The sequence below is a fragment of the Tamandua tetradactyla genome, chromosome 1 (genome assembly GCF_023851605.1).
Source record: "Tamandua tetradactyla isolate mTamTet1 chromosome 1, mTamTet1.pri, whole genome shotgun sequence".
NCBI lineage: Eukaryota > Metazoa > Chordata > Mammalia > Pilosa > Myrmecophagidae > Tamandua > Tamandua tetradactyla.
In genome coordinates, this window is record NC_135327.1 from 84,244,632 (window position 1) to 84,367,503 (window position 122,872).

At 37.8% G+C, this 122,872-nt stretch overlaps 2 protein-coding genes across 8 annotated transcripts; one reads left to right on the plus strand and one right to left on the minus strand.

The window, feature by feature from the left end:
• The first annotated feature begins 3,240 nt into the window (after positions 1-3,240).
• On the plus strand, positions 3,241-13,912 carry SFRP4 (secreted frizzled related protein 4). The gene is made up of 6 exons (XM_077162583.1): positions 3,241-3,952; positions 5,246-5,326; positions 5,424-5,489; positions 8,051-8,249; positions 11,048-11,111; positions 13,080-13,912. The coding sequence occupies exons 1-6, from the start codon at positions 3,508-3,510 to the stop codon at positions 13,263-13,265; spliced, it is 1,041 nt and encodes a 346-aa protein (XP_077018698.1). The 5' UTR covers positions 3,241-3,507; the 3' UTR covers positions 13,266-13,912.
• A 7,009-nt stretch (positions 13,913-20,921) lies between these two features.
• Positions 20,922-101,608, minus strand: NME8 (NME/NM23 family member 8). Of its 7 annotated transcripts, none has more exons than XM_077119574.1 (17): positions 101,500-101,608; positions 100,682-100,714; positions 100,549-100,606; positions 100,276-100,382; positions 96,234-96,305; positions 92,118-92,234; positions 88,783-88,849; positions 87,826-87,899; positions 85,071-85,163; positions 83,779-83,969; positions 75,538-75,713; positions 43,211-43,355; positions 42,438-42,545; positions 38,476-38,627; positions 25,363-25,507; positions 23,357-23,595; positions 20,922-21,111 (listed from the first exon to the last, which is right to left on the minus strand). In XM_077119574.1, exons 2-17 carry the CDS (start codon positions 100,712-100,714, stop codon positions 21,104-21,106), a joined length of 1,785 nt encoding a protein of 594 aa, XP_076975689.1. In that variant the 5' UTR covers positions 101,500-101,608; the 3' UTR covers positions 20,922-21,103. The 7 variants fall into 7 exon arrangements, with proteins under 7 accessions (XP_076975689.1, XP_076975694.1, XP_076975700.1 ...); XM_077119579.1 differs by having other exon boundaries at positions 100,682-100,718; positions 101,500-101,603; XM_077119585.1 differs by having other exon boundaries at positions 100,549-100,602; positions 101,500-101,588.
• Positions 101,609-122,872: the final 21,264 nt, after the last annotated feature.

The following is a 122,872-nucleotide window of genomic DNA, read 5'->3' on the forward strand; positions in this document are numbered from 1 at the left end:
GTCTAGGGGACCAGGAATTGGCCCTTGCCCTTGAATCTAGGGCTCTTAAACTTTGCCTGAAGGCCTGCACTGCCAGGTAAGGCTGTTCCTCTCCCTTGGATTTTTCTCGGGGTGGTGAGGCTAGAACTTCAAAAACAAAGTTACCTGGGTTTGTGCATGTGTGATGTTATCGACTGAATAAAGAAAAATAAGGCCACTGTTTTTAAAAAAGTGACTCTTGCATTCCAAGTTTATAGCTTCTTTTATTTGAGCTGAATTTCAAGGATGAGGAAGCGTAGACCAAGTGAAAGGGAGACAACACTCCTAAATACTCTGTGACAAGAGAAAATGGGGTGCAGTATTCAGGTTCAAGTGTGAGGCAGAAGAGTAATCCAAGCCAGATCATTTGAGACTTGGAAGCAACTGTAAGGATTATTAATACTGGGGGAAGTGAGAGCCATTGATTAATTTAAAGCTAGGGGAGGGCATCATCAGATACATGCTTTACAAACTTCACTCTGGAGTCAGTGTGGAGAGTGGTAGGGCAAGACAGAAGGTGGGGAAATTAAGTAGGTTATAATCCAGACAAGAGCTACTAATCGCGCTGAGACAATGGTGATGAGAAGGGAGAGGGTGGAGCAGAGTTGAGAACTAGTGGCAAGGATTTAGACTCAGAGGGAGAGGGCGAGGTCTCTGGTTGGGGACACTGGGAGTTCAGTCCTTAGAAAAGAAGACAAACTCCAATTTAGGATTGGTTGTGTTTGTTATGACTGTGGGGTACTCAAGTGGAAATACCCAGGAAGTAGTTGGATAAACACATCCAAAAACCAGGAAAGAAATGTAGGCTGGAGATCTGGATTAGGAAGATGTGGGTGGTAAGTGGAGCCAGATTGCCAGAATAGAGCAATGGTTTTCCACCATGGCCGATTTTGCACCCCAAGGGACTTTTGGCAATACCTGGAGATATTTGGGGTCCAGGACTGCTGACATCTAGTGAGCAGAGGCCAGGGATGCTGCTAAACTTCCCACAATGTCCAGGACAGCTTCCTACAACAAAGAATTATCCAGCCCCAAATATCAATAGTGCTGAGGTTGAAAAATCCTGGAGTAGAGGGAAGTGCGGTGAGTGAGAAGACGGCTGAGAATGGAGCCCCAGAGAGCTGCAGACATTTAAAGCACAAAGAAGCAGGTCCTAAATGAGAATGAAAGAGAGGGAAGAGAGGAACGCCCGCCAGTGCCCTGGGGAATATCCTCAGTTACAGAAGCTCCGGCAAATAAATGTCTGATACAGGGGTAAAGGACTGAGTGCATGAAGAAGGGAGACCAGCCGACAATCTCCTAATTAACTCCTCCCTGGTGCTCCCCAGGTCCCCACTGTAGGAACACTGGGGACAAATTACCAGTGGGCCTCATAGGGCAAGAAAAGAGTTTTATGACTGTTAACTTCTTCCCACCCTTTCCTAAAAGACATGCAGTCAGAGATCAGGAAGCACATGAAATATGATTTGGTACCTGCGCAGTTAAACTAAAGCAGCAGGTCTAAACAGGCTGCCGAAGTTCCAGCCTTCTCCAAGTTTGCCCTCCTCTACAAGTTAACAGAAAGAGAGTGGTTATTTCCACTTCCCCCAAACACTATTTTCTCTACTAATAGGAACTCAGGCTGAACATCTATTTCTCAAAGCTAAGGATTTAGAAGTATTGCATTTTACTGCTGGTGGCTTGAGATGCCATCTGGGCTACCCCCTTGTTGATATTTTACTTGCCTGGTTTGGCATCTTTGCAGCTTGAAATCTGTTCTATAGAAAACTGGAGTCTCTCCAGTTGGGCTGGCTGCATTTGGATGCCCTGGGCTTTCCCTAAATGGGAACTGACTCCATGAGTGACTCTTGGAATGTATTTGTTTCATTTTTCCTTTTCGTTTACAGTTAGTTATACCATGCTTAACTCATGTTCCCTAAAACATAAGACAATGCATTTAAAGTACTTACCACCATGCCTAGTTTATTGTAAATAATAAATGTCAGTTGCTTTTGTACTTCCTTGGGCTATTTCAACCTTCAGTCTTGGTCAGGGTCAAAACTAAACTAATTTTTGTGGGTCTAAGCTTTGGAGAGATAAATCTGTCTGCCAGATTTCCAATTAAACCATGATTTTAAAAGATTAACATTGTTAATGCCCTAGGAAAATATCACTTATCTGAAATTTTATTGCATGAAGATTGATGTACACTTGCAACAATAAAACCTCCCTTTTCTGTGGACAGCTGAGCCAGCAGTTGATTTTATTACTGCTTCCTAATAAAAATAAGATAAAAGAGAAAAAACATACCTACTTGCTTTCCATGGTATACAGCTTCTTACTCAATTCGAATAACAGTCTCCAGGCACATCAAAACTCAAGATTTTAGTCTGCTGGACTGCAAATCTCTTGACATGGAGAAAAAATATTTCAGATTATGCTGCTCAATTTTTTTTTCTCCTGGGTTCCATTTATGTTGGAGAAAGGAATAGGGAGTTTGAAGAAGGGGAAATGCTGGTAGATGGAAAACATTTCTCAAACTAGAAGATGCTATTACACCTTCATTTAGTTCTGTTAAATTCCTGGAGCAGGGACAAACCAAGTATCATTCTGGAGGAACTCGAGTTTCAACTAACGACAAACTAGCCACAACAACAAAAACAAACTCCACACAACTTGGGGCGGGTGTAAGAGTGGTATGTATAATGTGTCCATTCTGTAAGCAAGTTTACTGCACTTTCCCGGGGCCCCACACAATATTCTCACTACTCAATGTTACTTATGCCCCCTGCTGGAGAAAGCAAATATGCACCAGAATTAAAGGGCACCAGGCGTTTCCATTTTTCCTCCAACTTTACGCTTGGGGAACCTGCAAAGCAGAAAGGCAGAAAGTCCAACTTTAACTTAAAAAAAAAAAAAAAAAGCGTCTTTCTCTTTTTTGAAATCCACTCTTGCGCTCTCTTGGATCCTGCGTCCAAAACAATTGCCAGGGGCTCTTTTTCTTGATCCGAAGGAAAGGGAAAAAAAAAAACAAACAAAAAAAACTGGCCAGACTAAAAAGGAGGGACTTTTGGGGAATGCAGAATTCCAGCCCTGGGCTGCGGCCCGGAGGAGATGATGTAACCACCTCTGCAAAGAGGACTGGGGGGTGGGGCAGCCGAGGGGGAGCCCGCGCCGCGCCTGCAGCTGCCAAGGAAGCATTCCGAGCCCACGTCAGGGGAGGTGTCGGGATAAATAGGGTCTCGCAATGGCCGTGGCTGGCTGCGCTTTGAGCTCCAGGGTTCGAGACGGGAGGCTGAGGGTTGGCGCTGCTTCTGCTCCGTACACCCGACGGCAGATATCCACGGCCGGACCCTGGGAGCATTTCGTTGCTGCATACAGAAGTTTGGAAAGAGAACCTCTCCTGTGTCCCAAAGGACTTCCTCCTCTGAGAAGCGAGAGACAAGGACTAGGGAGGTGGCAGAAAGGCCTTTTTTGCCTGCCGGGATCGCAGCGCGGGAAGGCAGTGCCATGTTCCTCTCCATCCTGGCCGCGTTTTACCTGTTGCTGCGCCTGGCGCTGGGCGTGCGCGGCGCGCCGTGCGAGGCGGTGCGCATTCCCATGTGCCGGCACATGCCCTGGAACATCACACGGATGCCCAATCACCTGCACCACAGCACGCAGGAGAACGCTATCCTGGCCATTGAGCAGTACGAGGAACTGGTGGACGCGAATTGCAGCACCGTGCTGAGCTTCTTCCTGTGCGCCATGTACGCGCCCATCTGCACCCTGGAGTTCCTGCACGACCCCATCAAGCCGTGCAAGTCGGTGTGCCAGCGCGCTCGCGACGACTGCGAGCCCCTCATGAAGATGTACAACCATAGCTGGCCCGAGAGCCTGGCCTGCGAGGAGCTGCCGGTCTACGACCGCGGCGTGTGCATCTCGCCCGAAGCCATCGTCACTGACCTCCCCGAGGGTGAGGCCTGGGAAGGGAGGGAAGGGACCGAAGGAGGCACCCGGGTCTGTGGAGGCCACGTGAGAAGCCGACGGCCACACCTACAGCTACCAGCGTGTGGTCAGCCCCTCGTACTGCTTGCAGGGGTTGGAGGAGGTGGGACGGGGTGGGATGGGGTGGTGGGTAGTGTCGTCTCATTTCCACAAAGGAATTTCGGGAGCTGAGAAAGAGGATCTTGTCCCACAAAGAATAAAAAGGAAAGGAAAAGAAAAATTTTGCTTATAAAAGGAGACACCAGGGATATTTTCATTTATAGCAATAACAGAAATATAGCAATGACAGTAGCAAACACGAATACGGTGCTGAATATGTCAGTGTTAAGCATTTTCCATGTATTGGCTCATTGAATCCTTTAAACACTCCCACTAACCAGGTGCTAATAATCTCTCCATTTAGTGCTATTTCTTGTAAACTCTTTTTGGAAAAGCAGTGACAGTCATCACTTCCCACCAGAGTGAATGCACCAATTTAGTTGCCCTGGAAAATTGTGTCTATTTGGTGATCATTGACAGGGAGGAAATGTCTGTGGCAGCATAGTTGCGTTGATCTCAGCGTCCACGTCTTTCTTTTATCTTTGGTCATTTTGCTGCTTGTTTAGAAAGAAGGAATAGATTTAAACCCATTCCTTGAAATGAAACCTAAGAATATTTTTGCATTCTTTTATCCAGGCTTTCCTTGACCCAGGTTACCCCACATTTAAAGAGATTGTGGTACTGCCTTAGCATAGCTTATACCTCAGAGTGTTGCCAAGAATATGAATGAGAGTGGGGGTTAAGGAAGGGAAAAATTGAAACTTACTTCTAATTCAGTTTTAGAAAAATTATGTTTATTGCTCAAATTATATAGATGATAGAAGTTTATGCTTGTTTTCACTTATGTAGCTGTGGACTGTTTCTGCAATGCAAAATGTGAGATGGGGATTTGGAAATGTATTGGTTATTTTGATTAATGTAAGCTGTCCTCTTGGAGAGGGAGTGACTACAATCATCCAATCTGGCCATCTGTATCACTATAAATGGATGTGCATTCACACCAATTTATGCTGGGTAGACAGAGTCTCACACAAAGTCTTCTTTTCTAAGCCTGGGGATGCATATATGAAAGAAGAAGTTGACAATCACATGATATATTTGCTATCTATTATTATTCTTTTGTGATGCTGTTTTAGTTTTTGTCTTCAGATGGTTCCTTATTCCAGTCGATTGAATAGACCAAATCACTGACTGTGCCTGTGTGCCCCTGTGTGTATTTCAGATGTTAAGTGGATTGACATCACGCCAGATATGATGGTCCAGGAGAGACCTCTTGAAGTTGACTGTAAACGCCTAAGCCCTGGTAAGTTCTTAGTTCCTCAAGGCTTTCTCTCCTTCTTCCTGACCAAGTGATTTCTGCATCCTCTTCCAACTTTCTGCCTCTCTTTCATCTTCTTTAGACCGGTGCAAGTGCAAAAAAGTGAAGCCAACTCTGGCAACGTATCTGAGCAAAAACTACAGCTATGGTAAGTCATTTGATGGAGCCATTTCCTTTAACACATTAAGCTGGGCTGTACAAATGATTGACATCAGTATTGTTTTTATACTTTAAAAGGCTTAAAAAGGCCTTGCAAATTAATTGACACATGGGTGCAGTGAATAAAGACTAATAAAAAAGAATTCTATTTCATTAATATTACAATGGATACATTTTATACTTTGTTGAAAGCTTGTAGAGCTTGTAGAGCTATTCCCTATGTCAAAATAAAACTTCCTTTTTTTTGTAAACAACAACAACAACAAAAGCTTGCATCGTGATAGGGTTGTCCCTGCTAAAGGTGGGTGCTAGTCATGAAGTAAAGAAGTTTGGTGACTTTTCTAGTGGATTGTATGGGCTCTGGATGACACAGTGGCAATAGTGTAAGAGACTTCTCTTTATTCTGAATAAACCAAGTACAAAGTAAAATACCCAGGTGAGAAAAGTGATGTGGATTGGATTAAAAGTTTGACATCATGACCGTTCTTAGTCCTGGTGAGAAGGCACTGCTCAGCCAGCATGGACCATTCCATGTGCTCACTTCTTTAGGTTTTGTTGCTGCAGGTAGGATGGCCAAGGCCATTTGGGTGACTGACGCATAGATTTGGTTTTCCGAGGCCCAGAGCATTAACATCTACCTATGTGTCTTTTTTTTCCCCCCTCTTTGCATACTGTGTATCGGGGGTCACATTTCATTCTTTTTCCATGTGAGTATCCTTTATTGCAACACCATTTATTGAAGTTTTCTTTTGTTTTCTGTTTATTTGTTTTGCTTTTTTTTGTTTGTTTTTACTTTTGTTTTTTGGAGGGGGGGCAGAGTTCAAGGGCCAGGAATCGAACCCTGGTCTCCCACATGGCAAGTGAGAATTCTGCACCCCCACCCCCCGCCTATGTGTCTTTTTGCTAACACACAGCTATAAATATTTAACATCTGAAAGAAATTGTGGGGAAACGTGTTAATCATAGAACCCTATGGCTACAGTATTGATATAGTTTAAATGCCCTCTTCTCTCTTATTTGAAGAAAACATTCAGCACTTTCTTCAAAGAGTGAGTCACCCGTATTTTCAATGTTTTAAATAAATATAATTCTATCATCATTTGAATGTAAGTTCAATTAAAAAATATTTTTAAAATATTTGTTTGAGCTATTTTATATTTCAATAAATTATAATTATATACTTTTCATATATAATTTTATTTTAGTTAAATTTAAGATTTTCCTTCTGAAATTTTTTCTGCTTAAATTATTAAATTATACGTGCTGAAGTAACAGAAAACCATTTTGGGAAAAATGTTCTTTTCATGTGCTGAATTTTCCACATTCCAAATTAAAAGCTAATTTCAATAAGAAACTTTAGAATCTATATCACATATGAAAGTAGGAAGGTCCCTCCAATATAAGAATCTGAAACAATAACTTCTTATTGGGACTGTCAGATATGAAAATCCTTTTCAGCTAATGTAAGTAATTCAACCAAAATTTAAAATACACTGTTTTCTCCCAAAAGCTTTTTAAAAAACCTTTTCCATTATTGTCTTTGATCAATTTAGTCCAGCACCTGCCAAGATTCACATCAGTTACTAATCACACTTTCGCTTTCATACTACTTTCTGGGACGTCCTTCCTGGCCTTGGAACTCCTTTAACAATGAAACCATTTTCTGTTCAGGGCCTTTGATTCGTTCATAAAGCATTTCCCTAGGAAGAAATTTAAGGCAGACTGATATTAAGCTGACAACACCTCCATGGGAGAAAGTAATAGTAAGTAGCCAAAGAAAAGTGACCAGACATAGCGACATTACCACCATCTGTAATAAGAGTCCACCTTCCCTCCTTTCACATGGGCTGCCTTTTACTGATTGGTGAAATCAAAGTACTGAATGCCATAATCCCCAGAGACTTCTCCCAGTTTGAAAATGTTATAACTGGGATCTTTTCCTTGGTAAAACACAGGAAGTTCATGCATCCGATGAGTGGTTGAACCTATAAACTTTAGGGTGACTTCTGAAACTTGTAAGTATCTCCTTTCAAATAATCACAAGGTACAGTAAAAACAAATAAATATGTTTCTGTGAAATTTTTCTTAGCATTCTGTGAAACTGAATTTCTTGATAGGTTTTTGGTAAAAAAAAAAAGGTTAATTTGGCAATTATAGAATGTTAGGGCTGAGAAGGCTCTATGGGATCCTCCATTTAAATCCAATCTGCAAAACAAATAAAAAGAGCAACCAAAAATAAACAAAACCAAACATAAATACAATCGGCAGCCCAGGGAGGAGCAGTCACCCACCCAGAGGCAGAGCCCAGATGAAAACATGCTTCTCGATTTGCCTTGACATCTTGCAGCGTGTGCAGAAGTTTTAAGACAATGCTGGCCTGACATTTAGCATGTGATTGTGTGGGCTTTTTGCCTTCGCTGGGGCTGTTTGGACATGACCATAATTACAGGAGTGATTCTTCCAGAGAGGCTCAGGAGTTGATGTAAATACACCATTCCTGGTTTTTCGCCAAAGGCTTCGACGACACATCTACTGATTTTTAAATTGCAGTGATCCATGCCAAAATAAAAGCCGTGCAGAGGAGCGGCTGCAATGAAGTAACAACAGTGGTGGATGTGAAAGAGATATTCAAGTCCTCATCACCCATCCCTCGAACTCAAGTACCGCTCATTACGAATTCTTCCTGCCAGTGCCCACACATTCTGCCCCATCAGGACGTTCTCATCATGTGTTACGAGTGGCGCTCAAGGTAGGCACGGAGGGGCAGAAGAAACGGCACACTTCTTAGGAAAACGCAAGTCTGTTTAGCATTTGGGGTTAAAAAAATAATAATAAAGTACCAGTAATGGGTTTAAAAAATTACCTTAATAGATGCCTCTCATGGGCTGTTTAATATCCCAAACAGGAATTAATTAATCATAGACCTGAGAAAAAACAGAACTATGAGTATTTGAATGGGAACTTCAAAAATCAATTTTAGAACTTGTTAAGTGATTTCAAAAACATACAGGCTGGGCGGGCCCTGGTGGCTCAGCAGGCAGAGTTCTGGCCTCCCATGCGGGGGGCCCGAGATTCCCAGTTCCTGCCCATGCAAACAAAACAAAATAAAACAAAACAAAACAGTAAAGCATACAGGCAAAGGGTTGATAATAAGGAAAACTGTGTGTGAGTGGGGGTATATGAGAAATAAATTTTCTGTAAACCTACAACTTCTCCAATAAAAAATTTATAGGTTATACTTATAGACATGTAAATCACCTTGAGTAAATACGTAAAAATAATTTTTTTCAAGTCAGTCTTAGCATGGCAAATACTGAATTCTGCTGGTTTTTTTTTAAAGGCCTCCTTACTCTAATAGCTTATACATCAAGTAAAGATGGCTTTTGCAACTGCAGTTCCACATATTCTTTATTTATACATAATTTGCAATATTTATTTGATACCACATTATGCAAACGTACACACCCTCACACACATATACGCATCTTTCCAGCTAGAAGTGTTTGTCTCTCCACGTCTCTTTCCTTGACATCTTTTCATATATCTGCACGTCCCTTATAAGATAAAAGTCAAGCTCTTCAGCCCGATTAGGGTCCGATTTGCTTGCTGCAGTAAACTTCAGCAGTATTGCTCATTTTATGTAACATTTTCCCCATTTATTGTCTGCCATTAACGTTCATCTGTTTCTTCTGGATTGGCTCAAGCTTTTTTTTTTTTTTTTTTTTTTACCGCATGGGCAGGCACCGGGAATCAAACCCGGGTCTCCGGCATGATGGCAGGCAAGAACTCTGCCACTGTACCACCATTGCCCGCCCTCAAGATTCTTAAAAAAAAAAAAAAGCATTTTGAAGCTGACTCCACTTGCACTACTACTTATTTTGTCAAAATTTGGGTGTCCTCCTCATATTGAGTATACCACCTCATGCTCTTGGTTTGAGTTGCATTCTTCTATTTATTTCTTGTCTCACTAAAGAAGCTATCACAGCCTCTGGACTGGTCTATTAATGTTGTTTGTATCTGCTGCAGCACTAAATGCAGTCCTGGAGTTGTACTGGGCTGCTAGTCCTTGAATTCTATTTGGATAGTTGAGTGGATTATAAATAAATTAAACAGCAGCCTTTATGTCATTCTTTGCAAGTTAATTTGTTGGTTTAATGTAATTCTAATCAAATCCCAGTAAATTTTTTTGGATGATTGGGAGTAACATCTTACCAAATTATACCAATGATCCCTTTGAAGAATAAACTGACAGTGTTTGCAAGGAAATTTCGAAAATACGAGGGATAGCAGGAAATCTGTTCTATGAAACATGCAAAACTAGTGTAAAGCTATAATTTTTAAAACTATGTGGTGCAAAAATAGACATACAGATGAAACAGAGGAAAGACTTTTGAAATAGATTCTAATGCGTATAAAAATATGTTATATTGTGAACATACTACAAATCAATAAGAAATAATGGAAGTTTTTTTATTTGGAAAAATAGTGTGTAGTTTTATTTTTCTGTAAAATAATTTCCAGTGGATTAATAGATAAATATTTTTTTTAAAAATAGAAGAGGACAAAATTAGGTGAATAAATATGTGATATCTGAGTGGCAGGGTACATGACATAAAAATAATGTAAGAAACTATAAGGGAAAGATGAATGCATATATTTGACCACAAAATATTGTGTACCTAAAGAACGTAAATAAAATAAAAAGACAAATCGTAGTTGTGAAAAATACTTGCAACAGATATGACAAGGAATAATAAATAACCTTACTCTATGTGGAGATCATACAAATTAATGTTTAAAACATTAAGACCACAGTGTAGAAAGGTGTGTACATAAATCTATTCAGACAAGTTCAAGGAGAAGAAGTAGTAAATAAGCACTAAAAAATATTTAGCTCTTAATAAATTCAAATAAAAACAAGGTTCCATTTTTACCTAATTCTTACCATTAGTGAATTAGGTGAAAGTGTAACCATTTTGCAACCATTTTGGCACTATGCATTGAAACTCTAAAACAAAACAGAGTACGTGGGTGGTTCAGCGCTTCCCTTCCATGTGGAAGACCCAGGTTTGATTCCTGAACTATGCATCCAAAGAAAATAAAAACAAGAGCCCATACTTTTAAAACCAGTTATTCTAATTTTAGAAATCTGTACTTTTTAACCCAGTAATTCTAATTTTAGAAATCTGTCCGAAGGAAATCACATGACAGTGCACACTAGTATCTGTACAAGAATATTACAGCACTGATAATAATAATATATGGCTATTAAATTTATATTTTTGATTAATTTTAATTATATCCAAAAATGCATGTAATATAATGATAAAAGCAAATGTACAATATTATCTAAAGGTACATTATGGTGTAAAAATATATATAGGTACAAAGAAGAAAGAGAAAATACAGTGGAAATATAGATGGTGGTTATCTGGATTGTGAAATTCAGGGTTATTAAACAAATTAAAAAATAATTTTCTGCATTTTTAAACTTTTTACTGTTATAACCAGAAGGTATTTGCTGAAACTAATAACTTTTCTTTTCAGGATGATGCTTCATGAAAATTGCATAGTTGAAAAATGGAGAGAGCCACTTAGTAAAAGATCTGTAGTAAGTATAATTAGCAACACTATGACTGTGGATAAGTGCTAGCAGAGAAATTCTATAAAATTTGGAAATTCTCACATTCCCTCACTTCCAGGATATCTGAGGCGCCACCAGTCACAACAGTATTGGACTTCTGGATAAGTAGCTGAAAAGGGTATAGCTTTTCTCACTTTGAATTTTTATCAAAACTCTTATCATTCAATTTCAGTTGAATACTGATCTACTGTATATTTCCATATTAAATTCATTTTTTGGCCTCATTATTGCATAACATTTTGTTGTTTTATTATAGAGTTAGATACTTGAACAGAATTAATACCCATTGGGATGTGTAGGGATGTGAATATTCAGTTTCTAAAACTTATGCTATCACAGACATAGCAGAGTCTCTTCCTTTATTTATAGTTGTTTTAAAACTTTTGTCAGAATAATTCATGTTCAAAATAATTCTTTTGTGTCCAAGTCCATGATTCTCGTGGTAACATCCTAGAAATATTGAGGATTCCATTATAGGAATTATAATTTGAACGATTTTTGCCAGGAGATATGAAATCACACCAGAATTAAAAGAATCAGTTCATGGGTTTAAAATTTTTAAAGTATCTTCTCTCCAGAAAATATACTTAGAGATATTCAGGAGAATTTATATTTTCAAGTTCACAAAAGGCATCTTTGTATATTTTCATGCTATTTATTCTTTATATAAATACGTTTATATATTTATACATTACTACTACTGCCAGTTCCCTCTTAGCTTTTATCAGTAAAAGTTCTTGGACAGAGGAGAAAAGATACATTAATAACTGACTTATGGAGAATGCAGTTTCAGAACAGCCTACCCTACTCAGTGCACTGCCGAATAACAAAACCCAACACTACTGTTTTAAATCTGAGCTAAAAACTCACACTCGAAACTCATGTCTCACTCAACAGAAAATTCTAGCAAGATTGATTATCTAAATTCCAAGACCGCAGTACACTGGAAGTATCAATAGAGAAGGCAAATCACCCACAAGGACCTGAGATTGCTGAGAGGAAGGAAAGCTTTAAAAATTCATAGCCATTTGAGCCATTCACTTTGCAGCAAATATTGCAGTATATTTCAGTATGAATTTGAAGCATCACGATATCATAGCAATGTACAGTAAAACATTTATTATTTTAGAAGAGACTAGGATAGTGCCCCTATGAGGGCAGGAGCAGTAATTTTCATTTGATTATATTCTCAGTATCTACAATAATAGTAGTGCTCAAAATTTGTTGCTGAATGAAATCTACTCTAACAAAGCAGGGACATGCACGTTATAATAAAGAAATAGTATTCAAGGGGGCTAACATTCTTTTTTTTACATGCAGCTATTTAAAGAGAAAATCCTTTGATAGCAAGGAAATTTTATCCAGAACGATTCATTTGCAGTGGTTCTGGGTAGCTAACACTTTGGTGGGTTATTACTTGTAGGTAGCGCTTCTGTCTTTCTTTGGAGGTAGGAGAATTGGGTGAGCCATAAGTGTGGTAAGGGGCTCTTGATTTTCCAGCGAGGCTGGATAAATGGCTGCTTTTAATCTTACTTTAAACGGTTAAAAGAGTAGTTAAAGGTTTTGCCATGTAGACCTACCGCATTATAAGACCAGTGGCTATAAGTGCATGTGTGAGGATCTTAGACTCTAGAACAGACAGGGCAAATGTGAATCTCAGCACTCACATGTACCAGCTGTGTGACTTTCTGCAAATAACCTTCCTGTGCTGGTTTTCCGTTTGTGGCAACAGTGCTGATTCAGAAGGGCTGTTGTGAGTGTCAGTGAAAAGAACATGCATATGAAGGATTCATCATATATTGAGCGCCTGGCACATGATACTGTCGTCTTGATTAGTACATTACACTGAGATAACTGCATTGATTCTGGTATTAGTTCGTCAGCATTAAAGGGCTAAGATGCATTTGACAGACGTGTCTGCACATTGTCTCCCAGCAGTGGGAAGAGAGGCTGCAGGAACAGCAGAGGACGAGTCAGGATAAGAAGCCAACGGCCAGGCGCGCGAGCCGCAGTAATCCGCCCAAGCCAAAGGGGAAGCCACCTGCTCCCAAGTCAGCCAGCCCCAAGAAGAACATCAGAGCCAGGAGCGCCCAAAAGAGAGCAAACCCGAAAAGAGTGTGAGCTGACAGCTTCCCCAAAAGGAAGTCTTGCTTAAAGGATGGGGCCAGGCATTGCCTAGGACAGCCTGTGTAAGGCCACACACCCTTGCCTTAAAAACTCACTGTAATACTCTTTGTAGACATATCTTGCAGCATTTTTCTTTAAATAAGCTTCTTTTTTTTTTTTTTTTGTAGCCACCACAAACCATAGTGGTAGGTTTGCACTCTGGTATGGGAGATGTAGTAAAGCTGGTTGAAAAAGTTTATGGCATTGTGTGCACACTCTGTGGGATCTCAAAGTGGGGAAACTATACTTTTTTGTTACAAGTTGACCTAATATGTGCATTGTGGAATAAATAACCGTATTTCAATCAGAACACTTACTTTTTTTTTTACAGCATGTTTTTATTTCAGGCTGACTTCTGTCGCTAAAAATGTGATGTTTTAAAATGCGAGTTAAAACGTATGAAAGCAAGAACGATGAATGTTTAAAAGATCTTTATGTGTTTACAGTCTACAGAAAGGCGTTTGTCATGGAAGATCTTTGAAAAATCTAGAAAAGAAGTGGGAAACTGAAATGTTTATAGCCTTTCTGCTCTGTTTTTAGCTGGGAGCTCTAAAAATAAAGTCATAATAATGGCAAATAAATAAAAAGGAAAGGCAGACAGCATCTGGATTCTTGTGTTCTGGTTACTGTGTCCTGGTGGAGATACTCTGACGTAGGGGGGTATTCGCGATGCTTCGTGCCAATGCCCTTTTTTTGTTTGTTTGTTGGGAGTCACATTTCATTCTTTCTTCATGTGACTATCCTTTTATTGCAGCACCATTTGCTGAAAAATATTTGGGGGGAGGGGAGTGCATGGGCCAGGTATTGAACCCGGGTCTCCCGCATGGCAGATGAGAATTCCACCACTGAGCTACCCTTGCACCCGTGGACCAATGCCCTGTAAGCAGTTCCAGAAATGGTGTGAGAGTACCTCCCATTGTGGTTTAGGGACCAATTAGGCAACCTTCAATGATGTTACTGCTACGAGAGGAGAGGTAGCGTGCTCATCTCCCTCCCCTGCATAGTCCAGGCGTCTCCAACTGCAGAACCATAGAGAATCTTCTCTCTGCCACCGGCTGGTGGGTAGACCTGGATCTGTGTGACTGTGGAGGGAGCTGGGGCCAAAAGCTCCGAGTTCTCAGGCTGCTGTCACACAGCTGCCACACACCCGCTCTGAGCCTGGGAAAGGGGACTCAAATCACACATCCACCCCACTATTCATAGAGGTAGAGGAACAACCGGAAAGTTTAAAAGTAATTCCTCTTTTAGGTTTGTCCCAGTGGCCCCTTCTAGGAGAGGGAGTAGTTACCTATTGCATTTACAGGAGAGAACTAAACGGATACTTTAATTTCATCTTTGTAGCCCTTGGGAAATGCAAGTGAGGTGTGTGCTTAAGCCAGGGTAGAGTGAAGAAACAGGGCTAGTGGGAACACTGCTTTGTGCCCTCACCTCCTCTGAAAGCTTCATTTTGCCTGCGTTGCTTTCTGGGGCCAGCAGAATTAAAGGGCTCTGGTAGATTGACCTGCACAAGTGTTGATATAAAATATTCAGTGTGTGTTCCTGTTATGTAAAAGCCAAACCTCTTTTGCCGATAAGAAAGGCCCGGTAAGTATTCAGCACAAATATTCAATCTATCACACAAAAACATAAGCTAAATTATGCATACTTATCAGTTTGAATAACTGAGGAAAGATTAACCAGGACCACTGTTTGGTTGTTTATGATGAAAGTTTGAAAGTGAACATCATTCCAAACAGGGAGTAACGTAACAAGTGGCCTTGGTGTGAGACAGCTGGGAGATTTCTTTTCCTCACTTCACTAGTATGTTCTTCACCTAAGTATGTTGTGGAGAAGATCTTCATAAAATATTTTTTTCACATACGTATATTAAGAGGATCTATTTCTGAAATGGGAATTGTTTGAGAGTTGGATTATTTTTAACTGGAAAAAAGAGGTTTTTTGCCATATTTTATTAATACATTTCATAAGTTCATAATTGAAGGCAGCTGGATGTGAAATCAAGAAGAAAGGAATTAAAATCCTACCTAATTCCACCCGCCGCTACATAGAGGTGATTGCTGTTAGAATTTTCCTTATAAGTTTCCAGGTGTTTTCTATACACTTATATAATGATCTGACAAAATGAAAATAGGAGTCTATAATACATACCATTTTGTAATCTCCTTTCTCTACTTAGCTCTTTATTGGGAATGCTTTTCATGCTGATAAAGCCAATGCAACGTCACTTATGATGCCTTCAGTTCATCCCATGATGTGTGCTACGCAACAAGCCCTTATGTTACTGGATATTTAGGTTATTTCCTAACTGAACTCTGAATGGACATCTCGGTAGCTAAATAACTGCACATCTTCTTAATTAATTTCCTAAGAGAAGTTTAAGTAGCACTGGTGGACTAAGGAGGTCATTTCTGCTTTGAAAAACAGAGTAAAGGAGTAAAAGAGAAGGGCAAAAAGTTACCACAATTCTCTACCTGCTGTTAACACCAATTCAAAAGGCAAAAGTGGTACGGAAAAAAGGAATGAAAAAGGTGAATGGGATCTTAGAGATTGGAATTTTTTCACTTGGAAGAGGGGCTTCCATTCCAGCTTGTCTGAAGTCTCCCACATGGTTAGAGAAACATCCTGGCCCAACGGTTCCTGAATTTTAGTTTATGGGCCAAAGTGCACTGATTATTTTGAAACACAAAACTGGGCTGTGAGAGGGACTACTCAATCATGACCAGAGAAAGAAATGAGGAAACAAATTCCTGCTTTTGATTATCATCTGATATATGCCAATATGATTGTATGTCCTAATGATGCATCCTGAGAGACGCATTTTGGAGAAGTGACAGGCATGCCAACTAAAAATTTGAGTTAACTGTCAGCTTTGTGATGTAACTGGTAAGCAGCCATGCCGTGGTCTCCAGATGGAGAAAAGAGATCTTTTTATCAATACACCAAAGGAGAAAGGCTTGGTCCTCGGATGGCAGTGAGATATCTGCCTGCCTCTCCACTTTTACCACTTAAACAACAGAGACAATCAAAAAGAATATAGAAAATAAAGACGCCGACAGTGTCAAAATAACTACTCTTAGTAATTTGGTGTGGTCTTTCCAGACTCCCCCCCCCCCCCCTCCGCCCCCGAGCTTGTATGAATTTAGTAATGCAGCAGGGACATCTTTCCATGTAAAACAGTATGCTTGCATTTTCACCTTTTGCAGTAGCACAGCATAGATGCATCAGGGTTTATTTCACCAAATAACTTTTGAGAATGGACTTCTAAATGTGGTTCACAAGGCATGCCAGTGTGGGACAGATTTTTTGTCAAATAACTTCCCAGTATTACTAATTCTCAGGACCAGAAAAAGAAATTGGGCACAAAAGAGTGCAAAACATATATGCTTTTCTGCATTTTGCATAGTGAGCAGGCATTGCATGTACAATTATTCAGAAAATGTCACAAAAATATTATGAGAGAAAGAAGAAAGGGGGGAGGGAGGGGAAGGGGTGGGGATAAGGAGAGGATGGGGGACAAAGAGAAAGAATGATCCGTAGCATGGTTTTAAGCCTTGTAGACATGTAAATGTGGGAATTATTTCACGGATCATATGTGCTTCAGTGTGGGTCCTCTGAGAAGCAGGCACTAAAACAGGATTAAATGTGCAAGGATTCTATTAGAGGAAAGGAAATGCCTGTGAGAGAAAATGAAGAGGTTGCTGCGGAAGGCTGGAAGGCGAGGAGAAGGGCAGACCACTAGGCAAGTCTGCCCCGAGGGAAGGAGACAAGGAAGGAAGGTCGGGTGCACTGTGCAGTCTAAGGAAGGTTTGGCAAGACCATTGAGGAGTCCTCAAGCAAACGTCAGCCCTCAAGGAGACCCTCACCTCCCAGGAATAGGTCCGCCTTAGTATCCTGCAGTGCTCAGTTGTCTGCAGGGAAACTGGAAGCGGGGGTTCAGTGCAGAGGACATCAATCACAACAGCTGGGGCCGTTGGCCAACCAGAGGTCTCAGACTTATTCTTGTGACTGTCATAACACAACGATATTACCATGTTACACAACCACCAAATTACTAAGAGCAGTTATTTTGACACTGTCGGCATCTTTATTTTCTATATTCTTTTTGATTGTCTCTGTTGTTTAAGTGGTAAAAGTGGCGAGGCAGGCAGATATTTCACTGCCATCCGAGGACCAAGCCTTTCTCGTTTGGTGTATTGATAAAAAGATCTCTTTTCTCCATCTGGAGACCACGGCATGGCTGCTTACCAGTTACATCACAAAGCTGACAGTTAACTCAAATTTTTAGTTGGCATGCCTGTCACTTCTCCAAAATGCGTCTCTCAGGATGCATCATTAGGACATACAATCATATTGGCATATATCAGATGATAATCAAAACCAGGAATTTGTTTCCTCATTTCTTTCTCTGGTCATGATTGAGTAGTCCCTCTCACAGCCCAGTTTTGTGTTTCAAAATAATCAGTGCACTTTGGCCCATAAGATGGTAAGTGGTAAGTGTAGATTACCACTACAGTTTTCAGGACAATCTCAAATGCGGTGATGTCAAACTGCCCAACTTCTCTGTCACTTTCTGTAATTGGTGTCAATACACTATGAATCTTGAAACCCCGAAGACTTTAATGTCTTTCTAAAGCATTTCTGTCCTGTTTTGAATTTAGAGAGAACGTGCTGATCACAACCACATATATTATAGCGAGGGAGATCTCTAACTACTAGGTACAAGTTCAAGGAAATGGTTTTTACAAAGCCCAAATATATGTCTAATATATTTAGATGTGATACCTGCTCGCAAACAGCTTAATAATTGGATGCTTGAAAAATACTTGGCTGAAATATCTACATGAAGACCACTTTTTAATGGCAAGTTTGGAACATTTTAGCGACACTTTCAAAAGGGAAAAGAGCATACTGTATTAGCAATTAAATTTAGCCAACAGAGATGATTCATAACTAGAGAGTATTTCCCGAATTTCACAAAACTGGAAGAAATTGAAGAATATAATGAGGTGTAAGGAGCTGAGGTTGAACAAATGATGGTTTTGTGAATAAAATTCCATCCCAGTATTGAGGGAAATCTGATACTTGAATCTAAGATTCTTGAGTCAAACTGATGGATTTTGAAAATCTGTTAACATTTGTATTCTAGTAGGTTCATGCATATATCATGTCACTGAGATATTTCAGCAGTTGAAAATCACATGAATATTTGCTGAATCAATTCTCTTTATTGAAAGCACTGAAAAACGGGGTTGGAGGTCATCCAATGCAGCGTCCAAGGGGTGAGCAAGTTCAGACAGCTCATGCAACTGTCAGTACTGGGGACCATTCCAGTGAGCAGTAAGTGCCACAAGAGAATCCAGGCAGAGGGTCACAAAATACAGTATATCATATTTTAGGACATCTGTTCATTTTCTGCAGTGGATCACAGGGAACAGGAACTAGGAAGAAGGGATGCTGGAGAGCATTAGGCTCCTGCCAGGAATTCTCCATCTCTGCTCGGAAGGGAGCTGAGCTAGCAACAGGAATGGGTCTGTTTTGTCCAGGCAGCTTCATGAAGGCACAGAATACACCCCCGGCTCTATCTGTTGTTGGGGTGATACCCTCCCTCACAGGCCTACTCTTGCCTACTTTCTGAGCCAACCCCTGTGTTTGGACTCTCATCCCACCATTATGTGGCATCTCATCTTACTGATAATTCTCAGGCCAGAGCAGAGCTGTGTGCCCAGTGACTTTGCAGTCTTCACCTGCCATAGCCACAGTGGGCTGTAGCATGTGTTTTCTGCCTAAACCCTGGGTGAGATTCAAGCTCTTGGAGCCCGATCCATTGAGCTAGGCCCTGACAACCTGCTAGTCTTCTCTAAACTTTTCCCCATAGAGCCTACAAGATACTTCCCGGCACTGCTGCTGGTAACCGGATCCTCACACGCCTGCCTCTTGCTGCCGCCTTCAACTCACTAAATTCAGTCTCAAGACCAACACCAATACGAATTAAGGTTTAATCAATATGTCTATCTGGACATTGATTATCAGGTTTTAGATACTTACCTAAAAGCCAATCCTGCAACCCGAAAGAAATGGTCTTTCTCGTGTCTTGTGTATGAAATTTTTATACAGATCTCTCTCTCTCTGTCTCTCTCTCTCTCTCTCTCTCTCACACACACACACACACACACACACACACGCACACAACTGAGTGATGTCTGCCATCTACTGGTGAAATGCAGTTTCACTTTTAGAGGCTTTTGTTTCGTTTTGATTTTTCGTTCTTTTTTTTTTTTTAAAGCACTTAAAGTTCTGGACAATTCTCAAGGCAATAATCGTGAGCTATTTTACACAGTCACATTAGGAATATCCAAATGTGATCAAGCCGAGTGAAGGAGCAGATAACAGTTTTCATTTAAGGAGCTGGGGAGGCAGAGAGGGTGAAGCATGTGAAGATTTTTATGATATTTACTTCTCCGCACAATCCAAAGAAAGCCAATAATCAACTTACACTAAATTTTTATTAAAATGCATTCTGAAAGAAATTGAGAAGTACCCTTAGTGATAACTCACACCTAACTAGATTTGGTACAGTTTTGCAATACAGAGGACCGTCCATAGGCGTGTTTCTCAAATAGTGTTGCAACTCAAGAATTTTGAAGTGATAAATGTATTACTAATAATACTAAATGATGCAACTGTGTATCTTAATTTTACTAATATTAGAGTATAAAAATGAGAAATGAAAGATCATCATTCTTAAAAAAAAGAAAGTTAAACATTTAACAGCATCATTCCAGCTCACTTGCATTTCAAAATGTTAAAGTGGAAGAAAAAAAGAAAGATTGCATAGCTAACATGCTGGGAATTGCATATAGTCCTGGCTATAAGCACAAGAGTTTATTGCTGCAGTAAATATGATTCAGATGACATCTTGACAGTGGTAGAAAAGCAATGGAAAGTCTGGCTTATTATCATCCCTACTCCCAGAAAAATTTACATTATCTTATCATCAGAGAACTACACGACATGCATTGTCCTGAGGTTAGATGGCACAAAATTTAAATTGAGATGTCATCTCTTCAGAGTATTCTGCTGGAAGGTTCAGAGTCAAATTTTTGGTAAACTTCTGAATATACATTCAGACCCTCAGTATGCTTTTTTTTGAAGCACTTTTATTGAGATAGATTCACACACCACACAACTTATCCAAAGATACCATCAATGGTTGCCAGTATCATCACCTAGTTGTGCAATCATCACCACAATCAATTTTAGAACATTTTCATTACTTCAAAAAGTATTAATAATAAAATAAAAATATAAAAGAAAATTCAGAACATCCCATACTCCTTCTCCCCACTACTATTGACTCCTAGTATTGATGTTAAACTTATGTTTTTTGATGAGAGAAGATTAAGATATTACTATCATTTATAGGCCTTAGTTTGCAAGAGGTACAGAATGCTTTTTCTATGAAATTCTGCTTGTGGTTGCATTTGATCTATCCTACTCCCTTCTCCATATTCCATGTTATTGCCCACTTATTTTATTTCATCTTGTTTTGTGTATTTATGTAAAGCATCTTAAATCTCTTCTGGAAGATATATAAAAACAGACACATAGGAATTGTTTGGGAATTCTGTTTTTATTGTTGCTTTGCAGAACCGTTTGTTTTTCACCCGGAGGTGAGGTGAGTTTCTAGCTTTCGATGCCATTGAGTTTTCTTCCAAAGAATGTCTCTCTCATCATTCCTTTCAGGAGCTGTGCCACATAATTATATGTGGATGTGAATTTTATGCATTATCTTCTCAGAGATCTAAGAAAAAAAAGGATACACTTGAGAGAAGAAAATAGAATGCTATAGGTTAATTTTAAAGCAATGATGAGCTTTCATATTATAATCTTGTACACAAATTCCTGACATGTGGTGTAGTCACAGAGTTTGGAAAATGGTCCCTTCTCTTCAAATAAAAGTAGTCCTTTATTTGCTATCTCTTCAAGAATCTTTAAAAAAAGGTTTGCTTTTATTTAGGGTTTTTGGTGTCAGAATTTGATGTATGTTTCATAGGACTGGACTAACGAGTTATGTGGGGAGGGGTTTTGGAGAACACGGTCAGAGCGATTTTTGTTCTTTCTTGATGGAACCTCCCTGATCTTGTTCTCAACCCAGACGTCCTCTACGTAACATGACCAAAACAGACTTATGCCAGTTCCTTCTAATCTGCTTCTCTGGAGATGGTCTGACCATTTTCTCAGTTCCTCACCAGGAAGCTAGAAGTTGTCTTTATCTCTTCCCTCAATAAGGTCTATGGATGCAGCCTTCTCACAGTTCTCTGGCCATTCCACTTATCACTAAGCTCACTGTTTCTACAATAGTTCATGCTGCTTTCATCTTTGGATTATTGAACAGTTCCTACCTGGACAGTTTGCATCTCATCTAGGATTTATGTTAATTTTCAATCTCTTGCTCTTAGAACCATGATCTCTTTTAGGACAGAGACTATATATACGCAGTCCCAGAACAGTGTATAGGAAGGATCAGCATATAGAAAGAACTGATCAAACAGTTCTTGAATATCTGGAACATATTCACTCCCAGCTCTAAGAATGACAAGACATGGCATAGTAGACACAGTAAAACAGCAGTCAGCAAAATCTCTTGAAACTCTAGAGTTTCAAAGTAGGGCAAATACCACCTTAAGAGTTTTATGCGAAAACTGTTTAGAAACTGTTCCAACTCTAAATTCTTTTTCCAGCTTCCTTACATGTGATTTTGAAAAGCTTACCATCTCATTCCTAACCTTCTCCCGCTCCTACCCTTGAGACATGTACCTGTCAATTCAGTTCCAAATTATTCATGGATTCAACGTCCTTTTTATAATCAGAAAGCTTCCTCAAAGGATTCCACACCACATGGGTAACAAAAGCTATAACTTCAAAGCAGCTCCACTGGCCCCCTGGCCCCCATCTCGACCAGTCATCACTGACATGCTTAAATAGTATGCTGTTTTATGGTAGCTTCTGATCATCCTGTGTTTGTGAGTCTTGTTGCCCCATTAAATTTGCATTTCCCTGAAGGTAATAACCATCATTCAACATTTTTGGATTAACCAAGTAAGAACCCACAGTTTAAACAGACAGACAATAAATATTTGAATGCCCATGGATTGTGCCACCATGTCTTGGTCTAAAATTGGGTCAAATATTTGGAATGAACCATACTATGCCAGAGTTTATTCTTATTCAATACATCTAATATTCTGATGTAGTGTTCCTGTACCCAGAGAAAGTGTATCTACTATAACAATACTACAATAACAATACACTCTCTTCTCCCCCTTAGGAATCATTCTGGGTGTAGAGGGATGCCTCCACTTCACACTGCTTTCTCAATATATCTGGACACTGATTCTCAACTGGGCTTCTTCTTTGGGTAAGGACAATGCTGTACGCGTGAAAAGGCTGCACAGTCATATTCAGATCAGCAGCCAGAGTCACATGGGTCTACAGTTGTGGGCCTGTTCTATCTATACTTCTGGTTATGAAAATAAAAAAGGATTGATGTGAAAATCATCCACCTTATACTTCATCGACCCCACTGCTCAGGACAGAAAAATTTGGGGTGACACAGCAGACTCAATGATCACATATTTGAGAATTGCTACTACTATTCAATAAGTACCTATTTGCCAAAGACAAAGCAATGATTTGTCTTTCACTCTATGATTTCTTATATTATTATGGAAGATGACACAGACAGCTTCAGACCAAGGCTTGCAAACCCAGGAGTGCCTCCTTGTCCCACTGTCTCTATTTCTGGGACCTAGATGTAGCTATTTCAGCTTGGCTACATGTCACTGGAGTCTCCAGGTGCCTGGCCCCTAGAGGACCAGCTTTGAGGCTACAAGGCTGCTATGGGACAGCACAGTGTATCTGGCAGGAAATAAATTTTGATCCAGGAATATAGGAAAAGTTCTATTCTTTCCAAACCAGCTTTGTCCTCGGGCCAGTTACTAGAACCAGCAAAGGGAAGAAAAATAATAATTAAGGATGTGCCATACTTGAGTTTTCCTCAGGATTCTCAGGATCAGGCTCTCCAAATAATTTCTCAATGATATCCTCTGCTTGATAGATATTTGATGCTCCGTGGACAGCATTGTTCAAAATATTTTTTCCAAAACGGGCTCGGAGGGAGTTTGGGGACAGTAGTCTTGCTTCCTCTGGATCTGTTGGGCCCATTAATCTCCTCCATTCTATAACAGCATTCCACTTGGTCAGGACCATGACCACAGATGGGCCCCTGCAAGCAAAGGGAGCTTCTATAAGGTTTGGGCTATTTACAACAGCAAAGACCACATACATGGCTATATATAGCATTGTCTAGAAGTTTCTTTATTCTTTGCTTTTGGCTGTGCTATTTTGTACTTTTTGTTTTGTTTTTCATTTCTCCCTTTTCTAGCAGGTTGTTGTGCTAGCAAGGTGTTATAGTTTAATTCTAGGGAACATTTTCCAATGGAATCTTAATATTTCTGCTACTTTGGAGGTGCAAAAATATAGACATTGTTATGGACTATGTGATGCCCCACCCAGATCTCCCTTCAATGAAGGACTTATTGCCCAATCTGCCCTTCAGCTATGAGCCCCTTCCAGCATTGCCTCTGTTTGTTGAGAGCCAACCTTGCTAAAGGTCATGCCCATTTCCAGATACCCTACAAATGATCTGTGTGAGGGTGGTGGTGGGGTCTGTTCATCTCTTCCCAACACAGGGCAGCTCTGAAGGGCCAACCTAGCTCTGGTCAGCAGAGACAGCTGTTGGGCCTGCATTGCATCTTGACTCCTCCCTCTTTTCATCTTGCTTCTTTGCCCCAGCCCCCATAGGCATCTTAAATAAATATCTTGCACACTAAACTCTGTTCCTGGGGAATGCAACCTGCAACAGGTAAGAAAGTTAAGTTTTCTAAGCAGTCATGGAGCAATTTCTGAAAGTTTCTAGCTTTCTGTTTATTATTTGTGTATAATTACTATGTATATTCAAAGAGTTTAAGGAATTATTTCTTTTTCAGTTCCATGCAATCTTGTGTTTGAATGTCATAAATTTTGCCTTTCTAGACTCACTGAGAAATAGCTGGGGACTGAGAAGGGAACATGAAGATGTCTTATAGTGAGGATACTACTACATATATAAAATAGCAAAAAAAATTAAAAGCAAACTCAAAGTAAATTAGGAAGAATATTTAAATAACTGTAAACTATATAAAAAGGCAGTTCTGGAAGAAGCAGTTAAGAGCACAGACTCCCTGGAGCCAGCTAAATACAGCTTCATGACCCTGGAACAAATTCAGCCTTTCTGCCTATGTTCCCTCATAACCAACGCAGCAATTACAATAAAAACTGCTTTATGGAATGCTCGTGAGTATTAAATGAGATAAAATGTATGGAGTCCAGCATTAAGCCTGCAATTAGTAAGCACTTAATAAACATTAGCCTTTAATTCACATGCAGTGGTTATAAAGGTACATGTGACCAGGAACACACATTCACAACGTGGAAGAGGAAATTTCCAGAAAGCCATGTTTACTAATATTTACATAACTGTACATATATATTACATATACATAAAGAATTTGGCAAGGTGTCTGTACATTTTAAAGGAAAAGAGATGTGAATAACAACATCTAACATTTACTTAGTGCTTATTATGTACTAGGCACTCAGTGTAAAAATTATGTATTTATCCATCACAAAAAAACTATGAAGTAGGTAGTACTATTGTCCCTATCTTATCGATAAGGAAAATGAGGCACAGAGTATGTTAGCAAAGCAGAAATTTAAATCCACACAGCCTCCATATGTCATATGAAGACCTAAAGAAACAGAGAGAGAGACAGAAAGAGCGAGAGAGAGAACATAAGACAGAAAAGAAATGAACTCTAAATGTCCTAAATGTTTACAGTGTGTCTTTTCATGGGTATTATAAAGGACTGTTTTAATTATTTTAAACATTTTTCACTTTCTACAGTGAACATTTATTACTTATAATACAAAGCACTATGTATCAGAAACTTACCCAGATATCATTTTCAATACATCTTTATAAAAGTCTTTTCCTTTCAGATTTTTATAAATTTTTTCTGCTATTTCTTGACTTAGGAGTATTTCCTTCATCTGTGTTACTTGAAAACCAGCTTCATCAATACTCTTCAAGATCTCCTCTGGCGGAAAATAGATAATTAATCATCTTCTAGATTAACTCACTTTTGTTCTATATTCAAGTAGACTGGAATAACTACAGAAAACAATAGCTTTAACTGCACAATGTGGTTGAAAAAAAAAAGCAAATTTAAAGTAAAAAGTAGTTGATGAACATTCAAAAACCTTTACTAATGAAGATGTCCTCTCTTGAGACCAGCCCTTCCAGAAGCTTCTGAAGCATCTATTAGACTATAAAAGATGCGGAAGCCCTCATGCCTAGCCTTGGAATGTAAGAAATTTTTGCTAGATATGGATTAAAAGAGAGAGGAAACATTAACTCTTCTTCTTGGATAAGGGGGGCACCATTAGGGAATTAAATAAAGAAAATCTTGTTAGAACCTCACTGACACCTGAATTTTGAAGGCCACCTTCTGGAAACAAGATGAACCAAGGTAGAGACTGGGAGATTTCTGGTTAAACAGGCCATTCTGGGCTCTAGATCAAAGGCAATGTAAAGTGTTTGGGCTGGAAGCTACAGGCATAATGCAAAGAAAGTGTGAAGGAAGCTGGACTTCTTCCTTTATAAGGGAAGTGGTAACTGACTGACCTCGCCTGGATAGCTCAAGGTTCTCCAGAAAGAAGGCCAAAGTAAAAAGTGAATCTAGAATAAAGGCTGGTTCCAATACAATAGAAAATACAGAAAGCTGGCCATGAAAAGTGGTCCAGAACAGTCAATAAAATATTGCTAGTTATTAATATATATTATGACACTATGATATTTAAAATAGAAGGTATTGATGCAATGAAGCATTTAGATATATTAACTAGAAGAGAAATCAAGAAGATGGCCTTGATATATACTCTTGTTCATTATTTGAATAGAAGGCATATCAGATAATGGGGAAAGGATGAATTAATCAATCAATGGGAAGGGTAAATTATTCAATGAGAGAACAGAAATATTTTTAATTGCAAAATGAGTTATATGATCTCATTTAATTATGTCCAAATAAATTTCATATTGATCAAGAGTTACATGAAAAAATATGATAAATTTAAAAATTAGGAAAGTATGCTGACAGAAACACATGCATGGAACACTAGAATGGGAAAGGCACTCATAATCTATAAAAAGGTACCTTATTTGACACTTTGCCCATAGAAGTTCTGAAACCATGCTGAAGATAGGTAGTCACCAATGGGACTAGAGGTCTACTAAATATCTTTAATATTGTGGACCTCAGAGTTCATTTTAACACTTGCCACTACTGTATTGCAATTACTTGATTAATTTCTATCTCTCTTCTGAAATGTGACTTCCCATGTAACTTGTGATTATCACTGTATCCAATCCTGCCCATCAGAAAGATCATGAACATGCTTAAACAGTGGTTGGAGAACTAGGAACTGGAGAAACCAAGGAGATTAGAGTATAAATCCTTCCTCCAGATATATATTGTGTGGTGAGTGGCCAACTTGGATCACTATTTTAGAGAGTAATGAACATGTTTCTTTGAAACACAGAAGAGGAAACTACAAACTCTCTCCAAGGAGATCAGGGTTGACTTCTCAAAGAAGCTGATCTTTGTAATCAGTGTGGAAAAATAAAGTGTTGTAGCCCAGCCCACAAGAAAGGAAAGGAACTCCAAACAGAATGAGCAACACACGCCAAGTCCAGAGGTGAGAAACAAAGTGACAAGGGTAGAAACCTATTGGAGGTGAAGTTGGCAAAGGGGATAGAGAAAGGAAAAAGGATTAAAAAATGCTGGGTGGTAGTTCAGTGGTAGAATTCTTGCCTGCCATGTGGGAGTCCCGGGTTCGATTTCTGGCCCATGCATGTCCTAAAAACAAACAAGTAATCAAAGAAAGAAAGAAAAAACAAACAAACAAAAATTCAACAAATGGTGCTACAATAACAGAATACTCACATGGAAAAAAGAATGAAATGTGACCCTGAGTAGACAACATACAAAAAAAACAAAATGCTGTGTTGGTTTGGTGCTATATAACCCAGAAAAACATGTCCTAAATGTAATCCATTGCTTGGGGGCAAGGGGAACCCATTGTAAGTAGGACTTTTTGATGAGGTTACTTCTGTTAAGGCATGGCCCACCACAATCAGGATGGTTCTTAATCCTATTACTCGCGTCTTTTATTTAAGCAGAATGAAATTCAGACAGGTAGAGAAAAAGCTGCAAGAAGTTGAATGTCAGTGGAACCTGGGAGAGAAGGGAGAGGCCAGAAGATAACACCATGTGCATTTTCATGTGACAGAGGTGCCCAGGACCAAGGATCACCGATAGCCAGCCCCAGAATGCCAGTCTTAGGGAAGAAAGCATCATCTTGATGATGCTTTGATTTTAGACTTCTCCTAGCCTCAAAATCATGAGCCAGTGAATTACCATTGTTTAGGCTAACCCACTGCATGGTATGTGCTTTAACAAAGAAGAAATTTAAACAAGGGTGTTCTAGTTTGTTAGTTGCCAGAATGCAATATACCAGAAATGGAATGGCTTTCAAAAGGGGGAATTTATTAAGTTCTAAGTTCACAGTTTTAAGGCCATGAAAATGTCCCAATTAAAATAAGGCTATACAAATGTTCAAATAAAGGCACCAACAAGAGGTTACCTTTACTCAGGAAAGGCTGATAAAGTCCAGGGTTTCTCTCTCAACTGGAAAGGCATGTGGCAAACCTGGCGATGTCTGCTAGTTTTCTCACCAGGTTTCCTGTTTCATGAAGCTCCCCCAGGGGTACTTTACTTCATCTCCAAAGGTCTCTGGCTGCATGGGCTCTGTGGTTCTCGTGGCTCTCCTGTCGTTCTGTAGCTTTCTCCAAAATGCTTCCTCTTTTAAAGGATTCCAGTAAACTAATCAAGACCCACCTGGAATGGGTGGACTTACATGCCCCTCTAATCAAAGGTTAATATCCACAATTGGGTGAGTCATATCTCCATGAAGATAATCTAATCAAGTTTCCAACCTACAGTACTGAATGAAAAGAAATGGCTGCCACTACAAGATATATGAGGATTAAAACATGGCTTTTCTCGGGCACATCATCCTTCAAACTGGCACTTAGGGCTATACCTTGTTGTAAGAAATTTGAACTTTACCATGAGGGTAAAAAGGAACATTTACAGAATGCTTAACATACTTGAACTTATACTCTAGAAAGGCAATTTTCTTTGCAGTATGAAATATGAATTAGTATGGGGTGGATGTGACAGTAGAAGTAAACTGGAGGCAGGATGACCATTCGAAGACTAATATAGAAAGCCTTAGGATTAAGGTCCACTCTGGGCCATGCCTTAACTGAAGTAACCTAGTGAAAATGTATTATGACAGATTTAACTCACAGGACTGGATTAGCTTTAAGAAAATGTTTTTCTTAGTACATACAGCTCAAACCACCGCATTCCAACCTCTGGTCCCCAAAAAGACATGTTTTTTCCATATGCAGACTGTATTCATTCCATCACAATATTCCAAAATCCTTGTCATTTCAGTAATAAAGCTAATTACAAAACTGCATCAAAATCAGTTATAGGTGTGATCTTTTCAAGGGCACCATTGCCCTTGGCGGTGGACCTGTGAAATTCAGAGAACAAATTGATTGCTTCCAATATACAATGAGGGGATAGCCATACGATAAACATTCCCATTTCCAGAGGGAGAAACTAGCAGGAAAAGATAGATCTTGCATACCAATCAGCTACAAAACCCAGCAAAGCATTCACCATTAGATTTCAAGGTCGGAGAGTCATTTAGGGAACTGCTACATCTCCTCCGAGCCTGATGGAGCAGCAGCCCCACATTTTGCAAATGTTTATGCAGCACCCATGCTCTCCCCAAACTCTGGGGTGAAGGCTCCAACGTCTTCAAGCATTTCGGTGACAGCTGGACTCTAGGCTCCTCTCTCGTCAAACATTTTGGTGGCAGCCAAATTCTCTGCATCCCTATGCATTTGAGAACACTGGGCTGTTAACATTGCTTCTGGACAACTGGGTGGAAGGCCTGCCCTCTTCAACTGCCAGGGCAATGCACCCTTTTCACACACATGGGTGGACTCACTCCCTAGGCTTTTGAGAAGATGAAGCTTTGCTTCAGCTTCCATGTTTCTGCCTTTGAAGTCACTTTTCCTTCAATATGTCCCTTTTCTGTCTCTTGTAGTCCAGGCTGGCAGTGGTTCCATTCATACAGATCTTAGGAAAAAATTGTCAGTTTCACATGTAATACACAGTGGCCACTACAATCAGACAATAGGACTTTCCATGAGGCCTTTCTGGATAATTGCATTTCCAATACTAAGTTGCACTGAAATGGTTGACTAGATCCACACCAGTTAAACCCTCGTGTGGAGCCCTAGTCTCTCATGACTCACTTTCTGGAAGCTCAGAGTTTTCCAGACCATCAATTTCCAGATTCTTTGTGGCCCAGGAGTTCAATTATCAGCTTATCACTTTCCTCTCGCATTTCACTATAAGCTGCAAGGAGAAGCCGGGATGCACTTTCCACTTTAATTTGGAAATCTCCTCAGCTAAATATCCAAGCTGGCCACTTTCAAATTCTGCTGTCCATCTGGCATCAGGACTCAATTTTGCCAAATTCTCTGCCACTTTAAAACAGGGGTCACCTTTCTTCCAGTTTGCAGTCACATATTTATCGTTTCTGTCCAAGGTCTCACTGGAAGTACCTTTAGTGACTATATTTCTACCCACAGCCTCTTCAAAGCAATCTAGGCCTTTTCTATCAAGCACCTCACAATTCTTGCTGCCTTTGCTCACTACCCATTTACAAAACCTTTTTAACATTTTGGTATTTGCAATAGCAGCACCCTATTCTCCTGGTACCAAAATCTGTTCGAGCCTGCTAAGTTGCTCAAAGCATATACATAAAAAGGATCGGCTTTTAGCAATGGGAATTTATTAGTTTACAAGCTTAGTTTTGAGGCCATGACAATGTCCCAAACAAGACATCATCAAGGTGATGTCTTTTTCCTGAAGACGAGCTGCCCAGCCATCTTGGACTCCTCTGTCATATGTTAAGGTTTATGGAGTCTGCTGCTTGTCTTTCCTCTCTCTTCCAGGTTTCATTGCTTTCAGTCTCTAGCTTCTGTGGCTCTCTCTCTCCCTCTTTGCATTCATTCCATTTATAGAGACTCCAGTAAAAGGGTTAAAACCCACTCTGGGCCACATCTTAACTGAAGTAACCTCAAGGAAACAATTTACAATAGGTTCTCATTCATAGGAATGGATTAGCTTTAAAAATATGTTTCAAATCACCACACCGGGAAGGCAGTAGAGTGACTTAAAGGAAAATAATAACACTGGGGAAGGACGATTTTGTGATAGTCTCAGAAATTTTTACAAAGTTCGATAGATAGAACTTGATATTGGAGAAAGCCTAATTCAAATCCATTTTCATTTATTCATTATTTTAAGGGAAAAGATATTTTGCCATAAGCATCAAGCATACAAAGTTGGTTGAGTTAAGATGACTAATATTAGTAAATTATTTTAAATGATAAAGGATTTACATATAGCAGAAGCTTAATTCACTTTTTAAAATGTGTACATTTGAAGAAGGGTTGGTAGCTACTTACATCTGCATCTGTCTCATATCTTCCAACTACTATTCATATCAATATGGAAATTAAATAAAACCACCCATAATCCACATCTATAGCATAAGCAGGAAACAGTAATAAAAGCTTTGATTTACATATGAGCTGAGATAAATAAATACTTGAAACTAGCAGAGGACAGTTCTAGAGTCCATGCAAAAGCAGAGCATCAAAAAAGGATTAAGCAAAAGAAAGGAGAGCAGAACGGGGTCCTATCAGTGACAGCGCAGACAACATCAGATAGAGTACAACTCTATAAACAGAGGCCCACTCTGAGTAGGGAAACATTGAGAACAAGTCTGAGATTCAATGGATCAGAGCACAAGTGGTAGGGAATCAAGAGGATGGGGCTTTGGAAGCATGCAGAAGAAATGACAGTCTGGGGATGTACTATTCCTCTGGAAAAGGAAGCAGCTGGAAAATAAAAGTCCCATGGGGTGCCTGGGGATGAACTAAAAGGATGCAAGGATGTTAATGTCCTAGATAAACAGAGGACATCGCAAAATAGGATACAGATCCACCCACCCCCACTGCCAAGGTCCTATTTATTAAAGAAATTGTACTTCATTACAAGAAACAAAGAGAACATTCTAAACTAAGAAACTAATCAAGTCAACCCAAAATCTCATACATTTTCATTGAATCATCTATTAAGTAAAGTGACAAGAAAATCCAGTGCAATTTAAAATAAAATAAACATAGCAAGTCATCCTAAATCCATATTAAACTGCTAGAAAAACAAAACATAACAAATTAAAACTAAAATTAGTCCATGTGCTGGTTTGAAACTGTGTAAACCCCAGAAAATCCATGTCCTTTAATTCTGATTCAATATTGCTGAAATGGGATCTTTTTTTTTTTCTGTATACTGTATGGCAGGGTCACATTTCATTATTTTTCCATGTGAGTATCCCATTACTTCAGCACCATTTGTTGAATTTTGTTTGTTTGGTTGGTTTTTGTCTGTTTGGTTTTTGGGAAGTGCATGGACTGGGAATTGAACCTGGGTCTCCCACAGGGCAGGCGAGAATTCTATCACTGAAATACTCTTGCAGCCCCCACCCCCCATGGGGTCTTTCTGATTAAGTTGACCCACCCAATTGTGGGTGGGACCTTCTGATTAGGTCGTTTCCATGGAGATGCATCTCTACCTATTCAGGGTGGGGTTGCTTACTGGAGCCCTTTAAGAGGGAACCGTTTGGGAAAGAGCTTCAGACCTGGCACAGAGACGTTTGGAGATGCAGACAGAAAATGCCCCTGTGGAAACCATTTGAAACAAGAAACCAGAAGAGAAAGCTAGCACACACTGCCATGTGCCTTCCCAGGTGACAGAGAAAGCCTGAACATCATCGATCCTTCTTGAGTCAAGGTATCTTTCTCTGGATACCTTAGTTTGTATCATTTTTATGGCCTGAGAACTGTAAATTTGCAACTTAATAAATTCCTTTTATAAAAGTCATTCCATATCTGGTATATTCCATTCCTGGCAGCTTTAACAAACCAGTACAGTCCACCCTCAAATAAAAAAAAAAAAGAAAGAAAGAAAAGAAAAGAAATGGCAAAGCAGAAGAAAACTGTAACACAATGCTCCAATACAAATTAAATATCATTAATTAAAGCTGTTGGAACTAGAAAACATCCTGTATTAGAACTCCGAACACAAAGGTGGAAATGGTCAAACAAGAACTAGATGTGAAATAAGAACTGAATGCACTCAAAAACAAATTAAAGAAAAAAGTAAAATTATCACATATAATAAAAACTAAATTATAAGATGCCCAATAGAAGATAGATATGACTTAAAATATGCTGAAAGAACTTGAGAACAGAAATAAAAATAGTCAAGAGGTGGAAAACCAAATAAAAGGAACTTGGTGATAGTGGAAAGTGATGGATATAAGTTAGGCAAAGACAAGTTCGTGTGTGTGCATACGTGTGTGTATGCACACATGTACTATACATGTACATACAGTTATTCATAGAATACGTATATATAATATTTATTACAGAAACTGGACTTCCTCATACCAAAAGAAGCGAACATTGTATACTGAGAAATGAGTAAGCTAATTCAAGCCATCATAAGCTTCCAGAGAATCCTTGTTATTGCCAGTGAAGTTTCTAAGGAAATAAAGCAGAGAAATGGAACAGAACTAATATTTAAAACTATAACCCAAGAAAGCCTTCATGAAATAAAGGAAGATATGAATCCAGGCATTGAAATGAATGAACGGGAAAAATGAGCCCATGAATGCTTAACTGTGAGATGTATGTTAGTAAAACTACCAGACTTTGGAGGGAAGGAAAAAATATCCTGTGTCTGCAAGAAGAAAATACTAGGTCATTTGCAAAGGAGAGAAGGTCAGCATGGAAGCAGACTTCTCAATAGCAGCAAAGGAACCAAAAATAGAGCTACAGTGTCAAGAAACTCAAGGAAAAAAAAATGTAAGGCAAGGGTTTTCTATCTACCACACATATAATTATTATATGCTCTAACAAAGTAGATTTAACACAACTTTAAAAATTGGGAGAACACAGAGAAAAAAGAGAAAGTGGATTAAGCTCACTAATTGTCACTAAGGTAATAGAAGAGAGCTAAATGATGTTATTTAAAGGAGAAGAAACAAATAGAAGCTCAAGTAAGGAAAGAGGAGCCAGGTGTTTCTATAGCAGTAATTATGAGAACAAAAAAACTTCTCAAACACAGAAAAAATAGGAAACACCACCCACTTAATACCATAAAATAATAAGACAGAGTTGAGACAAACATGTTATTTCAATAACTGTAAATGAGTTTATCTCACCTGTTAAAAATATTTTCAGAGAGAGTCATACATAAAAACTCAGTTTTATTTTATACACAGGAGATATCTAAAACAAGGTCATAAGAAAAAATAAATGGGCAAAAAAGAACCAATCAAATGGAAATAAGAAAGCAGGGGTGGGTGTGCCCTTGATATCAGACAACATAGCATTCATGTCCTAAAGCATTAAAGGAGATGACAAAGGAACTTATATAATGCTAAAGTCCAAAAGTTAACCATGAATAATTTATACTTATGAATATGACTATTTTATAATATAAAACCATAATATAATTAGCTATAATAAAACTATCAAATAACACAGATGCCACCTTTATAAATAAAAATTATAGGACATACTACAAATAGAGGTAAGAAACACTCACTGACCCAGTGAGATCAAGCTGGCAAAAAATAAAGTAAGGACATAAAAGACATGAACAAAACAAACAGCAAGATAGATCCTCTGAATATATATATATTGAAACTTTATATACATTAAGATATAAACAATATAATATCTTAATGTACAATAATACATTATGATAATTTCATTAAAGCATTAGAAATTAATTTCATTAATAATTTCATTAAAGAAAAAATAATGCAAACAACTTTCTATAATAATCGGGCCCTAAAATAAGATAGTCATGATAAACTAGGCTCTTTATAACTTGGATATTAAAAAAAAATCTCTTTCTAAAAATAAATTTATTTATTAAATAATTCTGAGGCCAAGGGGAAATACAAATCAAAACTGTAGAATTTTAAAAACATAGTGATGATGAAAACATTATGCATTAGAATTGGTGGGATACAATTAAAGCAGTGATCAGAGGAAAATTTATAACCTTAAAACTTTATACCAATAAAAATGAAAGAGAAAATACACAAATTAAATTTCCAACTTAAAAAGCTAGGAGAAGAATATGAAACAAAACTAAATAGAAGGAAGGAAATAATAAAATCAGAAAGTAATGAGTTAAAAAAGCAGGAAAACAGTAGGATGCATAAATAAATAAAATTCTTGTTTGAAAGACAACAAAATAAGAATTAGGAAGGTAGAAATAATCACTAAAATAGAGAAAATTATACATGATAAAAAGGAGATTATTTTGTGAACTCTAGGTAGATGAAATGGATAATTTCCTAAGAAAATATAACTTAATAAAGGTAACTTTAGTGGAGAGAGAAAGTTTAAATAGATCAATTTCCATAGAAGAAACAGAGAAAGTGGTCAAAGAATTATCACATGCAGAAAGCAACAGGTCCAGATGTTTCCACAGGAAAATTCTACCAAACCTTCAAGTACCAAACCTAATGCTACCTCAACTCTCCCAGAGCACTGAAAAAGATGTTCACATTTTTTTTACTAAAGATTTTACACTGATATCTAAACATAATAAAAATTGCACAAAAACTGAAAAGTACAGGCCAGAAATCACTTTTAAGTATCTATACAAAAAAATTCCAAATTAAATGTAAGCAAATAAAATCTAACAGCATTTTTTTTTGGTATGCTGTATGGTCGGGGTTACATTTAATTCTTTTTCCATGTGATTATCCCCTATTGCAGCACCATTTGTTGAATTTTTTCTGCTTGCTTGTTTGTTTGGGGAAGTGCATTGGCCAGGAATCAAACCCAGGTCTCCTGCATGGCAGGTGAGAATTCTAACCAACAGCATTTTAAAAATGGGTCATAGGCACAGATGCACAATGGCAAAGTTTTACAGATCACTTCCTCCACCAGAAAAATAAAGAGTTGGACAGAGATTGGAATTAATTAGATGACAACCCTGGAACCAGATAGGATGTTTCAAATAGCCACAGGAAAGCCAGGTGAAGAGAGGCTGCTGCGATTTTACCTTTTGTAAGTGAATGCAAGCCCAAACCAGCAACCAGCCTACAATCAATCCTCTGACCTGATGTTGTGGAAATGGCAGCAGCTGCAGAAACACAGCACAGATAGAAGGAGTGGCTGGGGTGGGGCTAGGAAGGGTAAAGAAATCTCGTCCTTTAAGCGTTAGGTTGGAGATCGAGGTTGGTCTAGGGTAGACCTAAGGGACCAGCTTGGCTGCTGGTCTCAGTTTCGGCCAAGTGGGCAGCAAGTCTTCAGGGCTCCCATCAGGATCCAATGGGAAGTAAAGAACCAGTGAAACTTTTTTTCGTTGACCTTCTTTCTTTTTTATTTATTGATAAAAAAAAGCTCTCAGAAAAGTTGAAATAGATAGAAACTGCCTCAGTATGAAGAAGGGCATTTACAAAAAACCCACTCAATGGTGAAAATCAAACCCATGGTGAAATATTGAAAGCTTTACCCCTAACATCAGGAACGAGACAAGCATGCCTAATCTCACACTGATATTCAGCATTGTCCTGGAAGTTCTAGCTAGGCCAATTAGGGAAGAAAAGGAAACACAAGACATCTAAACTAGAGAGGAAGAACCAAAAGTTTTCTATTTGCAGATGACATGATCCTATATATTGAAAATCACAAAAAGTCCACAACCAAGCTACTAGAGCTAATAAATTCAACAAAGGGACAGAGTACAAAATCAACATGCAGAAGTCAGTGGTGTTTCTATGCCATACTAATGAACAAACTGAAGAGGAAATCAAGAAAACTGTTCTTTAAGAATCAAATATCTAAGCATAAATTTAACCATATGGAAATACATAAAACATTGCTGAAAGAAATTAAAGAAGACTTAAATAAGTAAAAGGGCATTCTGTGCTTACGGATTGGAATATTAAATATTGTTAAGATATCAGTCCTACCCAAAGAAATATACAGATTCAATGAAATCCCAATCAAATTTCCAATAGCCTTCTTTACAGAAATGGGAAAGCCCATCATCAAATTTATATGGAAAGGTAAGGGAACCCAGATAGTCAAAACCATCTTGAAAAAGGAGAAAAAAGCTGGAAGACTCACACTTCCTGATTTTGAAACTCATTACAAAGTTACAGTAATCAAAGCAGTGTGTAATTAGCACTAGGACAGACATGGGCCAAAGGAATAGAATTGAGAATTTAGAAGTAAGCCCTGACATCTCTAGCCAATTGATTTTTGCCCAAGGATGCCAAGTTCACAGAATGGGAAAAGAATAGCCTTTTCAACAAATGGTTTTGAGAAAATTGGGTATTACCTGCAAAAAAAAAAAAAAAAAAGATGAAGTTGAACCCCTACCTCAAATCATACACACAAAATTAACTCAAAATAGCTCAAGATCCTAAATATAAGAGTTAAAACCACAAAATTCATAACATAGGGGGCAAGACTTCAGCAATGGATTTTTAGATACAACACCAAATGCTTGAGCTAAAGAGAAATAATAGATACATTGGATTTCATCAAAATTAAAAACATGTTCATCAATGGATGTTACCAAGAAAGTGAAAAGCCAACCTACAGAGTGGGAAAAAATAATTAAAAACCATACTCTGACAAGGGCTTAACATTCAGAATATATAAAGAATTTTTACAAATCACAATGAAAAGTCACATAACCCAATTTAAAAATAGGCAAAAAATTTAAACAGACATTTTTCCAAAGAGGGTACACAAAGGGACAATAAGCACATGAAAAGATTCAGGCAAATCAAAACCACAAAGGGACACCCCTTCATGCTCACAAGTATGGCTATTATTTTAAAAATGGAAATAATATGCATTCCAGAGGATGTGGAGAAAGTAGAACTGTAGTGCATTGTCAGTGGAAATATATAAAATGTGGCAGTCGCTGTAGAAACAATATAGCGTGGCCTCAAAAATTTAAATGTAGAATTATCTTATGACCCAGCCATTCTACTCTTAGATATATACCCAAAGTAAGTAGAAAAAGGCCTCATTTACTTACACATGAATGTTTAAAGCAGCATTATTCATAGCAGCCAAATGTAGAATCAGCAAACGAATGGATAAACAAAATGTGGTATACAGACACAAGGGAATATATTCAGCCATAAGAAGGAATGAAGTTGCGAGACAGGCTCTAGCATGGATGAACTTTGAAAATACTATACTTTGTAAAATAAGAAAGGCACAAAAGGAAAACTATTTGAGATACTGAGAAACAGCAAATTTGCAGAGATAGCAAGTGAATTAGAGCATAAAAGGATGGAGATGGGGAGAAAGGGGAATTTTTGCTAGGAGGTTATAAAGTGTAAATAGAAATTAATTAAAAAATAAATAAAATATCACAAGTGGAATTTATACAGGAATGGAAAGAGGACTCAATATTTAAAAAGCCATAGTACAATTTTCTATATTAATATATCTATGGAGGAAAAAACATATGACTATCTCCATCAACTCTAAAAAGGACTTGAACAAAATACAATACACACTTCTGATTAAGAGAAAGACAGAGAGAAAGATGAGTGAGGGAGAAAAAAGAGAGAGAGAAAACAAACATGGTGAAAGTCAACAATTCTTGACTCTAGATGGAGGGATATAAGTGTTCATTGTATTATTTTTTCAAATTTTCTATCATTTGAATATTTTCACAAAAAAAATGGAGAAAAATATATGCATTGACTTTTATTTTTAAATACTTACCTTTATATTCATTAGGTACATGAGGTTTTATCACTGCTAAAGTGTTTTGAGGAGGAAAGAAATACTGTATTTCCCTTTCAGCAGCTTCCAGAGAATCACTTCCATAGAACGGGTTGATAGGCGAAGTTTCCATTGCAAACCGTGCACATAAACTTTGAAAAAGAAGTCAAGTTCAAAAAATGCTGTTGTGCATAACATGACATAAAACGTAGCATTACATCGTATAAAACATAATAACATCACACTATTTTGTATGAAGTGTTCAAAAATTATCATCAACTGGTAGTAATGCATTCCTGACCTAGACGCTGTGCAAAAAGAAGTAATTACCAAGTAGCTTGGCCATGCTACCTCCCCTCAAGGTGCTAAAAGTCATTAGGAAGAAAGGACATGAATATTTAAATTATCATGATATTGGATATTGACAGATAACTATGAAAAAGGAAATGGCTGCCCAGTGTCTTGAAAAGGCAGGACACTGGCTATGAAAGTCTGGTTGCGATACTTGCTAGCTATGTGATATGGGCAATAACTTAACCCCCGTGCTTTATATGTTTCAAATACTAATAATAAAACCTGCTTCTGTAGGTTTATTTGGGACTGCTACCAGATAAGGTATTTGAAATATATGCTGTGTATTAAGCTCTCAGTAAACATTCCTTCCCTTTCTGTCATCATTAAATGTTATCAAGGACTAGATGGCATTTGTTCATAAAGCAAAGATAGCAAATTACAAACACTGAATCCAGGCGATACTGTAATAGAACCACTCAGGAAAACAAGTAACAAGTAGTACAGCTTTGTTGTAGAGGCAGGAGTGGTGCCGATGGTTTCGGAAAATCTATGTCAGATTAGAGAGTTTATTCGGGTTCTACTTCCTTTCCTAAAGAAGAATAAGTACCTCCTAAATCAATTGTTGTTCCATCTTATTGTGGTATGGATGGTCACAATGGTGGCTATCTATCTCTCTATATTATGCATAATTCAGTACAGATGTTCACCAACCATTTCATTTCTATTCATTAAACACAGAACTGAACAGGTAAGCCACAAAATCCAACCATGGTGAAAAATGTCCTTTCCTTCCAATAGATTCCCGCCACTGGACCCTTGGTTGTGGGTGTTCTCATTTTCAAGACCCTTCTCTGGCCTCTCTGGTTTCAATGACCATTTCATATTTCCTTTTTGCCTTATCCAACTTGACCTTTCCACTTCAACCTTGGCTGCTCTCACAGCTCAGCTTTAGAGATACTCCCAGCTCAAGAACTTGGAGCTTTAGGCTGCCCTAGTCATTGCAGAGCACAACAACCAGCCCCTTGGTCATGCGGTAAAAAATGACTGTTGCAAAAAGTGTGTGTGTGTGTGTGTGTGTGTGTGTGTGTGTGTGTGTGGTGAGGGGGAGGGAACTGAATGGGGGAATAATGAGGGGCTGCTGTATTTCTCTTGTATACAAATGACCAGATTTCAGATACAGCCATGCAGAGTGCAGAAAACCCACTGCAAGTGCAGGGAAGGCGCAGAACGCTGCCGTTAAGATGTTTCCAAGCAGCCTGAAAGAGCTGGGTGGAGCTGAGGAACTGGAGAAGGGAGGTCGAATTGAAAGAAGTGGGTAGATTAGTTGTGAACTCGAGCTCCAGATGCAATGGTGGGGTGGGGAGGGGCACTCACTGAATGCCTTCATGAGGAGTAAACACTGCTCTCTACACTGATGCTCAGTCGCCATACCACAAGCCTCAACAGTCACTGCTTCTAGATCAGCGTGCCTGCAGCCATCCACGTGGTATCCATAGGAAATCAGCTCTCTCTGTTGTCTTACACTGAATTCTAAGCTACCTTTTAAAAAGAAGTTCTACGTGTTGGAAGTGAATTTTATTGGTTGTGGTTAAGGTTGGCTAAAATTTTAGTTTTACAAGATTTTTAATAGTTTCCTTATCAGATGTATCTTCATGCAAAACAAGAATTTGATTTTCATTCTGTTAAAATGACAATGTTCTCTTGGATTATTTGTTTGCTCTTAGTGAGAAACTACAAAAGGCTTTTAACCATCTGAGTAATCTGCATAAATGACAAAGATTCTACATCTTAGCAAACCAATATACTTATTGATAGGCATGTTGACCACCTTCTTCCTTATTGTTTTAGACAATGTCGCCTCCCTTAAAAAAAATTGTCTTTTAAAAATCATGTTAACTCCTCTATTTACTTTCAAATTTTTATGTCACCTTGATTAAATAAAGAACAACAAAAAAATTTTTAATTAAAAGAAAAAAGTGCTATGGCACTGTGCTTATACCATTTGCACGAAATTCAATCCATAATACTCTTCATAATAATTGTCTAGTAGAGGAGTAAAGACATAAACAGACAGGGCTAAAGGAGAGATGAAATACATGTATGTAGGATTAGGCAAATTTGAGATTATCCTATATATTCTGTATATCCCAAAGAAAACACCATGCTTTTTATATTGTTATGCTTCATAAATACGGTCCGGTATTTTGTCAATATGTATGTCAAGTTTGCTGTGCCTTATTGTGTTGGTTTGAAAGGATTCGTGTCCCCTACAAAAGCCATATGTTAATCTAAATCCCATTTCAGAAAGGAAGAAAAATCCCTATTCAACACCGTATGTTTGAAACTGTAATCAGATCATCTCCCTGGAGATGTGATTTAATCAAGAGTGGTTGTTAAGCTGGATTAGGTGATGACATGTCTCCACCCATTTGGGTGGGTCTTGATAAGTTTCTGGAGTCCTCTAAAAGAGGAAACTTTTTGGAGAATAAGAGATTTTGAGAGAGCAGAGCACGATGTAGCCACAAGAAGCAGAGTCCACCAACCAGCAACCTTTGGAGATGAAGAAGGAAAATGCCTCCCGGGGAGCTTCACGAAACAGGAAGCCAGGAGAATAAGTTAGCAGATGATGCTGTGTTCGCCATGTGTCCTTCCAGATGAGAGAGGAACCCTGACCGTGTTCACCATGTGCCTTTCCAGATGAGAGAGAAACTCTGACTGTGTTTGCCATGTGCCCTTCTCACTTGAGAGAGAAACCCTGAACTTCATCGGCCTTCTTGAACCAAGGTTTCTTTCCCTGGATGCCTGTGATTGGACATTTCTATAGACTGGTTTAATTGGGACATTTTCTCGGCCTTAGAACTGGCAATTTATTAAATTCCCTTTTTAAAAAGCCATTCTGCTTCCGGTATATTGCATATATAGCAAACTGAATATTGAAATACAGCAAACTGAACAATGAAAATACAGAGTATTTTCATTCTTGTGTACTTGAAAGGAGAGGCTTTATTCCCCAAATTGAATTCTAACCTGAAACCAGCACAAAGAATTTAAGCAAACTTCGATTCAGTTTGCATTTCATCAGCTAGCTGGCAGGTATAAAGATGTATGAAACACTATTCTCATCCTCCAAATGACACCAAGTCAAACAGTTTTAGATAAAAAACTACTTAGAGTGTCTCCTGTGTGTCAGGTAATAGGCGATGCACTGAGTTGCTTACAAAGTTTAGTCAATTTCTAAGATTCATGCAAAAACTATCTTAGTAAATGTTCTCACAAAACAATAGACTAAAAATTCAGTTAGTCACCATTATCTTGAAATTTTATGATCAACTGAAGGACATGTAGCTGCCATCATCACCCTTCTCAAAGGAATTTCTCTAGCGCAATCAATATTTCTTCCAAGAATTAGCCCTTTGACTAGGTATTCCCTCACTGACTTTCCAGCCCCAAACCAAGTATGCCACCACCTTTTTTTGAAAAACCTTGGTCATCTGTAGGCATGCCCTGGGGTGGACTTCCAATCACAGGTAGGTCAGATTTTTCCGAGAAGAATTAGCTCTACTGAGACACTCCTCTGGACTAGAGCTGTGGTTCCTGTACTCCATATCTCAAAAGAAATTAAAATATATCCCATGGAAAATGGGGGTGACCCATGATAGAAATCTTACCTCTCTGGAAGATATCTTTTGGCATCTTCAACATAGTTTGGTCCCAGTAACTGTTTCCAGCGGGTCAGACCATTGTTTCCTAATAAAGCAAGAACTAGTGATGGGTTGCTGTGAGAGAAGAGAAAAGGTTTAAAAAGTATGACTCAGTAACTAATTACATATAAGGAACCCAAATATAAGTTGCTAAATTGACTAAAAACATGTCATCTAATCCTTTTATCAGGAGTCTGAAATTAACTTCCAGGATACACTTTCAAGAGCATATTTATAAAAAGGAGGCAGCAAGGAAAGTTAGAGAAAAGAAGGGTCTTGGTTCTGATAGAGTGGTTCCCACTTCTTCCCTTGCTCCTGCCAATTTCTATGCCTGTCTGGATTTCTACCTCAGCTGCTATTTCAGTTACTCCTCTAGAAACCAGACAGATTTCTAATATCTTGTTCCTCACTTAGGACTAGTGATCTTTAGAATTATCACAATCCTTGAAAGTAAGTAATTTTTCTGCTTGGACTTTATAACATGTACATGCTGACTTTCTGGCATCCGGCTCAACTGGACTCCAGGTACTTGGACTTCTCATTGCTCCAGCACCATCCCAGGAGCCCTGGAGAAGCCAGCCGGCTGAGCAGAAGATCAGGAGCTGGGTAGGGCTGGTAAAGAAGAGGACTCTGCACATGTTTACACGACTGAGAAGTTTGGCCACTTGAACCAAAAGCAGGGTTAAAAGATTTAAATTTGAGAAATAAAGTAGACTGGGCTTTCTAAACCTGAACACTACCTGGTCATGTTCTGTATAATTTGCTCAAAATCGTCATCCTGTTCATATTCCTTGCAAAGCGTTTTTGCTTCTTCTTCTGATAATACTATTTGTTGCTGCATCAGTATTTTAAAGCCTTCATCTTGAATAGCTTTCAAAACATCCTCTAAACAAAACAAAACAAAAAAAATCCTCTAAATAAAAAGAGTAGCATAAGTTTCAAACTGCCAGGTTGTCGTTAACGCGCACAATACATATATATTATGAGACTGTATAATACATTTATTCTCACATGAAATAGTTTGCAAAAATTATCAGATTAGGTTTTAATTTAAGGTGAAAATACTCTTAACATATAAAATTATAATCCTATTTCTAATTGTGTGTCATATAAGAATCACATATATATAAATATATACACACACACACAATTTACACACATCTGAAGAGATCATTTACCAACAGATACTTGTGTGTGTGTACAGCCAGTAACCTAAATAACCAACCAACACAATTATGCAAGTGTTTATAAATAACTTTTATATTCAATATCTCTTATTTTATTTGCCAGACTTGAGGTGATGTGAGTTAACTGGATACCCAAAAACATTTCCCAATAGCCTTCTCTCTTGCCTGCTTCCCATTACAAATCCTAAAAGATCCATTACTCGCTTCCCCACGCTTCCTTGTTCAGAAGGCAATATGGACCCATAATGGGTCCATGAGATATGAAGGAAATGTGCTGGGGAAGCTTCTAACGAGGCACCCAGGGAGAAGCTCTCTGCCCTGCACCACCTTCTGCTCCCTGCTTGTGAACATCTGGGGGATGTGATCTCTGGGGCTGCCATCTTGCAACAGAAAAGGTTACACGAAAGCAAAAACGTTGCTTCCAAGCCCTGGCAGCACTCAGCCTCTAAGTAAGGCCAACAGTATATCCTGAAGGATGCATCACCTCTCCTCCACTGGACATGCAACTTTCAATAAAGTAGAAAAAATCAAATTGTAAGGAAAAAGTACAACAAAGTATCTGTGCATGTTAGAATTGTTTAAGCAATACATTTTTTTTCTTCAGAACTACCTTATAGACAAGAAAAAGAACAAAAACCAGAATGTTTATATAGTTATTGAAATTTTTTTTGCATGGGCAGGCTCCGGAAATCTAGTCATTGAAATTTTAAAAGGTGAGTAATATTAATTCTTGCAAGAGACTGAAGTGGGATTTAAAAAAATTTTTTTTTGCACTATGGAATTTTTAAAAAAACATTTCTCATTTGGGGGTACCTAGTGACAGCAGTTTAAAACTGACAACTACTCCTCAAATAGTTGGCACATGGTGGCTTCCTGCAATGACATGGTAAAAGCTGAGGACAAATATTCAGGGAAGGTAAATCTGCATTAAACTAAGCTAATGTGAACAGATAAAGGGTAGTATCATTGGGTCAGCACTAGAACTAGACTTAATAGAGGAGTAGATAGTTGCACTTTCCTTGAAAATGTCTTCCCTCTTTGTACTTCCTTAGTTAGGTGGTCACAAGAATTATAAACTGTCCAAGGCATACAGGAGGACCTCAGTATACAACTGCTAAATTGAAAAGGGCTTTGGGAGTACCACATTTTGTAAGATGGAGTTGAGTTTCCTTGACCTTACAACTAGAAGATTAAGTTCCACTTTAAATTCTGTGATAGATAAAACAATGTGCTTTATGTTATTTGCACAGCATTATGGATTGAATTGTGCCCCACCCACCCACCCAAAGATACGCTAATACTCTAGTCTCCAGAACCTTAGAAGGTGACCTTACTTGGAAATAGGATCCTTGCTGATGGGATTAATTGAATTAAGACAAGTCGCACAGGAGAAGGGTGGGGCTCTAATCCAATATGACTGATGTTCTTACAAGAAGGGGAAGAGACAGACACGGAGAAGATGGCCATATGATGATAGAGGCAGAGACTGAAGTGCTATAGCTGCAAGTCAAGAAATGCTAACAAACCACCAGGAGCTAGGAAGAGGTGAGGGAAGATTTCCCCCTACAGGTTTCAGAGGGAGCATGGCCATGCTGACACTTTGATTTCAGTCTTCTAGCCTCTACAACTATGAGATCATAAATAATTGTGGTTTTAAGCCATCCCAGTTCAAGGTACTTTGTTCCAGTGGACCTAGCAAACTAAGATACAACAGTATGCATGAGGATTTTCAGACACCATCTCAAGTACTCCCATGATGCCACCTGACGCAAATATTCAGTGACAGGTCTGGAGATACAGAGAATTGCTGGTTCTAGACAAAGAAATTTAGGAGATTAAAGAAAGTTTCATGGAATAACCTGGTCCATAAAAATCATACTTTAACATCCTGAATATCTTGCTATCTTCTCTCTCATCGGTTGCAGACAAATTGTTCAGTAAGATGGTTAGTAATGAAATAAGTGTGTAAAAACCAGTTTATTCTCATGTTTCTACATGGTCTTGAAAAAAATCTGAACAAATACGGAAAATTTCCTACAAGTATCCAAGCAAAAAAAACAAAACAACAACAAAAACAGAATTATCTGCAAAGGAACAAAACAATTATCTGCAAAGGAACAAAAACCGGGCTGATGGCAGACTTTTCCTCTGCAACACGAAAGGTCAAAACTTAATGCACCAAAGTCTACAGGTTTGAAACGGGGAACTATAAAAAAATTGTGCAGCCAGACAAGATTTCTCTCATATATAGTAGCAATAGGAATACATTCTCAGATGCACAAATACACAGAAAACACAACATCTGGGTGCATATTTTTTAGAAAATTTGTTTAAATATTTTCTCCAGATAACTAAATATAATGATGTGATTAAAAAGTGGGAAGTTAATAGGCATTTTAAGGATTATGGGAAGCACTAACAACAGTTAATAGAAAGAAAAAAGATCTAAATACCTCTGTTATAAATCTGATTACAAGAAAAATAGTAATTGTTAGATAGTATCTCAATGTAAGGATTATATTGAAAAGTTAACTTAATAACTACCATTTATGTACTAAAACCTCAATATTAACAATATCTGAGAGCATAATTTCCATAAGAAATTGGAAGTGGGATGGAGTTGAGAATGAGGAGAGAAATAGAAGTGTGCTAAGCTCAAAACTTAATGATTCACTCCTGATTTTAAAAAATAATCAAAGATAAGTTTTAAAATACTTTAAAAAAGTACAAGCAATCATAAGTAGAATCAAAAATGTGATATTTATCTTCCAAAATACAAAGTGAGAAATGCTTAGTCTTTATAGCAAAATATGGAAACCAAAGAAACCAAGAAGGCCAGAAATAATAACAGCTATAATATTAAAATTATATGAGTTAAAATACTCTACTAATACAAAAAGATTCTCAGATTAAAATAATTTCCAATTGAACTATAATTAGAACACTGAATATTAAAAATCATATGCCAAACCTAAAATAGCACTCATAGGAATGTTTTCTTATTAAATAACAGAATTATAATAAATGGTTGGAAATTCAAATCAAGAAGTTATAAAAGGAATAAATATTGAAATATAACATAAGAAAATGAATTGTTACAGATAAAAATACAACATAATTATGAAACACAATTTAATTGTGTTTTAAAAAGAATCCTACTGCTGTTTTTTTTCAATGAACTTCCAGAAAATCTAAAAGAGCAAAAGTTGATAACACACAAATAACCATATTGTGAATGAGAAATGAGATTAACAACCAATCATACCATTGAAACAATTTGGTGTAATGCTATGTAGACCCTATGCTTGTACATTTAAAAGTCAGGAAAGCAAAGTATTTCAAGGCAAGCACCAATTGTCAAAATTGATTCAAAAAAGAAGTTTTAAAATCTGGAACAGATAAATAACCATCCCCCCAAATGGGGGACAGTATGAGTAACTTTGTCCATAAATTTATGAGGTTATGTTCCTCTGGAATATAGCATTTTTCCAATGTGTTCATCATAAAGTAAAGTTAGAATAATCCTAAAATAATATCTTGGAAAGACTAAAAAATAATATTTGAACTAAAGAAGTTATTAGCAAATGAACTCCAATAAAATGTCAATAACAGCCCAAATGACCTATTCTAGAAACCCAAGGATGGCTGAACATTAGAAAATCTGTTACTGTCACAGCAAAGGTCAATAGGTCAAATAGAGAAAGACTATCTTAAGTGCATCTTGGTAAATATATTTAAAAATCATTGAATTGAATTAAAAATCTTTTTGTATCACTTTGTGGCAAGTTAGGAATAGAAGTATATTACATTAAGATGATAAAAACTGTCTTCCTGAAATAAAAAACCAATGTCAAAATCAATTACACTAAAGGTATTCATAGTAGTCAGGATGAAGAAAAAGGAAAGATGTTACAATAACTACTATAAATTATTTAGCATCTTTCTGGAAGTTCTAAACAATCCATAAAGATAAAATTGAACGAAATGGATAAAATTATGCTCACACAAAAGCTATTTGGAAAATTCAAGTCTATTTTTAAAAGGTAAAATATTTAGAATGAAATGATGTACTTCATTATGGTGGTCAATAGGTAAGAAAAAATATACAGAAGTAACTATCTTACTTATATAGAAAATACAATTAGGAGAAAAAAGGTGTCATTAACCATAGGAAAAAAGAACTATCAATAATCCTAAAAAGAAATATGTGCACTAAAACAGCAGCGACAACTACAAACAAATGTTATTTTTTGCGTGCAGACAATATCAGGCACAGAGCAAAGTATTTGCATATGTTAGCTTATTTAACTAAAAAATAAGATATAAACTACATTTTAAAAATATTACATATGAGGGAGAGTAATGGTGGCTCAGTGACAGAATTCTCGCCTGCCATGCCAGAGACCTGGGTTTGATTCCCAGAGCCCGCCCATGCCCTCCCCCAAAAAGTTTATATATGAACAAAAGACAATCAATGAGCTGCATCGATGTATACCATATTTCTTGAATATAAATGAGAATTGATGAAGATGTTAATTTTTCCTAAATTAATTAATCCATATGTACTTTATTTTGGAATTTCACAAAGTGATCCAGAACAATAAAATGTCAATAACAGCCAAAAATTTGTTGGAAGAAAAGAGTAATGAGTTACCACTTACTACAATGTGGTAAACAAAAGTAAAACTAAAATGATAAAAATATAAGGCTAGAGTCAAGCAATGGATCAATGAGAGAGTAATATTTGATGACCAATTTTTAATTTTGCTTCTTTCCTCTTTAATTAATACATTAATGTCAACTCAACTATTAATAAGATTTGTGCATATAGAAGAAATATGTTATTCTATTAACAGCTACTATCAAAATTCTTCACAGGAAAAAACTGTATCTGGAAAAATATTTCAATAAATTATGAAGATTAGAAGGTTGTATCTTTGGAACTTCGTTGTGGGTAGATTTGCTCTTCTCAGAAAAATGGAAACAATGTATTTGCTTCCCAGAAATGGGGTATCAGTGGCAATCCAAATGAAGGTGACCGATACAGATGCAGAAACTGTGCTGAATACTATCGAAAGCCAAGAACAAAGGGCTGGCCATTCAAACCCTGGATTTGGCAATCTTGAGGTCACTGGCGATCTTGACTAGAATACTTCTGGTAGAAGCCCAATGGGAAAGGAGAGGATGAAGGTTAAGAAGCCAATTTAATACAGACAATTCCTTGAAGTTTCCCATTGCAGTGGATCAGAGAAATGGGGCATTAGCTGAGGCAGTGCTGGGATCCAATGAAGGTTCTCTGGTTTAGTTTTTAGTTCACCCACTGCGCTTATTAATATAATGGGGAATGTTTCTGCATTAAGAGAAAAAATCCAGCAGCGCTAGAGAAAGTGATCATACATAAGAATAAGGGGCATTGGAGAAGATGGCGGCTTAGTAAGACGCGCGGGTCTTAGTTCCTCCTCCAGAAAAGCAACTAAAGAAACAGAAACAATACGAAACAGCTCCCGGAGTCACGACAGAGACCAAAAAGACAGCGTACCCCATTCTGGAACAGCTGAACGGGCAGGGAGAATCTGCTGCGGTGAGCTACCCGAGGGGCGCGCGTTTTCCCGGCCGGGGCGGCTGGCGACTGGGGTCCCCTCCACGCACGTGGCTCACCGGCCTGACTGGGAACGTTGGATAGCGGGGCCCTCCCGTCACGCTTGGCGTTTCGGGCCAGCTGGGCAATTAGGACCGGCACTCTCCCAAGCCGCGGCGGCCAGCGACCCCCACTTCCACGCGCGGTTTCCCGGGCCGACTGCGGTGCAGACAGACGAGTGCCACGAGCGCCACCTACTGGGCAGGAAAAGAAAAACAGAGCCCAGAGATTTCACAGAAAAAGCTTTCAACCAGCTGTGTAACACACCCAGGGAAATCTGATCAAATGTGCAGACACCAGCAGAAAATAATGGATGACGCTCGGAAAATTGAAGATATGGCCCAGTCAAAGGAACAAACCAATAGTTCAAATGAGATACAGGAGCTGAGACAACTAATGCTGAATATACGAACAGAAATGGAAATATTCTTCAAAAACCAAATCAATAAATTGAGGGAGGACATGAAGAAGACATGGGCTGAACAAAAAGAAGAAATAGAAAATCTGAAAAAACAAATCACAGAACTTATGGGAGTGAAGGACAAAGAAGAAAAAATGGAAAAAACAATGGATACCTACAATGGTAGATCTAAAGAGGCAGAAGCTACAATTAGTGAACTGGAGGATGGAACATCTGAATTCCAAAAAGAAACAGAAACTATAGGGAAAAGAATGGAAAAACTTGAGCAGGGGATCAGGGAACTGAATGACAATATGAAGCGCACAAATATACGTGTTGTGGGTGTCCCAGAAGGAGAAGAGAAGGGAAAAGGAGGAGAAAAACTAATGGAAGAAATTATCACTGAAAATTTCCCAACTCTTATGAAAGACCTAAATTTACAGATCCAAGAAGTGCAGCGCACCCCAAAGAAAATAGACCCAAATAGGCGTTCTCCAAGACACTTACTAGTTAGAATGTCAGAGGTCAAAGAGAAAGAGAGGATCTTGAAAGCAGCAAGAGAAAAACAATCCATCACATACAAGGGAAACCCAATAAGACTATGTGTAGATTTCTCAGCAGAAACCATGGAAGCTAGAAGACAGTGGGATGATATATTTAAATTACTAAAAGAGAAAAACTGCCAACCAAGACTCCTATATCCAGCAAAATTGTCCTTCAAAAATGAAGGAGAAATTAAAACATTTATAGACAAAAAGTCACTGAGAGAATTTGTGACCAAGAGACCAGCTCTGCAAGAAATACTAAAGGGAGCACTAGAGTCAGATACGAAAAGACAGAAGAGAGAGGTATGGAGTAAAGTGTAGAAAGAAGGAAAATCAGATATGATATATATAATACAAAAGCCAAAATGGTAGAGGAAAATATTATCCAAACAGTAATAATACTAAAAGTTAATGAACTGTATTTCCCAATCAAAAGACATAGAATGGCAGAATGGATTACGACCCAGCAATACCACTGCTAAGTATCTACTCAAGGGACTTAAGGGCAAAGACACAGACAGACATTTGCACACCAGTGTTTATAGCAGCATTATCTACAATTGCAAAGAGATGGAAACAGCCAAAATGTTCATCAACAGACGAGTGGCTAAACAAACTGTGGCATATACCTACGATGGAATATTATGCAGCTTTAAGACAGACTAAACTTATGAAGCATGTAATAACATGGATGGACCTAGAGAACATTATGCTGAGTGAGTCTAGCCCAAAACTAAAGGACAAATACTGTAAGGTCCCACTGATGTGAACCGACATTTGAGAATCAGCTTGGAATATATCATTGGTAACAGAGACCAGCAGGAGTTAGAAACAGGGTAAGATAATGGGTAATTGGAGCTGAAGGGATACAGACTGTGCAACAGGACTAGATACAAAAACTCAAAAATGGACAGCACAATAATACCTAAGTGTAATGTAACTATGTTGGAACACTGAATGAAGCTGCACCTGAAATATGTTTTTTTGTTTGTTTGTTTGTGTGTTTGTATCTTTTGTTTTTGTTTTTTTTCTTTTTCCTTTATATATATATATATATATATATATATATTATTAGTATTATTATTTTAATTCTCTTCTCTATATTAACATTCTATATTTTTTTCTGCTGTTTTGCTAGTTCTTTTCCTAAATCGATGCAAATGTACTAAGAAATGATGATCATACATCTATGGGATGATACTAAGAATTACTGAGTGCATTTGTAGAATGGAATGATTTCTAAATGTTGTGTTAATTTCTTTTCTTTTTTTTGATTAATAAAAAAATTAAAAAAAAAAAAAAAGAATAAGGGGCATTGGCAAGTGTGGTGCCCTTGGGAAAGTGGGCAAGAGATCAAACATGGAACAAGAACAGGGACTGGCCTTTGACTGATCTTATATACAAAGAAGGGTTGGCTCCCCTCCTCACAGCTGCTGACATTGTGCCTTACTTTTAAAGAAACCAGGCATCACCAGATAGAAACTCTTCAACTTCCTGACACCAAACCCACAACCTGAATGTGTATCTACTCAGCACTCAACCCCTGTATAGAAGAGAAATCTCATCTTTTCCCCTCTTTAGCCAATCCTACACCTCTGCTACAGAAAGCATCTTTTCCTTGCTCTCTGTGACCATTGCCTATCCTTATTTTTCCTTTCTTCTTGCATCTACAACTGGTCCTTCTCCACCATTTCCTTCCCATCAGCATTCACACATGATCAGATTTTTTCAACGTCAAGTAAAATTAAATATAATCTGTCAAAACTTACTTCTTCACCTATGGATTGCTCTATCTCATTGTCGATAATCTCTCACCTCAATTTGTCATCTAGTTTCTGCTGCAAGCATCACTAGCTAACTCAAACTTAGCCTTTCATCTTCAGTATCAACAATACTTCCTCCAGGAAGCTTGACATAACTTTCTGTCTGCATAGCTACTCCCTACTTATCCTTCTAGTCTCCTACGTGCTCACCCTGTATGACAACCTGTCATAGCACCTTCCACTCTACCCTACTTGCCTGTTTATTTAAGCATATTTTGGAGTAAGACTGCTACATTATTCAGGATAAACTGGGTGATGCTGTGTAGCAAATTAAATTTAAAACCCTAACAGCTTAACACAACGGATATATCTATTGCCCATGTTGTATGTCCATAATAAATCAGTAGGTGTAGCTCCAGTCTTCTACAATGACTTGTCAGGTTTGGGGAGGCTACACAATCTGTATTTGCAGCAACTGGAATGCAAGCATTCCTTGGTCACCAGAGCAGGGGGAAAGAAACTGGAATACTAATTGTACATGGACTTTGCGTTACTTTAGTTGAGGAGTGACACACAATACTTCTTCTTTCAATTCACTGGTCAGAACTAATCACATGGCATAATTCAAATGCAAAGGGCTGAAAAGTGCCTTTAAAGTACAATCTTCCATTTGCCCAAATGGAGGAAGGAGGAGAACTCAGTACTGCAGAAAACTAGCAATGCCTACTATAATTCTAGTCTTGCCATGTGCAGTAGTAGCTCTTATTGCTTTTCAGTATTATATTTCCAACAGCTAAGACAGTATTACTGACCAAGTGGCAAGTGTTTAAAATATATATAAATAAATGAATGAGAATAGACTTGCTAAGCATTTAAGAATTAAAACTTTACATGGATGAATTATGTGGTATGTCAATTATATCTCGATAAAGATGTTATTTAAAAACATTTTTAAAAGAATTAGAAAAGTCACAAAAGTAGACTAAAGGATTTGAGTAAATAAAGAGACAATTCAAATAAAAAACTGAGGTGAAGTACTACTAATAATAAAAATGATAGAATTAAATTCTAGTCAACAAAGATGGTGGCATAAGGCACTTCAGAGTGCTGTTCCCCCAGGGAATCTCTGAAAAACTAGCAAAAATTAGCAAAGCCATCTGCCTTAAACAGTTAAAGGGTGGCTGTAACTGGATGAGGGTGCCAAATCAAGGAAACACAGCTTCAAAAATTGAAGGCGATATTCATGGTATGTTTGCTGGCCTTTCCCCGTGCCTCCCCAATGTGGTGTGGAGGTGGCCTGCACTCTCATTATAGGGCCCTGGCTCAAATACCAAAGACAGATAAAGTTACCGTAAGAAAATAAAATTACAGACCAATGTTGCTTATGAATACAGATGCAAAAACCCTGAATGAAATACCAACAAACCAAATCCCATAGCACATTAAAAGAATTAAACACGATTTATTACAGGTATGCAAGGGTGGTTCAAGTAAGAAAATAATTAATGTAATGCACCACATTAATAGAACAATTTTTAAAAAATGATCATCTCAACTGATGCAAAAAAGGCATTTGACAAAATCCAGCATCCTTTCTTGATAAAAATACTTCCCCCAAATGATGAAGGACACATCTGAAAAACCCACAGCTAATATCATACTCAATGGTAAAAGACTGAAAGCTTTCACTCTAAAATCAGGAACAAGATAAGGATATCCAATGTTACCATTGTTATTCAGCATTGTGTTGGAAGTTCTAGCTAGAGCAATTTGGAAAGAAAAAGAGAGGGAGGGAGGCAGGAAGAGAGACAGGGAGGAGGGAAGGAATCCAAATTGGAAAGGATGAAGTACAATCTTTCCTATTTGCAAATGGCATGATCTTATATAGAGAAAATTTCATAACAAAGCTGCTAGAGCTAATATACAGGGGCAGGGTACACAAAAATCAGTAGTGTTTTTGTATCCTAGTAATGAATAATCTGAAGAGCAAATCAGGAAAAAAATCCACTTAAAATAGCAACAAAAAAACAATCAAATATCTAGGCATAAATTTAACCAGAGATTTAAAGGACTTTTATACTAACAAAGCAAAACATTTCTGAACAAAACCAAAGAAGACCTAGGTAAATGGAGTGACATTCCATGTTCACAGATTAGTAGAGTAAATATGGTTAAGCTGTCAGTTCTACCCAAAGTGATATACAGATTCAATGTAATTCAAATAAAAATATTATCAGCCTCCTTTGCAGAAATGAAAAAGACCATCATCAAATTTACATGGAAGGGGAAGAAGGGGACCAAAATAGCCAAAACCATCTTGAAAAAGAAAGAAGTTTGAGGACTCACACTTACCAAGTTAAAACGCATTACCAAGCTAAAATAATGAAAGTAGTGTGGTACTGTCACAAGAACCAACATACAAACCAATGGAATTAAATTGAGAAGTCAGAAATAAATCTTCACATCTATGGCCAACTGATTATTGGTAAGAGTGCCAAGTCCACTCAGCGAGGAAAGAATAGTTTCTTTAACAAGCTGGCTGAGAAACTGGATAATCATGTGCAAAAGAATGAAAGTATACCCCTACCTCACACCATATACAAAAATTAATTCAAAATTGATCAAAGACCCAAATATATGAAAACAAACTATAAAATTCCTAAAGAAAGCTGAGGGTAACATCTTCAGGGCCACGTGTTAGGCAATGCTTTCTTAGGCTTTACAACAAAAGCATGAGAAACAAAAGAAAAAATGGATAAATAAGACCTCATTTTAATTAAAAACTTTTGTGCATCAAAGGACTTTATCATGAAAGAAAAAAAGACAACCTATTCAAATGGGAGAAAATATGTGGAAACCATATATCCAATAAGGGTTTAATATCCATAATATATAAAGAAATCTTACACTCAACAACAAAAAAACAAACAACCCAATTAAAAATGGCAAAAGATTTGAACAGGCATTTCTCTAAAGAAGATAAACAAATGACCAAAAAGCAAATGAAAAGATGCTCAACTTCATTAGCCATTAGAGAAATTCCCATCAAATCAACAATATAATACCATTTCAGGACTGAGACAGTGATTCAGGGAGGTGGCTGAACTGGGAGAGCCTTCTGTACCAGATGGGGCAGCCCTGGTTGCAGAGGCTGAGGAACTGAGAAGCAGAAAGCTGGAACCTGGTGCATGGGGGAAGAGCCCATGGGAGTGCATAGAAGGAACCCAGGAACTAGGAAGTAAGGCAGGCCATGTTTCTTGGGTGCACTGCCCTCACCAGTACATCCCAATGATCGGCCACTCACTCCACACTCCATGTACCCAAACTCTGTCACCTGCTCCCATTGCCCATGCTCCAGGCACCCCCACCCCACCAGCCCCCAGTGCATGTACCTCCCCCCCACCCCCATACCAAGTGCAGCCCAACCCACCTCTCCTGTACCCCTCCTGAGCACTACCTCCCCCTCCCTGTTCCCTGAAGGCTATTGCCAGTGCATAAAGGCTGCGGGTTCTAACCTCCATACCTAGGCTACCCCTGAACCCAGCCATAGTGTTGCAAAGCCTCACTTACCCACCCCCTGAACTCTACACACAGTTTGCAGCACTCCTAGGCCTACAGTGCGCAAGGGCCGCCAATCACATCATTCAGCTCTGGGAACTGCACTTTACAGCAGTCATAGAACACATGCATGCGCATGGCCCTCAACCATACTTCCCAGCTCTGAGAAAGCTGTGTAGTGGGGTCACATCTGCCCCCAATCCATGAAAGCATAACGCCAACCTGCTGCCACAGCTCAACACATGCACACAAAGGGTCCCGTGCCTTAGACCAGAGTACGCCAGGGTTATACCCCTTAGACTGGTACACCCAACACAGCTACATCCTCCTTGACTGCTGGGTGCCCACATTTACAAGTATCAGTGTAACATCCCCAACCTGCACCTATACCTGCCTTGAAACAAATCACCACACTGAGTGCCCCGCTCAAACCCTGCACACTACTGTATAACCATCCTGCAAACAAAAGGCCTTAGACTACTGAAAAAAATCAACTCCCAAAGTAAATCAATCAAGATATTTACATACCACAAAGACAGTAGAAGATCACTAAGCATATCACACTGCAGACAGATATAGCCCTGCCTAATTAAAACACCAGAGGAGACACAGATGTTGGAACAACTAATCAAAGATGTTCATATAATTCTACTTAATAAAATAAGTGGGAAGGCAAATGACATAAAGAAGATCAAGGAGACAGCAGAAGAGCATAAAGAGGAATTTGAAAGAATAAATAGAAAAATAATGGATATCACTGAGATTGAAGACTCTGCTGACCAAATAAAAAACATACTAGAGGCACACAGCACTAGATTTGAAGAGACAGAAGAAAGAACAAGTGAAATAGAGGACAGGATAACTGACTTTGAACACTCAAAACAGTGAATGGCAAAAAAGATGGAGAAAAATGGAATTGGATCTCAGGGAAATGATAAACAAAACAAAGCACACAAATATAAGAATCACTGGTGTCCCAGAAGGAGAAGAGAGAAGTAGAGGGCTAGGGAGTAGTTGAGGATATAATGAGGGGAAACTTCCCAACCCTCATAAAGGACATAAATAAACAAGTCAAAGAAGGCCAATGAACTTCAAACAGAATAAATTCAAATAGACCTTCTCCAAGGTATATCTTAATCAGTCCTCAAATGTTGAAGAGAAGCAGAAAATCCTGAAGACAGCAAGAAGAAAACATCACTACAATCAAGGGAAACCAAATAGGAGTGAGTTCAGACTACACAACTAGCACCCTGGATATGAGAAGGCAGAGGTATGATACGTTTTAAATCCTGAAAGAGAAAGACTTCCAGCCAAGGAATCTGAACCCAACCAAATGTCCTTCAAAATTGAGGAGGAGATTAGAGTTTTCACAGACAAAGAAGTCCTGAAAGAATTTGTCAACAAGAGACCAGTCCTACAAGAAATACTAAAAGGAGTTCTGCCAACTGAAAAAAAAAAAAAAAAAAAAGACAAGAGAGAGAGTCTGGAGGAGGGCACAGAATTGAAGAGTACCATTAAGGGTAATTTAAAGAATACAAAAAGTAAGAGGGAAAAGAATATATAGATCTGACAAAGAAAATAAAAAGATAAGATGGTGGAATCAAGAAATGCCTTTTCAGTAATAACTTTGAATATTAACAGATTAAAGTGACCCGTTAAAAGATACAGATTGGCAGAATGGATCAAGAAGCATAATCCAGCTAAATGCTGCTTACATCTTAGACACGACGATACAAATAGAGTGAAAGTGAAAGGATGGAAAAAGGTTTTCTATACAAGCTGTAAACAAAAGAAAGCAGGAGTTTACTATTAGCATACTAATATTGGACAAAATAGATTTTAAATGTAAAGACATCATAAGAGACAAAAAAGGACACTATATACTAATTAAAGGATCAATTAACCAAGAAGATATAACAATTATAAATGTTTATGCTTCCAATTAATAAGCTCCAAAGTACATGAGACAGACATTGGCAAAACTGAAGGGAGTGATAGACGTTTCAAAAATAATAGTAGAAGACTTCAATACACTACTCTCCTCTATAGATAGAACAACCAGACAGAAGATCAACAAGGAAACAGAGAAGTCAAACAACTTGATAAATGAATTAGACCTCACAGATACATATAGGTCATTACACCCCAAAGCACAAGGATATACATTCTTCTCTAGTGCTCATGGAAAATTCTCCAGGATAGATTATATGCTGGGGCACAAAACAGGTCTTTATAAATTTAAAAATATTGAAATTATTCAAAGCACTTTCTATGATCACAATGGATGAAGCTGGATCTCAATAAACACCAAAGAACAAGAACATTCACAAATACAAGGAGATCAAATAACATACTCTTAAACAACCAGTGGGTCAAAGAAGAAATTGTTAGAGAAATCAGTAGCTATCTGGTGAAGAATAAAAATGAAAATACAAATTATCAGAACGTATGGGATGCAGCAAAGACTGTGCTGAGAGAGAAATTTATTGCCCTAAATGCCTATATTAAAAGATAAGAAGGAGCAAAATTGAGGATGTAACAGTACACTTGGAGGAACTTGAGAAAGAATGGCAAACTAACCCCAAAGCAAATAGGAGAAGAGAAATAACAAAGATTAAAGCAGAGATAAAGGAAAGGGAGAACAAAAGAACAATAGAAAGAATCAATAAAACCAAAAGTTGGTTCTTTGAGAAAATCAGTAAAATTGATGGGCCACTAGCAAGACTGACAAAGAAAACAAGAGAGAAATGCAAACAAGCAAAATCAGAAATAAGAAGGGGTGCACCACCACAGACTATGAAGAAATAAAAGAAATCATAAGAGAATACTATGAACAACTATGTGCCAACAAACTAGACAACTTTGATGAAATGGACAAATTCCTGGAGACACACAAATAAGATACACTGACTCAGGAAGAAATAGAAGATCTCAGCAAACTAATCACAAGTAAATAGATTCAATCAGCCATCAAAATCTTCCTACAAAGAAAAGCTCAGGGCCAGATGGTTTCACAGGGAAATTTTATCAAACATTCTGAAAAGAAATGATCCTGCTCAAACTTTTCCAAAAAATTTAGGAAAAAGGAACTCTACCTAACTCATTTTATGAAGCTAATATCATTATAATACCAAAACTGGATAAGGATGCTATAAGAAAGGACAACTACAGGCCAATCTCTCCAATGAACATAGATGCAAAAATTCTCAATAAAATATTAGCAAATCAAATCCAACAACACATTAAAAGAATTATACATCATGACCAAGTAGAGTTTATACCAGGAATGCAAGGATGGTTCAATGCAAGAAAATCAATTAATGTACTATAGCACAACAAATCGAAAAGGAAAAATCATATGATTGCCTCGATTGATGCTGAAAAAGCATTTAACAAAATTTAGCATCCTTTTCTGATAAAAACACTCCAAAAGATAGGAAACAAAGGTTACTACCTCAATATGATAAAGGAAATATCTGAAAAACTGATAGCTGGCATCGTACTCAATGGAGAGAGACTGAAAACTTTTCCCCTAAGATCAGGAACAAGACAAGGATGCCCACTGTCACCACTATTATTCAACATTGTGCTAGAAGTTGTAGCTAGAGCAATCGGACACGACAAAGGAATAAAAGGCATTCAAATTGGAAAGGAAGAAGTAAAACTCTCGTTATTTGAAGATGATATGATACTATACTTGGAAGATCCCGAGAAACCACAGCAAAGTTACTTGGGATAATAAATAAATTCAGCAAGGTGGTGCAATATAAAATTAATGTGCAAAAATCAGTACCATTTCTACACACAAGCAATGACCTAGATGAGGAGTCAGGTAAGGAAAAAAATCCATTCAAAATAGAAAATAAAAGAATCAAGTACTAGGAATGAACTTAACTAGGGATGTAAAGGTCTTGTACACTGAAAACTACATAACATTGATTAAAAAAATCAAAGGAGACCTAAATAGGTGGAAAGACATTCCCTGCTCATGGATAGGAAGGCTAAATATAGTTAAGATGTCAAGTCTCCCCTGTGGGAGCTTTTGCCGGGTCTCCCACCTGGGGTCTGCCTCTCGGCGATGGGGGAAACCAACAGGTCGCGATCCGGCCGAGAATCCGGGGGCTCGGAGGTCTGGAGGGCACGCGAGAACAAAGGAGGACTCATGGGAACTGGAGGAGCTGGCAAGGCGTGGGCACCAGAACGTTTATTAGAGGAAGTGCTGAGGCTTATATAGTGGGGTAGCAGAAATAGGGAGGGGGGATCGGGGGATGCAGTGATTGGTGAGTGGAATGGGTGTTGCAATGAAGGTCAGGCCAATCAGGGGGCAAGAATGAAGTGGTGTGATGTGAGGTAATGAGTTACTGGGTAGAGGGCTAGCAATAAGAAGACGAGTTTTTACATCTGGCAGTGATGTCAGGAGTTGCTAGGCAGAGGGTTTTTGAGATGAGGCTGATATTACATCCGGCACTCCCCAAACCGATCTATAGATTCAATGCAGTACCAATCAAAATTCCAACAACCTATTTTGAAGTTATGGAAAAGCTAATTAGCAAATCCATCTGGAAGGGAAAGAGACTCTGAATAGCTAAAAGCATCCTAAAAAAGAGGAACAAAGTAGGAGGATTAACATTCCCTGATTTTAAAACCTGTCATAAAGACACAGTGGTCAGTACAGCATGGTACTGGCACAAAGACAGAAGCATTGACCAATGGAATCGAATTGAGAGTGCAGAAATAGACCACCAAATCTATGGTCAACTGATTCCGACAAGGCCCCCAAATCCTCTGAATTGGGACAATATAGTTTTTTCAATAATTGGGCACAGAAGATACTGGATATCAATAGCCAAGAGAATGAAAGAGGACCCCTATCTTACACCCTACACAAAAATTAACTCAAAGTGCACCAAACACCTAATTATAAGAACTAGCACCACAAAGCTTCTAAGAGAAACTGTAGGGAAACATCTTCAAGATCTAGTAATAGGAGTTAGCTTCCTAAACTTTACACCCAAAGCACAAGCAACAAAAGAAAAAATAGATAAATGGAAACTCCTCAAAATCAAATGCTTTTGTATTTCAAAAGACTGTCAAAAAGGTGAAAAGGCACTGAACTCAATGGGAGAAAATATTTGGAAATCACATATCAGACAAAGGTTTGATTTCCTGTATATGCAAAGAAATCATACAACTCAACAACAAAAGAACAAACGACCCAATTATAAAATGGGCTAAAGATAAGAATAGGCATTTTCCTGAAGAGCAAATACAGATGACTCAAAAGCACATGAAGAGGTGCTCATTTTCATTGGCTATAAGAGAAATGCAGATCAAGACTACAATGAGATACAACTTCACAGCTATAAGAATGGCTGCTATTAAAAAACAGGAAACTATAAATGTTGGGGAGGATGTGGAAAAACTGGGACACTTATGCACTGCTGGTGGGAATGTATAATGGTGCAGCCACTATGGAAGACTATTTGGTGATTCCTTAGGAAACTAAACATCGAGTTGCCCATGACCCAGCAATAGCACTATCTGGTGTATACCCAGAATTGCTGAAAGCAACAACACAGACATTTGCACAACTATGTTCACAGCAGTATTATTCACAATCGCCAAAAGATAGAAACAAACCAAATGCCCATCAACAGACAAGTGGATCAACAAAATGTGGTATATGCATATGATGAATATTATGCAGCAGTAAGCCAAAATGAAATCCTGAAGCACATGACAAGATGGATGAGCCTTGACTACATAATGCTGAGTGAAATTAGTCAGACACAAAAAGGATAGATACTGTATGATTCCACTTTTATGACCAGCATAAAGGTATAACCAGAGGATTATAATACAGTACATAGGGAACTTAGAGATACATAGAATCTAGACACAGGTAAACTGTTAGCTAGTGAGGTTGAACTCCAATGTAAGGGAATATATAGGAGTGAAGGTGGCTCTCTAGTGGGAATGTAAGTAATGTTACCTTATTGAACATGAACAAGATTGAAAGGGGTTTTATAGACCTACGTGTTCCACTGATTAACACTAGAAATATGAATTCGTTCTCACAAGAATTACTTCAAAGATATAACTCTTGTACAAAGAGTATTTAAGTCCAGGGTACAGGGGGAAAACTACTATTGCATGCTATGAGCTACGTCCAAAAGGAAACCATCAGCACTACCACAGCAACAGCAGAGGTAAATAAAGGGGAAGGGACAAGAATTAAGAGGAGGTTTAGATTTCCTATTTGGTGAGGGTGTGTTTATTGGTTTCCTTTCTCTTGAGAACAATGAAATTACATAAAATTGAGAATGACGATGGACTGTGGACCTTGAGTCCTCTACATGATGCCAGATTAATGCAGGTGGCTGAAGGAGGCACTGACAGAGAAGCAGATTGGTGAATAATGGGGTATACTTATGAGTGAAGGTTGTGCTGCTACAAAAAGGAACTAAGTCGTGAGGCATGTAACAATGTGAATGAACATGTGGAACATTTGATGAAACAAAGTAAGCCAGAAACAAAAGAACAAGAATGGTATGGTCACCCTTAGAAAATGCTTATAAGAAAACTGGGCCTAGATTGTAAGCTTTTAGAGCAGACACATTTATATAATCTTGGAGTGATTATATTAATAAATCACAGAGTGATGATTATTATTTATGGATTTGGGGAGGCTGTTATATATATATAACCTGATATTTAGAGATAAGAACAAAGCCGAACAGGTTGGGGTTAAAGTAATTCAGAATATAGGGTGAAGGAGGACAGTGTCTGTATTTTAGAACCACATATACTCTTTGAGACCAATGGAAGTAAGGTTCATTTGGTCTGGAACTGAAATTTTCTGTAGTGCACAATCTAATTCAACCTATCTGCATAGCACATTTGAATAATTGAAACATAGGGAGCCCAGAATAAGAAAAGAGGTCCTCTGATCTTGTATAGATTATTGTAATGTCTGGAAACATCCTAGAGTATATTATACAGATAATCAAAAAGTATTGGCAAAGTCCCATGAGAGATGGGAGAAAGAATATGGAACTATTATACCTTACCATCAGGGAATCCCATTATAGATTATAGTGTGTCAAACTTTAGGGACATCCAAATCAATAGGCATGCCTTCGATCCTGAGGCTTACTCTTGTGAAGCTTATGTAGGTAGCTGAGAAGTTTATGCAACCTATAGGCATGCCTAAGTCTGGAGGGCCTCTTTTGTTGCTCAGATGTAAGCCCAACTCCAAAGTGAAATAACTGCCCTCCCCCACTACGTGGGACATAACAGGTGAGAGTCTCCCTGGCAATGAGGGAGATGACTTCCAGGGATGAATCCATACCTGGAACCATGGGATCAACAATTCCATCCTGACCAAATTGGGGAAGAGAAGTGTAATTAATAAAGTTTCAGTGGCTGAGAGAGTTAAAATAGAGTCAAGAGGCTACTCTGGAGGTTGCTCTTACACAAGCTTCAGTTAGACCTTGCTACCTATCATAACTTGCCAACCCCCAGCCAGGACCATTCCAGCCAATCCTAAACAACACCCAGGGCAATTTCTAAGATTCCACAAGTATTCCACACAGTAGAGTAACTTTCCAGAAACCTACAACCTCCAGATGGGTCCCTGGTCCAGATAAGTCCTGAAACCTAGCCCAGCCTCTGCAGAACATCAGATAGTTCCATCTCCCTACCCCATATTAGTGACAGACCCTTCCAATATGAAAAATTTAGAATTGCCATAGTCCAAACACCCAAAAAAGAGTGATGGAAAGATCAAAGGTGATGATGGAGTTATACAGAGAAAATAGGATTTAACAAATAAATATGAATGCTGAATCATTAACTTGATGTCTCTTTTAGATTCCAGAATTTTAGAGCAGCTAGAAGTAAAAACCTAAAACTGTGAAATTGTAACCCATGTCAAACTCTGAAACATGTTCTACAGCTAACTGTGGTGCTGTGCTTTGAAATTTATAGCTTTTTTTGTATATATGTTACTTTTCACAGAAAAGAAGGAAAAACAGTCAATTGTGATGATAAAAAAAATATTTAAGCTCTCTAGCCTCCTATATTCTGGAACAGTTAGAAGGAAAAATATGAGAGGGTCATGTTGTAGCCCATTACAGACTCTGGGATCTGTCCTCTGACTACTTGTTAAAGAGTGCTTTGAAAACTACTGCTTCTTTATTTCTTTGTTTGTACATATGTTATACTATACAATTAAAAAAGTTAAAAATAAAAAATACTATTTTGCATCCACTTTAAGAAAACAAAAAAAATAGGAACACTCTGTCATTGTACACAGGAATGGAAAATGGTGCAGCCACAGTGGAACATAGTTTGGTGGTTCCTCAGAAAAGTTAATTTAGAAAACAGTTCAGCAATTCCACTTTTAGGAAAGCAGGAACACAAATAGATATTTATATGCCAATGTTCACAGCAGCATTATTTCCAATTGCCAAAAGATCTAAGCCACCTAGTGTCCATCAATAGATGAACAGATAAACAAAGTGTATATGGAGGTACACATACAATGGATTACTATTCATCCATAAAAAGGAATGATGTTATTATACATGTGACAACATAGATGAACCTTGAAAACATCATATGACTAAAATAAGCCAAACACAAAAGGACAAACATTGTATGATCTCACTGATATAAAATAATCAGAATAAGCAAGTTCATAGAGTCAGAATCTAGAATGCAGATTACCAGGGATGGGGTGTAGATAGGGAATAAGGAGTTAAGGCTGAAAATGTATAGTTTCTATTTGGGATGAGTGAAACATTTGGTAATGGATGGTGATGATGGTAGCACAACATTGTGAATGTAACTAACACCACCAAATTATATTTTAGAATGTGGTTAAAAGAGAAAATTTTAGGTTCTATATGTATTACTACAATAATTTTTTAAATGCCATAAGACTGTACAACAGAAACAGTGAACCCTAGCATAAACTATGGACAACAGTTAACAGTATAATAATATCTTTTCCTCAATTTTAACAAAAGTACAACTCTAATGCAGTGTTAATAAATGGGAAAGTGTATGTGGGGTAAGGGATAAGGGATCTCTGCACTTTATGCATGCATTTTCTGTTAGCCTACAACTTCTCTAATAAAAAAGTAGAAATATAAAATAAACTTTTTAATGGCAGGGCTACTCTCCTTAAAATACATACTAAGCATTGTTCAAAATTATGAGAAGCACCCCATAATCTGTGTAGAAGCTATGATAAAGAACATTATTAATTGTGCTGGTTTGAAATGATGTAACTAGAAAAGCCATGTTTTAATCTAAATCCTATTACATAAAGGCAGAATAATTCCTATTCAATACTGTATGTTTGAATCTGTAATTAGATCAACTCCCTGAACATGTAACCCAATCAAGAGTGATTGTTAAGCTGGATTGGGAGAAATGTGTCTCTACCCATTTGGGTGGGTCTTGATTAGTTTCTGGAGTTATAAAAGAGGGAACATTTTGGAGAATGAAAGAGATTCAGAAAGAGCAGAAGAGAACAAGATAGCCATGAGAAGCAGAGTCCACCAGCCATCGATCTTTGGAGATGAAGAAGAAAAATGCCTCCTGGGGAGCTTCATGAAACAGGAAGCCAGGAGAAAAAACTAGCAGATGACACCATGTTTGCCATGTGCTCTCCCAGATGGGAGAGAAGCCCTGACTATGTTCACCATGTGCCTTCTCACTTGAGAGAGAAACCCTGAACTTCATTGGCCTTCTTGAACCAAGGTATCTTTACACGGATACTTTAGATTGGACATTTCTATAGACTTGTTTTAATTGGGACATTTTCTTGGCCTTAGAACTGTAAACTAGCAACTTATTAAATTCCCCTTTTTAAAAGCCATTCCATTTCTGGTATATTGCATTCTGGCAGCTAGCAAACTAGAACATAACAAACTCTGAAATAGAAAATGCATTTAAAACACATGAAAAGATGTTCAGTTTCATTTAAATTAAGAAATATACATGTTTTAACAAGGACATTCTATTGAATTTTAAAGAAAAAAATTGCCCTAAGGCTAAGATGGATGTAAAGGTACATTCATGCTCTTTTAGTGGGAAATTTTTTAAATATTTTTATTAATTAAACAATGAACATGCAAACATTCTTAACATAGGAACATTTCATACATAGTATACAACCAATGGCTCACAATATCATCACATATTCATCACTATGATAATTTTTTGGAACATTTTTTTTCTTCATTCCATTATGATCAGAGAAATTGCTCTGTCTAATTTCAATGTTTCAAAATTTATAACGACCTTTTTTGTGCCCCAGCATATGATCTATCCTGGAGAATGTTCCATGAGCACTAGAGAAGAATGCATATCCTTGTGTTTTGAGGTGTAATGACCTATATATGTCTGTTAGGTATAATTCATTTATCAAGTTGTTTAACTTCTCTATTTCCTTGTTGAGCTTTTGTCTGGTTGTTCTATCTATAGGAGAATGATGTATTGACGTCTTCTACTATTACTGTTGAAACATCTATCGCTCCCTTCAGTTTTGCCAATGTCGAGACAGTACTTTGGAGCTCCTTGATTGGGAGCATAAATATCTATGATTGTTATATCTTCTTGGTGAGTTGACCCTTTAATTAATATATGGTGTCTTTCTTTCTCTTATGATGTTTTTACATTTACAGTCTATTTTGTCCAATACTAGTATAGTATCGTGCTTTCTTTTGGTTACAACTTAGATGGAAAATCTTTTCCCATCCTTTCACTTTCACTCTATTTGTATCCTTGTGTCTAAGATAAGTATCTTGTAAGCAGCATATAGCTGGATTATGTTTCTTAATCCATTCTGCCAATCTGTATCTTTCAATTGGCTAGTTTAGTCCATTAACCTTCAAAGTTATTACTGAAAAGATGTTTCTTGAATCCACCATCTTATCTTTTTGTAATTTTATTTGTCAGATCTATATATTCTTTTCCCTCTTTCTCTTTTCATCCTTTAAGTTACCTTTAGTGGTACTCTTCAATTCTGTGCCCTCCTCCAGACCTCCCTCTCCTGTCTCTTTTATCAACTGGCAGAACTCCCTTTAGTATTTCTTATAGGGCTGGTGTCTTGTTGACAGATTCTTTCAGGGCTTGTTTGTGAAAATTTTAGTATCTCCCTCAGTTTTGAAGGACAATTTGGGTGGGTACAGAATTCTTGGCTGGAAGACTTTCTCTTTCAGGATCTTAAAAATATCATACCACTGCCTGCTCACCTCTATGGTGCTAGTTGAGTAGTCTGGGATCAGTCTTATTTGGTTTCCCTTGTATATAGTAGATTGTTTTTCTCCTGCTGCTTTCAGAATTTTCTGCTTCTCTTCAACATTTGACAGACTGATTAGTATGTGTCTTGGGGAACACCTATTTGGATTTATTCTGTTTGGAGTTTATTGGACTACTTTGACTTGTATATTCGTCCTTTATGAGGGTTGGGAAGTTTTCCTCCCTTATATCCTCAACTACTCTTCCTAGCACTTTACTATTCTCCTTCCGGGATAACAATGATTCTTATATTTGCGTGCTTTGTTCTGACTATCATTTCCCTGAGATCCCATTTAAAATTTTCCATTTGCTTTTATGAGTGTTTGAAATTAGTTGTCCTGTCCTCTAATTCACTTATTCTGTCTTCTGTCTCTTCAAATTTGGTGTTGTGTGCCTCTAGTATGCTTTTTATTTGGTCAACAGAGTCTTTAATCTCTGTGATATCTGCTATTTTTCCATTTATTCTTTCAAATTTCTCTTTATGCTCTTCTATTGTCTTCTTGATCTCCTTTGTGTCATTTGCCATCCCACTTATTTTGTTTAATAGAATTATATGAACATCTTTGATTAGTTGTTCCAGCATCTGTGTCTCCTCTGGTGTTTTAATTTGGTTATTAGTCTGGGCTGTATCTGTCTGCATTGTGATATGCTTAGTGATCTTCTGTTGTTTTTGTTACATATAAATATCTTGATTGACTTGGCTTTGGAGTTGATTTCTTTCAGTAGTCTAAAGCCTGGTGTTTAGGGGATGGACATGTAGTAGGGTACAGGGTATGGGGCAGGGCACGGGGCATGGACATGTAGTAGGGTACAGGGTATGGGGCAGGGCACGGGGCAGGGCACAACTGTGTAGTGATGTATTTCAGGGCAGGTACAGGCATAGGTTGGGAATGTTATACTTGTGCTTGTGAATGCAGGCACCCAGCAGCCTGGGAGGATGTAGCTGTATGGGTGCACAAATCTGGAGACTGTAACCCTGTTGTGTGCTTGTCTAGGGCACAGGGCCCTTTGTGTGCATATGTAGAGCTGTGGCAGCATTCACGGGCTGAAGGCAGATGTGACCCAGATTAGCACATCAGAACTTTCTCAGAGCTAGGAAGCATGATGAAGGGCTATGTGCATGCCCAGGTCTAGAAGTGCCATAAACTGATGCTCCCAGAGCTGAAGGATGTTACTGGGGGCCCTGTGTATGCGCAGGTCTAGGAGTGCCATAAACTGATGTGCAGAATTCAGGGGTGGCAGGGTGAGGCTGTGAACTTGAAAAGTTGCAAAACGTTCACTTTTCGAACATTTGCATCACTCCAGAAAAAGAAATAAAAAAGAAAAAACTCATACATACCATACCCCTCACTCTTCTCTCTCATTGACCACTAGTATTTCCATCTATCCAATTATTTTGACCTTTGTTCCTCGTTATTTAATTTTTACCCATATTTTTCACTTATCTGTCCATACATTAGTTAAAAGGAGCAACTGGCACAAGGGTTTTCACAATCACACAGTTACATTGAAAAAGCTATATCATTATACAACCATCTTCAAGAAACAAGGCTACTGGAATACAGCTCTACAGTTCAGGTATTTTCCTTCAGCCACTCCAATACACCATAAACTAAAAAGGGGATATCTATATAATGAGTAGGAATAACCTCCAGGAAAACATCTCAACTCTTTTTGAAATCTCTTAGCCACTGAAACTTTATTTTGTCTCATTTCTCTCTCCCCCTTTTTGGTCAAGAAGATTTTCTCAATCCCACGATGCCAGGTCCTGTCTCATTTTGGGATTTCTGTCTCACATTGCCAGGGAGGTTTACACCCCTGGGAGGGAGTCATGTCCCATGTAGAGGGGGGAAGGCAGCGAGTAAACTTGGTGTGTTATCTTAGAGAGAGAGAGGTCACATCTGAGCAACAGAAAGAGGTTCTCTGGGGTGATTCTTAGGCCTAATTTTAAATAGGCTTAGCCTATCCCTTGTAGGAATAAGTTTCATATGGGGCATTGCATTGAATCTATAAATCAAATTGGGTAGAAAGGACATCTTAACTATATTTAGTCTTCCAATCCATGAACAAGGTATGCCCTTCCATTTATTTAGGTCTCCCATGACTTCTTTGAGATATTTCTTATAGTTATCTGTGTATAGGTCTTTTTTTATCCTTAAGTTTATTCCTAAATATTTTATCCTTTTGCTTGCTATCGTAAATGGATTTTATTTCTTGATTTCTTCCTCAGATTGTTCATTACTAGTATATAGAAACATTACTGATTTTTGGGTGTTGATCTTGTATCATGCCACTTTGCTGTACTCATTTATTAGCTCTAGTAGTTTTGCCATGGATTTTTTTGGATTTTTGATGTATAGCATCATATCATCTGCAAACAATGAGAATTTTACTTCTCCCTTTCCAATTTGGATGACTTTTACTTCTTTTTCTTGTCTGATTGCCCTTGCTAGAACTTTCAACACAATATTGAATAACAATGGTGACAGTGGATATCCTTGTCTTGTTCCAATATTATCTGTTGGTTTTTCATATATTCCCTTTATCATTTTGAGGAGCTTCCCTTCTATTCCTGTCCTTTGAAGTGTTTTCATCAAGAAAGAGTGCTGAATTTTGTCAAATGTCTTTTCTGCATCAATCAAGATAATCAAGTGTTTTTTTGCTTTGATTTGTTGATATAGTATATTACAGTAATTAATTTTCATGTGTTGAACCATCCTTGCATACCTGGAATAAATTCCACTTGGTCATGGTGTATAATTCTTTTAATGTGCTGCTGGATTTGATTTGCAAGTATTTTGTTGAGGATTTTTGCATCTATATTCATTAGAGAAACTGGTATGTAATTTCTTTGGTTTGAGGGTAATATTGGCTTCACAAAGTATTGTGTTCAATTCAAGTGACTCCCCAAGGCCCTGCATGCCATGGAGCACAACCACCTATGACTGAATCAAACTCTGGGGAGCCACATCAACCAGCAGCACATCATCCCGACCAAATGCTGTGCCTCCAGGGTAGCAGCATGAGCCTTGGTACAGATCAAACACCTTGTAAGATATCAACAGACAACCAAGGGGTCTCACCAGAAAAAGAAAGATGCAAAAACCCCATACCCTCCCAGAAGAATCCTGAGATAGGCTAGCCAGATAATTCTGCTCCCCTTATAGGCAGGGACAATACCCTCTCTGTCACCAGGAAGCAGTTACAGAAGACTGAACTCTCTCCTTCAGCACCCCTTCAGATTAAGGGATGGAATTCTCTGAGTGGGAATGAGGCAGGTTATATAGGGGAAGGGGGTGGTGGCTTCCTACTCTCAACTTCCGAACAAGAAAAAAGTTGAACAAACTGAAAATCAATGGCTTTTCTTATATCCTCAGACAAGTGAGGTAACAGAACATATTGCCTATCCAAAATCTGGAAACAAGGTGAATGCAGAGAATCACATCTAAGGTAGCTTACCAAGAACAGAAACCACTGGAGCCAGTAACTAGGTAGAAGCATTTAAAGGGTAGCAATGATGAACTTCCTGAAATATGAGTGTGGTCCAGGGTTAGAGATAAAAACCCCTGGGGGGGGGGCATGGTGGCTCAGTGACAGAGTTCTCTCGCCTGCCATGGCGGAGACCTGGGTTTGATTCCTGGTGCTTGTCCCTGCAAACAACAACAACAACAACAAAACCTCCCTGGGCTCCAGTCTTAGCAAGGTTCACACTATAATGTGGGTTTTACCTCCAGGAGCCCCATCAGGAGTCTCATGATGAAGATCAGAGAAAAATCCCCTCTTATTTTGGGAAAGGGGAAGGTAAAAGTAACCATCTTGAAATACATTCAGACTGTTCTCCATAACAAAAACCTGTCATGTAAAGTAAACCACCTGATCAGACCTTTATCTGGTCTAGGGAGAGAGTAATTAGGTAACCCCAGTTTCCTTTAGGCTTCGTGCCACCCATGCTGGGGAGGAAACCAGAGGCTAACACATGCTTCTGAACGTCATAGCCCGGGACGCAGGCCCACTGAAACCTGAAACTCAGTCACAGGATTACAGAATTCTCTTCTTCCCTAATACCTTACCCCATTAAAGGGCCTCCGGTATAGGAAGAGTGGACAACAGCTGAGAGAACTACAGGACACAGACTCAAGACAGGGAGGAGTTTTTAGGAAAACCCAAAGATAACAGGAGAGGAAACTAAAGGAAACCGCAGCCTCTAGGACCTACAGCCAGAGCAAATGTTTAACACAGACAAGCCCTAGCCAGACTGACGTAGAACCCCAAAATAAAAGCTTACTTACCTCAGTTCCTGTTACAAAATATCATGTCTGTCTTTCAACCGAAAATTGAGAAGACATGCTAAAAGGTGAGAAAACACTATAAAGAGAAGGCAAGCATCAGACCCAGATTATAATATGACACAGATTTCGGAACTACCAGGATAGATTGAGAATTTTTAAAACTTTGATAAATATGACAATGACTCCGATGGAAAAAAAAAAGTAGACAGCTTGAAAGAACAGACAGGTAATGTAAGATGAGAGATGAAAACTCTAAAAAGAATCAAAAGGAAATGCTATACATCAAATTACTGTTACAAAACTGAAGAATCCCTTTGATGGGCTCATCAGCAGTTGGGACACAGCAGCAGAAAAAAAATCATAACCTCCTCACATATGTAAATAGAAAGTTTCCAATTGAAATGCAAAGAGAAAAAATCATGAAAAATCACAGCAGAATATCCAAGAACCATAAGACAGTTACAAAAGTTGGACATACAATAGAAATACCAGAAAAAAAGAAGAGACAAAGTAGAAGAAAAATGTGAAGCTATAATGGCAGAAAAATTTCCAAAATTAATGACAGGCACCAAACCACAGATCCATAAAGAACAACAACAACAAAAGGTAGCTATATTCAATCTGCAGGAAAACAAAGACAGAGAGAATCTTGTAAGAGGCAAGAAAAAGGAAACAGCTCATGTATACAGGAAGAGGATAAGAATTACATCAGACTTATCAGAAACCATAGAAATAAGAAAATAGTGGAGTGAAACATTTAAAATGTTGAAGCAACACCAACCTAGAATTTTCTATCTACTAAAATTATTCTAAAGTGAAGGAGAAATAAAGACTTTCTTCGACAACCAAACTGAAAGAACTTTCACTGGTAGAGCTCCCTTGAAAGACATTTTAAAAGAAGTTCTACAGAGAGAAGAAAAATAATGCATATCAGGAACTCAGATAAACCCCCCCCCCAAAAAAAAAAAAAGAAGAGTGTCAAAGATGAAGGTAAAATAAAATCTTTTACTTTTCTTATTCTTATCTAATAGAGAACTGTTTCTCAAGGTGATAATAGTGACAAAGTATTAGGTGATTACAGCATATGGTTAAGCAAAATAAATGACAAAGAGTATATAAGGGATTAGATGAAGGAATTAGAAATCCTCTGCTTTAAGGTACCTGCAGTATCCATGAAGTGGCATCATGTTTGAAAATGGATTTAGATTAATTGTAAATGCATATTGCAAAGCGTAGAACAATCATTAATTCTTAAAAATGAAATATAATTGATATGCTAAGATGGAAAATAGATTCATGTAAAGTGCTCAATTAAAATCAGATAAGGCAGAAAAAGAGGGGAAGGGGAAAGATTTAATAAAGAAAAAAAAATCCCAATGAATTTAAAACCGTTAAAAACATGGAAGAGGTTAATCCAACCATATAAATGATCACTTTAAATAGAAATTTTCTTAATAAACCAGTTAAAACTCAAAGATTATCAGAGAATAAATAATAAAAATTATAGTATAAGACATGAAATTGAAAACAGGCCAACAAAAGAGAAAATCAGTGTAACCAAAACTGGTTCTTTGAAAAACTCATTAAATTGGTAAACCACTAATCAGACTTAAAGAAAAAAAGAAACAGGACACAAATTAATATCAGGAATAAATTATTACTACCAGATATAACATAATTATTTAAATGTTAACTAAAAATTAAAAGGCTAATAAAACAATATTATGAATAAATATTTAATTTTGATAACTTAGATGAAATAGACAAACTCCTTGTAGGATATTATCAAAACTTGCACAATGAGAAATATGTAACTTGAATAGGTCCATATCTACTCAAAAATTGAATCAATTATTAACAACTTTCAAAAAATAAAGTACCACTCCCAAATGGTTTCACTGGCAAATTCTACCAAACATTTAAGGGAAAAATGATGCCAATTCTCTACAATTTCTACCAGAAAACAGAAGCTGAAGGAATACTTGCTAAATTATTCTATAAGCTCCGCTTTGCCATAATACCACAACCAGATAAACTATAAGAAAGAAAAGATACAAACCAATATCTCTCAAGAACATGTGTGCAAACATTAAATAAGATATTAATCAATCAAATCCCAAACACAGAAGAAGAATTATACACCAGCACCAAGAAGGATTTATTCCAGGTATGTAGGGCCAGAACAACACTTGAAAATCAGTTAATGTAATCTACCACCACATTAACAGGATAAAAAAGAAAAATGATATGACCATATCAATAGATGCAGAAAAATCACTTGACAAAATCCAACAACAATTCATGACTAAAACTCCCAGCAAACCAGAAATAGAGGGCACTTCCCTTTCCTTAATATGAACATTTGCAAAAAGATACCAATAACATCATCGTTCATGATAAATCACTAGATAATTTCCCTTCCAAGATGAGGAACAAGCAGAGGTGTGCCCTCTCAAGACTCCCATTCAATAACATCCGGGAAGTTTTAGCTGGTGTGCAATATTCCCTGCCATTCCCTGCTCACTGAGCGGAAAACTCAATACTGTTAGGAAAACTCAATATCGTTAAGATATCAGTCCTTAAATTCAATGCTGTCAGGATGTCAGTTCTTCCCAAAGTGATCTGTTGATTCAGGGCAATCTTAATCAAAATCCCGCAAGTTATTTGGTACATATTGACAAACTGATTCTAAACTTTACTTGGAAAAGAAAAGACCCAGAATAGCCAACACACTACAAAGAGGAAGAACAGAGCAGGAGGACTGGCACTACTAACTCGAGACTTACTATAAAGCTATAATCATTAAGACTGCATGGTATTGATATACGACATTGTGCATTAAGCAAAACCCAGAGAACTGTATAGCAGCTAGTAATACTGTATCCATATTGGTTCATTATTTTTTAAAAATGTAACACACTAATGCAAGATGTTAATAATAGGGAAAGCTTTGCATATGCAATTGAAATATATGAGGATCCTTCGTGCTGTCTGTGAAATTTTCCTGTAAACCTAAAGCTGTTCTAAAAATAAAGTATATTATTCTAAAGTATATTGTTCTAAAAATATATTTTTATTTATTTTTTTTTTTTTATTTTTTTTTTTATTTTTTTATTTATTTTTTTTTTTAAAGGAAAGACAGAGAGAAGGAAGGAAGGATAGAAGGAAGGAAGGAAGGAAGAAAGGGAAACATCTTTTAAACATTTTCTTGTTTTATTGTATTCTGTTTCTCCGTTTTTGGTACATGGGCTGGGGCCGGGAATCGAACCGAGGTCCTCCGGCATAGCAGGCAAGCACTTTGCCCGCTGAGCCACCGCGGCCCGCCCATATTTTTATTTTTTAATAAAGTATATTGTTTAATAAAGTATATTGTTCTAAAAATAAAGTATATTTTAAAAATAATATGGAACATATTGGAAGATTTAAAAAGCCCTCATCTGCAGTAAAAAAAAGCAAAACAAAAACCTAACCCCCGCCCCCCAAATTCCAGTTTCAGATAATTTCACTAGTAAATTCTAGAAAACATTTAAGAAAGAAATATATACCAATTCTACACTATCTCCTGCAGGAGAAGAAGAGGAGTTCACACTTCTCAGCTCATGTTATGAGGTCTGCATTACACTGATACCAAGACCAGATGGAGACATTCCAAGAAAAGGAAACAAATATCCCTCATAAATATAGACACAAAAGCCTCAAAAAATATTAACAAATTATAATATGTAAAAAGAACAATACACAACAGCCAATTGGGGATTTATCTAGAGAATGCAAGGCTGGTTCAATATTCAAAAATCAAAGTTACAAGTTATAGAACACAAGGTTAATATACAAATACTAATTTTCTGTGCACTGGGAATAAAAAATAGTGATATTTTATGATTTATGTTCTTATGTTTGTGTCTCTATAATGCGCACTTATTCAGTATCTATATGCCAATTACTTTATGTGTTTTCTCATTGAATTTTCTGAGTTTTACAGGTAAAGAAATAGATTTGGTAAAGTATCTTGTTCAAGTTATGCTATTAATTAATGGTTAAACTTAGCTTTTAATTGAGGCATTTAAGACCTGAAAGCTTCCAATCTTCACTATTACGTAATAGTTCCTCCTAGGTTAAAATCTACTCAAACAAACTTGTAGGTTAGAAAATACTTTGAAAACTCCTTAACTATGAAAATGTTTCATAAACTCCTTAGCTACAAAAATGTTTCATTACTATTGAGAAATCAATAAATTAATATTAACTATGTTCTTATCTCAGGAATTTTTCTTCAATGTTAAATATTAAAATAATGTCTTTTAATATATTTGTAAAGGATTAATTCAAACCTTATCTAAAAAATAACTAAATGATTCATACTTCATTTCTTACCTTGATTTTCTCTACAGAGATCTGGTCTAATTAATGCCAGTGTCCTTTGTAATTTCATGGTTTTCATCTTTTTAAACTCAGGAAAGAAGATATCAATGAATTTATTAACGTTAGCTCCATTCTCTTCAACGTCACAAAATTGAGATATATGTTGTCTTTCCAGATATTCTTGTAAACTATCAAAATCCAAAATAGAATTTAAAATTGTTATAAGCTGAAGTTTAATAACTATGCCAATAAATTAAAACTCATACATATTTACAAATAACTTGGAGTTCAGTAAAACAAAAATTGAATTTTAAGAGAAAGTTCTACTATTCTATTATACCCAAGAAAAAGGTATTTAATTCCATTTTTAATGGACCACTCCAAAAACATCAGTTACATGATATCATCTGTGTTTGACTTATTAAGAGGATAAACAAAGACCAAGATAAAATATGTTTTTAAAAATATAAATGTTTTAAAAAGTTCACCTTTTCTCTATGTAGAGCTTTCTACCTAGTTCCTATTTTTCCTTTTAATTTTGTCTTTGAATCACGGGTTATTTAGGAGCACATTTCATATTTTCAAATAGTTCAGGCATTTTTGGTCATCTTTTTTTATGCATTTCCAATTTAATTGGGTTGTAAACAGAAAATACACATGGAAAATTTAAATTTTTTAAAAAATGTGATTTTCTTTGTTTTTTTGATAGTTCACAAAGAAAACTATCAATTTCTTGTAGCTACTCCATGGAAATATAAAAAGTGTCAAGTTTTTATTTATGTGATTTAAGGTTGTATATATAGTTATTTTATACCATATATTAGACCACTTATTTTACATACAGTTTGCGGAATGCATATTTTCCATTTCTCTCTTTGTTACTTTGTCTACAAGAAGTGTACTGAGATCTCTCAAAATAATGGTAGTTTTTTATCCAGTTCTCATTTTTTTCCTCCTTATTATTTTTTAAAACTTTTATCTTTTATGTCTTTAGTTGTTATGTTGGTTGGGGCATAATTTTTAGGGGGATTACTGTATCTTTCCAATAGGAATTCCTTTTATATCATGTCTTTTTTTGTAAAATCAAGTTTAGCACCTTCAATATTCAATTCTAATACTTTTATTTTCATTGGCTATTTTTTTCATCTTTTTTTGTGTGTTTTTCAGAAGCAGAATATAGATGACTACTGTTCAAAATGTATTTGAAAAAAATTTGCATTTACAGAAAAATTGTAAGACTAGGACAACAAACTCCCATTTATACCCTTTGTTTAGATTCACCAACTATTAACTTTTGCCACATTTGTTTTCTCTCCTTCTGTCTCTGTCTCTTTCTGAGCATGTGTGTGGTTTGGCTGAACCATTTGAGAATAAGTTAAAGACATCTTAACCATTCACCAGCAAATATTTTAGGAAATTGTACATTGAAAAAAGTATTATCTAATAAATATTTCCCATTCAAATTTCACCTATTTTCCAATATTGTCCCTTGTTTTGTAGTTTCTCGATACCAGGATCTTACATTGCATTTAGTTGTCCTTTCTCCTTGTTCTTCTTTAATCTATGAAAGTACTTTGGTCTTACATATAATGATATTTTTGAAGAATCCAAGAGGCCACTGTTTTGGAGAGACTATCCTCATTTTGAATGCGTCCATAGTTTCTTCAAGATCAGATTCAGGTGATGAATTTTGGACAGGACTACTACTACATAGTGAGACTGGGACCTTCTAGATCTGTCACAACAGGAAGTGGACAATGTCAGTTTTCCCCTTTATTGGTGACATTAACATAGTTAAGGCAGTACATCCCAGTTTTCTCCAGTGGAAGGCTATCACATATCACTGTAATTAACAGGTGCTCCGTTGGAACATTACTTGAAACTGTGTAAATATTTTTCACATAATGGTTTTAATACCATTGATGACTCCTATCTGAGTAAGTTATTACTGTGATGGTTTTAAATTTAATTTTTTAAACTTAATCTGGTAATTTCTACAATTAATGGGAGAATTAATATTTTCAAATTTAATATAATGGCCATATACTTGAGTTTATTACTTTCATCTCACTGCATGTGTACTGTGAGTTAGGTTCAGCTGTCAACTTGGCCAGGGGATGACGCCTGTTGCTCTGTTTCTGCGAACTTAAATCGTCAGTATGTGAAGCTCATCTAGGGCTGATGACATTTGCGGTCGGCAAAGGGGAGTGCCCTCCACAGTGACTGAGGTTTAATTTAATTAGCTGGAGGCGTAAAAGAGAGAGGTCAGAAGAAAGGTCAGCGCAGCTCAAGCATTCCTCATCTCAGCCCTTGAAGCTCAGTTCAGACGTTAAGAAGATACAGAAAGGAATCACCCTAGGAAAGCCGAGGAAACCTAGAAGGCAGAAGAGAAGGCCAGCAGATGTCACCACGTGCCTTCCATGTAACAAAGAACCTCAAATGAAATCTAGCTAGCTGTCTTTCCTCTGAAGAACTATAAATTTTTAACTTAACAAATCCCCTTACTAAAAGCTGACCTATCTGGTGTGTTGCATTCTGGCAGCTTTAGCAAACTAAAACATATGCTATTTATATTACCTTGTGGTTTCTTCTTTTTTTTCCTTTTCTTGATCTTGCTGGTCTGATTCACCTCACTTCATTTCACGCTTTTTCTCTCCTTAATGTGGAAGTTCTATACCTTTCCATGGCACTAATGTTTATCTTCTTTTACTGCTTTCATAATCAGACAAATATATCCCAAATATTTCTTGCATTCTGGCACACTATTTCCAAATGTTAATACCTCATTTCTCCTTCTTTTCTATACTAGAATAACAGCCTTAACATACTTTCAGTTACTCTATCTCTTCTCTCCCCTCCCATCTCTGAAACTCTTAGAACCATTTTGCCACCACACTCAGCAACTCAGGTTTCACTGAGATCATTTAGAATCTTTCAAAATTATATTACTAGAGTTGTTTATTAGCCATTTTATTGCATAATAATCTGTGTGAGAGTGTGTATGTGTGTGAGTATTCCTATATTCTAAGATCCATTGATCACAATTGTTTCTCCCCTTTCTCTCCTCATATTGAGGTGACTCTTTTCATTTTGTATCTGGTTTAGTCTTTCCTCCGATATTTTCCATATAATGGTATATAGGTGATATATTCTTAAATGCATCCTTAGACATCTTCCTTTGCTTGGCTAAGTAAATAACATTTTGGCTGAGTAAGAAAGGTAGGGGTTGTAGTCTTTTTCTCTCTGTAGTCTGATATCAAGTCCCATGTTAGTCTGATGATTTTCTCTTTTAAATAACTTCTTCTCAGTTGCTGCCAACTGTGGAGCAGATGGAAGAGATCTGCCAAAAGTGCAGGTCCTAAGGGGATAGAGGATTTAAAACCAATAATAAAACCAACTAAAAGTTGAGCTGTTTTTCATCATTAACACGCACCAGCAATTCTAAACAATGTTAATGACAAACTGCTCCTCCTCGAAAAATCTTCTTCGTCTACATTTTGAACAATTCCTGCGGTTAGTGTTGAATTTCTTTTTTTTTTTTTATTGTGTGTGCTGTATGGTGAGGTCACATTTCATTCTTTTTCCATGTGAGTATCCCATTATTGCAGTACCATTTGTTGAATTTTTGTTCGTTTTTGTTGCTTTTGTCTGTTGGTTTGGGGAAGTGCATGGGCCAAGAATTGAACCCAGGTCTCCTGCATGGCAGGTGAGAATTCTACCACTGAACTACCCTTGCACCCTCAGTATTAAATTTTAATAATAAATTAATAATACATGGCCAAGTGTCAAGTTAGCACACTTTTGTTACTTAATCTTTAATAATCATTGTATTGTACTTGGAAGACGCAATACCATTGTTAGAGCTGTGGGTGAGCAGTATGGCAATTTCTGGAATTTATTGTAAAATGGGAATTTTATGTAATACTGCCAAACTCATCTTTGTGCTTAAGGCTTTCCTCTATTTGTAAATCTGTTATTCATATGAATCAAAATTTTCAACTATAAGTGATGATAGAATGATAGCTCTGGCAAAATTATCCATTAAACATGACTATACAGAAAAAGATCAATTTAGAGAAAATCATTGACAAATCTGCAAAAATTAAGGCTCAAAAAAAAAATAAACCATAATTCATTTCAGGGATGGACTAATATATACATACAGGTAAATGTTTCCTAAAGGAAAAAAAAACACATATAAATGGAATTCAAAGGTGTAAATCCATTGCTTTTTTCCTTTTTCCATTATAATATTGCTTTTATTTTTTAAACATGTTTATATATATGTAAGTCCATAAAAGAGATTTTTTTACCACCTGCTTTATTTTCTGGCCAATATTATTAATGTTTCATTTCATAATTAGTACTGATATACTTTGGTTGTATAGAGGAGGGGAGGGTAAAAAAAAATTCTGCTCCAGATGTCGAATATAAGTATACAACTGTTTGGTCTTTCTGCCTACATGGTTTAAATTTTTTATATTTATCCTTAATGTGTTGGGGTTTTTTCCAACATAGACATGCCATATTTGTGTGTTTTTTCCCCATAAATTCAGGTTGGACCACTATAAATCCTTTCAATTGGCAGACACGTCTTTCTTCATTTCAGGGAAATTTTTTCTATTATTTGTTGAAGCGTGAGCTGTCCACCTGATCTTTTTCCTCCATATAGAATTTCTCTCATTAGCACATTAGTTCTCTCCAGATTGCCTATTTCTGCTCCCATGCTTTATGTCTCATTTTTGTTCTGTACTTTGAGCTGTTTCTTGCATCTGATTTTCCAAGCCATTAACTTGAGTCTCATGACTGTCACACACTCTAAGTCTCCACTGAATTTATAGTTCAAATTATGAGTTTTACAGTTCAAATTAGACAGCCTTTTTTTTTTTGGCATGGGCAGGCACCAGTAATTGAACCCTGGTCTCCAGCATGGCAGGCGAGAACTCTGCCACTGAACCACGATTGTCTGTCCCCCTTTTTCTTTTTAAAACATGTGTGCTGCACTTGAATCTCAAGCACTATTACTGTTATTATTATTATTTTAATTTACGGATTTTTCTGTCTAGAAGTGCTATTTCACAGGGCTTGTGTTTTGAGTCTGGTGTAGATCTGCCTTTCTCTGCCTGCTAGGGCTCCTCAGGTGGGGAATTATTTCTCTTCGTCGGCTCATCAGAACTTAGGTCTGCTTGTTGGGGTAGTTGGTGTTGGAATCCTGTGGATGAGAGATGAGTGATCTCTAGGCTGCAGGTCTGTGCTGTAGCAGTCAGTGCACACTCCTTCATCTGCAGGAACACCTGGAAAAATGCCTCCAGAGAGCTGGGCTTCAAGTGCAGTGCATTTGGTAGTCCCACCCAGCTCCATGGTGGCCTTTTGGGGATCAGGAAGGCCCGGTGATGCTCAATATGACCTTTTTCTTTGGGAACCACAAGCATGTGTTAGCTCTTCCCAGGGTCTATGGTCCGTCTCCAGGTTCTTTTTCCCAGGCACTCACCAGACTGGAGAAAATATCACACCACCTTTGCCTTCTCTTTTGTTGGGGACTGTGCTGGTTTGAAAGGATTATGTGCCCAGAAAAGCTGTGTTTAAATCCTGAACAATCTTGTGGGACCAACTGTTTCTTTTAATCCCTATTCAGTATGGTACGTTGGACAGTTGATTAGATTATTTCCACAGAGATGTGACTCCCCCAATTGTGAGTATTAACTTTATATAAGAGGGAGATGTGACTCCACCCATTTCAGGTGGGTCTAGATTAGTTTACTGGAATCCTTTGAAAGAGGAAGCATTTTGGGAAAAGAGAGAAAGTGACAGAGCCACGAGAACCACGAGAGCCCATGCAGCCAGAGAACTTTGGCGATGAAGAAGGAAAATGCCCCTGGAGGAGCTTCATGAAACAAGAAGCCTGGAGAAAAAGCTGAAAGATGCGGCATGTTCACCATATGCCTTTCTAGTTGAGAGAGAAATCTTGAACTTCATCAGTCTTTCTTGAGTGAAGGTAACCTATTATTGGTGCCTTAATTTGGACATTTTTATAGACTTGCTTTAATTGGGACATTTTCATGACGTTAGAACTATAAACTTGCTACTTAATAAATTCCTTTTAAAAGCTATTCTGTTTCTGGTATATTACATTCCCGCAGCTTCAACAAACTAAAACAAATGGCATTGTCCTTTGACTTCTTAACACATAGTTCAATTAAAGAAAAGCTGTATAAACAGATAATATAATAATACAACAAAAAGCCACATTGAAGGAATCAAGAATCTATGAAAGATGTGGTGCTGTGTCCTGTATTTTTGGCCAAATGGCAATGCGTGGCTCTTCCTCCCTTCTCCTGCCTGCCAATGGAACAGGTGGCTGTTGGTGGGCATGGAGAATGCTACCCCATGCCATGTGGGTTCACAAACTGAGTATCTCGTCTCTGCAGGAATAACCAATGGGACAAAGACCAGTATGCTGCCTTAAGACATTCAAGTTTCTGGAAGGGGCCACCTATCATTCCCAGTCTAATTAATCTGATCTTTTTTTAACTTTTTTGATTGTATAATGTAACATATATACAAAGCAAAGAAAGAAAAAAAGCAATAGTTTTTAAAGCATTCTTTAATAAGTAGTTTCAGGACAGATCCCAGAGTTTGTTATGGTTTACCATACTGTCAGCTCAGATTTCTCCTTCTAGCTGCTCCAGAACATTGGAGGCTAGAAGGAATAAATATACTTTTTATCATTACAATCACCTTCTCTTCTGCCACGACCCACCTCTCTCCCTCTTCAGAGAGGAAAGTGAGGATGCACTGAGGTGGAGGATAGGGGATGGCAATAAAGAATAAAAGAAAATAAATATGTTAAATAACCATGAGAGTCTTTGTCCTCCATCTTTAGGTTCTGGATCTACTTGAAAGATGTCAGGTAGAAATACAAGACAATTATAAAGCCCTGTGTCCAGAGCAACCACTGTAAAAACCAGCTACACCATTTGATTCCATGCTGTATACTTGTGGCCATTTGTCAGAATAAACAAGAGCCAAAGGCAAATGGAACCACCAGGGTTAGGAGGAAAATACTTCAGACTTTGCCAAAGCAAAGATGCACACATCTCATCCTACCACCACCGTGCCCATGAAATGCTTACGTTGTTGATTTTGTTGTGTGGTTATTGAACAACTGGGGACAGTGGCTTCTCAAAATTGGATGCAATGGAGATTTATAGCCTATACAGTAGCACTAATGAATGCTGACATCAGTTGCACTAAAAAGCACTTCACAGAACACCTTTTTTAATGGCTCAGCAATTATGGTATGACATTTGGTATGTTTTAATGCCCACCATTTCCCACCCAAACCTCCTCCTGCCTACTTATCATTTTCCCCTCAAAACCCTGAAAGTAACACTGTTTACAAAGCTCCTTGTCATTTTGCTCATTCCCCTTATGAATTTCTCTGTCCTGCTTAAAACATGGAACTAATGGTAGTAGGGGCCTTCTGGCTATCTAGAAAATTATGGCATCTCTAGGATCCTGTAGATGCTGCTACTCATGAAAAGACACTACAATTCATTAATAAGGAAACAAGAAATATTCTGGAGATTTCCACTTAGATAATGCAGTGGTGATGAGCTGCCAAGCAGGAAGAGAGATAAACCGTGAAGCCTTAAGACTCAGCTTCTCTATATGTATTTCTACTTAACCACCCTTTTTTCAGGCACATCTCTGACTCTTATGTTAAACTGAAATTTTTCAGTCTTTAGAGGAATAAAAGGTACAAATGACAGTGCACAAAACCAACATTCTGCAAATTAATTATGTTCCTTTTCCAACATAACACATTTTAAAAGGCCATTAACAAAAATCCACGACCATTTTGTCCTCAGAGATTCATAACTTCTAACTGTTTTAAGGAATAAAGTGGACTAAGTTTGCTGTCTTTAGGGATCAAGGTGTTGGAAGTGGGATATGGAGTATGGGAGTAGAACTAGATTGGGGAGATTATGAATGATCCCAATCTACCCCTCAAACCCAAGTCATGATGTCAGAGTGGAAGCCAAGCAGAGAAAATTCTTCCTTCTCTAACCTGCTTGACATAATTTTGGTGGCAATCCCAACCTTGATGACTATGTACTATTATTATATAAACTGGAAGAAACACTTATGGTTTCATCATAAAAATGCTTTGCCCCTAGATTTTGAGATATTTGAACCTTATACTTCATTACTTAATGACACATTGTAAATAGTGCTCTGGTCTTAAGCTACCTGCCCCGCTTCTTCTTCATCCCCACAGATGCAGCTTTCACTTCGACCTCAGGTTGGTTCTCAGATGGTTCATTAGGTTCAGTCTCTGGTTTAGGTTCTTCCTTGTGAGCCTCTTCTTCATCTCCTTGAGAAATAACTAGAATATAGCTTAGGCCACTTGTCATAAAAGAGACAAAATCTTCAAAGTCAGGCTACAAAATAAAATGATAAATTGTTTGCTCTGGGCTCCTGAAATGCATAGACTAAAATGGTGACCACTACCAGAGTCAAATGAAATCTTCCCCTTCATGATCTCTGGGCAAAGGAACGTCATCCTGATGAGTGTTCCATCAGCAGACAAACCACCAAAGGATAGAACTTCACAGCTAACAACAGGGATTGGTCTTAAGGATGGTCTAATAAAGTGGTTCTCAAATTTTAGTGTGCATCTAAATTATCTGGAGAGTTTATTAAAACACAGATTGCTGGAGTCCAACCCCAGAGTTTCTGATTCCGTAGGTTACGGTTGGGAGGCAGGAACATTTCTAAAACGTTCCCAAATGATGCTGGTACAGCTGGTCCAACCCTTTCCTTACATATGTGGAAACTAAGACCAAGAGATACTATCTGAGTGGTGAACTAGTTCTGAAAAGTGCTAACAGAACTTTCCATGACTACAGACTTTCTTTACTGTCCAACACAGTAGCCACATGTAGCTCTTAAGCACTTGAAGCATAGTTAGTATAACTGAGAAAGTAAGTTTTAAAAATTTAATTAATTTTAATTCATTTAAATCCAAATAGCCGCATGTATCTAGTGACTGTCATATTAGAAAGTGCAGTTCTAGAAGCATTGTCTCCTGACCCCCAAGCCAATGCACTTTCCAATACACAGCACTGTCTTTATTATATTCCCCCAGGTAAAGAAGGATTTAAAAAGGCCTGAAACTAGAGAGAGGGCAAAGCATTCTGTGTAGTTTATGACAAGGATAAAAATCATTAGGAAAGGACTAGATATCCCCTTCCAGAGCACTGATGCAGGGAGTCTTGGAGGACATGCCATAAAGAGGCCTTCATTCCAACAGACCAGAATGGCCCACCTAGATTTGCTCAGCTGCTGCTACTTCTATTGGGGATTTCCCCACAGCCAACATCACTGACACCACCCTGCTATGGACACCAACAGGGACATGTGGGCTGCTTTGACTGGTCAGGCTTATACATTTGCTTTCCCATATTGAGGATCTAAGGCTTTCAGGAACCCATCATTACTTGAGTCACAGTCATTTTTCACCCCTTTCTAAACTTTCTTACCTGGTCTGCTAAATGACTATAGAAGTTCCTAACTTCCTCTTCAGTGAGCACTTTCTTTTCCTCTGCTTCTATGACAAATCCTGCCCTCATAACCTTTAAAGAGAGAGTAAGATCTGAAAATTTTGCGGGATGACATATAAAACCAGTCAAGGTGTCTGTTTCTTGGGTTTAACAAACCACCCAGGTTGGAATGTATTTCAATGTAAAGAACTCAGTGTGCTCAATCCAATTTCATGCTGTTTCAAAGTATATAAACAAGGAAGACCCTTTTTATGACTCCCTAGGTACTGGAGTTTTCAAGACCTGTACCAGAGATTCAGAATAACTGTAATTATTTAAATGAATTGCCTCAAAATGTAAAGAAACTAACTGAATTCCAAGGAAAGATATGACAGCTTTCTAAAGCATTTGCAAAGGATTTATTTACAAGCCCATCTTAACTGTCTATTTCAGAACTGTTTTAATATTTTGGGGGGCTTTAATTGGTTATGGCTAGAACACTTAATGTAATATATCTTTCCTCGGTGAAAATAACACAACAGTTAGAAAGGATAAAATTTAAGACTTAATCATGCCTTACTTGTTTTAATGAAAATTTAATTTAACCCCAAAGTTAAGTCTGCATGGCAGTCAAGTATAATAAAATGCAACCAAGAGAAGCTTTGAGGGACATGTGACAAATCAGATGAGGTACTGATCAACTAAATTTAAGTGGAAACTGGGTTCAAAGCAACTCTATAATTACATTAAACAATATCAATAATGTAGCCCAATTTGATTTGGGAATACCCAGTACCAGCTACGTTCTGCTTCTGTATGAAAGCAAGCACTGTACCAGTTCCACTGGCTTTGTGAATGTTGCTGATCATTAGTTATACCTTCGTGAACCCTCTACTAACTGAAATTCCACTTGGAAGCATTTCTAAAAACCTAAATCAGATTTTTGTTAATTGCTTAGTGCCTGAAACAGGAAATAAAATCCAAGTAACATTTAAGCTTTTCCTTTACTAGAGTTGAAAAAAATGCAGTGTGTGTTCATTTTCTTTCTATTCAAAATTTCTTTATTTTGTTTTTTTTTCTGTCCTACTATGGAGTCTTTTACTGTCTTTCAGAGAGGTCAGGTCTTTAGTAGATATTCACACCACCTACTATATTGTGCACTACAAAACAAAATCATTAAGGTTGCATCAACTAAAACAACCACACAATTTTGAAAACCTGCACCCAAGTGGCTATGAAAACATGCTCTAATGAGGAACCACTGGTATAGTACAAGCACACCTAGTTTTATTGTGCTTCTCTTTAATGTTCTTCACAGATTTTTATGTGCTTTTTACGAATTGAAGGTTTGTAGCAGTGCTGCTTTGAGCCAGTCATCAGGGCATTTTTGCAATAGCATATGCTCACTTCATGTCCCTGTCTAACATTTTAATGAAGGTATGTACATTGTTCAAGACATATTATTATTACACATTTAGACTACACTATAAATATAACTTTTATATGTACTGGGAAACCAAAAAATTCATGTGATTTACTTTATTGTGATATTGCTTTACTGCAGTGGTCTGGAACAGAACCTGATGTATCTCCAAGGTATGCTTTATTAAGGTACACTTCATAAAGTATAAACAAAATCTGGGCAAGTGGGTGCAGCTTGGGACCCATGCCCTGCATACACACATCTTGGAATCTGGAAAAATGGGCTATTTTCAGAGAGTAATATTAATTAAATCAACACATGATTGGAAGAGATAGGATATGTCCCATGACCTGCAATTTAATCAATGCTAATGCTGCTACAGCTACAGAAGGAATCCAGTATATGAAATTCATCAAGAGGCATCCAGCCCACCTGATATAGTTCCCCATGTGACTTCCCCTATTGTACATGCAACATTCTTTCAAATTTCAATAAAAGTTGCTAGTTTCAACACAAAGTCATTGTTCAAGCTTCATCAAACTTCAGACTGTAAGCCATATCCAGTCTACCATCTGTTTCTGTACATAAAGCTTTATTGAAACACAGCCATGCTCATTCATTTACAGACTGTCTATGGCTGCTTTCCTGCTACCACTAGAGTTGAGTAGCTGCAATAGAGACTGTCTGCCCTGGAAAGCCAAACAATAATTACTATCTGGCCCTTTACAGGAAAAGTTTGCGTGATTGTAAACTCTGGTTTAGAATGTAATTTTCCTCTTTAAAAAAAGTATTTTGGCTCTAGAGTAAAAACATTAATGTTTCATTAAGTGATCATGTATCTAAAAGGACCACTCATGTGTGACAGCATGCAGGAAATAAAGCAAGTTAATATGTTTATAACAAGAGTGAATTGCTAACAATTAAGCATGAAAAACATTTATTACAATCTAATATAAGCACTATAATAATTTTGACCTGTGAAACAATTTTTAATGACTGAATAAATCGAACTATTTAATTATTTATGCTCCTTTCCATGGCATTACATAACTGAACATAAAAGGCCCCCTTCCAATCCTGTAGCTCAGAGATTAAGAGCCATACTTTTTATAATCTATATTGGATGCTGGTAAAACAGAATTATTTAAAGAAGGATTCATGAGTAGATGAAAGCTTTATAGAGACAGAAAACATCGAAAGCTTTTAGAGGTACTAATCAACAGCAGTTCACTCGGTTCTATTTTACTCTAAGTGATATTTGTCTTCAAAGTGAAATTTAAGAGGTTACTATTTTGCAATTAATTTAAACTACTATTAGAAAATATTACTTACGTTTTCTTTAATTTCTAGAGCTTTTTTGCTGATCACAGCATCTGGTTTGATAATAGCAATACTGTATAAATCATCTGGAAAAATAATAGAAGAATTTCATGTTCTTGGCATAAGATCTTGATAATAAAAATAGAAGGTCTGCCAAATAGAAATGTACATTTCTACTGTCCAGAGAATTTTTGTGCACTGACAGCCTTGTATCTTATGATGGCATTTCAACTACCACAGATTTTATACTTAGGTTCAAAATGTGGTTACTTTTTTTTTTTTTTTTTTGCACACATGGGAAAATTTCACCAGAGTTTGAATTGGCCAAGAAGGAAAAAAAAAAAGATTAGTAGGGAGCCATCAGTGAGTTATCACTTGCATTTTAACACAATTCACATTCATTAGAAATTCACAAAGGATCACACTCATCATCCATCCAGCTCAATGTCACTGGTGGTTGGGGTTTCAATTCTCCATCTGCCTCCAAACATTACAAAAAAGTCCACTGGTAAGATGGGCTTATCATCTATGAATTTATCTACAATCATAAGAGGAAATTTTAGTTCAGAATAGCTCACTAAGCACGGCTATTGGCCTCTGCTCCTTCTTCTAGACAAAAAGCACACTCATGCACCCATAACCCACAATTACAGTGAAAGCATACAATTGTTAAGTGCAAAGCAAGTTATAACGTGAGTCATCATGGGAGAAATTATCAGGAGGCCCCTTGTCTCAGGGTAACCTCTGAGATGCATCGGGACCAGAGTCCAGAGGTAAGGCAGGAGGTGCAAAAGAGGGTGCTTTCTGGAGCTCACTGTTCCACTGCCTGAGCCCACCACTATTCCTCTGACCACTTCTCTACTGATGAACAAGCCAGCTGTTACGGGTGTCCTGGCATTACCGATAACGCGGCACTGAACATCCATGAACAGAAAACCAGCGCTATTCTTTTCAAGTATATTTTCTTACCAGCACTTCCATTTTGTGCTTCCCCTGCATCTTCGTCATCTGAGTCTACAAAAATGATTTCATGATACTATGGAAGACAAATGCAAGTAAAACACAGTTATGTTTAATATGATCGTGAAAGAGCTTTTAGAAATTTGTTTCTAGTAAATATATATAACCCAGGGGACAGAAAGTAAGGTGGAAATGTGCCTGCATTTACGTAACACTAAGTTTCCTATTTTAAAAATGGTGATGTGAGCGACTGTCAGAAATAATGCTTATGTGCTACATGGGAAATGGTAAATAATAATAAGAATCAGAGAGATAACCAGAAACAAACCTTAAAACATAAGAAGAATATGAGGGAAAAAAAAGAGAAAGAAGCAGAGATTAACAAATAAGAAGACAGCAACCTATGATTATCATGTTAACGGTTCAAAAAGGCATTTGATAAGTTTGACCTTTCCTGAAATAACTTCTAGGAACAGAAGAACGTCTCCATAACCTATAAAAATATTTTTTTCTTAAACCAATGCACACAACCCCACAGAATTAATATTGGGAAGGATAGAGATTGTTAACTTCTAGGAAAGCCCTGCATGCACTTCTGAGATTCTGTGAACTATCTGAAAGCTTTCATACATTTACATATTTACATTTTGGGGGGCAACAAAATGCATAACTTCAGATTCTCAATGGAATGAATATGTGAAAAACATGGAAGCCATTGCTATTATAATTAGGAGCAAGAAAACTATGCTAGCTATAACCTCAAGTTGACCTGATGTTGTATTTGCTAGACTTTTGTTGCCCACTAGAGCAACGACTAACCACCTGAGGCCATCTGAGCACTTGAAATGAGGTTTTCTGGATTTAGACATGCTAAGCATTCATATAGAACAAATTTTGAAGACTTAGTATGAAAAAGAATGTAAAATACCCTATTAATAATTTTATATTGAGTACATATTTAAATAGAAGATTTTGAATATACTGATTCAAACATATTTTTAAAATTAATTTCATTTCCGGTATACGGGTAGTTCAGTGGTAGAATGCTCACCTTCTGTGTGAGAAAACCGGGTTTGGTTCCCATGAACCCCCCCTCCCCCCACAAAAAAAAGCTTAATTTGATTTCTTCTTCCATTTTTTAACATGACTGCTAGGAATATTTTTTTGGTATGCTTTATGGTGAGGGTCATATTACATTCTTTTTTCCATGTGAGTATCCCCTTATTGCAGGGCCATTTGCTGAATTTTTGTTTGTTTGCTTGTTTGTTTGTTTGGTTTTGGAAGTGCATGGGTCGGGAATTGAACCCGGGTCTCCCATATGGCAGGTGAGAATTCTACCACTGAACTACCCTTGAACTCCCTATTAGGAAATTTTTAATTACAGCATTGTGGCTTGCATTATATCACTACTAGACAGGAATGTTTTAGGCAATGCAATTAGACAAGAACTAAGTAACAGGAGTGTTCAACAAAATGGAACAATATAAAAATAAATATAGTAATGAGTTTCTTATATATCCCACAATTATTAACTAAATCAGGATGTTATTCAGAAAGCACAGTGAGAACATTAAAACCACAAACAGAAAACACATAAAGAAAGCTCAGCAGAATATGGCAATTAGGAGGCTATGCTTGGGAGTCATCCTGCCTAATTTCATATTCAAGTTTTACCACCTACCAGTTTCTTATTTCCGGACAAATGACTTAAATTTTTAAGCCAATTCTTTTGCATTTGATAATATCTCATAAGATTGCTGTAAGGACTAAATAAGGAGATCTGTTTGAAGTTCTTAACAAATAGCAAGTCCTAAATAACTACTAGTTATTATAATTGTTTTAAAAAGGGGGTCTTGGGAAAAAGAGTAAGAAGAGTCCCTAAAAAACAGGAAAACTTAAAGTATAGTTCTTGGATGAAAAAAATCAATATTATACATGTAAATTTCCCCATAATGTGATTTACTACTTTTCTATTGAAATGTTCAACTTCTTCTTAATAGTCATAGAGTACTTATGGATTATGAATATTGGCACATTGACACATATAATGCAACTGTTTTTCCCAGTTTATTGTTTTCTTTTTTAATTTAGGGTGTACTTGAAAGCCTTAAATAATATTTAATAAATATCAATTCTTTTCCTTTTTAATTACTTTATTTTGTTTTATCCTCAGAAGGCCTTCCTCAACCTATGACAATATAAATGTTTGCCAATATTTTCTTCCAATATTTTTATGGTTTGTTTCTCTACTTTCAACTCTTCAATTCATCTGTAATTTATTTATATTCATGATATGAGGAAATGGTACAACCTTTTTCTATAAATACTAAACTCTATACTCCTAACTCTGTTTTAATGAATGTTTTATCTTTTCATGATATGAATGGACACTTCTTACAGGAAATACATAAACATGCTTGAGCTATGCCTCCTTATTATTTTTATTTTGCAATATTTGTTGACTAGTCTACTATCTCTGTTTTGAAGTCATATTTTCCCTTTCTTTATGATTGTGTGGTTTGTGTGTGTCTATGAAATAGCTCTAGACTCTCTTGCTTCTCTGCTTATATTTCTGGCCACATTTTTTATGTGCTTATGGTCATGCCTCCACATGCTGAGTGGTTCACTTCTTCCATTTTTAAATGTTTTATTTCTCACTATAAAGGTAGTACTGACATTACACGGTTAATACATTTCACATACACATATAGGATCTTACCATATATATATATATATATATTTTTTTTTTTTTGGCATGGGCAGGCTCCAGGAATTGAATCCAGGTCTCCAGCATGGCAGGCAAGAAATCTGCCACTGAGCCACTGTGGCACCACCCATGTACTCCACCCCATGTGGAGGCATGACCATAAGAACATGTACTTTTAAAGGGAATTCTTTTTCACTCATCGATCTATCTGGTCCTGCTTCCCATGTTAATAAATGCAGAGCTGGAACACACTACATAATCTTCTGCTGTATGGATTTGTATAATTTCTGTCATAAATTACATTCGTTTTGTGAAATTTACTTACTGTTGCAAGGTAACCTAAATGGTTGATTCCAAACATTTACTAATATAGATAGCACCATAATAATATATAATGCAATATCTATAAGTCATATAGATAACACTTTTTGTATATTTTTCTCACTATTTTAGGGTGTAATTGCTGAGTCAAAGGCCTATGTGTATCAAGGCCTTTCATTCATACTACCAAAACGTTTCCCAGAAAGTTGGACCACTTAGACACCTAGATGGCTATAAAATGAGGAAAAATGCTTTAGGAAAACAAAAACAGTAAGTGACGTTTTAGAGTAAAATAATCCTTAATACGAAGTTTTACCTGAGGACGAACCATTTCACCTGCTGCAATTTTTCTCTCCTCTTCAATCAAGCTAATAACTTTTTGATTAACAAGTGGTGCATTTGCACCCTTAACCTTTGAAATAATTTTGCCATTCTACAAGGGAAAAGAAAACATGAAGGAAATTTTCATTTTCAGAATAAATTAAGAATCAACCCTTAAACTGGACTAAGCCACCCTCCCTGTGCCCAAACCCAATGTTCTTGCAGTTACTGTAAATAAACAATTTATAGTAAGACATTAGTGATGTGAAAGTATATTTACATTTCATAAATCCAGATCTTCGAGTCCCACCTGCAATTTATCTGGCCTCCTACAACAAACCCAAGGTTAGGCAGCATCCTCAGGCTCCTAACAGCAAGTCTCACCCTACGTGAGCTCTTGCACGGATTTTCCCTGAAGGATTCTTGGATTAAATTTGCACAATTCTGTAGAGGACTTCCGAAATTTTTTGACACCTGTCTCTTTTGTCTACCTTTCAACATATATTTTCTGAGCATCTAGTTATTGGTTGTCATGCCAGGCATGACGGTATGGAATAATCAACCTGGTACCTGACCTAATTAAATTACAAACACATGTGAAATAGTGATCATAATGGATACCACAAAGAGAGGCACAAAATCTGGGAGAACCTAAAAGAATTTTTCCAGGTCAAAGAAATCAGGGAAAATACCTCTCAATATCAGGAAGTGATTCTTGCATTAAAATATGAAGGACTAGCAAGAGATAACAGGGGAAGGGAATGGGGAGATGTCAAGTCACCAGTTGGATAAGCAACTCTGCTGCTCATAGAATAGGATTTGGTTGAAGATATAAACTTAAGTTTTTTATATGTAGGTGGTAACAACTGAAACTGTGTGTGGGAGTAATTATCTAAGAAGTGTATTTAGCACAATAAGGTCAAGATTTAATGGCTGGATAAAGAATGAACTCACAAAGCAGATGGAAAGGGGTAACAACCAGAAAGCAAAAGGAAAACCAAGTTGCAAGAGTAAATATTTCAAAAAGGAGGGCATGGTAACAATTTTCAATACATTGAAAGATGTACAGAATAATGAAGACCTAAAAATAGCCATTATATTTAGCATCAGGTGTTAACTGGATACATGAGCAACAGCCATTTTGTGTAATAATCAACAGAAGTTAGATTGGATGTGTTGAGAAGTTAATGGGAGGGAAAGAAATAAGAGTAAAAATATATATGGAAATTCTTCTGAGAAACTTAGCTGTAAATGAGAGAGAATAATGGGTTGTTAACTTGTGTGGGGCATGGTGTTAAAAATAAGTATATTTTTTAATTGGAAAGATTAATTATATACAAAGGCCAATGAGAAGGATCAATGAGAATGGCTTAAATGAATCCTGACACTCAATAACCATTTCCCACTAAAAAGGAATCTTCCAACAATTCTGTGAGTTTTCTAAAGTCCCTTGATAAAGCCCTTCCTGCCTGAATTTGCTAGGATGAACTTGTCAGTTAAGAATCTTACTAATACAAACAGCTCCTGTGGGAATATCTGAATATGGAAGCAACAGGTGTGATGGATGATAGTTTTGTGGTCACTGATTGAGATTCTTCGGTTAATGATTCTGAATATGGAGCAATATGTGATTAATAAAGTTCTGAGGAATGACTTACAAAAGTGATTGGATGAAGTACATTAGGAGAAAAAGTTGATTGGCAGTAAGGAAGTGAATAATTGAGAGGTCAGAATATTGGATGGTTTGCCCATGTGGATACTGAAGTCCCCAAGGCAAAGAGGTGAGTTTAAGAGGAAGACTTTGAGCTAAGTGCCAAAACCTTCAATCACTAAGATTAGGAGGTCAGTAAATGGTAGGAGTGAGATGGCAGAAGGAGGGTTCCCCAAATAGCATGGACCTCTAATAGCAGGGAAGAGAAGGAATAAGAGGGGTAACTCCGTTCCTGGTCCTGAGAAACATAGTCTGAGAAAGTCACCACTTCAGGGCTGCTGGGAAAATGTGCTCAGCAAGGACTAGACTTAAGGTAAGCCAAGGAGATGGAGAGAAAGCTCAGGGGAGTGGTTGGAGATCTTAGGAAGTATGTTACTTGCCTATATCAATTCCAGATGTCACACAGTAAAAGGGTTTTGGAGTGAGGAAGATTGGAGAACTGAGCATGGAAAAGAAATTTCCTTGTCAGAAGGGTGATGATGGTAGTTGGCTGGGGAAAATATTGGGGCTTCTACTTTGAGTATTGGCTGCAAGGATAAAAAGACTTGACTGGATGGTCTAATTTAGTGGGTTGGTGGCTGCCAGAGCTCCAGAATGCGTGCTAATCCACCTTCCCAGGTTTTCTTCCTCATTCCCATGCTCCCAACTGCTACCTGCTGCAAGGGCCTCACTGTTCCAAAAGCCCATCAAGCTCATTTCTGCCTCTGGGTAGGTACTCATTCAGGTTCCCTAAACTGCTACATCTAGGCCAGAAATCAGCAAATTATGATCCACGAGCCAAATTGGTCCCATGGCCTGTTTAGCATAGTTCATGAGCTAAGAATAGTTCATATGTTTTTAAAGGGTTGTTTGCTAATCCTTGATGTAAATCATCAACTCTAGGTTTCCAACTTAAAGCAAGGTCTATAACACATTTTTTAACTTATTTGAACCAGAAATTCAATTCTTTGAAATAACTTCAAGATCACTGTGTAGTACAAGCAAAAAGTGATAGCCAATAAATGTTTTTTAAAAATAATTATTCCTAGCATCAAAAATGACAAGCCATTGAAATATCAAAAAGTGGAGGAAGAGTTCAAGCCTTAACTCCTCAGTAAAGCCTTTCCTGACTATACTACTCCAATTCCCTACACTGGAACAATTATAGTCTGTTTCACACAATTTATCATGTAACTGTATACTCTCATTTTAACAAATGCCATTTATTGTCTTTCTCTGAATATTAAAGTTATATGTTCATCAAAGAATATTTAGAAGTTACAGAACAGTATAAAGAAGAAAATTTAAATGATGCATCTGTTATATACCCCCACCCAAAAGACATGCTGAAGGCTTCACCCCAGTACCGGCAATATGACCTTATCTGGAAACAAGGTCTTTGCTTATGTACCCAAGTTAAGATGAGATCAAACTGAATAAGGGTGGGCCTAATTCTAATATATCTGGTGTTCTTAGAAGAAGAGAAAAGGCACAGACACCAGACAGAGCAGACACAGCAAGGAAAATGTCATGTGAAGATGGAGACATATAGGGAAAAGATGGCTAAGTGAAGATGGAGGCAGAGGTTGGAGTGATGCTGCCACAAGCCAAGGAACATCAGGGGCTACCCAAAGCTGGAGAGGCAAGGAAGAAGCCTTCCCTAGGATCTCAGGAGGGAGGATGCACCTTGATTTTGTACTTCTGGCTCTCAGAGCTGTGACATTTATTTAGTCCCTGTGAAGGAATAAATGTCTGTTATTTTAAGCCACCCGGTTTGTGGAAGTATATTAGAACAGCCCTGCGAAACTAACACAGCAGCCTTCTACCATACACAGAAAAAAGTGCCATGAACATTTCGGTGGATACATTTCCTATTTTCTTTCTATGCATTTGTAAATACAGAGATAAAGCAATAAAATATATCACAAAACTGTGACCATATTACAAATAACTATTTGCTCACTGCTCTTTTTACTAAATATTTCAACATGACATTGCTACAGAGCAATGTGCCTTCTCTGACATGATTTTTAATGGTGCAGATTTCCTTTTATGAATGTACATGAGTATTTATAACCAATTATCTTCTCTTGGATATTTAAGAAATTTCCAATTTTTCATTTCAAAAATAGGAATTTATCATACAAATCTCTGATTATTTCCTTAGGAAAGGTAAATGCCATCATATTTTCTTTCCTCTGGTCAACTCAGTGTGTGGTAATCTAATCTCCCCAATCTATTATGAGCTCCTGGAGGTGAAGGTATAAAGTATATTTTAAAACAAGCAAAGATTATTAAAAAAAAAAACATACAATTACTATCATCAGCCAACAGTTGCATGGTAATTTCACAATGCTACTTGCTCCTTTACTGTAAACTGGAATCTGATCACACAATTGAGACAAGAGACGTTATACTTACAAGACTAAAGAGAAAAACAGGTTCACATTTATCTCTGAATGACTGCAAAGACACAATGTTGTCAACCTCAGCCTGAAATAAATGTAAATATCAAATAACAATAAAGGAAACGACATCCAAGTAATTGGATAGATTACGTCCAATAAAGTGCATACAATTTTTATTTTATATTTACTGCACCATTTTCTGGGTATGTTATAGTTGGGATTAGAGTCAAATTGCTTATCCTGGCAATTCAGCTCTGTAGCATTTGGCCCCAACTTTTCTTCTCACTGTTCCCCTTTACAAAATCCAACCGCCAGTCCAACTCATCTAGCTCCCTTCCTTGAACACCACATCCACTTTCCTCTCCCACTGTCTGGTCGCCCACTGTTTCTCAGCTTGGGGAGCTGCCGTTCCTTTTCCAACCCAGCTCAGGTACACTTCCCCAAGAACCCTGCCTTGCTCCCTCCTGCTGCATATCATCTCTGCCTGCACAGAGCACGTACCTGCATCTCTCAGGGACTGACTGTCCCTTTTAATGCAGTGGAACAGTTACGTATGAGCCTAGCTCATCTCCTTCATTGGAAGGAAAGCCATGTGCCCAGATGGGGTGTGTTTCAGTCACCTTTATACCCCTCCCCTCCCCCCTGCCCCAGTCTCAGGACCATCTATGAAACGTCTCTTCCTAAATGCTTCTTGAATGACTTGGTTGTCAAATTTTTTAAGTCTTTGATTTTTATATTTTTTGTTATATTCTTAAAACTTTTTCCAAATTTCAAGTTGCCCTAAATGGATTATGGAAGCCTTTATTAAATAACAGTGCCTTCCCCATGTTAACATAGCATCAGTTGGTCCAACTTTCAGAATGAGCTGACTTGATAGAGTCTTCCTTAAGAATGGGGTTTTGTAACCTAAGGTCATGGTTTTCAAACTGGGGTTTCTTGAGGTGCCTCAAGAGCTGCTAAGGGCAATGATGGGGAAGTCTAGCAAGGCTCCCTCACCCCACTTCAGTAAGAGCAGCTGCAGTGTCATTTTTTATTAGCGTCCTGGGTCCCCTCAATTTTTTCTAACTTTCTTTTAAAAGAAAAAAGCACTGCTGCTTTTTTTTTTTTGGCATGGGCAGGCTCTGGGAATTGAACCCAGGTCTCTGGCATGGCAGGTGAGAACTCTGCCACTGAGCCACTGTTGCCCACCCACTACTGCTTTAAAAAAAATGGAAGAGGCTGCAAGGCACTAATCTATAATCCTAAAGTGCAGGAATTAAAACTATATTGAAAAGTTGTATAGGTATCTTCATTACAATGCTTATATTACAATAACATACTTAAGAATTACAATATTTAATAAGTACAGTAAATATTGAATTTTTATACGTATAGGCACACTGTTACCATATACATATGATGTCTCTCTTCTCTCTCTATATATATATGTTGTCCACATTAATACAAGTCTCTCAAAAATGGGCATAAAAGAAATTACAGTGACCAGTCCACCTATTTTAGTAGATAATCAATTTCATAATTTTTAATTCTGTCCTTCTATTTACAAGTGCAGAAAGGGTCCATTTCTTTGGTGAGGTGCAGAAATCAAAAGGTCCAGTAGATGGAGCCCCTCCTTTGTTGCTCACCATCAAGTTTGGAAACGATTCATCTTTCACCTTATACTAGTGGTTGTCTCATAACACAGCACCAGCCTATTGAATGTACTAGTGTTGAATGAGCTCAAACAGCGCAGAAGAGAACCCATTCAGCGGCACCACGCAAGCTTTCTCATTGTTAAATTCAACACAGGCTAGAATTTCAGACAGGACATAACTGGGAAGACTTTACCAGCATTTCCAGGTGGACAGACAGACTAGTGGGGTTGACTCCTTGCGGAATCAATCTGGAACCTCAGCAGGCCTAAGGCCTCTGGGGTGAGGGAGGAAGCACCATCTGACCTGTATCCTCACCAGGCATCCCTGCTATGTCTAGCCCTCTTCTTCCAGGAGCTGCTCCAAGTATGTAAAAATGGAAGTCCAACAAACTCCACAGCCTATTACTCACCCAGTCCTCAGCCTCCACCACACCTCCACCCCATGCACATGTTTGCTCATACTCAGATTTTGATAAACAGAAGGGATGCAGGGACTCCAGGCCACCTGGGCAGTTAGAGTTCCTGCTGGTCTAAGGACTTCTTCCCTTACTTCCCTATGCCCAAGTCCCCTGCCAGGTGAGCACACAGGTGAGTGGGAGGACCCATAGCACCTTGCTGTTGGCCTCTCCCTGTTGCCCCACATTTTCTGTCAGCTACTGGAGTTTCCCATGACCCCTCATCTGTGAACTTGGGGTCCTATCACTTCCAAACAAACTTCCCTAACAATGTCTGCCAGGATTCGCAAGAATTCTCTGATTCTGGATTCTAGATTCTGTGTGATCCATTTGCCAGCTGTAGACCCTTCTGATACTGTCTATTGAGAATTATTATACCGACCCCTTGTCTACTGCATGGTAGCTATGCCCTTTAGGCCCTCTTCTCTGCCCCGTGAATTTGGATTTTCCTCCCGTCAATGATCAAATCGCGAAGCACATTCTGAGTTTCTTTCCAGTGGTTCTGAATATTCAGAGTGGAGAAGGTTGTTACAGAAATCCCTGCCTCTTTGAAAACTACAAGGCCGTCTTATCAGAAGACGATCTCAATTCTTTTGCCAGGGACAAAAAGTTTTAATGACTATGTATAGCCACGGATAACAGAAAAATGATGAGGTGAGTTCTGGGCTTTAAAGTGTTTATTTGCAATTTCGAACTAAGGAAAAGAAACCCGATAAAGAATGTATCTGCAGAAGGGTGTGGATCAAGGGACAGAAGCTACGATCGGTAAGTAAACTCATCTTAAGGCTGGGCTGAGAGGGGCCTGAAAGGCACAGGAGGACGTGCAGTGGGTTGAGCTTTCGTGTCTGCATCGGGGACTATGTGTTTAAAGAAAAGAAGTAGAGATACATAACCAGCTCCACATTTCTGCATCTTAGGTCTAGCTTGCTTGGATGTGTTTTTTTACCAATAAAAATATAATTTGAGTTACTTGTAAAATACTTTACATGTTTTTAAAATTTTCTAGAAGCCACTTTCAGAAGCTAAAAAGAAACAAGTAAAAATAATGTAATAATATATTCTAGTTGATCCAGTCTATCTGAAATACTACCAATTCAACACGGAATTAATGCAAAAAAATTTAATGGGATATTTCACATTCTATTTGTTCATAGTGTCTTTGAAATCTAGAGTGAATAATATTTTACCCTTACATTATATCTTAACTCTTCTTCTGTTTTAATCATAAGTACTTGATCTTCAATTAGAGTTCATAAAATTCACCATTAAAAAAGGAGAGCTCCATACCCAAGTCACCCCAGACAACTTTAAAGGTTTTCCTGAATTTGCATATCAGTGTCAGTATTTAAATTTAAAGTTAAATTAATTAAAACTGAAAATTCACTTCCTCAATTGCACCAGCCACATCTCAAGTACTCAATAACCACTGGGTCTAGTACCTACTATATTGGACAACACAGTTCTGAGCAGTTGATGTTTTTGAGGTGGATACAATGAATAATCAATATGATGAAGTTGAATGAGTTTGGTTGCAACATTTGAATCCCTCCTCACGTTTGAGTGGCATAAGCAGCATAGGGAAAATCACTGCCTCTGGAAATTAGGACCTGGATAAATGCTGAAAGCACTACCATTGATATCCAGTAAATAGCAATGTAGCCCTTATTGCAAGAGTCAACATGTGCTTGGGTAATAAGGAGCAGGGCTGCAACCAGAAATCCATCTTTAATTTTTTCTAACATTCACAATCCTGGCCAATAATCTTAACATTTTGGGAAAGGAATAAAAGTCCTGTGTATTCTCAGATTGGTAGGACTAAATACATACCAGAACTGCTGAGTAAACAGTCTAGTTTGAAGAGTTAGTAGGTGCTTAAATTAAGGCCATTCTTAAAGAATTAGAGGGTACTAAAAGGAAACACTCAAAGCAAACAGCAAGCAAGAGTTTAAAAGAAAGGAAATCCTTACGACAACAAAATGTAGAATCTCATCTTCGTTCAGCTCGTTTTTCAGTTTTCTGAAGAGAGCTTGCATTGCTTTGCAAGGTCCACACCAAGCTTGGTACACATCAATCACTAGAATATGATAATACAGAATTTATAAAAGAAGCGAGACGAGCAGCTCACCCCAATGCTAGGGCGGAGGTGAGAGCAGAGGCATGGCAGCTTCACGCTCCCGGGACAACGCCGCACTCGGGGCGGATGAGGACCTTGCAGGGTCCCACCACCTGGGAGGCTGTACCTGTCAGGCCTTTATTCAGCAACATCTCATCCCACAGACTCTGGCTGTTGATGACTGTCTGCAAAGAGGAAGGCACTGCCAATGCTCAAGTATCAATGCACTCAGTAAAGAAGCGTTTATACATCATGCTCACCTGTAACTGGATTTCCCGCTTTTTACTTGCCATCTAGCTTCATCACATGAGAAAGGGAAGAAAAGCAGAAAGCATTTAAGAGTAAATTAAATTCATGTTCTTCTCTTTATGCATTCAAATGGTAGCATCATGTATGGTAGACATTTGCCTTCAGTAATCAGTGGATTATGTACTCTTACCTTCCCTGGAGACAAAGTAGCTAACGATTAGAAGAGCTATTGCTAATGATTAGAAGGGCTCTAAAGCTAACTTCCTTACAGCTGCAGTACCCTCTTATTTTTCCAACAATCCTGAAGCAAGTTAGGAACGCTAGGTTTTTAAAAATAGTTTTCTTGCTTTCCTGGAGTATTATGGAATATTCTCTCTATTTCAATTTGCACACATCTTAATGGTCTATGAAAATGCTCCAGGTCCTTTGTAAGATCTGCCCACTCCAAGGATGTTTTTTATTTAAAACAAGGTCACAAGTGTGCTCTGGAGGACAACATAAACTTTTTAGAAATGTGGAATCAGTGAGGCCCAAACTCCTATTCCAGGCTCTCAGGGAAGGTAAGGAATGTGCGCCTGTCTGCATGTGTGATGCTGGCAGAAGTTATTATAAACAAAGGGAGGCTCCCAGACAAGCCTCTGCCTTGTCAAGATAGTGGATTCTCCAACAAGCCTATCACAAAACAGCTCCTCTGCTAAACTAGACGGGGCCCTTTAAAGAACCGGAATGAGTAAGCCCCCATCTAAATCAACCCTCTTACTGAGGCCTGGGGGCGTGGGGGCGGGTATGGCAGGGATCTTCGGAAAGTCGGGGTACCTGGGGCGCCCACCTGAGCTCCTGCTGCGCTTCTCCCCACGATGGTCCAGCTACAGGAAGAGGAAGAGGGACACCCAGGAGGGGCGCCAACGTTTCCTGCAGGGTCGCGAGCCACTCCCGCCCCTGCTCTGGGCGGTGTCTCGAGACCGTCCCCTCCTTCAGTTGCCTTTCCTACTCACCCCGTCTGGGTTCCTCTCAGCTCCCCTCGGCTCAGCTTCCAGGATGCACTTCCCGACATGCAGATTCCATCATATCGCTCCTCGGCTTTGAATCTTCCCATAGCTGACCATGCATTAAAGGAACGGAAGTTCTCTCTGAACTCCAGCCCCAGGCTCTCTCTCCAACTTCTTCTCCTGCTTGTTTCCACTTGGCACCCTGGACCATTGTCTTCCTTCCTTTGGACCATTGTCTTTCTTTTTTCCTTCCTCCCTTCCCCCTTCCTTCCCTCCCTCCCTCCCTTTCTTTCTCTTCCTTCCTTCCTTTTCTAAATTTTTATTTGAAAATAATTTGAGTGTAACAAAAAAATGTAAAAATGGTACACAGAGTTCCCTTCGCCCACATTCCCTTAAGTTTAGCAAATTTTGTAATCTTGATGCAATTATGGAAACGAGGAAACTAATATTGATATGGAACTTAACCACTCTGCAGACCTTACACAAATCTTTGCAGTTTTTTCACAAATGCCCTTTTTCTGGCCCAATATCCAATCCAAGATCCTATATTGCATTCTCCTCTGCCTCTTTCAATCTGTGACAGTTCTTCTGGGTCACTTTTCTGTCTTTTATTGTCTTGACACTTGTATTTTTATTTTATTTCATTAATTAGGTTATTATAATTTATATCAAGAATCTTTTTTAAAGTCACTTTTTTTTCACATATTATCTGTTCTTGGCTTATAGATTCTAACTTTTACACTTATTTTGATATCTAACATCTCTTTTGGCTTGCTCTATTTTTGCTTATTTTGGGATATGAGTCCTCCCATTTATTGGCTCTACAGACTCTCCTTCATGGTGATTCCTTTCCTTGTGATAGTCATAACTTTTGAAACTTAAGAAAGATGGCCCAGATGAACTGTCACAGATTGGAGGAGACAAAGGAAACATGAAAACGAAATGCAATGTGGGATCCTGGATTGGATATTGGAACAGATTAAGGACATTTGTGAAAAAAAAAAAAAAAAAACCGAAAAGATTTGTGTGAGCTTGTCTTTAGCCGGGATTGCTTTCCTTGTGAGCCTCTGTGACCTGGACTGTGTAGGCTCTGATGTGCTGTGCTTTTGCCTGGCCCCTGGGGATCTAGGGTACCAGACCAGTTGTATGTTAATTACTCAACTTAACTTTCCTGTTTCCCACAACAGTTGCTATGGATGGCATCATCCTGGGAACTGAATTTCTCACCAGTGACTTTCTATCTTCATACAATTCTGGAGGGATGGTAAGCTGCCTTGCTCCTACCACAGGGCAGTAGAAGAAAGGTTTGTCATCTCATTACAGAAATGGGCAGCCTGAGTTTATTTCCAGCTGTACACAATTACTTCCAGCTGTGGATGTGGAAGCTGATTCCTGGACTCTCAATCCCATAGTAGATGGGCATCTGGGGACTTAGAAATCGGAATTCCAGCCCCTTTATTAAGTGTTGTTCTCAATTCTAATACCCCAATGAGTGCTTTCTGAGCCATGCTTACCTCTTGGGTTTTGATTTCCCACTTTGTTTCTCTTGCCTGGGTCTTTTCTCCTTTTAGTTTTTGAGCTTAATTAAAACATTTTTAAATAAAAAGTATTTAAGTTATTCAGTATTTCCATGTTTTGTTCTAGCTTGGGCATTTCTCTGCATGAGCTTAGTCAACTATGTTGGCTGGAAGTCAGCCTGCTGAATTGTCATCTCCGAAGACTTCATGCGTCTTAATTTTGTGTAAAAATCACATTTTTTTCATTGAAAAAAATCACAAATTTTCCATTGAGTTTCCTTTAGTTTCCTGTAGTAGATAATTTTCAGAGATGAGACTTTCCTTCTGAGCCTTCTTTTGCTTCTACCTTTCCAATGTTCTAATTTATTTTGCCCCACTGACCATATGATACTGTTCTTTCTCTTCACCCTTCTTCAGAGTAAGACCTGTTGGTTGGTTTGTCTCTTTGTTTGATAGATAAGGTGACTGGCTGGCTTGACCCTGGAGTTTTGTGTCCATGTTTACTGGGATAGGATTCCCCTGTCTTATCTATACCTGGAGGACATGTGTGCATAACTTCCAGTCCAAGTCCCTGTTTTTAGCAAGCTCCATATAGGTCACTGTGTTCTACTGAAATGGCATCTGTTTTACAACATCTACTTCCCCAATTCACTGGAAAAACTAAAATATAGCTATAACTCCCAATATTCCCTACTAGTATTCTTCCTGATCCTGAGTAGCCTGGGAACATGCCTCGCAGAAAGCACTGAACCAGTAGAACAGTGCCCATCCATATGCACAGGTGTTTCTCGATCTTAGGCTAAATGTTTATTATCTAATTCGTAGAACCTATTCCACAAACTTTGACAACTATTTACAATCCAGTTTTGCTCACTGGTTCAACAGAAAACCATCTGATAAATCTTTGGGGAGCCAATCTTTCCCTTTGGGCTCATATTGACAATACAGGTACTGCTAACTTTTCTCTTTAGGAACCTCTTCTCCATGTCACCATTTGGTTGAACCAAAGAATAACCAAGAATCAATTTACTGTCAACATGACCCTGATGAAATGGCATTTATAGGGAACATAAAACACTCCTCCTTTTTAAAAACAACAGATGAAGTAAAGGGCTGATATATAACCTGCCTGAATCAAATAAAGACCTATTCAGAAATTGTTCTGCAGGTAATTCTACTCATCTGTTTGGTCCACTGCAGGAATGACTCTTTCTACAAAGATTCATCATGTCCCTTTATCCTATGTCTTTTTTTTTTCCTTGTCCCAGTCAATGTGCAGCAGCTGGAGATTTTTTTTTTAAGGAAAATTTTCTTGTTAACCCAAAAATGTGTTATTGTACAGGCACCTATGGGAAGAGTTTGTCAGGTGTTGCTGATTTGTATGCAACTATTCCTTGCAAATTCTTCCATTAATGGCTTTGATATTTAAGGGAAAACATTTTTTTGTGCAAAAAAAAAAGGTTTCAATCTATTCTGAAATGAGAACAAGCATTTGTCACTCAGCAAAGACATGCAAGGCAATAAGTGAAAATAGATTTGTAAACAGCACTCCTTCTAATTGCAAAAAAAAAATTGAATATTAAGGTTTTGGAACAAAAACCTGATGAGCTTTTTTTTTTTTTTTTTTTTGATTTGTTAATGCAGTTTATTACATTAATTGATGGTCTTCTGTTGAATCACCCTTGCATACCTGGAATAAAACCCACTTGATCACAGTGTATGATTTTTTAAATATAGCATTGGATTCAATTTGCAAGTTCTATGTTCATTAGAGGATTTTTGAATCTATGTTCATTAGAGAGATTGGTCTGTAGTTTTCTGTTTTTGTAGATCTTTTTCAGGTTTTGGTAACAGGGTGATGTTAGCCACCCAGAATGAGTTAGGTAGTGTTCCATCCTCTTCAATTATTTGAAAGAATTTGAGTAGGATTGGTATTAATTCTTCTGGAATGTTTAATAACATTTTGAGTAAAAAGAAATTCCTCCCAGATGAAGGTTGGTTGTTTTTTTTTTGCAAATGGGGAAAAATACTACTTTGTTTTTCTTTTTTCCCTTTTACTCCATCTTATTCTTTGTCCCCCATAAAAATAATGAAACTAGGAAGACATATCAATCTGATGTGTGATAAATGGTCTCTAGGTGTTTATTTTGCATTTTCCTGATAACCTGTGTGGCAGATAGATAGTCCCAAAATGGATGCAACAAAATCTTCCATCCCACATGCTCTTCTTTTTTTTTTTTTTTTTTTATTAACGGAAAGAAAAAAAAAAAAAGAGAAATTAACACAACATTTAGAAATCATACCATTCTACATATGCACTCAGTAATTCTTAACATCATCACATAGATGCATGATCATTGTTTCTTAGTACATTTGCATCGGTTTAGAGGAACGAGCAACACAACAGAAAAAGATATAAAATGTTAATGTAAAGAAAAGAAATAAAAGTAGTAGTAATAGTAAAAAACAACAACAACAAACAAACCAACAAGCAAACAAAAACAAAAAAAAACCCTATAGCTCAGATGCAGCTTCATTCAGTATTTTAACATGATTACTTTACAATTAGGTATTATTGTGCTGTCCATTTTTGAGTTTTTGTATCTAGTCCTGTTGCACAGTCTGTATCCCTTCAGCTTCAATTACCCATTGTCTTACCCTGTTTCTAACTCCTGCTGAACTCTGTTACCAATGACATATTTCAAGTTTATTCTCGAATGTCCGTTCACATCAGTGGGACCATACAGTATTTGTCCTTTAGTTTTTGGCTGGATTCACTCAGCATAATATTCTCTAGGTCCATCCATGTTATTACATGGTTCATAAGTTTATCTTGTCTTAAAGCTGCATAATATTCCATCATATGTATATACCACAGTTTGTTTAGCCACTCTTCTGTTGATGGAGATTTTGACTGTTTCCATCTCTTTGCAATTGTAAATAACGCTGCTATAAACATTGGTGTGCAAATGTCCGTTTGTATCTTTGCCCTTAAGTCCTTTGAGTAGATACCTAGCAATGGTATTGCTGGGTCGTATGGCAATTCTATATTCAGCTTTTTGAGGAACCGCCAAACTGCCTTCCACAGTGGTTGCACCCTTTGACATTCCCACCAACAGTGAATAAGTGTGCCTCTTTCTCCGCATCCTCTCCAGCACTTGTCATTTTCTGTTTTGTTGATAATGGCCATTCTGATGGGTGTGAGATGATATCTCATTGTGGTTTTGATTTGCATTTCTCTAATGGCCAGGGACATTGAGCATCTCTTCATGTGCCTCTTGGCCATCCGTATTTCTTCTTCTGGTAGGTGTCTGTTTAAGTCTTTTTCCCATTTTGTAATTGGGTTGGCTGTCTTTTTGTTGTTGAGTTGAATAATCTCTTTATATATTCTGGATACTAGACCTTTATCTGATATGTCGTTTCCAAATATTGTCTCCCATTGTGTAGGCTGTCTTTCTACTTTCTTGATGAAGTTCTTTGATGCACAAAAGTGTTTAATTTTGAGGAGCTCCCATTTATTTATTTCCTTCTTCAGTGTTCTTGCTTTAGGTTTAAGGTCCATAAAACCACCTCCAGTTGTAAGATCCATAAGATATCTCCCAACATTTTCCTCTAACTGTTTTATGGTCTTAGACCTAATGTTTAGATCTTTGATCCATTTTGAGTTAACTTTTGTATAGGGTGTGAGAGATGGGTCTTCTTTCATTCTTTTGCATATGGATATCCAGTTCTCTAGGCACCATTTATTGAAGAGACTGTTCTGTCCCAGGTGAGTTGGCTTGACTGCTTTATCAAAGATCAAATGTCCATAGATGAGAGGGTCTATATCTGAGCACTCTATTTGATTTCATTGGTCAATATATCTATCTTTATGCCAATACCATGCTGTTTTGACCACTGTGGCTTCATAATATGCCTTAAAGTCAGGCAGCGCGAGACCTCCAGCTTCGTTTTTTTTTCCTCAAGATGTTTTTAGCAATTCGGGGCACCCTGCCCTTCCAGATAAATTTGCTTATTGGTTTTTCTATTTCTGAAAAATAGGTTGTTGGGATTTTGATTGGTATTGCATTGAATCTGTAAATCAATTTAGGTAGGATTGACATCTTAACTATATTTAGTCTTCCAATCCATGAACACGGTATGCCCTTCCATCTATTTAGGTCTTCTGTGATTTCTTTTAACAGTTTTTTGTAGTTTTCTTTATATAGGTTTTTTGTCTCTTTGGTTAAATTTATTCCTAGGTATTTTATTCTTTTAGTTGCGATTGTAAATGGGATTCGTTTCTTGATTTCCGCCTCAGCTTGTTCATTACTAGTGTATAGAAATGCTACAGATTTTTGAATGTTGATCTTGTAGCCTGCTACTTTGCTGTACTCATTTATTAGCTCTAGTAATTTTGTTGTGGATTTTTCTGGGTTTTCTACATATAGTATCATATCGTCTGCAAACAGTGATAGTTTTACTTCTTCCTTTCCAATTTTGATGCCTTGTATTTCTTTTTCTTGCCTAATTGCTCTGGCTAGAACTTCCAACACAATGTTGAATAATAGTGGTGATAGTGGACATCCTTGTCTTGTTCCTGATCTTAGGGGGAAAGTTTTCAATATTTCCCCATTCAGGATGATATTAGCTGTGGGTTTTTCATATATTCCCTCTATCATTTTAAAGAGGTTCCCTTGTATTCCTATCTTTTGAAGTGTTTTCAGCAGGAAAGGATGTTGAATCTTGTCAAATGCCTTCTCTGCATCAATTGAGATGATCATGTGATTTTTCTGCTTTGATTTGTTGATATGGTGTATTACATTAATTGATTTTCTTATGTTGAACCATCCTTGCATACCTGGGATGAATCCTACTTGGTCATGATGTATAATTCTTTTAATGTGTTGTTGGATACGATTTGCTAGAATTTTATTGAGGATTTTTGCATCTGTATTCATTAGAGAGATTGGTCTGTAGTTTTCTTTTTTTGTAATATCTTTGCCTGGTTTTGGTATGAGGGTGATGTTGACTTCATAGAATGAATTAGGTAGTTTTCCCTCCACTTCGATTATGTTGAAGAGTTTGAGGAGAGTAGGTACTAATTCTTTCTGGAATGTTTGATAGAATTCACATGTGAAACCGTCTGGTCCTGGACTTTTCTTTTTAGGGAGCTTTTGAATAACTAATTCAATCTCTTTACTTGTGATTGGTTTGTTGAGGTCGTCTATTTCTTCTTGAGTCAAAGTTGGTTGTTCATGTCTTTCCAGGAACCTGTCCATTTCTTCTAAATTGTTGTATTTATTAGCGTAAAGTTGTTCATAGTATCCTGTTATTACCTCCTTTATTTCTGTGAGGTCAGTAGTTATGTCTCCTCTTTCATTTCTAATCTTATTTATTTGCATCCTCTCTCTTCTTCTTTTTGTCAGTCTTGCTAAGGGCCCATCAATCTTGTTGATTTTCTCATAGAACCAACTTCTGGTCTTATTGATTTTCTCTATTGTTTTCATGTTTTCAATTTCATTTATTTCTGCTCTAATCTTTGTTATTTCTTTCCTTTTGCTTGCTTTGGGATTAGTTTGCTGTTCTTTCTCCAGTTCTTCCAAGTGGACAGTTAATTCCTGCATTTTTGCCTTTTCTTCTTTTCTGATAAAGGCATTTAGGGCAATAAATTTCCCTCTTAGCACTGCCTTTGCTGCGTCCCATAAGTTTTGATATGTTGTGTCTTCATTTTCATTTGCCTCTAGGTATTTACTAATTTCTCTTGCAATTTCTTCTTTGACCCACTTGTTGTTTAAGAGTGTGTTGTTGAGCCTCCATGTATTTATGCATTTTCTGGCACTCCGCCTATTATTGATTTCCAACTTCATTCCTTTATGATCCGAGAAAGTGTTGTGTATGATTTCAATATTTTTAAATTTGTTAAGACTTGCTTTGTGACCCAGCATATGGTCTATCTTTGAGAATGATCCATGAGCACTTGAAAAAAAGGTGTATCCTGCTGTTGTGGGATGTAATGTCCTATAAATGTCTGTTAAGTCAAGTTCATTTATAGTAATATTCAGGTTCTCTATTTCTTTATTGATCCTCTGTCTAGATGTTCTGTCCATTGATGAGAGTGGGGAGTTGAAGTCTCCAACTATTATGGTATTTGTGTCTATTTCCCTTTTCAGTGTTTGCAGTGTATTCCTCACGTATTTTGGGGCATTCTGGTTCGGTGCATAAATATTTATGATTGTTAATGTCTTCTTGTTTAATTGTTCCTTTTATTAGTATATAGTGTCCTTCTTTGTCTCTTTTAACTGTTTTACATTTGAAGTCTAATTTGTTGGATATTAGTATAGCCACTCCTGCTCTTTTCTGGTTGTTGTTTGCATGAAATATCTTTTCCCAACCTTTCACTTTCAACCTATATTTATCTTTGGGTCTAAGATGTGTTTCCTGTAGGCAGCATATAGAAGGATCCTGTTTTTTAATCCATTCTGCCAGTCTATGTCTTTTAATTGGGGAATTCAGTCCATTGACATTTAGAGTTATTACTGTTTGGATAATATTTTCCTCTACCATTTTGCCTTTTGTATTATATATATCATATCTGACTTTCCTTCTTTCTACACTCTTCTCCATGTCTCTCTCTTCTGTCTTTTTGTATCTGACTCTAGTGCTTCCTTTAGTATTTCTTGCAGAGCTGGTCTCTTGGTCACAAATTCTCTTAGTGACTTTTTATCTGAGAATGTTTTAATTTCTCCCTCATTTTTGAAGGATAATTTTGCTGGATATAGGAGTCTTGGCTGGCAGTTTTTCTCTTTTAGTAACTTAAATATATCATCCCACTGTCTTCTAGCTTCCATGGTTTCTGCTGAGAAATCTACACATAGTCTTATTGGGTTTCCCTTGTATGTGACGGATTGTTTTTCTCTCGCTGCCTTCAAGATCCTCTCTTTCTCTTTGACCTCTGACATTCTAACTAGTAAGTGTCTTGGGGAACGCCTATTTGTGTCTAATCTCTTTGGGGTGCGCTGCACTTCTTGGATCTGTAATTTTAGGTCTTTCATAAGAGTTGGGAAATTTTCAGTGATAATTTCTTCCATTAGTTTTTCTCCTCCTTTTCCCTTCTCTTCTCCTTCTGGGATACCCACTACATGTATATTTGTACGGTTCACATTGTCCTTGAGTTCCCTGATACCTTGTTCAAATTTTTCCATTCTTTTCCGGATAGTTTCTGTTTCTTTTTGGAATTCAGATGTTTCATCCTCCAAATCACTAATTCTATCTTCTGTTTCTTTAAATCTGTCATTGTAGGTATCCATTGTTTTTTCCATCTTTTCTACTTTATCTTTCACTTCCATAAGTTCTGTGATTTGTTTTTTCAGTTTTTCTATTTCTTCTTTATGTTCAGCCCATGTCTTCTTCATGTCCTCCCTCAATTTATCGATTTCGTTTTTGAAGAGGTTTTCCATTTCTGTTCGTATATTCAGCATTAGTTGTTTCAGCTCCTGTATCTCATTTGAACTATTGGTTTCTTCGTTTGACTGGGCCATATGTTCAATTTTCTGAGCGTGATCCGTTATCTTCTGCTGGCGTCTGGGCATTTAGTCAGATTTCCCCGGGTGTTCGACCCCACAGGTTGAAAGATTTTTCTGTGCAATCTCTTGGTTCTGTTTTTCTTATCCTGCCCAGTAGGTGGCGCTTGTGGCACACGTTTGTCTGTGGGTTCCACCAGTGAAAGTTGCTGTAGGTCCTTTAACTCTGGAAAATTCTCGCCGTAGGGGAGGTTCGGCAGCCGAAGCGTCTTGGAAGAATGCCAGCCGGCCTGGGGTTCCGAATGCGGGGAAGGTCGCCGGCCGTCGCAGCACAGGAGAGCGTCCGGCCAAATTAGCTAGTCGGCCCGGGGCACCAAGCGTGGCGGGAGGGCGCCAGCTGTCGCAGCCCGGGAGAGTGCACTGTTCCCGGCCGACGGGGGAGTCACGTGTTTGGAAGGGATCCCCCGGTCACTGTTCTCCACAGTCTGGGGATTTCCGACCCAACTATCTCAGTTGTTCCGGGGGGCCTCGTGTGGTGGGGGCACCAGCCGCCGCAGCCTAAGGGGACCGCCTGTCCAATTCTACCAGCTGGCCTGGGAAGGTGGAAGGGAGGGACTCCGGTCGCTTGCCGTCCCACCCAGGAAAGCCCGTGCCCCTTGGTGATCTCACCGGAGCTGGTTCTCCCAGATAGTCAGCCGTTCCAGGATGGGGTACGCTGTCCCTTTGATCTCCCTCGTGGCTCCGGGAGCTGCTCTGTATTATCTCCACTCCCCCAGTAGCTGTTCTGGAGGAGGAAAGGTGAGGGCGGCAAGGCTGTCGAGGCTGGTGGCGGAGGAGCACGGTGAAGGCGGGGGAAGAGGGGGGAGAAGGAGGTCGGGCGGCTCGGCTGCTGCGGGGCGTGGGCGCCGCGCGGCGGGCCGGCGGAGAAAGAGGGGGGAGAAGGAGGTCGGGCGGCTCGGCTGCTGCGGGGCGTGGGCGCCGCGCGGCGGGCCGGCGGAGAAAGAGGGGGGAGAGGGAGGTCGGGCGGCTCGGCTGCTGCGGGGCGTGGGCGCCGCGCGGCGGGCCGGCGGAGAAAGAGGGGGGAGAGGGAGGTCGGGCGGCTCGGCTGCTGCGGGGCGTCGGCGCCGCGCGGCGGGCCGGCGGAGACAGAGGGGGGAGAGGGAGGTCGGGCGGCTCGGCTGCTGCGGGGCGTGGGCGCCGCGCGGCGGGCCGGCGGAGAAAGAGGGGGGAGAGGGAGGTCGGGCGGCTCGGCTGCTGCGGGGCGTGGGCGCCGCGCGGCGGGCCGGCGGAGAAAGAGGGGGGAGAGGGAGGTCGGGCGGCTCGGCTGCTGCGGGGCGTGGGCGCCGCGCGGCGGGCCGGCGGAGAAAGAGGGGGGAGAAGGAGGTCGGGCGGCTCGGCTGCTGCGGGCCGGCGGAGAAAGAGAGGGGAGAAGGAGGTCCCTGATGAACTTTTAATTTAGGATGCCCAGAATTGACTTCCAGGACAAAGGCACTCTGAAAATGTTGGTTATAAGAAAATATATTTATGTTTTTTATAGGAGAATATAAATTATGAAGTGTCAAAACACTTATGAAAGATGTTAACCTGAGGGGATCCAATAGTTTCTTTTGTTCCCAGCATATATTCCACAGCATCTTTAGAGATCCACTTGGTGGTTCTCTAATACACTGACCTTCCCTTTTTCGTGCTATACACTGCTGTGTATAGTGTGTTTTTTTCCCCCGTGGATAATAGGTCTTTTAGTGCCCATTTTAATTTTTATGCTCTCTGAATCTCTAAATATATCTGAAAACCCAGAGAAGAACTGGATTGCAAAATTATTTTTATGTTGCTCTCTTCCTCTTGAATCTCCCTCTGATATCTATTCCCATCATTTGCACGCAAACACTTAAAAATTACTTTGGCAAATTAGTGCATTTGGAAACAGCAGATGTTCTTGACATATTATGAACTCCTTAATGAAAATAAGGAAAACTCCTATTTTTTATTTTAATATTTTTATTGTAAAAATTTAACATGCAAACATTCTTGACATACAGACATTCCATACATGGTGTACAATCAATGGCTCACAATATCATCACATAGTTGTGTATTCATCATCGTGATTTTTTTTTTAACATTTGTATCACTCTTGCAAAAGAAAAATGCATACATACCCATACACCTTACTCCTCCCTCTCATTGACCACTAGTATTTCAATCTACTCAATTTATTTTACCCTTTGTTCCCCCTGTTATTTGTTATCCATATTTTTTACTCATCCCTCCATACCTGGATAAAAAAAGCATCAGACACAAGGTTTTCACAATCACATAGTCAGACTGTAAAAGCTATATCATTATACAATCATCTTCAAGAAACAAGGAACACAGCTCTACAGTTTCAGGTACTTCCCTCTAGCCACTCCAGTACACCATAAACTGAAAAGGGATACCTATATAACACATAAGAATAATCTCTGGGATAACTATCTCTCAGCCACTGACACTTTATTTTATCTCATTTTTCTCTTCCCCCTTTTAGTCAAGAAGTTTTTCTCAATCCCGTGATGCAGGGTCCCAGCTCATCCTGGGATTTCTGCCTCACATTACCAGGGAGATTTGCACTCCTGGGAGTCATGTCCCACTTAGGGGAGAGGGCAGTGAGTTCCCTTGCCATGTCGGCATAGAGGGAAAGAGCCCATATCTGAGCAACAGAAGAGGTTCTCTGGGGGTGACTCTTAGTCCTAATTTTAAGCAGGTTTAGCCTCTCCTTTGCAGGAATAAGTTCCATAAAGGGGCAAACCACAAGATCGAGGGCTTGGCCTTTTGATTTGGTTGTCCCGACTGCTTTCAAGAATATCAGAAATTCTCCAAATGGGGAAGTTGAATGTTTCCCCCTTTCTCCCCATCCCTTCAAGGGGACTTAGCAAACACCTCTTTATTCATTATCCAAATCATTCTGGGATTTATCGGGGCATCACACTAACCTGGACAAGTCAACAAAATCTCATGCCCTATTCAAGATTCCAGGTACTTATGTGTTCATTAAACTGACCATACAAGTTAAATTAAGAAATGCACTACCCAAAATATAAATTTTGCATCAAATAAATATCTCTCCATTTAGATTCACACAGAAGTCGAAGTTTTAAAATATGGATATCATCCTTTACCCAGTCTTCTAATATAGCTTAGTCCTATCCAGATCAGTTTCATTTATATCTCTCTACCCGATGTCTGATCACTTTTTCAATTTTTCAAATAGTTCCTGTATGGTATACTGCTGATTTTCACAGCCTCAGAGCTCTGACTCTGAGTCTCAGGTGTCACATAAATACCGAAGGAAAATTCCTATTTCTAAACTCAAGCAATCTGAGATAGGGTTGACTGGGTAATTAGGTAGACGGCAGGGAAAATTTTAGAAATTTACTTTAAACTCATCATTTCTGCTAGAGACAGAAACAAACTTGTCTTTTATCTAGGAGACCTTTACACAATTTTTTGTTAATTTCTTCTATCTCTTTTAAATTGAAAATGCCAGATTCTGAATTCCAATCCTAAATGTCACCTGAATAAAAATACTACAGCAGACATTCTCTTCTCTTATTGAATACAAAATGAAGGCTCTGAGAATAATGAAAACTCATAATATTAAAAGTTAGACTGAAAGGACCTGTTATTATTGCAATCTATTGGGAACTACAAGATGGATGGGTTTGGGTTGAGAAGAACATGCTGTGTAGTCTGAATCAGAGCAAATCTGCTGGCCTGAAATTAATCAGGAAGTGACTTTGACCATTCCTATCTGACTCCTCGCCCAAAGACTCAGAGAATTTCAATAAACCAAGAAAGCAACCATCCCTCTGCAGCCCAGGCACTGATTTTTAAGGTATTGGCATATTATTTTCTACCCATCACGCTATTTCTTGCTATGCTCACTGAAGACTAATACTTTTTAATAAATAAGGCGACGAGAAACAAAGGCAGATGTGGGAGAATGGAAGAACTAGTTATAATAGTGGTGTGGTGGTAAATGTTTTATGACCCATTCACTTGGAAAAATGTGTAAATATATATAATAAATTACTGTAAATTTTATTGCTGTAGATGATGTATAGGAGATACAAATAAAATATGCAAAACTCTTTATAGCAAATTCCATACAGCCAATTAATTTTACAGGATGTTTTCATTGATTTTTGTGAAATTCTTATATCCAAAGTCAATTTATGGTCGCAGTTCAATCACTATTTGGCAGATAGAGAATATGAATAACTGCTCGTTTACTATCTGATTCAACGAAGGAGTTGCTTATGTAATCGATGAACGTGTGCAATTCTAATAGGAATGTTGGCTGCTTTTTTTGTTTATATTAATGAGCTCAACAATGTAGATATATGTTGGAACTTGATGCACTCATCAATGAGGTGAAAGACTTCTTTCTGCACCAAATATTAGTTTTCAAATACTGGAAGAATATTTTCTCAAATTTTTCATTTCATTTATCATGTAACAGCTACAGATATGACCCACTTTTAATTTTAATCTGTATTAACAATCAGCAAAACAATAAAGCTCTGGTTTGTAACATTCACAGATTTCCATGGTGTAAATATTCCTATTATGGCTGATTTCAATTTACTTACCTTCAGGTGGCACTGAACAAAAAACTGTGCCCTAATGCATCATTAGATGGATATTTCCACCATACAGATACAACATACGTAAATAACTTCAAGACCACAGAAGATAATAAAATGCAATAAATAAGGAAGTGATAAGTTTGGGGCACTTATTACCTTTTATTTTTCTTTGTTTTGTTTTTCGCATGGGCAGGCAACGGGAATCGAACCCGGGTCTCTGGCATGGCAGGCGAGAATTCTGCCCGTTGAGCCACCGTTGCACTGCTCAGACCTTTGTTTTTAATATTAATAATTAAATTGTAAGTTATCTAATTGAATTTTTTGTCTTTCTAAATTAATAGACTTTGGTTTTTAGAGCAGCTTTCAGTTTATTGAAAAAATGATCAGAAACTTCCCATATCCCTTCTTCCCACTCAAATTTTACTCTAATTTTAATATTTTATGTTAATGTGGTTTATTTGGTACAATTGATGAACCACTATTGATGCATCATTATTAATCAAAGTTCATAATTTACATCAGGGTTTTCTCTTAGTGTCATATAATTCTATGGATTTTGAAGAATGTGTTGCCATACCTCTACCTTTAGAATATCATACGTAATAGTTTCACTGCTCTAACAATTTCCCGTGCCTCACCTATTCATTACCGTTCTTCTCTCCCTGGCCTGCCAGCCTCTGGCAAACACTGATCTTTTTACTGCATCTCTACAGTTTTGCTTTTTCTGGAATGTCATATAGTTAGAATGAGGCAGTAGTAACCTTTTCAGACCGGCTACTTTCACTTAGAAATATGCATTTAAGTTTCCTCCAGGTCTGTTCCTGCCTTGATAGCCCATTTCTTTTAGTCACTGACTAATATTCCATCATATGGATGATTCACAATTTTTTTTTGCCCATTCACCAATTGAGAAACAACTATATTGCTTCCAGACGTTGGCAATTATGAAGGAAGCTGTTATAAACATTCATATGAGTGTTTTGTGTGGGCAGCATTGGGATGGCTGCCATTTCTTTTTTTGTTTTATTTAATAGATTTTATTTTTTAGATCAGTTTTAGGTTACGGAAACATTTATCAGAAAGTACAGTTCCCATATGGCCTTGCAGATACAGTTTTTGAAGTGCTTTCAATCAGTAGGTGAATAAAACCAAGAAAACTTAGCACCTTCTCATTTGGCAACAAGCAGATCTAGATAACTCTTCCTTCACATATGAATGAAGAAATTTAACAAAACACAATATGAAGTATATAGAAAAAATCACCAGCAAGGAAAAAGCAACATTATCTTTGTGAATGAAAGGTTATTTCTTTACTAATATTAAAAAATTAGCTGTAAAATTCTCCCTTAGTACCGCTTATTTGCACCCTACAATTTTTATATATCATGTTTATATTGCCTTTCAATTAGATTTATTTTCTAATGGGTTATTTAGAAGCAAATTTTTACTTTCAGGTATTTGATGTTTTTCTAAGTGGGTTATCATTGCTAATTTCCAGTTTAATTCTATTGTGGTCAAAGAACATATCCTGTAAGATCTCAAACTTGAAAACTACTAACACTTGTTTAATAGCTCAGCTTAGGGTCTATTTTGGTTTAATCTTTTAAATGCATATGACAAATGTATGTTATATATTGTTGGACATAACATTCTATAAATGTCATTTAGGTTAAGATGACTGATATTATTGCTCACATCTTTAGTGATTTTTTTTTGGTCTAGTTTTTCTAACAATTCCTTATAGAGCATTTCCAAATATGACTGGATTTTTATGTTATACCCTTTGTTCAGTCAGTTTTTGCTTTACATATTTTGAAGCTCAGCTGCTAGGCAGGCATATATTACCTTTCTAATTGTTATATATACCTGTTTCATCGATACTTTTCTCATTATAAGGTATCCCTGTATTGCCAAGGTATTTCTCATCTTGAAGAAGTTTGAAGTCTATTTTGGCTTATATTAACACAGCCACTCATTATGCTTACTATTTTTCATCCTTTCATTTTCCAGCTTTTTGTTTCTTTATACTCTAAGTGCACTGCTGTAGAAAGGATTGACTGGTTCTTGCTTTTTTATACATTTTGAAAATACAAACCTCGTATTGGAGGTTTTCGTCTGTTGACATTTAATGTAATTATTGATATGGTTATATTTAGGTCTGCCATTTTTCTATTTGTCTCATCTGGCTTTTGTCCTCTGCTCCTTGGATGCCAATTTTATTTAATCACATATATATATATATATATATTTCTTTTTTTGCATGGGCAGGCACTGGGAATCAAACCCAGGTTTCCAGCACGGCAGGCGTGAGCCACTGTAGCCCGCCCTAATCATGTATTTTTAATATTCCATTTTAATTCTGCTATTGGTTTTCTACCTTAATCTTTTTTGACATTATTTCCACTGATTAATTTAGTAATTAAATTATGTATTTATAGCTTAGTGCTATCTACTTAGAATTAATATTTGATTTAATTCAGTCACCTGAAGATTTTTAATGAAGAGGTGACAACTTAAGCAGTCAGAGGAGAGAACTTTCATCTCTACTTCAGCCAGCCAGCTTCTCCTGGACAATTCGTCAAAATCTTCATTGGAGTTGTCAATTTGCAGCCTGTCCTACAGAATTTGGACTCGTGCATCCCCACAGTTGTGTGAGATACTTTTATAAAATCTCATGTTTACAGGTATCTCCTGTTGATTCTGTTTCCCTGGAGAACTCTGACTAATACAGGGTGGGACCGTTTGATTAGGTTGCTTCCATGGAGATGTGACCCACCCAATTCAAGGTGAAGCTTAATCTTTTCCTGGAGGCCCTTATGAGAGAGAAGCTAGGAAAGAAAACACCCCAGGAGAGGCAAGAAGGACCCACAAGAGCTGAGAGAGCCATTTGAAACCAGAAGCCAGGAGAGAAGTATAGCAGATGTCACCAGGCACCTTCCCAAGTGAAAGAAGAACCCTGGAAGACAGCTGCCTCTCCTCTGAGAAGGTACCATCTTGAGGATGCCTTAATTTGGACATTTCAACGGCCTTAGAAATGTAACTTATAACTTAATAATCCCCCTTGCACAAGCCAATTCATTTCTGGTCTATGGCATTCCAGCAGTTTTAGCAAACCAAAATGGTTATGTACTGTTAATATCCTACAGAATGATAGATATATGTACTAACATCAAAATGCCACCAAGTTCCATATAAATGGAAAAAACAAATGGCAGTGTTATGGGTAATGTGGTACCATTTATGAACAAGCAAACCTCTATATTCCAAAACCTGAATATTTCTCTAGGAATATCTATGCTTACTTATTCATGTACTCATTCACTTTTTCACTCAATATTTATTAAATGCCTCTTATATGCCACCATTATTATGAAAATAATTATCATAACAATGTAAAAATTATGTGCATTTAAATATATTTAAAGGTCCCCAAATTTAGACATATCAGGTAGCAGTGGTTTTTTATCTACAGTGATGACAAGGATTAGGTTATGGGTCAAATAGCCATTTGTTTTATCTGAAACATTTGGACATTGACACTGAAAATGGTCAAGTATTACTTACATAATTAAAAATGAATTAATTCTAAAGAAATAATTACAGATATCTAAGCAATTTATTTATTAGAATGAAAATTGGAAACAACATAAATCATCCCCAAAGAGGAAATGGTTAAATTAAATTAACGTTAATATTAAGTTAAATTAATATTAATATTAAAGGACTATTAAAGGAAATCAATATGATGTGTACATTGAAAAGATATCTTGAGTGTTTGTCCTTGGATGGTGAAATTATTTGTGATTTTTATTTTAATGTATACATTTCTAAATTTCCCCTATTTTATGCAATTATTTTATTGTTAGAATGAATAGTAAGTATAATTTGAAAATAAATTTTCCTTGATATTTATACAGGAGATTTTATTTGATTGTGCTTGGGTTCTTTTCTGAAAACTGCTTAACTATTTTAAAAATAAAGATCAATTTTCATTTTATCTGGTTTTCCTTACTACTTTCCTTTCCTTATTGAACTTTAATGTCTCACTTGTTTTTTGAGAACTGTCTTTTTTCTAAGCTAGTGGGTGTGTTTTTCAGAGACATCTTGATACTACCCTGTCTTATCCATACTAAATAATTTGATGTCCTTCCAAAAATAACTTTCCTCTCAGTCTTTGATTTGAAAATACATGAACTTTGATGACTAGAAATTTGGGTTTAATCCTTGGCTTTGCTTTTACCTCTAGTCTGATTTACAGCAAGTTATATAACCTTTTGAACCTTAATTTTCCCATCCTAAAACGAGGGCTTAGAGTGGTATGTTTTGTTTTGGGTGGGAGGGTTCATGGGGAGGGAATCGAACCCAGGTCTCCTGCATGAAAGGCGAGCATTCTACCACTGAACCACCCGTGGCACGTTTTTGAGATGAGTAATCTAAAAGGAGAGTGCTTAATGGAGAGGTTGGTATATAGCAAACATATGCACTTGTGTTCTATTTTGGGGGGGGGACTTTCTTCTGAGACAGAATCTGATGAGTACTATAGAACTTTAAGAGATATAAGATGTTCCAACTAGTATTACAGCTGAACATGAATTTTTCTAAGAAGAATCTAGCAGAAGTTCATGTTATCCTATTTTTAAAAAGATCCCTAGTTCCTAAAATGTTAAAATCCTTAAGAGCTCTCAGAATTCTCAATTACTGCAGTTAATTCCAGTGAAATCTAAATCAAGATTCCTTTTAATTTTAGTGTAGTCTGTCAGAGACCCTAATGTGAATTTTCCATTTGCATATTTTAATAAAAACAACCCATACGTCATTTATTGTTTATTATTCTATTAGAATTAAATACTAATATTTAGTGCAGTTTATCCAGAAGGCCACTAGGTGGCAGTATACACTATTTATGGTGGCAGTCAAGAACTCAAACACCTCTGACCACGTCTTACTCCCAGGGCTCTAAAGCTCTCCTGAACGTAATCATTTGGAAGAGCAATACTAGCCTGGAATTGGAAGGATATAAAGAGCTCTGGGCTCATATTCTAGGACTCGACATTGCCTTTCCTGCTTTCCATCATTTTAACAACCCAGTTCTGGATTGGTACCCCTGTTTGTAAAGTGTACATCAACATCTGGGACTGAGAGTTTTCCAAGGCATCCTGCAGCTCAGGCTTTCCCAGTTGTAAAGGGATTGCTCTGGGGTGGGCAGGGCTTCCTAGCAGCCTGACAAGCATATAAGCTGCCTATAACAAGCCAGAAGCATGTTACAGGGCAAGGCTGATCAATCTGCAGCACCTGAGGCACTGCACACCCTCCCACTTCTCTAGCAGACATTACTAATAAATCATGCTGGTTTTTTTTTTCTTTTTTTTCTGCTCAGTTTCAGAATCTTTCTCAGCAAAACTCCAGAGGCTTCTATACGGGAGCTTCCATGGCAGTAGAGTTGGTGGCCTATTCCCAGACGTACCTAGGTCTCTAACTCGAATCTGCCACAAATCAACTAGGAATAATCCCTCCAGGCTCGTTCCTGGCCCTTTGTCCATTTTCTGAGTGCATAATTAAGGACTTCTCTTCCCTAGCTTTCATATCACCACTCTTTCTATAGTGACCCACAAATATCCTAGACTTGTATTTTGTTTTCAGCCAAATATAACATTACTTTATTAGCATCTGGTTATATCCTAACTTTTCTGCCTCTTCTAGTTCCTTCCTAACAGCATTTCTATCTGTGATCAAAAAAGTTTCTACTGTATAATCAAAATTTTAACATTCCTCCGAAGTGAATTTAGGATTCGATTTGAAAGGATCCCCAAATGGAATTCCTGAAAGGAGTAAAATACGGTTCCAGTTCAGAAGATATTTCTGGGAGAGAGATCTATTATCCGGAGTGGGACAGGGGCCCCATCCATATAGTGACAGCAAAAGTAGGGAGAAGAGAGGAAGAAAGAAAGTCGGATAGTTCGTGGTGATCAATTTTGCTTTCTTCAAAGAAAAGTGTTTGGTACTAGGTTTCTGAGTGGAGAATGGCATCGAGGCCAGGCAAAAGCAGCCCTGACCAAGGCTACAGCCCTGACCTGGGCAGGGGCGCAGGCTGTCGCATGATGACAGCAGTGGCAAGAAACACACCCAGTGACGAGGTGGTGGCAGGGGCACTGCGCAGCCAGCAGCTGCAACTACCAGAAGATGGGGGGCCCGGCCCCACTGTGGGGGGAAAACAGGTCGTCACTGTCCCCACAGAGACCCAGCCACAGCAAGGAGGACTAAGCCCCCGCAGATGTTCTGCCAAGGAAGTGAGGCGCCTGTGTAGGAAGCAGCTGGTTTTTCATGGAGCTTTGGTCCTGTAACAGTATCTTGCTCCCAGAGGCTCAATTATCTCCTATCAATTTTCTTCCCTTTGTGGCCCAAGAAGTACTTGCTCCAATTGTTGTGAATTTAATATTATGTAGACGAAGAATGTTTACATGCTCCTGTGGTCATTATAGGGAATGCTACTATTCCTCACAATGAACAATGGTGACAACTCTTGTGGAAAATGATTTAAAAAACCAGCAGACAGTGCTCCACATGGAAATAATTTTTAAATTCTTCTTTACTTCAGTGAGATATATAACTGAATTGGATTTTTTTAAGCTATCATATGTTGCAAGTTTTACTTCCACTAGCATGCTTTTAAAATTCCCGTAATCTTTGCAGCGCTTCTCAACTGAATTTCTGTGAGAGAATTAGGCCCGAGCATTCATTTTAGTCTATAGAAAAACTTTGTAGCTTTAAGTTCCACAGCTCTAAGAATAGAAATACTTTGACCTGGGCCCAAAAAAATCTTCGAAATAGTGAACTTTATTATTATAGTGAGTCTATTTTATTTTTGAGTTTCCTATTAGCGTAGTCTTTTGTGTCCTTTCTCTCCTAATTCTTGAATTATTAAATTGCACAATTTAGCACTTAATGATACTGCATCTATTTAGTATTGTTTTCCCTCTAATGGTTTCAACTGTGCATATAAGTAGACTGCAAACCCCTGCAGGCAGAAATTTCTAAGCATACGTTCATTTTTTCACCCACAGTTTCTAAAGATTCACATTCATTTAATTAAAACAGTCAACAGTCACCTCTTCTGAGATTTCCTTGGAGGCGATAGAATCCAATAGCTCCTCGAGTTCTGTGAATTCCTTCTTGTTACTCTCATAATCCCTGATGAATTAGGAATTATTACCTTACTTTGACAGTGTTGCTTTAAATTTAGCCATTGAAGTGTAGTTCTGTATCTAAGCATTGAATACCCACACCCCTTGCTAGATATTAATTAATAAATCTAAATAATCAGGAATATACTTTGGAATGTGTAAAAATTATTATGAAAATTATTAATATAGAGATTATTATGTTATAGAAATGACATGATTATGTTCTGTGCTGAGAGTGTTTAGATGGTGTTATCTCACCTGCACATTCTCTATGCCCCTTCCACAAAAATTATAAGACAGAGAAGCTGTGTCCTTGGGTCATTGGGCAAGGAACACCTTAGCTGACCAGCACTGGCCTTTGTGTAAGGGACGAATAAACCTGTCT

What these genes read in the sequence shown, in the direction of transcription:
- SFRP4 (XM_077162583.1), top strand. Translation starts at nt 3,508, where the DNA reads ATGTTCCTCTCCATCCTGGCCGCGTTTTACCTGTTGCTGCGCCTGGCG. An exon ending in CTGTAAACGCCTAAGCCCTG is followed by an intron (nt 5,327 to 5,423) that starts GTAAGTTCTTAG and finishes CATCTTCTTTAG; the next exon opens with ACCGGTGCAAGTGCAAAAAA. An exon ending in TGTTACGAGTGGCGCTCAAG is followed by an intron (nt 8,250 to 11,047) that starts GTAGGCACGGAG and finishes TTTTCTTTTCAG; the next exon opens with GATGATGCTTCATGAAAATT.
- NME8 (XM_077119574.1), bottom strand. Translation starts at nt 100,714, where the DNA reads ATGGCAAGTAAAAAGCGGGAAATCCAGTTACAG. An exon ending in ATAGTCATTTAGCAGACCAG is followed by an intron (nt 83,970 to 85,070) that starts GTAAGAAAGTTT and finishes TTTATTTTGTAG; the next exon opens with CCTGACTTTGAAGATTTTGT. An exon ending in TGTACCTAATGAATATAAAG is followed by an intron (nt 25,508 to 38,475) that starts GTAAGTATTTAA and finishes ATTTTCCGCCAG; the next exon opens with AGGAGATCTTGAAGAGTATT.